This window comes from Miniopterus schreibersii (genome assembly GCF_964146895.1).
Source record: "Miniopterus schreibersii genome assembly, chromosome: X".
Taxonomy (NCBI): domain Eukaryota; kingdom Metazoa; phylum Chordata; class Mammalia; order Chiroptera; family Miniopteridae; genus Miniopterus; species Miniopterus schreibersii.
Window position 1 is genome coordinate 67,690,818 of NC_138104.1, and position 141,093 is coordinate 67,831,910.

Below are 141,093 nucleotides of genomic sequence, written 5' to 3' on the forward strand. Positions count from 1 at the left end.
AAATGTGGAGGCAAAGAAACATGTCACAAAAGAAAGAACAGAAGAAATTTCCAGAAAAAGAACTAAATGAAATGGAGCCAACAAGCTACTAGATACAGAATTCAAAAGAATGGTTATAAGATTGCTCAAGGATCTTAGTAAGACTATTAAAAAAACTAGGGAGATCATCAATGACATAATAAAGTGCCAGTGAGAAAGGGAAGCTACACTAACTGAAATGAAGAATAATTTACAAGGAATCAACAGTAGAGTAAAGGACACTAAGAATCAAATAAGCAATTTGGAATATGAGGAAGGAAAAAACACCCAACCAGAAGAGCAAAAAGAAAACAGAATCCAGAAATATGATGATAGTGTAAGGAGCCTCTGGGAAAACTTCAAGAGGCCCAACATTCGTATTATTGGGATGACAGAAGGAGAATAAAGAGAGCAAGAAATTGAAAACCTATTTGAAAAAATAGTTACAGAAAACTTCCCCTACCTGGGGGAAGAAATAGACTTACAAGTCCAGGAAGCACAGAGAGTCCCAAACAAGAGGAACCCAAAGAGGCCCACAGCAAGACACATCATAATTAAAATGCCAAAGGTTAAAGACAAAGAGAGAATCTTAAAAGCAGTAAGAGAAAAGCAGTTAGTTACCTACAAGGGAGCACCCATACGACTATCAGGTGATTTCTCAACAGAAACTTTGCAGGCCAGAAGGGAGTGGCAAGAAATACTCAAAATGATGAAAAGCAAGAACCTACAACCAAGATTGCTCTACCCAGCAAAGCTATCATTTAGAATTGAAGGTCAGATAAAGAGCTTCCCAGACAAGAAAAAGCTAAAGGAGTTCATCACCACCAAACCAGTACTACAGGAAATGTTGAAGGGTCTTCTTTAAGAAGAAGCTAATGAAGAAAAGAATCTGACAAACAAAATAGACCAAGAAACATTGAAGCAGGCAACAAACTGTCATATTTCAGAGGAAAGAGGGTAGGGGGGGTGGGGGGTGAGAAGAGATTAACCAAAGAAGTTATATGCATATATGCATAACCCATGGACACAGACAATAATGGGGTGAAGGCCTGGGGAGGGGGTGGGAGCCAGGTGGAGGAGGTCAATGGGGCGGGGGGGGGGGGGGGAATGGGACACTTGTAAAACTTTCAATAACAAAGATAAATTTTTAAAAATAATAATAAATACAAAATAAATATACTATTTGCCAGTTGCTAATTGTTGGAAAGGGAGAGCTTCTGAAAAGCTCTCATATGAGCTCTAATGATTTCCCAAGCATTTTTCTTAGATTGTTTATTTAGACAACATCTCTGAATACTTTATTTCTCTTCCAACAGAGTGTCCCCAAAAGTGTATATACACTTAAAAAGCTGACAGCTCAATTTTGAAAATGAAATGTATTTTAATAAACACTGTCTTTATAATTATTCAAAGTGTGTGTATACATTTTGGGGGGACACACTATATTTATATCATGTATTTCTTTCTTGTCTTATATTGATCAGGATGAATCCTTTACGGAAGAGTGGCAAGGATGGCTTGAATAGATGTAAAATTTTATCAAGTGCTCTTTCTACATTAAATGAGATAATATATTTACAACTCCCCTTTAACTAATAATGATGTGAATTACATTAATAACTCTGTTAATATTAATTTATCATTTCATTCTTGAGAAACTCTCTTGGGCACGATAAAGCATATGATTTAGTATCTTTGTGTTTTTGTCTATAAGAAAGATTGGTATACACAGAGCATCTATTCTGCTATCTTAATCCAATTTTGGTTATCAAGATTTTAATAGCCTCATAAAATGGGTTTGAATGCTTTCCATCTTTTCCAATGTGGGGGAGGGTTCGGACAATATGAGAATTACTTATTTCTTTTCAGGGTTAGTAGAATTAATCATAAAACCACCTGAGCCTGATGCAGTTTTTAAGGATAGATCTTTACATTTCTTCTACAGATATTGGTTTATTATGATTTTATGTTTTTTGACAAATCATTATAGTTCATATTGTCCTAGTAAATTATCTATTCTATCTAGATTTTCCAATTTATTTATATAAAGTCCTATATGATATTCTCTTATAATTTTTTTAAAAATTATCTCTGTAATGAAGTTATAATGCACCCTGTTTCTTATGATATTTATTCATTTCTTCACATTCTTTTCTCCTGACCAAAATTTCCATGATTTTGTGCATTTTTTATTTTGGTCTTTCAACTAGCCTGGATTTTATGCTTTTATTTCTTTCATTAATTATTACTCTCAGTATTAGGGGCTTTCCTTTGGTTAGTAATTTCTAATTTCAGCGCTCTGGATTCCATGAATATGATTTCTGCTTTTGGACTTATCAGGATTTTCTTTGTGACCAAACACATAGTCAACTTGTCATAATGTTCCATATACATCGGGAAGAATCTGTACTATCTGATTGTCCAGTGCAGTTATATATACACTGTATATCTGTTAGGTCAAGCTCATGACTTGTTTTATCCAAATCCTCTATATTCTTACTTATTCTTTGTCTCCTTGGTCTGTCAATTCCTGGCAGATGTACAGCAAGTCTCTGCCACTCTGATAATGTCAATTTCTTTTTGAATTTCTATCATTTTTTCCTTCACATATTATGAAGCTATGTTGGCACAAAGGTTTATGTCCATTATAACTTCTTTGGGCTTGTGTCTTTTATTTATAGGAATATTCAAATTTGTCCTTTTGGAAGCTTTTTTGCTTTGGTTTCTATTTTACATGATAATAGTATTGCTCTACCTGCTTTTTTTCCTGTTAGCATTTTCCTGGAATATTTTTTAAATCCATTTATTTTGACCCTTCTAATGATTTGTTTTGTAATAAGACCCTGAGTTTGTTGGAGATAGCAATGTGCCAAGCTTCAAAACTTCATTTCCCAGCTTCCCTTGGAGATAAGAGTGGCCAGTAAAATGAGAGTGGAAGTCATAGGGAAGGCAAAGGCATTGTTGGTTTCTGGAAAGTTCTTTACATGAGAAAAATAAACTTTTTGTGTTTAAATAACTATAGTTGCATGTCTGTTACTCCATCAAACACAATTCCTATGTTCTAGTGCCCTGTGGAGGAAACCAGTGTTAATTTTTTGTGTATCCTTCTAGAGATATTCTTTTTATTTTCATTATTCTAAGTATATTTTTGACTTTTTATCATGGAAATTTCCAGACATGCACAAAAACAACAAATAGTGTAATTAACCTCCATGTACCCAGCTCCAACAACTATCAGTCAATATTCTGTGCATATACATGCACCCACACATGTTCTTGTTTTAAACAAATGCTAGCATACTATTTACACTCTTCTTCACCTTCCTTTTTAAAATTAAAATGTATGCTGGATATGATTCCATATCAGTATATAGTTTCTTCATTCTTTTTAATGTCTCTCTAGTATTCTTTTATCATTTCACACATAAGCAAATATATCTGTAGAATCAATTCCTAGATGTGGAATTGCTAGGGCAAAAGGTATATACATTTGTAATTTTGATAGATGTCACCGAAGCACCTGCATAGAAGTTGTGTCAGCTCCAATTCCCATTAGCCATGCAATAGAGTGCCTGTTTACCCATACCTTTGCCACCAGTGCATGCTAGCAAACTCTTCTACTTTTGGCAATCTGATGAATGAAAAAAAAAGGCATCTCACTATAGTTTTAATTTTGATTTATCTTATTTAGAAATCATTTGTATTTCTTTCCTGTGAACTACATTCATAGCTTTTGCCCATTTTTCTAGAGTTGTTGGCATTTTTCTTACTATTTTGTAAGAGCTAGTTACATAATAAGAAAATTCACGTACTTCTTTCTCTCTAATATGAGTTGCAAATAATTTTCCCAATTTATCATTTTGCTTGGACTTTGCTAACAGTAATTTTTGTATTAAAGAAACTTTTTGGTTTTATGTATTGAATGAATCAAGCTTTATTGCAGTGGGGTGGGAAGCTTCTGAAGTCTAAGTCATACTTAAAAAGATCTTCCCTCTTCCAACATTACATTTTAAATCTATCATGGTTGCTTCTAGTATTTTTATTTTTCATTTTTGTAACCTGATTCATCTGCAATTTAGTTTGTTGTGTGTTGTGAGGTAGGGATTCAACTTTATATTTTTCCCAGATGACCACCTAGGTGTCCCAACCCCATTTATTGAGTAATCCATTTTTCCTCTAGTGAACAGAAATAATATTTTAAACATATACTAAATTCTTGTTTGTATTTGGGTGTACTTTAGACTTTCTATTTTTTCTATTGTTCTGTCATTCTAGTCATATACCAGTACCACATTTTTAAAAATTATTATACCTGTATTATATTTTAATACCTGATAGGACTAGTGGCCCTCTCATTAAGTTTCCTTTAAGAATATTTCTGGCCCGGCTGGGCGTGGCTCGGTGGTTGAGCATCGACCTGGGATCCAGGCGATGAGGGTCCAATTCCTGGTCAGGGCACATGCCGGGTTGTGGGTTCGATCCCTGGTTGGGGGCGTGTAGGAGGCAGCCGATCGGTGACTCTCTCATCATTGATGTTTCTCTCTCTCTCTCTCTCCTTTCCTCTCTCTGAAATCAATAAAGATATATTTTTCTTAAAAAAAGAATATTTCTGGTTATTTTTACCCTTTTGGTTTTTCATATTAATGTTAGAATCATCTTGACAAGTTCCAAAAAAATTATATCATTGTATTTTTGAGATTGTATTTAATTGATAGATTAATGTAGGGAGAATTTGCATCTTTATAGAGTTAAATTTTCCAGTCTGAGAACATGGTAGATCCTTTTATTCATTCAGGCCTTTTTTATGTTCCCAAGGAACATTTTGAAGTTTCTTTACGTAGATCTTGCATATTTCTTGTTAAGTTTATTTCTAGATATTTTATCTTTTTTGTTAAATAAAGTCTTTTATTATGTCTTCTAACTTTTTGTTCGTCTAAATGACTTTGTGCCTGGCCAATTTACTGTATTCTCCTTACTCTTTTTCTTTTAAATACATTTTTATTAATTTCAGAGAGAGGAAGAGAGAGGGAGAGAGAGATAGAACATCAATGATGAGAGTCATTGATCGGCTGCCTCCTGCACTCCTCCTGCTAGGGATCAAGCCCACAACCTGGGCATGTGCCCTGACTGGGAATCGAACCTCAATCTCCTGGGTGGTCAACCACTAAGCCATGCTGGCCGGGCTCTCCTTACTCTTTATAACATTTTAAAAGGTAGATGCCTTGGCTTTTCCAGATATACAGGCATATCATCTGCAAATAACCACCATTTTAATTCTGCATTTTAATGTTTTAACCTTTCAAATTGTGACATACAGCACAGATGCAGAGAAAGGTGTAAATTATATACGTTTTACATGCATTTTCTACATTTTATATAAAGTGAACATACCCTTGAAATCACCCTCAGGTCAAGAACTAGAGCCCCTGCCCAGCTGGCATAGCTCAGTGATTGAGCATCAACCTAGGATCCAGGAGATGGCGGTTCAATTCCCGGCCAGGGCACATGCCCGGGTTGAGGGCTCAGTCCCCAGTCGGGGGCGTGCAGGAGGCAGCCAATCAATGACTCTCTCATCATTGATGTTTCTATCTCTCTCTCCCTCTCCCTTCCCCTCTCTGCAATCAATAAAGATATTTCTTTTAATTAAAAAAAAAAAAACTAAGAGTCCCACCCTCTGGCCCCAGCATGTCTCCCCACAATCACCCCCTTCTCCCTCCCTTATTTCTATAGAAACCATTTTCTTGTTTTTATCAGAGTTTTGCCACGTAAACATCCATCCATTCACAAATAATATGATTTAATTTTGCCTGTTTTTAAACTTTATGTAAATTGAAGTATAATTTATGTATTCTGTGTTTTGGTTCTTTCACTCAACACTATGTCTTTAAAATTCATCCATGCTTTAGTATATTAGTTTATTCCTTTTTATTTTGGTAGATATTCTACTGTATAGCTTTACCACAGAGCATTTATCTATTGTATCCCTGCTGGATATCTGGTTTGTTTTCAGCACACAAATGCTTCAATGAAGCATTGTATGAGTGTCCTGAGGCTGCTGTAATGAAGTACCACAAATTTGGTGGCTTAAAACAGAAATTTTTCTCACAGTTCTGGAGGCCAGAAGTCCAAGATCAAGGTGTCAGGTGGCCACACTTGCTCTGAAGGTTCTAGGGGAGAATCTTACCTTCCTTCTTCCAGTTTCTAGTGGCTGCAGGAGGCATTCCCTTGGCTTGTGGCCACATCACTCCTATGTCTACCTCTCTGATAACATGACCTTCTCCTCTTCTGTCTCAAATCTCCCTCTGCTTGTCTCTTTTTAAAAAATTTATCTTAAAAAAATTATCTTTATTATTGAAAGTATTAAAGATGTCCCATTTTTTTCCACATTGACCCCTTCTACCCCGCACCCACCCCCCGCCCCAGACCTTCACCACAATATTGTCTGTGTCCACAGGTTATGCATTTATGCATATAAATTCTTTGGTTAATCTCTCCTCTCCTACCCACCCACCCACCCCCGCCTTCACTCTGAGATTCATCAGTCCACGCTTCTATGTCACTGGATCCATTTTGTTCATCAGCTTATTTTGTCATTTAAATTCCACATAAAAGTGAGATCATGGGATGTTTGTCTTTCTCTACCTGGCTTATTTCGCTTAGCGTAATGTTTTCCAGATCCATCCATGCTGTCCCAAAGGGTACAAGATCCTTCTTCTTTACAGCTGCATAGTATTCCATGGTGTACATGTCCCACAGCTTTTTTATCCACTCATCTACTGATGGGTACTTGGGCTTTTTCCAGATCTTAGCTATTGTAAGATCTGGAATGTTCATTGCACTGCTATGAACATAGGGGGGCATAAGTTCTTTCTGACTGGTGTTTTGGGATTCTTAAGATATATTCCTAGAAGTGGGATCACTGGGTCAAAAGGCAGTTCCATTTTAAATTTTTTGCGGAACCTCCATACTGTTTTCCCTAGTGGCTGCACCAGTCTGCATTCCCACCAGCAGTGTACTAGGGTTCCCCTTTTCTCCACATCCTCACCAGCACATGTCATTTTTTGATTCGTCGATGGTAGCCATTCTGACAGGTGTAAAGTGATACCTCATTGTAGTTCTAATTTGCATCTCTCTGATGATTATCGATGTGGAGCATTTTTTCATATGTCTCCTGGCCATCTGTATGTCCTCTTTGGAGAAGTGTCTATTCAGGTCCTTAGTCCATTTTTTAATTGGATTGCTTGTCTTCCTGCTGTTGAATTGTATGAGTTCTTTGTATATTTTGGAAATTTTTTTGTCTCTTATAAGGACACTTGTCATTGGATTTAGGGCCCACCCAGATAACCCAGGGTGATCTCATCTCAAGATTCTTAACTTAATCCTATCTGCAAAGACCCTTTGCCCAAATAAGGTCACATTCACAGGGTCTGGGGGTCAGGATGTGCACATATCTTTTGGAGAGCCACTATTGAACGTACTGCAACGATTTACACTAGTTTCTCCAGAGTTTGTTTACTTGGCAGTGGAATGCTGGGACAGGAGAAGTATGCCTTCAATTTTCTTACAAAATACCAACCTGTTTTCTAACACATCCCCATCAGCAGTATGTTAAAGTTTTTCCATTGCTCCACAGCCTTCCCAACTCTTAGACTCATCAGACATTTTGGTTTCACAGTTCTGTAAGGACAAATGAAGTTGAGTGCCTTTCATATGTTTGTGGACCATCTGTCTGTTCAAGGCTTTGGCCCATTTTTCTATTGTGTCATTTGTCTTTTTCTTGTTATTTTGTTCTTTTCTTCTAGTTACAGGAACATTTTCAGTTGTATGTGTTTCCTTTCTCTCTTCCAAATCCCTATCAGAATCTCTCAGGTAGTGCACCCTAACTGAAAAATATAGGAAAGAGAATTCTGGAAAGTGTAGTTCAGGATAGCCAAGTTGACACATAACAAAGCCTCCCCAGTCACTTTATTTAACTCCTCTCAAATTACTTAGTTTGCATGTACCATCTGTTTCCTGTCAGGCTACTGTCTGATTCAGATGTGTAGTAGTTTTTTAAATCATTCAATAAAACATTCCCCAATTTCTGTCATATTATTGTCTTTGAACCAAGGGTTATTTAAATATGTATTTCATCATTTCTAACTATGTAGAGATTTTTCTAATTATCTTTTTGTTACAAGCGAGTGTTAATACCCTCCTGCCAAAGGCCCCCCAGGAACACATCTGTAGGTGAGCAAGTTGGGCCTACTCCATGGGGAGCTATGGGGCATCTCAGAAAGAGTATATTAGAAAGAACCTACTGTAACATTTGGGCTTTGTTTGGGTGATCTTGGGGAGAGTCCAAGGAAGCAAGGGTTTGCTATAGATGCTGTCAGAAAGCAAGAGCAATTCTCTGATTGAGGATCTCAATCTATCTTCTCTATAGAGAGGGCAGACTACTGCCAGGCTAAAGCTGTGGCTGGGAAAGCAGCAGCAGGTCCCTATGTTAGCCAAGCAAGTGAAAGATGTTTGGTATTTGTAGCTTAAACATTGACCTTGGTTTTATCTGTGCTCAAAAAAAATCATGAAGTGGACTTGCTTTGTTTCATTTTATTATAGTCTCAAAGTAAACTTGTCTGAGGTTGGTATTCTGTGAGAATGTTTATGTCCAGTAAGAGAACAACATGGCCTAGCTGTGAGTGCCAGGCCAGCTTGCAGATGCCAGGGGATGCTGTTTTGTTTTGTTTTAATACTTTCTCATGGGTTTCTAGCTTAATTACACTGTGGTCAGAGATCATGCTCTGAATAATTTCAATCCCTTGAAACCTGTTAAGACTTATTTTAGGTTCCAGTATGTGGTCAAATTTTGTAACGGTTCCATGTGTGCCCACAAGAATATGTAGTCTGCAGTTGGTGTTCTATACATGCCCATTAGATTAAGCTGCCAATGGTTCAATCCTGTATCTTCACTGATCTTTTGTCAGCTTGATCTGCCAAGTACTGAAAGAGGTGTGTTAAAGTTTCCAACTCCACATATGAATTAGTGTTTCTTAAATTTTTTTTTCCAAACCCAAATCTCAGCAGCCCTTTGGATCCAACTACCAATTTACAGGAAATATGAAGCTCAGAGGAACTTATTAAACTACCCCACAGGGATGCAATCATCAACATCCAGATTGTGGGAACTCTACAGTACAAACAACATCGTTTTCTGAACAAATAAATTGCAAGGGGGAAAAAAGAGATAGAGAGAGAACCTGAAGATGAAAAGACACTTAATAGCATATCACCTGAATTGGTTCCTAATTCAAACAAACTATAAAGAAAAAGTGTGACAATGGAGAATTTAAACACTGACTGGATATTTGTTGATGGTAAAGAATTATTGTTATTTTTTAGTGTGATAATGGCATTGTAGTTATGTTAATAAAGAGTCTGTCTTTTGAGATACATACTTAAAATTTATGGGAGTGACAACCCATCACCTTCATCATGTCAAAATATTTTATAATCTTTGATGCTGTTATAAATTAAATGTTTTATAGTTTTATTTGGAAATAATTTTAAAATTACAGAAAAGTAACAAGAATAGTACAAAAACCACCCATATACACTTTAACCAGATTCAACTATTATGAACATTTTGCCCCCTTTACTTTATCATTCTCATCCTCTCTATCTTTGCTGCTGAAAGCAAGAGTCTTCTCTTCTCCCTCATTTATTTATCTCTTTATTATTTGTTTGGACTCACAGATTTCCCTTTTTTTATTGGTTTACAATTCATTACTGTCCTTACTTATTTGGTGCTCAAATTGTCCCAGATTTGGCCAGTGTAAGCTCTTTCAGGCTAGCTCCAGTGTCCTTTGGACATATTGCCATCATCTGTTGAGCACTTCCTAACTTCCTACCCCAGTTGTGAGATCAGCCATTTCTCCAAGAAACCCTGTTTTATTTTAGTGAGGAATGATATTATGGACCAAGATCTGGGTGCTGGGCATGCTTGGTGCTACTCAGATTTTCCAATGGAAGAAGCTAAGAAATATATGCATGTACTTGTATGTCTACACACATACAAATTTACACACACATATCCATGTGCACATATGCCTACATACATATCTATACCTTCATTCTACCTCTATCCCACAGACTTTTTTTTGCTCCCCCATCTCATATTTGTGTTTCCCCTGCTCCGCAGTGAGAACCCTGCCTCCTGACTACACCTTTACTCATTTTCCCAGTCTTATAGTACATCAAAGATCATTTCAAAATTGTTTCCCACTTCCCACTACCAAAAACCAACCTAAGAGCTTGGAATCACTTGGCATTCCCCTTGCCCCTGAAACCTTGCCCAAGACTTCAGATAGGTAGTCAAATGAGCTTAAAAATAATTTTTTTAAAAAGTGTTTACGAGTTCTTTGGTGTTTTATTTCCCCCTCAGTGTGGTTATGGTATTCAGTTGACATACAATTAGGTTCATTTGTTTTTAGTTTTAGGTTTTTCTCTTCCCCATTCTTATTGATTTTATTTTCTGAATATGAAGAACATTAACATGATCACAAAAGTCAAAACTAATCAAAAAGGCATACTCAGAGAAATAGAGCTCCTTCCTGTACCCCTTCTGTTCCATTTGCCCACCCCTTATAAGTAACCAACTTCTTCATTTTCTGGATTATCTTTCTTCTGTTTCTTTTTCTAATGATTAGCAGATGTGAGTATATTTTCTTACTTTCCCTTCTTCATTACTCAGAAGCACCACACTGTATATTCTCTTTGCTTTTTCCACTTAACAATAACTTCTGTAAATTATGCTACATCAGTTTACAGAGAGCTTCCTTGTTCTTTTTTACAGCTGCATACTACTCTATAGTTTTTAATTTTGATGTAGTGAAATATATCTTTGCCTTTGTGCTTTTTGTGCCTTATTTATTTAAGAAAGTTTCAGAAAATGTCCTACTACAAGGTCATTTGTCTTGTATGTTGTTTTAATGGTAGTTGAATTTTGTTTTCACATTTACATCTTTAACTCCTCTGGAAATGATTGTTCTCCTTTTAGAGTGTACAATCTTTATATCCTTCACTTAAATTTGATAATTATCTCCATAAGGGGTTGCACATTTTTTGTTAGTTTTACTCCCAGATATTTTTTCTTTGTTATTGTTCTTGTGAATTATATATCCTTTGTCTCTATCTCATTTTCTATTTGATGATTGATAGTACATAGGAATACTAATGATTCATATATGCTGATCATTTATCTGGCTACTTGGTGCACTTTTTATTAATTTTAATAAGTTGTTCATTGATTCTCTTCTCTTTTTTTGTAATATAGAATCCATAATCCAATAATCATAAAGTGCTAGTCATTCAGTCTCCTTTTTGTATTCCCCATCCTGTTCATTTCTTTTTCTTTTGGTATTTGCATAGTCCTTCCAATGAAAGGCCAACAGTGGTGGTGATAGCAAGGAGAGGGAATGGATCCTGCCTCAATTCTGATGGGTGCTAGAGGATTTTTTGGTAGCTAATCTTCATTAGTTTACAGAAGTTGTCTTCTAGTCTTTGTTTAATAAGAATTTTCATCATGTACAGGTTTTGATTTATTTTTAATCCCTTTTCTAGATCTATTGAGATGGTAATATGATTTTTCTCCATGAATCTGTTATGCTGTGAATGACAATGAGATATTTTTCTGATGCTGAACCATCCTTGTGCTCATGGATATATCTTACTTAGAGGTAATGTGTGTGTGCAGGTTTAATATATGTTGGATTCATGTTTTCATAACCATTTTATTAAAGATACAATTCATATACCGCCAAATTCACCCTTTAAAAGTATACAAACCAGTGGTTTTAGTTGCTAAATTCAACTGCTAATATTTTCTTTATGATTTTTTAACTAAAACTTGCTTTTGCTATATTTGTCTAGTTTTTATGTTAACCTAGTCCATAAAAATTAATTTGATATATTTTTCTCTTAGTAGTTGACCAGTTCATATAACTTAGGAATTATCTGATCCTTGAAATCTTGGTAAAAAATTTTTTAAATGCTTGGAGCTTATTTTTTTCCTAGGAAATTTCTGAATATTGCTTTAAGATATTTAATTGTGACTTTTTAATTCAGACTTTCTATTTCTTCTTGAGTCAATTTTGGTAACTTATTTATAGTTTTCTATATTTTCCCATGTTCTTTAGATTTTAAGATATATTATCATAGTTTGTTCATAGTATTCTCTTATGATTTAAAAAAATCCCTACTGTATTTGTGGCCACATACCCTTTTTCATTCCTACTATTGTTTAATTGTTTGCCCCCCTCCCCCTTTTTCTGCTTGGTCACTTGGTTAGGAAAGTTTTCTGCCATTAAAATGTCCTCCTGTTTCTTAATTGTTTTTTTCTTTTTGGTTCTCTAATTGAGTGGTTTTTTTTCTACCCTATCTTCTAATTCGCTGAGCTGATCCTCAGCTTCCTCTAATCTGCTGTTCATTCCTTCCAATGTATTCTTTATTTCTGCTATGTCATTCTTAATTTCCTTTATAGTTTCCATTTCTTTTCTCATGCTGTTGAGCATCCTTATGATCAGTATTCTGAACTCTATATCTGATAGATTGCTTATCTCCATTTCATTTAGCTCTTCTTCTGGAGAATTCTTTTGTTCTTTCATTTGAGGCTTCTTTTTTTGTCTCCCCATTTTGGCTGCCTGTCTGGATTTGTTTCTATGTATTAGGTAGATCTGCTAGGACTCCCAGTCTTGTGTTTGGTTTCTGGTGCAGGCCAATGTCAGACACTGTGACTGGCCTTGAGTACCCTGTTTGAAAGCGTTCCACACTCCACAGCTTGTGGTTCCCTCTTCTGGGGCTTTTGGAAAGGACAAAGATGCTCATCAAGGTCTGTTTTTCCAAGCCTTGGGTTCAGAAGCAAATTAGGCAAAGACTCAAATCACCCAGAGGCTTATTGTTATTCAGTCTTTTAATGAGCCTCAGGTTGTAGAAACTCCACAGGGTGGGGCGAGAGGTTTCCAACAGGGTGAAGCAATTGCTTCTCCCCCAGGTAAAAGCTGTTTGGACCATAAATGTCTGCCTGAGAAAGATGTTTTCTGCCATATGGGGGAATGACTCAGCACAGGAATCCAGATGGCTTTCCTCTGAGCTCTATCCCCTGAGCCAACATCCATAGATTCTCCTTACACAGCTCTAGTCCACTCTGCCCTCCCTCCACCGGAGCCCAAGGTGAATGGCTGCACATGAAACTATGTGCTTTGGCTCTTTAAAGAGGGTGCCTGAATTTCCAGTCATCTCTTTCTGGCAGACAGAAACCTTGCTGCTTTTCACAGCCAGATGTTATATGGACACCTTTCTCAGTTCTGGTCCTCTGAGCTCTGGAGCCTAGCTTGGGGTTTAGACCTCAGAGCCCTCAGTGGGAATGCCTCATGGCTGAGATATCCCTCTGGACCTTCAGCTTGCCTGTGGGAGCCCAGCCAGCCCTCTCGCACCTCTGCACTTTTTACCAGTCTCTATGTGGTCTCCACTTTTCCTCCTTGGTTATGAGGGTGCTCTGCAGCTCGTCTTCAGTTGCAGTTTATTATTCAGGATGGTTTTTTTCTATATTTTAGTTGTAATTCCAGTTTGGTCCTGGGAGAGTGTGAATATAGCTTCTACTGAATCCACTGCCATCTTGGAACCTCTAGCAAACAAATGAGACCTCCCAGGAGTGAGTCACTATAACCAGCAGAATTCCAAAATGGCTCTGACAAATACTCTCTCCTTGACCAAACTCTATCCAGGCTCTTCCAAGCCCCATTCTTGACTAAGCCCCAACTTAGGCCTATAAAGACTTGAACAAAAAACCAACATACCTTCTAACAGCTCAAGTCTGCATCCTTAGGACAATACTAGCCCCCTTGAAGCACCTACCTGGGAAAACACAAGTCTGCCAAAGAATTAACTGTTGCAGCCAATACCTGAGGACAGGACCCCTGTCTCCCAGACTCTGAGGAGAGCAGGAGCCAAACTTCAAAAAGTGCCAGTTAGCAAAGCTAGACGGGTTTCACATGGAGCATCCTCCCTTTCCCACTTTGTGTAATTTTTCATTGCCCTGACTCTATTGAGCAGGCTCACTGCCCTCCCTGCTTCTTCATTACCCCTTTAAAATGTGCAGGCACCTCTGTACAAATAAGAGTTGTGTTGAGTTCAAACTGGACTCTTTTCCCTATTGCCATCATATGTTACTGATTAACATCTGTCTTTGCCACTTTAACTAGGGTCCAGCTTTGGTTATCTTTAACATCTTCCAAATCCCTGCCCCCTTGGGTATACTGCCTACATGATGTCCCAGCCTGCAAATCTGATGAGCCCATGACAGGGTTATGTTCTATGGCATGAATGACTTGAAGAAAGAGACATTATCCTTAATGGGCCTGACCTAATCCCAGGAGTCCTTTAAATCTGAGTCTAGAGGCCAGAGACAGGGAAGTCAGAGATTTAGAGCACGAAAAGTATTCAGAGAGGGAAATTCTCTTGTTGGCTATGAAGATGAAGGGGGCCATGTAGCAATAAATGTGGGTGATCTCTGGAAGCTGAGAGTGGCCCTGACTGACAGCCAGCAAAGAAACAGGGACCTTGTTCCTATAGACACAAGGAGCTGAACCTGGCCAATGGCCGTAATGAGCTTCCAGAGCAGAAGGCAGCCTAGCAACACCTGTGAGAGCATGAGCAGAGGACCCGGCCATGTCATGCCTGAAACTTCCTACCAACAAAACTGTGAGCTAAAAAATGGGTATTGGTGAAAGCCACTAAGTATGTGGTCATTTGGTATGCAGCAATAGCTGACTAATTCACTCACCCATCATTATTTGGCCCCTGGCTGGAGAGAGATAAGAAAATGGCTGCAGCAGGCTAACACCCAAAAGATGGGGACTCTGCTCCTCCTCTTCCTGCAGATTCCAACACAGATGTTACTTCCTCAAGGTCCTTCCTCTGTGCCTTCTCCTCCTAGAGGTGACCCCCTGGGAGGTGGCTCCCAACCCTTCCTGGGTGACCCTGGCCTGAGTCACGAGACCTTCAGGTTAGAAACATGTTTCCATCAGCTATCAAAAGAGTTCAGCAGTTTCAGGCATGGGTGCCACACAAGGCTTTGGCACTTGTGTTCCACTTCTGTGGAATGTTCTCCTGCCCTCTGCTGCTCATCCTTCAGGTTTCAGATTCAAGGTCACCTGTTCAGAACCCCTTCCCTGAGCCCACGCCTATTAATCTCTATTCTGTTTGTTCTCTTTGGAGTACTTCTCCCAATTCATTATTTTTCAGCCTGTGAGCAGGATCTTCCATCAACATCCACCTCCCACCTCCATTCTGGGGCTCTCCCTGAGCCCCAGGACCCAGCCTGGTGTGGGCTGGGCCTCAACACCAGTGAGCAGAATAAGCAAAGGGAGAGGTTGTAAAGATGAAATGAGGTGAGCTGTGGGAAAGTGCCCAGCACAGCATCTGCTACAAAGTGTTTTTGGCATTCCTTTGAACCATGAGGTCTGAATGGCATGCAAGTTTTGGAAAGTTGGTAACCAAAGCAGTGGAATTGGGAGCATTTCCTGGCAGGATGGCTTTAACCACTTGACCATGTGGCTGTGGAAGTGGCCCCCAGCCCTTCTTGGGTGACCCTGGCCTGAGTCACGGAACTCTCTAAGTTAGAACACATGTTTCCATCAGCCAAGCTGCTGATCGAGGACAGATCTTGTCACCACTGGTTGCACTTTCAGCCCCTGCCCTTGGAGCTGCACTCGCTGACCAAGGGCCAGTTCTTAACCTTGAGGCCTCAGGGCTCTGAAATAGAAAACACCAAGGCAGGGCTTCTACATATGGCACCTTCAGGTAGAAGAGGGGTCAGTGGGGCCCTGGGGAGGCTCTCAGGCCAGCAGGTAAGACAAAGGTGGGGCTTGAAGTCTTAGGCAGTAACCCCTGAAGAGGGTGCCTGTGGCAGGAGGGGCTCTCGGTCTGAAAGTCTCAAAGTCAGGGGACTCAAACGCTGGGAGAAGCATGGGTAGCCAGTGTGTGGGGGGAGGGAGTTGCTGGCACATTTGGCTGTTTGATTCTTTTGACAAAATATGTCAACTAGTTTCTCTGGGCCACCCTCTTTCCAGCTGGGGCACTCAGGGACATAAATAAAAGGCAATCACACTTCTCACTACTCTTCTGCCCCTATGAGCCCCTCATAGACCCCATCACCTGCCCTCCCTTTTGGGGGGGGGGGGGCTTGAAACTGGCTTTCAAGGCCTCAGGCAGGACCCAGAGCCTCAAGAGCCACGAGAAGGTCCTCCCACAGTCCCTCTTTTCCCTGTGTTACAGGATGGGGGCCAGACATGCCACCCTCAACATTTTACTTAATCTTAAGTTAGTGTGCTTTTGAGGAAACTGTCATGCTTTAAGCACCAGAGAAACAGCTGTCCTCCGACTGCACATCCTAACTTGAATCAGGGCCAGGGGGAGGCCCACCCTGACACTTGCAAGTTGTCCTAAGCATGCATTTTTGAAGGTTCGCTAACCCTATATGGTTACCTGAGCATTCTCGTTGGCCAGGATGGATGAAGGGAGCCACCCTGGACCTGGTGTTAAACATCATCTTTCCTTTCATCCTGGTAGTCTTTGAAAAGAAATGTCCCTGCAGTGGGACCCCATTACCCAAGTTCAAACGCCTGGAGCCACCTTGGGACAGACACTAGAAGTGCCACGGGATTGCTATCCTGAGTTCTGATATCAGCAACACCAGCTCCCCTAATATACAACACACACACATCAACCCCAGTCCCTGAGCTCTCCCCTCACACACCTGGGGCCAAGAATGAGGCCCCTTCATTGGGGTAGGGGGGTGGGTGTTGAGGCAAATCCAGAGGAGACAATCTTAGGTGATGCTTCTCACAAAATCCTGACCCCACAGGACTATAAGGTTGTCTCCTCCCCCTTTCTCTCATCCAAGCAGGTGGCCTTGGGAAAGGGCGTAAACCCACACTGTGCTCAGACCCACAGACTACATAATAGCCCCAGGATCACACTTGCCAAAACAGAGGGAGCACTGATTTAGGTGCTAGAGAGGAGAGACATGTGCTAGGAGGTGGTTGACAATTGGCCTTGGGCCAAGAAATTGGGAACATGATCAAATTTTAAAATACAGGGTTTTGTTCTTGAACCACTGTTCATCAGAATTCATTGGTCTGAGACCCACAAAAAGAAAGGCACCTGCCTTGGTCCCACAGTGAGCAGGTAACAGAGTAAAGTTCATCAAATCCTTAGCTTGACTTGCTTACAAAAGGCAAGATGACTCAGATGGATTTGCAGACTGAAACTAAACACTTGAAGCCAGGTCAGGTAGAATGGCTCCTGTTGTGACTCATTGGTTTACCTGGGGTACCATCTGCCTGGCTGTCTCTGTCTTGCATATTACTTATGTTGATCTTACAAGGGACTCTGTGCCTTTTAAGGACTGGATTCTAGATTCCACCTGAGTGAAGCCTATTTCATGGCGCAGAATCACTATGCCTCTCCATCAAGAAAGGTGAGCTGGGCAGGCTGGGCACTAGTGTTCAGCATGTGCTTTCTCTTGCAAATCCCATCTCCCATGTCAGAGGAGTAGTCTGCTGTTGCCGTGGTGAATTGGTATTATACTGTGACCTTGATTCTGAGCAGAAATGTACGTTGCCTTGACCATGATTACACAAAATGCGTTGTCTAGGAAACAGCACAGTTCTGAGAACAGGAAGGGCTAGATCATTCTTGGCTTTGCCTGGAAGCCACACAGGCTTACCTTGTACCCAGCAGGGTCTCAGCTTTCTTCAGGGGCCTCTCAGCTTCAGCTCAAGTTTATGTGTGTGACACATGGGGCAGGGGAGACAGAGACAGACAGAAAGGAGGAGAGCACAGGCACCCCTCTGCTAATGTTGGAGAGTTTCAAACCAAGACAAGCTTCTGCAGCTGCTGTTTGGAAGCGGAGAGGGTTTGCAGGGCCCTCTCCCATCTCTGACTGGGAGGCTCCTGTGGAGAGGACACTCTGGCCTCCTGCCCATTCCCCTTCACCCAATGCAGTTCCAGAGCTGGGGAGGTGTAGCACTGGGAGAGGGCCCACAGGCTCTGGGAAATGGTGGTTTCTCAAAGAGGGTGCCTGGCTCCATCTATGAAAAGCTACCCCCCACACTCCCTCACACACACGCGCACACACACACACCAAGTGCAGATTGACACAAGAGTAGTTTGTTGGGACTCGAGTCTATTTCATTTGCCACATAAATCGTGCTTACCCTAAACCTGGCTTCCCAGACCAGCATGAAAGCAGCCTTGACCTAGGAAAGGCCTCAGCAAGGAGGTGTCCTACAAGCCCGTGGCCCCAGATGCCAGAGTGGTGGGGAGGCAATTTCCAACAGGGCACACTGAGTGAGGCCCAGGAGAAGCTGCCTGCAGTGGCTGGCCTATGCTTACACTGTTTGACTTCCAGTCCATTGGCTTCCTCATCCCCTGGACCAGGGCTCTTCCCTCTCACAACCCAAGAACAGCCCAAATTCAGAGCATGCCTCCCAGCCCCAGATGGACACACCTGCTGATCAGCAACCCCATCCAGTGGCTCAGGCTGAAAACCTGCCCATCATTCTTGACTCCCTCTCTCCCTCAACCACAAGCTCTCACCCCTTGCCAGTCTATCAGGAACTCTCATTATCTCAACCTCCCAGCACACCTTGAGTCCAGCCATCCACTCCTCTCTATTCTCCCTGCTGCCTACTCCAGCCCAGGCCCATCCTCACTCTATTGACAGCTGCACACAGGAGGGGTACAATAAATACTTCTCAAATAAATAACTGGGCAAGAGAGAGAAATCACCATGAGGCAACTTGCAAGGACAGGAGGATATATGCACCTGGGAATGAGTCGTGTTCCAGAAAAGTCCAGAGATGATATTGAATCCACCCCAAATCCCAGAACCCAGAAACCTCCATTATCAACATTGCCCCAGACCTAGGTGCGAGAAGGTAGGATGGACAGATGCAGGAATAGGTAACTATTTCTCCAAAATGGGATCATCCTGTATACCCATGAAAAAAGCCAGACTCAAAAGGTCACATAGTGTATGAGTCCATTCATGCGAAATGTGCAGAATGGGCAAATGCAGAGACAGAAACAGGTCAGTGGTTGCTAGGAGCTGGGGAAGGGAGGAAGGGGAGGGCTCCACATGGGCATGGAGTCTTCTTTCGGATGTCCTGGGAGTAGGTAGTGATAATGGTTGTACAACTTGGTGAATACACCAAATACACTGAATTGCACTTTAAAAGGGTGTTTAATCTGGAGTATTACACTCATTTTATTTGATTATGACAAAGAAAAAGAAACTGGAAGAAAACTTAAAGAATTGTTTAATTTGTACAAGAAGTATTGGTTCCTAAAAGATCCCACAAAAGTTAACGAATGAAACTATGAAAAATGCTTTCAGCTCAGTGGTATTTATTTTTCTCTTCCAATTCTTTTCTGAGCTCTGCTACCTTCCTTTCATTTCTTTCTGTTTTTGAATAATCTCTTCTTTGAACCCTACCTCTCTTCTTTAAATTCTCTTTTGTTTTGAGACATTGTGTTTCCTGGGATTTCCTTGCATCTGTAGAGGGATTTGGGGGTTTTGTTTTTGTTTTTGGCTATTGTCTTGCTGTATTTTTTTGTAATTCCCCTAGCAATATGCTTTTCATATGCTGTTTGCCTCTGTTCTTTTCCCCATCATATTATTTTTATAATTGTTGCCAGTTTGTGGACGCACTTGATTTTGTGAACGTGTCTGCTTTTTCTCCCACTTCCACGTTATCTGACTGGCCTCCACAGTGATATTCTGCCTCTCCTATGGCCTGTGTCCTTACTTCCATTAATTGAACCAGATATTGAACCAGAAAAATATTTTGTATTTTTCTCTGACTTTCCTCACTGTGAGCCCTGACTTTGGGGTGGTCTGATTTCTGCTTCAGTTCTGAGGAGGCATTGCTGGCCCGGCTGGCCCCATACCCCAGTGCAAACAGATCGGTATTTGACTGGAGAGCTTCCTAATTTGTGGTTTGGGGTTCTAGCTGTTTCCAATGCTGTTTTTCTCTTTGAAGCTGTGTTTGAAGCCAGGCCAGCCCATCATTTTTCTGTATAACTGGAGAGAAGAAGAACCCAAGGCCTGGAAGGAATTTCTTAAGTCAGTATCTTTTGCAGGCAGCTAAGATTTAGGCTAGAGCACAGAGTACCGCAGCTCTATCTGCTCTCAGGCTAAGCCATTCACTGGGGAGCTTGGGACTAGAAAGGGGCCCCAGTTTGGGAAGCCAACCCAGACTAGGCCTAGGCTGGGGAAGCCTAACCCATCTGAGCTGAGAGCTGCTCTGTGGGGAGGAAGACAGGACTAGGCTGAAAGCAGAACCCACTCCCTGAGTGATACAGACAATGAATGCACCATGCGGATGACACCCTCACAGTCATTTGGGGGAACTGCTGCTTCTGGGCCTGCAGTCAGCAGAGCTGGTGCAAGGGATGCAGAGATGGCTGAGAAGTGGAGCAGTGGGGTAAGGACGAGCTGGGATGATGCAGGCCACAAATCTGGATGATGAAGTGGCCTGCAGGACGTGAGCATCCATGCCCACATAGGTGCACTCGAGCAGGCCCAGAACTTGGAGAAACAGACGAAAGTGATTTGGCGGCAGCAGCAGCAGGTGAGTTAAGACAACAGATCAACAACACTGTGCTACTCTGACCTTCTGAGCATTAAAAAAAAAAAAAAAAAGACACCTGCTTCATTTTTTTCTTCCAAATCTCATGCAAATTTCTCCTGTGGTAAACCTTAGCCTGGGACCATAAAGGGCAGGGAATTCTGGGAGAAGTAGTTGCAGCTTAGCCCAGTGAATACAATACACTTGACATGTGCTGTCTCTCATCTGTGGATGCCTCCCTGCTTCCTCAGCCCTGCCCCACTGCCCCTCTATGTGCACCTAGGGACATCCACCTTATGCTTCAGAGGCACACATGTGCCCTCGGCTCCCCAAGCCCCCCAGAGCCCTGTGGGCACCTTTCCCCATGGGCACTGGTGGGCAGGGCTGGGCAAGAGAATCACTAAAGGGAAACTGCCGGGGCTGGCAGCTTGGAAAACAGAGTCAGGAATTACCACCCCTGCAACAGAGTTGGCAATCAGCTGAACATGAGTTCCTGATGCAGGCCCCTTGTCAAAGTCTGCCAGGGTCCCAGGAGTCTGGAATACAAGGATGAAAAAAGGAAACTTACACAATAATGGTGGAAGTTGTCCATCACTTGAGCGGTCGTGTGCTGCCTCTCCAGCCCTAAGCCTTCAGAAAGACTGGGCTCTGGGGCCTGCAAGGTGGCTGCTGGAGCACAGGTTCATGAAACTTTCTCTCAAAGCCACATGAGCCCGAATCCCTGCTCACCCAAAAGTCACTGGCTCCCTAGGGACCTGGCAGCTGGGAGTGTCTTTGGAGCCCTGCTCTGGTGGACTTATCCCCCGAATTCCAGTGCAGCCATCAGAATGGAATGTGTTCGCAGAATAAGACTCAGGCCCCTACAGCAAGCCCTTGTCAGGGAAGTGTTGAAGGCCAAGTACCAAGTGTCTCCCAAGGCGCGGACACCAAATCATACCCCACCTCCAGCAGCCAACAGGCCTCTCTTTCATTTTTTCAGGGGCCACTATACATCTTAGTGGGGTCCCAGAGGTCGTTTGGTAAATACTTTCTCCCCCTCTGCAGATGGGAGATCCGCTGGGATGAGAATGGGCATGGGGCTGAGCTGGGGAGCCAGAAGAGTCTGTACTAGGCTTCAGGGAGGGCCATCCACCAACCAAGCCACCACTTGCTATGCTAGCTGTGAACCTGGCCCCGCTGGCTGGAAAAGATGTGGCAAGTGGGGTGGAGGGGCTCCCCACTCCTCAGGACTCTGCCAGTTGCCCCAGGCTGCAGGCAGGGACAGGAAGAGACTAGACTAACATAGACTTGGACTGTGAGTTGGACAGAGGACACAAGAGGAAGACTGAGAAGAAAATGTGAAGGGCATTGTCAAGGCCTGTGGGGATGTCTGTGGGGAATGGAGACAGGGCGAAAAATTGGGGACAGGGGCTTCCCCAGCAACCAATCTGCCCAACCCCCTGAGTTGGCTGGCATTGGCTTATGTGCTCTTCCTCAATTCATGGGGAAGGGGAAGCCACTGGAAGTCTCAAGCTCTGGTCAGAGGAGATGCAGACTGAGAGAGAAATCACCTTGCCCAACTTTCTCTCTTCTCTCTCTCTCTCTCTCTCTCTCTCTCTCTCTCTCTCTCACACACACACACACACACACACACACACACACACACTTTAAAGCTTTGTCCTGAGCCTCCCACCCCAATCTCAGGACTTCTCCCTCCCCTCTCACAGGCTCCTCTCTACCCTTGACCAGGAGCTGGGTAGCTGGCAGGAGTCTGCAGGAAGGAACCAACTTTATCTGTGCCTGGGAGGCTTTCTCAGGCAGGGGATGTGCCCTGCTGCTCAGTCCAGAGTGGGGGCTCCCTTTTCTCCACCAGATTAGCTCCTTCTCAGGCACAGTTCCAAGAGAAAAGAAGCAAAGGCTAACCCATCCGGACCCTGTCTCCCCAGGGCCCCACACCTTAAGTTCCCAGGGCCTACTTTCCCTCAGACCTGCCCTGGAGACACTAGGCATGGCATTCCCAAATCCCGGGTACTCAGCAGAAGCTGCGGTACAGATATATACACCTGTGGGGGGTGGGTGCTCTTTTGACCAATGTCATTGGGAGGCTCTTGTACCACCCTGGTCTTTAGCCATCACATCTCACTGTGGCTGCTGGGAGCTCAAAGGGAAATTAACTGAAGAATGGCAGGTGGCTCATGGGTGTTTGGAAAGGGCTGAAGAGCCAGACTTGGAGGAACCAGGGTCTACATCATAGCAAAGTGCTGGGCTGGCTCCTTCCCATGACTGGGCACAGACACTGTGGTTTGCATCACCAATGTGGGACTCGGGTGCTGCCAGGAGAATCATAGCTATCACTGCTCCTCAGGCAACAAGTCTCACTGCCCCTGCTGCCACCCACCACCCAAGGGGATTCTATGTGGTCCTGCTTCTTCCCACCTCTGGGCCCAAATTCAGTTGACAGCAGGTGCATCTGATTAATGTATCCTGGTCATGAGTCCATGTCCTAGCAGCAAGAAAAGCTGGGAGAACACAGACCTGGCACTTTCTGCTCCTCTCATGGGAGGTGGGACTCAGCCTCATAAAGTGGCAACTTCTGCAGACAGAAGGAATGAGCAGTGTCCACAGGGCCCACCTAAATGGTCCAAAAGCTTCCAACTGCCTTTAACATGAATACTGACCTCCCACCCCTGAATGTTACCCCTTCAGAGAGCACCCCCTCCCTGGATCCCTCCATGTGCAGCTCACTAACTTAGTCTTGTCCTTGGAAGCAAGTCTTTTTACAGGTGGAGGTGCTATGGATATGTCAGCGCCCATTCTCCCAGAAACCCCAAAAGTGTTTAGTGATTTTGAGTTGCTCAATAAGTGCTGTCATTGGTCCGTGGTGATATTTTCACATTTTAGTATACGTCAAATTTAAATACAGTTGGGGTTTTTATAAAAGTCTTATCAGTCTAGTACTGATTTCTCACCAACAATGCTATGGGCCTTTGGGGAATGAGTTCTGTTACATGACCCCACTCCATACATCAGACACATTCAGCAGTCCAGAATCCCAGGCACTGGAGGCCAGTGGCTCCATGCCTCCAGTCAAGAAAATCAGGATCACCCTTACCCATTTTCAAAAGACCAAGGGGACAGGATCGTCCTAAGACAAGAACAAATGGAACCCCAAAACATCATAATTCACCTATTAAATGCAAAAAACCCTCATCATGTCCTAGTCTGCCAAAGTACCTACCCTACTCTGGAGAAGTCTCCCATAGGTGCTAAACAGGAATCCTTTTCTGGCCCCCAACCCCACTCCCAGCAGACACTTCCCTCAATTGATCACAGCAAAACTCAGCTGAAACATTCAATAACATTTACTGAAGAGAAACATTTACTGAAACCATTGAACAAAAGGAATGACAACAGAGAGGAACTTCTAACTGTCATGAGAACCCGGAGGTCTTACCCCTGCTTCTCCTGGGGCCTCTGATGAGGTGCCTCAGCTGCCCCCCACACCACAGCCCTACTGCCACAGTCCCTCTCCCTGAGGGCCCTTTGATTGGATTTTGCAGGACTATGGACAAGGGCAATGTCTACTCCCTGCTGGGGTCCCCTTCCCCTTTGGATGACATGCTGGGGCCTGGCTCTGCCCTATGGCCTGCACAGGACAGACACAGGACACTGGAAAACACAGCAGGGGACACTCCACCATGCTGAGGAAACTGAGTCACAAAGAACAATAAGGTGACACATCAAAGCACAGTGTCCTTGCAGCCTTCTGTCCTGGTTCACTTCTTCCCGAGGTCACTGGGTGAGCACCAAGTGCATATTCATCGGTCCTTCCCACCCTCTCCTGGGACTGGGCACAGGGTCTCCGAGGTGGAGGGTGTTTGTGATGGGGAGGGAGAAAACTGCTCAGAGAAGAACACACACATCTCAACAAGAACAAGCAGCAGTTGGCCTAAATCTATACCGAGAAAGCAGAGGTTGAGCTCACAACACGGGACAAGAGCTGGCAGAGCCTTGGATGGCAGTTGGGCTCACAGCACATGTTGGGGCTGAGAGGTGGCTGCCCCAGTAGGTAGGCCAGGACAGGCCCCAGATTCACACACACCTAGTGGTTCTGCACAGGAACCATGGCTAATGTGTGTGTGGGGGGGGGGGGGCAGTGATTACTTCACACGAGGGTCAGTATGGGGTCTATAGAGAAACAGAGTGGGGGCTACCCAGGAGATGGAGGATGGGGGTCCCTGAGACTGGCACCCTTGAGATGGCCCCTAAAGTCTCCCAGTCCAAGGCAGGTGGTAGATATATTCAGGTGCCCCTCACGTGGGCTGGGACTGGCTGCTCAGGGGTACTCCCAGGGTGGCTGCCTGAGTGAGTATGGTTTGGGGCTGGATGTGGTGGTACTATGAGGGGGCATCTCTCCTCCTCCCATTGGTGTCACACATGGTCATATTGGTCACTTGGAAGGGCTGATGGCGGTGGTCAGGACCCCTTGGGAGTAGTGGGGGGGGCTGGGCAAACCCTTCCCTGTGGGGTGAGGTGGCTGCCCTGGCTTGGCCTTCCCCTGCCTCCAGGGCTCTGTTGCCTGAGAGGACAGGAGGCCACTGGGTCTTCCAAGCCTATTTGCCCAAGGAAGGCTCAGAGGAACTCATCTCCCCAGCCCCATCCTCACTTCCGGACTCCTCCAGGATGGGCATGAGCCCCTCCTCATGGGGCTCCTCAGCCCCCTCGTCTCCTTCCTGGGCCAGGACCTCTGGATCACTACCAGGACCTCCTAGGCCCACCCCAAAAGCACTGCCCATGTGGGCAGGGGAGGGTCCTGCCTGATCTAGACCTGCAGGAGCCAGAGCATTTCCATCTCTCTGAGAAGCAAGGAATGCTTTGGTGGTCTCCTCAGGGGCAGGATCTGCCCCGGTGGCATCACGGGTTTCAGGAGCAGGCTCATCAGGATCGGCAGTGGCAGGACGCACCTCAGTGGCCGCTGCATTGGCCTGAGCGACCTCGGCACTGTCTTGCTCAGAAAGGGCAGCCTGAGCAGCATCTTCATGGGCTGGGGTGGCCTGAGCAGCATCTTCATGGGCTGGAGTGGCCTGGGCAGCATCTTCATGGGCTGGGACAGCCTGGGCAGCAGCGAGGTCTCCAATGTCCACACAGACTCCTTCTTCCACTTGAAACTGCTGGCTCATAGTTGGAGTGGCCTCCCATGCCTCTGACTCCCTAATGAGCCGAAGCATCCCCAGGAAGCCAGGAGGTCTCCTCTCCAGCCGCATCCTCCTCAGCTTGTTCCAGAGAGTCTCGTTGGGGCGGGCCCGCATCAGCACCTGCCGAGCACGCACCTGGTCTGCCGTGGAGGGTTGGATGGCCCCCTTCTCCATGGCTGCCTGCAGCAGGCCTTCCAGGCGCATCACGTAGGCAAAGAGTGTCTCCTGGGGCCGCTGGGCACAAGTCATGAACTTCAGCCGCGCGGTAGTTTGGGTGTCCTTGTTCCCAAACACCTGAATCAGTGTGGCCAGGCAGTCCTGAGCAGCGATGTCAGGATTTTCATCCAGGAGGCCGCTCACAAGATCCAGTGCAGGGCCATGCAAGCTCTCCACCAGCCTCCTCCTCCTCTCCCTTTCCGATATGTGGCGCCACAGGTACAGCATGTCGTTGGCATGGTCCAGCCAGCTCTCAAAGGACTCCTCCTCATGGCCTGGCTCTTCCATCCCAGAAAAGGCTCTCAGTTCCTGGTAGGCCATATTTTCCAGCACAGGCTGCAAAGCCTGCCTCCATTGCTGGTTCCAAGCTCCTGCCTGTCCTGGGGCTCCTGCCATACCCACAGCTTCCTCACCTGGAGATCCTGCCTCACCTGCGGCTCCTGCCATACTCACAGATCCTGCCATACCTGCAATTCCTGTGTCACCTGAAGCTCCCTCCTCATCTGAACCTCCTGCTTCATCCTCAGCTCCTACCTCGCCTGCAGCTTCTTCCTCACCTACAGCTGCCTCACCTGCAGCTCCCTCACCTACGGCTGCCTCACCTACAGCTCCCTCACCTACAGGTGCCTCACCTACAGGTGCCTCACCTACAGCTCCCTCACCTGCAGCTGCCTCACCTGCAGCTGCCTCACCTACAGCTCCTTCACCTACAGCTCCCTCACCTACAGCTCCCTCACTTACAGCTGCCTCACCTACAGCTCCCTCACCTACAGCTCCCTCACCTACAGCTGCCTCACCTACAGCTCCTTCACCTACAGCTGCTTCATCTACAGCTCCCTCACCTACAGGTGCCTCACCTACAGCTCCCTCACTTACAGCTGCCTCACCTACAGCTCCCTCACCTACAGCTCCCTCACCTACAGCTGCCTCACCTACAGCTCCTTCACCTACAGCTGCTTCATCTACAGCTCCCTCACCTACAGCTCCCTCACCTACAGGTGCCTCACCTACAGCTCCCTCACCTACAGCTCCCTCACCTACAGCTCCCTCACCTACAGCTCCCTCACCTACAGCTCCCTCACCTACAGCTCCTTCACCTACAGCTCCCTCACCTACAGCTCCCTCACCTACAGCTCCCTCACCTACAGCTCCCTCACCTACAGGTGCCTCACCTACAGCTCCCTCACCTACAGCTCCCTCACCTACAGGTGCCTCACCTACAGCTCCCTCACCTGCAGCTCCCTCACCTACAGCTCCCTCACCTACAGCTCCCTCACCTGCAGCTCCCTCACCTACAGCTGCTCCCTCACCTACAGCTCCCTCACCTGCAGCTCCCTCACCTGCAGCTCCCTCACCTACAGCTGCTCCCTCACCTACAGCTCCCTCACCTGCAGCTCCCTCACCTACAGCTGCCTCACCTGCAGCCCCTTCACCTGCAGCTCTCTCACCTGCAGGTCCATCCTCGCCTTCAGCTCCTTCTTCGCCTGCAGTTTCTTCCTCACCTGCAGCTCCAATCTCACCTTTAACTCCCTCCTCACCTGGATCTACTGACAGAACTTCAGCTTCTGCCTCATCAGAGGGTTTTGACTCACCTGCAGGTCCTGCCTCACCTGCAGCTTCCTCATCTGCAGCTCCTGCCTCACCTGCCCTGCCAGCCACTGCTCGCCTCTGGGGCTGTGCAGGAAAATCGGGTCTATCCTGTGACTCAGAATCAGGGACCTGGGGCAGGAAGACCACAGTCCAGGGTCCCCCCCTGCCTGGTATTTGTCGGGGGATGAAACTTCGGTTTAAATACTCAGTGAACTCAATCAAGGCAACCCTGGACTGGAGCTCCCTTCTAAAGATCTTGCCCAGCACTCGGTACCTGCCCAGGTGTCTCAGGGCAGCCTGCACAGCCTCCTGGAACTCCTGGTCCTCACAGTCATCTGGAATGCCCAGGATGAGCAGGGAGCGCTGTGCATTCACGGCCATCAAACCACACCAGTCCTGCAGTATCGCAAGAGCCATCGCCATCACTGAGGACTTGAAGGGTGAGAAGAAGTGATTGGACAGGGGTGTGCAGGCTGTGGCAGTGTGGTCCTTGTCCTGTGGGTGCAAAAGGGAGAGAATCATGTTCATACTACACAGCCCAACCCACTGCCCAATAAGAGCCCCATGCTCCTCCCAGCAGAGGCTTGGAGTGCCTCCCCTCCCTGTTTTGTTTGTTTGATTTTAGGTAACTTTTTTGAAAATAAATAAACTTACAAGATATAATGCTAGTTGCACTCTGGAAGTGGAAGTAAGTGGTGGGGCTGACTGACTGTAGCACACCTGAGAGGCTGTTCACAGAGCAAGCTGAAGATGAGTACCAGAGGACTTGGTTCTCAGCTAAAGGACAGTAGATACAAACAAGTGAAAGCATATACCGTGTTCATGGATTGGAATAATTAACATCATTAAAATTTTCATACTACCCAAAGCAATTTATAGATTCAATGCAATTCCTATTAAAATACCAACAGCATATTTCACAGATCTAGAACAAATATTCCAAAAATTTATATGGAACCAAAAAAGACTCTAAATACCCTCAGCAATCTTGAGAAAGAAGAACAAAGTTGGAGGGATCACAATACTGGCTATCAAACTGTACTACAAAGCCATTGTAATCAAAACAGCCTGGTACGGGCACAAGAACAGGCATATAGACAAATGGAACAGAATAGATACCCCAGAAATCAACCCAAGCCAATATGGTCAATTAATATTTGACAAAGGAGGCAAGAGCATACAATGGAGTAAAGACAGTCTCTTCAATAAATGGTGTTGGGTTCATATGCTAAGGTGTAATTTCAACCCACATGAACTATCCACTAAAGATTATTTCACGCTAATAGGCACTGGGAAGCATTGACCTTATCTTGTTTAATGAGGAGAGCCAAGGGAGAGAAATGGGGGAGTGTGAGTACTGATGTGCCAGTGTGAGTACTGATGTCTGATTTTTACCAGAGTGATCTATTTTCTTCTACCTATTATTTCTGAGTAATCTGTTTTTTTAATTCCACAGATATGAAATAAAAAAACATTTAGGAATCATTCAGTAAAAAAATAATAATAATAAATTTTTTTTAAAAAATGGTGTTGGGAAAATTGGACAGCTACATGCAAAAAAATAAAACTAGACCACCAACTTACACCATAAACAAAAATAAACTCAAAATGGATAAAAGACTTAAATGTAAATCACAAAACCATAAAAATCTTAGGAGAAAATAGGAGTAAAATCACAGACATCTCAAGTAGCAGTATTTTCACCAATACATCTCTTAGGGCAAGAGAAAGAAAGGAAAACATAAACAAATGGGACTACATCAAACTAAAAAGCTTCTGCACAGCAAAAGAAACCATCAACAAAATGAAAAGGGAACCCACTGTACGGCAGAACATATTTGCCAATGATATATCTGATAAGGGGTTAATTTCCAAAGTAGATAAAGAACACATAGAATTCAACACCAGGAAGACAAACAATCCAATTAAAAAATGGGCAAAAGACCTGAATAGACACTTCTCCAAAGAGGACATACAGATGGCCAAGAGACACATGAAAAGATGCTCAAAGTCACTAATCATCAGGGAGATGCAAATTAAAACTACAAGGAGATATCATCTCACACTTGCCAGAGTGGCTGCCATCAGTAAAAGTGCTGGCGAGGGTGTGGAAAAAAGGGGAACCCTAGGACACTGCTGGTGGGAATGCAGACTGGTGCAGCCACTAGGGAAAACAGTATGGAGTTTCCTCAAAAAATTAAAAATGGAGTTGCCGTTTGACCCAGTGATCCCACTTCTGGGAATATATCCTAAGACTCTTGAAACACCAATCAGAAAGGATATATGCAGCCCTATGTTCATAGCAGTGCAATTTACAATAGCTAAGATCTGGAAACAGCCCAAGTGCCCATCAGTAGCTAAGTGGATAAAAAAGCTGTGGGACATTTACACCATGGAATACTATACAGCTGTAAAGAAGAATCTCGTACCCTTTGGGACAGTATGGATGGACCTGGAGAATTTTATGCTAAGCGAAATAAGCCAGGCAGAGAAAGACAAGCATCCCATGATCTCACTTACGTGCGGAATCTAATGAACAAAATAAACTGACGAACAAAATAGGCCCAGAGACATGGATGCATGGAACAGACTGACAGACCTCAGAGGGGAGGGGCGTGGGGAGGACGGGCAGAGATTAACCAGAGAATTTACATGCATATATGCATAGCCCATGGACACAGACAATAGCGTGGTGAAGGCCTGGGGTGGGGCAGGGCTGGGTGGAGGGGGGACTAAGGGGGTAAGAAGGGGGACATCTATAATACTGTCAACAATTAAAAAAAGATGCTAGTCATACTTTATTTTTTTCTGGCATCAGTTTTAGGAAGTCACCTTTTTTCCAAGGAATTTGACAAGTTTTCACGTTGGGGCATGATGTTTTCGTAATACGCCCTCATTCTCTTTTTAATGTCTGTTTGATTTGTAGCGGTAACCCTCTTTCATTCCCGATATTACTGATTAGTGCTGTTTCTCCTTTTTTGCAATTAGTCTTGCTTAGGCTTTATAAGTTACATTGCTCTTTAAAACGAACCATGATATGGCTCTGTTAATTGTCTCTATAATTTGCTTTCTGTCACTGATTTCCTCTCTTAGCCCTATTATATTTTTTTGTATCTTCACCCAAGGATATGTTTATTCTTTTTTTTTTTTTTTTTTTAAGGAGGAAGAGACAGAGAGAGACATCGATTTGAGAGAGAAACATTGATCGGTTGCCTCCCCTACGCACCCTGACTGGGGATCAAACCCACAGCCTAGGTATGTACCCAGACCAGGAATCAAACCTGCAACCTTTTGGTGCAGGGATGATGCTCCAACCAACTGAGCCACCCGGCCAGGGCAGCCCTATTATTTTTTTCAATCAACTCATTTTACATTTATTTCACTCTTCTAGCTTCTTTAAATTGACCATTAAGTCATTGATTGTATGCCTTCTTCTTTTCTACTTTAAGAATTTAGAGCAATACACTTTCTTCTGGTTGTTTTTTCCGTTTCTTCCCACTAATTTTGGTGAGTTGTATCTTTTTCTTATTAAAATATTTGGCACAAAATATTTTCTTGTTTTTTCTTGTTGGTGTTTTTAGGAAATTTGTTACTATCTGTCTTTTAATTGGGTTGCTTAACCTTTTTAAATTTAATGCAGTATTGATTGGTTTTAATTTACCATCTTATTATTCGTTTTCTATTTGTTTCACATATTTTTGTCCCCCTTTCTGTTTCTGACTTCTGTTGCATTCATTGAGTATTTTAAAAATGTATATATCTTTATTGTTGAGGGCATTACAGATGTCCCCTTTTTTCCTCCATTGCTCCCCTCCACCCAGCTCCCGCCCCACCCCAGGCTTTCCCCACAGTATTGTCTGTGTCCATGGATTATGCATATATGCATATGTTCTTTGGCTGTTCTCTGCTTGGGGCACAAAATATTTTCTAAGTTCCTTTGTGATTTTCTTTGATCCATGGGTTTCCAAATATTTAGAGATATGTTAATAAAACAAGATAAGTTATTAAGTAAAAGTGCAATCCTTTTAAATGTATGGAGACTTTTTTATGGCTGGATGTATGGTGTGTCTGGGTGAATGTACAAGAAATCTATATTGTAAAGAATCTATATTTTCTGTGGAGGCCAAGGCCTTGCCCCTCTGGACACTGCAATCCCTATTCCACCCCCCACGGAGGTGACCGGTAGCCTTTCAGATTCCAACTGTAGCGCCTCATCCCTCTTCCCAAACCGCATCCTCTACACACACAGTCCATTTGCAGTATCCAGCAGCCTCCACCAGATCACAGCAACCCTAGCACATCCCCCTCTCACCATCCATCACCCGCTCCCCACCTGCCAGGCGGCTCCTCTCCCACCCTCAGCCAGTGGCTCTACCTTCCAGCCCATTCCCTCCCTGAACGCAGGGGGCGCCACCCTCACCCGCCCTGCAAAGGGCCCTCCCATGCTGTGCCCTGCCGCCCCCCCCCCCCCCCGCCTGTGGCACTCGCTTCAAGGAGGGCGCCCCCACATGCTCAGACGTTAGCCTCCTCACACCAGGGATCCCTCCCCCACCCCCATACTGGTCCCCTTCCCCTGTTCTCCACACCCACAGCCAGTCCTCCTCCCCAGTGGCCCCAGAAGGCGGCCTCTGTGTTCGTGAGAACCGTGCCCACACTTGCTAGGCCACTAGCAGTCCCCTCCAGCCTCCCTACACCAGGGAGCCCTCCCCCCATCACCACCACCAGTGCTAAAGCCCGGAACCCAAACGCAATGGAGCTGGTAGCCCGCCCATTTCAGCTCTCCGCAACCGGAGCAGGAGCAGCCCTCCTAGCCTGGAGGCCAGTGTTCTCCTTTTCTGCCGCCTCACACGCACAATGGAAGCTCCCCACACTAGAGGGTCCTCCCAATAGCCCCACCTTGGCCACCAGCCCTCCCTTCACCCCTACAGTATGCGTCAGTCTTCCCCTCACATTGGGGCACCAAGAGCGTGCCTGCCCCACACCCACCCATCCGCAGGCAGCAGCCTTTTCCTCAATGGAGCTCCCAAAGCCGGCCCAGCAGCTCCGTAGGTGACCCTGCTCTCTGTCCTCCTCTAAGCACAATTGTCGTTCTCCCCTCCAGCACTGGGGAGCCCTCCCTTCCACGCCCTCCCAACAGCTTAGGCTGCTTAACCATTAACACCACTCGCTGCCTCCCCACACCAGAGCACTGCCACCTGCCCCCTCTCAGCCAGCGGCAGTAACCCTGTGGACCCCCAACTGGGAATCCTGCCCTCAGCCCCTCTTAGTCAGCAGCCCTGCTTCGTGGCGGGCGCCTAGTTCCCGCTCCCGCACCCCGACATGTTAGCCCTCCTCTCCGACCACCTCACCCGGGAGCTGTCCCCCCAATTCCAGCTCCGGAGTCCCCGCCAAACCCCAGCCCATGGCCTTACTTTTTCGGCCTCTGTGGACGACTCTGGAGTCCCACTCCAAAAGGGCTGAAGAGCTCACCTCCGCTGCGCAGCCAGGAACCAAGGGGCTGCGTCTCCCAAGTTCTCCGTCTTAAGGCCTCGAGAGCTTCCCAGAAAGTTCTCGGCATCTGGGTACAGGACAAATGATTGGATCTGAAAAGCACGTGAGGAGGCAATATGTTACAGTAGCCTCCTGTAACATATTGACCACGGGTAGTGAGGGCTTGATGTACCAAGTCTTGAAACTCTAAAAACAACCACCACACCCATTGGCCCTCCATGGACAAAATGGCCTACCAACAAGGTAGGGGAGTTAGTGGGGTAAGCTGGCAAATAGAGAGCCCGTTGTGGCAAATGGGGCAAATTTTCTTTATAATTTGTTTTCTATTGTGGTTGAAAATATCATAAGGATATATTTTTACTGACTTCTTGTCTAGTATCAATTGCTGAGGCAAGAGTGTTAAAATTTCCCACTATAACTGTGGAAAATGTCTGTTTCTCCCTTTATTTTATCAACTTTTGTTTTTATGTATTTTAAGCTTGTTATTATAAGGTACAAATACATTTATGAACTCTATGTGTTTCCGATTAATTAACACATATATCATTATTACCTTTCATCTCGGGTAATAGTCATCTTTAAATCTGTTATGTCTAGTATTAAGGTAGCCATTCCCACTTTCTTATGCTTACTTTTTGCATGGTATATTATTTTGGATCCTCTTACTATCAACTCATCTGAGTATTTTTATTTTATTTTATTTTTTTAAATATATCTTTATTGATTTCAGAGAGAGAAAAGGAGAGGGGGAGAGAGAGAGAGAGAGAAACATCAGTGATGAGAGAGTCATTGATCTAGCCAGAGCCCGCAACTGGGGCGTGTGCCCCGACCGGGAATCGAACCCCAATCGCCTGGATCCTAGGTCAATGCTCAGCCGCTGAGCCACGCCCGGCCAGGCTGAGTCTTTATTTTTAAATTGCATCTCTTGTAGACAGCAAAATCCTTGCTCTTTTCTTCATGCTGACAATCTCTACCTTTTCATTGGAGTATATAACCCATTAACACTGAGTGTAATTTTTATATGGTTAAATTTACATCTATCTTTTTACTGCCTATCTTAGTCCATACAGGCATCTATAACAAAATACTGTAAAACCTCGATGTAATGGACTAATTCGGGTGAAGGGGTTTCCGTTAAAGCCAAAAGTCCATTATATAATAAAGTAGGTTTTCTGAATGCATCTGTTAAAAATTGACAAAATAGTTTACCTGTTTTTACTTATGTAGACACATTTGTGTGATTAAAATTAAGTATGTATGAAAAATTTAATTTCACAGAAAAGTTTTCTATATGTATTATTGTAATTTTAAATTTATACTGAATAGGTCTAGTAAATGCATGCATTCACCAGTCATCAAGAGTAAACAAATGCACATGGCTGGGGCATGGTTTAGTGCAGGTCAGAACATCTGCTGGCCCACATGCATTACATTTATACCATGAAATACTATGCAGCTGTAAAAAAGAAGGATCCCTTACCCTTTGAGACAGCACAAAGGGACCTGGAGAGTATTATGCTAATCAAAATACACCAGAGAAAGACAAATATCACATGATCTCAGTTATATGTGGAATCTAATGAGAAAAATAAACTGACAAACAAAATAGATCTAGAGACACTGAAGCATGCAACAGACTGATGTATTTCAGAGGGAAGCAGGGAGGGGAAGAGATCAACCAAAGAACTTATATGCATATATGCATAGCCCATGGACAAACAATAGTTCGGGGGAAGGCCTGGGGAGGGCGTAGGAGAAGAGTGGAGGGGGTCAACTGGGAAAAAGGGGATGTCTGTAATACTTTCAACAATAAAGATAACTTTTTTAAAAAAGGGCATAAAATTAGAAAAATAAATAAATAAAACTGCTGCAGAAAGTCACACCACACCAAACAGAACCAATTACTGCTTGAGATGTGGTGTGATCACGTGTTAATAATTCCCCGAACATTGTTTACCAGTGATGGTTCTTGGATTTAAATATGTAGACTATAATTGTAGATATGTAATATTTATTTATGTCAGTGAAATTACTACAGTGTTTTTTCTCCTGGGATCCCAAATACACGTTAGACCTTTTTACATTGTCCCACAACTTACCGAGGTTCTGTTTTGTTGTGTGCTTTTTTTAATCTTTTTTCCTCTCAGTTTCTCAGGATGGATCATTTTTATTGATCTATCTTCCACTAAGTAGTATGAAGCCTCTAAATATTCATACCTATTAACAAACACCAATGTTAACAGAAGGATGGAGTAAGAGGAGCCAATAAAGGACTCAGCTCAGATCCTTCCCTCCTGAGCGAGGGGCTTGCTTGCTCTGGACCCCTTCTCCAGGCCCCTCCTTCACTGAGGTTCTGGGTACCTGCTGCACAGTGGCTGAATCTGGACTTGCTGCCCTCTGGGTGCCATCCCTGCTTGCAGCTGTGAGGCCACTTCTCTCAGAGGTCTTGAGCCTCCTGCTACAATAAAGGGAGGTGGATGAAGAAGAGATGGCCATGTGTGGATAGCAGCTGACTGGTGTGTCCATGGACTTTTGTTATATTACTCTGTCTAGGGTGGCTGGGCATGTGTTTGAAATTCTTTATAATAAAATATTGGAAATGTCTGTCCCAATACAGTTGTGGGTTTATCGATATTTCTTCATAGGTCTCTCACTTTCGCTATAAGCATTCTGATGCTCTCCAGACTAACTGTAGTAATGCTACCACCAGCCATATGGTAACCCTAGAGCAGTTTAAGACAACTGTGCACTGTCTCCCCATCTCTATTTTTATAGCCCTATTACAACTACATATTCAGAGCACAGTCATTCCACGCTACGGTGGATGTGGGCTACAGTCCCAGAATCCCCTCCTGGCATGAGGCTCTCACTCTTCTCCTTCGGTGAACCTCGGATGCCAATATTCTCTAGGAATTGCTCAAGGACAAAGGAGCTGCCTTATCCAAGGTCACCCCAGCACACATCCAATTACTACTAGCTGATGTGGGGTGCAAAGGTCTAGCCCCTTTGCAGAAATTGGCTTGGGAGGGATCTAAGCTCAGCCCATTCCCTCTTATATGAGTTTTCTGGGGCTTCTGCAATAAATTACCAAAAACCAGGTAGCTTGAAACAATAGGAATTTATTCTCTCAGGGCTCTGGAAGTCAGAAACCCAAAATTAACGTGTCAGCAGGGCTATGCTACCTCCAAAGGCTCTAGAAGAGGATCTTTCCTTGCCTCTTATAGTTTCCTGGGACTCCAGGCATCCCAAGGCTTGTGGCCACATCACTCCCATCTCTGCCTCCACCTTCACATGGCTTTCTGACCTATGTCTATGTCTCTCTTTTGTCTCTTTTAAAGACACTTGTCATTGTATTTAGGGCCCACCTGGATAAATCCTAGCATGACCTCATCTTGAGAATCTTAACTTCACATCTGCAGATACCCTTTTTCTGAAAAAGGTCACAATCACAGGTTCTGGGAGTTAGGATCTGCACATATCTTTTGAGGGGCCACCATCTGCCCCGCTATACCTCAAGAGCCCAGGCTCAGACCTGCCCAGCCAGTTCCCCAGGCAGAGAGAACAAGATTGGGCAGCAGGGCCCACAGCCAAGAGCCATGGGGGATCTCCTGCCTCTGCTCCAGGGAAATGCCCCTGTGAGTCCTGCTCCCCACAGCTAGAAGCACGGTAATTGTGTGTCTCAGGTCTCCCCCTAAGCCAGGGGTGGGAGTGCTGAGGGCTTCTCCCTGAGGCCCAGGTTCTCCTGATTTTGTAATGAGAGGTATCACTCAGAGGCAGAGAGGTGCCCAGTTGCTCCTGCTCAATTCCCAGTGGCCTGGGACTGGGGGAGGGGTGGAACTTGCAGGGTGCCTGGTTTTCCTTGTTGCTTTTCTTTGACAGCCTTTTTCATATTCCCAACTTTTTGAGGAACTCATTATTACCAACAGAGCATGTATCCCCTGTCAGCCCTGGATTTCAATCCTGGTTCTGCCACATGGACGGTCACCTGTGGGAAAACAGTGACCCAAATGCCTACCTGAGGGAAAGACGAATGAACCCAGCAGCTCTTCACTTCCTGCTCTTATCCTCTTTCCCCTCCACCTACCTGCACACTGCCCTCCCCCAAATCCCCTCTCACTGTCCCCTACTTTCTTATCTCGGCCTTCCTGGCTCAAGTGGCCTGGTCCCTTTGCTGCTCAGTGCCCTGCAGGGGTTCCGTAGATCACAGGTGGAGGGACGGATAACTGGATGGACGGAAAGCCCAATGTTGCCCCTCCCTGGCCCCTTGGGGGACTGCAGTGGACTGATCACAGAGACCAGAGCCCCAGAAGCATCTGGACCCGGAGCAGAAGTGCTCAGGGGTCCGCGAGGAGCCAAGACAGTACACGGGCGGGGCGTGCCTGGGCGGGCACTGGCCGGGCCGCCCTCCCGCCGCGCCGCGCATGCTCGGTGCCCCCCCTTCCCACGCTGCCACCGCCCCCGCCCAGCCTGCTCCCAGCCCGAACGTTGGTGCTGGACGGACAGACGGACGGACGACGGCAGTGCAGAACGCACCTCCAGAGCAGCGACCGGGGACGAGGCCGAGAACCTTCCGGGAAGCCCCGCAGCCTCCTGGGGACTGCCCTGGAGGGCTTCTCGGAGGCGGTGGCCTTGGCCTCGGGCCTGCTGGGAAGCCAGGTAGGGGCGGGACCCCGTCTCCCCAGGTGACTGGGAGCCACGGCAGTTGCGACGGTCGGGACGCCTTGGGAGGCGGAGAGCTCCTGGGCGCCAGGGAAAGGCAGCCCGGGTTTCCCAGTGTCTGTCCACAGACTGCGGTTCGCCACCGACTCGGGCCGGCAAGAGCTCATCCCGTCGCCCAGCCTCCTGGTACGTTTGGACTGTACGCCTCTTAATGTGGGAGCGCCGGGCAGGCTGGCACGGTGACCGTGGTCGCAGCACTCCTGCTCTGGGGGCACCCTGTGAACATTCCGCAGGCACAGGGGTTGTGCCCTTCCGTTGTGTGGGGTCTTGGCGGTGACGCGCAATGCAGAGGAAGGCTTAAGAGGAAGCTGAGGGCAGGATGGAAGGCCCACCAGGGCAAGAGAGGGACTGCACTGAGCTTCACAGGGACTGTGGGGGAATTGTGCAGGGCTGCCCTGCAGGTCCAGTTCTCACAAATACCCGAGGAGCTCCCACTGCGGGCCAGGTTGCTGCAAACATTCAGAATATATCAGGGAACGAATTTGCTTAAGTCCCTGCTCAGTGGGTCCAGTTCTAGTGGCAGGGCACAGACAATAAGCGGTAAACATTTTAAATTAAGATTATAAAGTATGTTAAACGGTGGGAAGTGCCACAGGAAAAATAGAGCAGGGAAGGGAGGTGAGGTGTGGGATTGCATGTTTAAGTAGTGTGGTTAGAAGGTGACATTTCTGAAAAACTTGAAAGAGGTGAGCGAGCCTACCAGGCAGAGGAACAGGCAGTGCAAAGGTCCTGAGACAGGAGTGGCCTGGTGTCTAGGAGGAAGAGTTCAGAGGCCAGTGTGGCTGGAGCAGAGGGAGCAAGGGTGTGGGACGAGGGGAGGGAAAGGTTAGGAAGGGCTCCTGTGAGTTTATTCTGAGTGAGACAGGCACTTCAGGGAGGACTCTAAGCGGGGAAGGACCAAACCCCTCTAGGAGATGGCTCTCTTTATGTCTGGGTCAGCCTCTGCCCCTGCCCCCAGGATAGGGCCTGGAGACACCAGTTGCAGGGTTGTTCCTCAGAGGGTTTTGCTGGGCCAGGCCGCATGGAGGTCCGTGGGCTGACTTGTGGAAGTTCTCAGGCCAAACCTGGGCTCTGGACTGAGGCTGGCTTCCCCAGGCCCTGGGTCTTCCAGCCTTTCCACCAGGTGAGTGGCAGGTGATGTGCACTTCAGGGAAGGCTGCTGGGGGCAAGAGAAGTCAGTTGGGGTCTTGAATCACTAGACTCCAGAGGAAGTTCCATCGGAACGGAAGAAGACTGGGTGCAGTGGTCTTAGGTGTCCTTCCTTGTGGATGAAAAAGCCCCAGTTCCTGATCCAGCCTGAGTGGGACTGCTGACTGCCTTTCCAGTTGTTTGTTTGTTTTGTTTTCTTTTTCTGGGGAAATAGCCCCATCTCGTGGTCTTACGAAGGCATCAGCACCAAAGCCCACTGGCTGCCCCTCCTGCTTTGGGGCTGCTTCACTTCAGTTGGCAGCACTGCTGTACCCCCTGCACTCCTCTCCTCCCCCAGGGGGTGGGGTGGGTGGCTCCTTACTCTCAGCTTTCGCTCCACCAGGATCAGTGAGGGGGTGGGAGCCTGCCCCGTTCCTGGCGGTGAACCAGCCCAGGAGGTGGCTGGCAGGGCCTTACTGGCTTCTAGCCTAGGGCACTGCTGTCTGACAGACCCTCACCTCCATGCCCAGTGCTGGGTTTAGGGAAAGCTGAGCTTCGGGGTGGTCTGGGATCATCTTTCAGTTTCTCCTCTGTTCTGGTGGCCCAAGGTCAAATGGTCTTAGAAGAAGCTGCTCTCCAGTTCCACAGGCTCCTTCTAGATAGTTCCTTATGTAAGTGCTAGCGAGCGCCACCCCATTCCCACCTGGTGGGTTACTTGGAGTTATAGTCTGTGAGAACAGGGCTTGTCGTGTCTTCTTTCCAGGATTTGAAAGTATGCTGACTTTGGGGGTCTAAGTCTCAAGCATAAACACCGTTGTGTGCAACTACTCATCATAGCTAGCACCCCCATTGCACCTTGTGGCATTGAACTTAAGTGTTGGCCTCCATCTACAGGCGAGCCTGTCCATGCTATTTCTCTCAGGCGGTCACAGCACAGCAGCTACTTCTCCACTGGGGGATTGGACTCCAGTATGTCTTGGAGTGGGGGGATTGGAGATAACCCCTCTTCCTTTAGACTTTTTTGTGTTTTCCAGGATGGATCGTGACCTGGCAGTACAGCTGTGGGAGAGAGAAAAGAGGCTTGTGCTCTTTTTCAAAACAATGTGATGCTGGTCTGAAAACCCTGCCTGTTATTACTAGTCTCTATCCGGCGCATTTAGCTTGTTAGGTCCCCCAGTGACTGACAGTATATCCCAATGAAACGTGACATGTGGATATCAGAATGATTACTTGCCAGCTATACCTCTTGCCCCTCTTTTTTTATTGAGATGAGATTCACATCAAATAAAATTAACCATTTTAAAGCAAACATTCACAATGTACCTAATATGCAACCATTGCCACTATCTAGTTCCAGACCATTTTCATCATCCATGAGGGAAACCCCATACCCATGAAGCAGTCACACACACACACACACACACACACACACACACACACCACTCCCCCCACCCCTGGCCCTGCCCATGGTGCCCACCCATCTGCTCTGTGACTCTGTATTTTCCTATTCTGGACATGACATGTGTGTTCTTGTTTTTTATTTATTTTTTTTAGAGAGAGAGAAACATTGATGTGAGAGAGAAACATAGATTGGCTGGCTGCCTCCCGCAAACACCCAACTGGAGATGGAGCCGGAAACCTGGGCATGTGCCCTGACTGGGAATCAAACCGTCAACACTGTGGTGCACTTGACAATGCTCAACCAACTGAGCCACACTGGCCAGGGCCATGTCATATGTTTTATAAAATAAGGGTTTCTTTATGGCAGGTCACAGGACAGTGATACTCAGAGAGATGAAAGGCAGAACTCTTTCTTACTTACAGCTCCAAAGGAGAGTAGGCTGCCACACGGGGGTGCACCTGGGTAGCGTACTAGTTTCCGTGGGGTCCCTCTGGGCATGGGGCAGTCCCTAGTTGTCTGGTACTGGCCCCTGAGTGTAGGAGCCCAATAAGGGGGCTGTAGGTGTGTTTAGCGACCCCAAAGAGAGGGCCCCTGATGAGGGAGGTAGTTGGGATGGGAGCTTAACAAACTGCTTAAGAAAGGCAGAGAAAATAAGGATTTTAGTCGTAACTTCCAAACTGGATCAAGATAGCTCTTGTGAAATTTTATATTACATCATATAAATGGAATCATACCATCTGTGGCCTTTGGTGTGTGTCTGGTTTTATTCATTGAACATAATGTCTCCAAGATTTATCCATGTTGTATGTATCAGTATTTCATTCCTCTTTATGGCCAAATAATATTCCATTGTGTGTATGGACCACATTTTGTTTTTCCATTCATCAGTCGATGGACACTGGGTTGTTTCCACCTGTTCACGTTGGTGAATCATGCTGCTAGAGACTTCATGTACAGGTTTTCATTTAATGTGTTTTCAGTTCTTTTGAGCATATATCCAGGAGTGGAATTGCTGGGTCATATGATAACTATGTTTACTTACTTTCCCTTTTAATTTCTAACACTGCCAAGCAAACCGACAGAGGGACTAGTTTAACGAAGCCCAGGCACCCACCTCCCAGGGTTGGCAGTGGTCTCTAGCTTGCCTTATTTGCTTGTTTTTCCTTTCCCTTCCTTCCCCCTTCCTTCCCCCTCCCCTTCCCTTCCCCTACCACTTCCCCTCCCTTTCCCCTCCCCTTCCCCTCCCCTTCCCCTCCCCTTCCCCTTCCCCTTCCCTTCCTTTTCCCCTTCCCCTCTCTTCCCCTTCCCCTTCCCTCTTCCCCTTCCCCTTCCCCTTCCCCTCCCCTCCCCTTCCCTTCATTTTGGCTGAGCATTTAAAAGTAAGTTTACAGGGCATTTTCTCCCCCAAATGCTTCAATGTGCATCTCTTGACAAGGACATTTTCTTCCATGGCCCAGTGCCATAATCCATCCAGCAGTGGTCTCCACTGTCCTCAGTCACTCCACAGTCAGCCCTCCATGCCTCCAGTGCCTTTAACTCCTCTTTTGTTCATGCCAACATCTGATCAATGATGCCATTGTTGGCTGTTGGCCCCTTCAATCTCTTTTCATCAAGAACAGTCATCCTCCCTGCCCCCCTCTTTTTCCCATGACACTACTTTGCAGAGGAGACCGGGGAACAGCCCATCTTCTGGATTGTGCTGGTTGCTTCCTTGTGGTGTCTTGAACTGTCTCCCTCTGTCCCTGAAATGCTCTGTAAACTGCAACTTGAGCCTCAAGGCTGCATTAGAATTGGGTCAAGCTTTGGCAAGAGCCCTCTTGAGCCACCTGAGCACTCCCCACAAGCGTCCCTGAAGGGACATCCCACCTCTGTCCCACCACTGTTAAATTAGCTTTCTCTCTTGTGACCAGCAGTAGCCCAGGAAGACATTTTGACATCACGTGGATGCCTATTCTTCCTTCGTCTTTCACCTAATGTTTTTTAGCATCCACTTGACCTTAAGGGATTCCTTCTCTCTGATTAATATAAACTTCTTCATGAGACACATGAGTTTATTTATTCTGAGCCAATGTTGATTGACAACTTAGCACAGGTGATAAGGGACTTTGGGGCAATTTAAATGCTCTAGGGACCCTGTCCTTTTGCCCTCTCTCCTGTTGCACAAGCTAGCTGTGCTCGCCCACAGCAGCATAAGAAACACTACAGATGTGGCCCCACCCATCCAGGGCCCCACCCACCTACCATCCACAACCTTGTTCCTCTGCTGTGCTGCCCAGGAATTCCACCTTTTTAGTCTCCAGTTGGGTGAAAGTAACATCCCTAGAGCAAACTTTCTTTTTCCCCACTGTCTTCTGGCACTGAGAACTGATGTGGAGAAATCTGATTCTGTCTACTTTGTCAGTGACATGCTCTCCCTGCCCTTAGTGTGAGCCCCAGCTCCCTCCTGTCCCCAAGGGGCCTGCATGGCCTCACCTTCTGCAACACACTGCTACCCAGTTTTCAGCACCAGGAATGCTGCACTCAGGCCTATCTGAGGGCTGGATATGGGCTGTGCCCTTGGCTTGCTACTCTCTTTATTCACTCCCAACCTTCAGCTCTTGGCCTGAATGTTACCTCTTCAGACAACATCCCCTCCCCCAGCTATCATGGGTCCCTTTACCAGCCTGGTCTTTCTCTTTCCCTTGAAAGGAAGTCCATTTGCAGTTAGAGGTGGTATGTTTGGAGTTTTTCTGTAAGAACCCTGACCTGAGGGGAAAGGGGGTTCATGGTGGAAATTCCAGAGAAGGCTGGAAAGTTGGGGTCAGGAGTATTGCCCACATAAGAAGGCCAAGAGAAGAAGGAAATGACAAAAAGAAAGGAAAAAATAAACACTTTCTTAAGCCTACTTAGGTGCAGCTAGCATGAGGAGAGAGTAAAGCCATGTCTGGTGGTCCACTACACAAGTGAGGAGAAGAGACAGCTCAGTTTGGGAAAGTGTTATGGATTGAATTGTGTCCCCCCCAAAAGATATGCTGAAGTCCTGTCCCGAGTGGCTGTGAATGGGACCTGATTTGGATGGGGCTGTACTGGAGTAGAGTGGACCTCATCTCACACACAGCTCTTTCCACTTCCTTTAGCTTCTCTGTGCCCCTGCCATGGCAGCCATTCTCCTGACAACCAGACCCAAGGTGAGTGGATCTCCCCAACTGTAGGTGGCCCCTTGCCTCAGCACCTCCCCTTTACCCTCTCCATCTGCCACTTCCTCATGTCCCAGCCCCACAACTCTTGCAACTCTGAGCCTCTCCCAGCTGCTGAGCTCTCTAGTACCCCTTGACCCATCTTTACTTGCCACCACCTCATCCTTGGACGCATAAGGGTGAACTTCTCTGCAGCCATAGGAATGGCTTGTTTTAGGTGCCAGTATCTTTTGAAGATGTGTCGGTGCATTTCAGCAAGACAGAATGGAAGCTTCTGGATCTCAAACAAAGGGTCCTCTACAAGCAAGTGATGCTGGAGAACTACCGCCATTTGGTGTCACTGGGTAAGGACCCCACATACACCCATAGCCCCCTTCTCTGTCTCTGAACTCAATTTATTTCTGAGCTTCTTTGCTGGTTGGTTACTGTGAGGCCCAGAATAAATGCATTTCCCCATTAGATTCATAATCCATTGCAGCCTAACTTTTGTCTCAACAGGGCAGTTTTTAGCTCAATGGTTTGGACCTGTAAATGTTTTACGTAAATGTATGCCCTCCCCCATCAAACTTATTTTGCATATAAACTCATAGGTTAACTAAACCTCTTCTACCCAAAAGATAGGTGCAAATTACCCTATGCCCTATTTGAGACTTAATTCACTTTTATCAAGGTTGCATTTCATATTCGTTTCATGTTAGAGAGTTTAGAAGCATTGAGCCACAGAGAGCTCAGGACATAGAGGCCCAGGACAAGGCATGCAGAAGCCAGGGCAGGAACCGGAGCAGGCTCCCCTGCTGCACCCCGCTGCTTTTGGGGTTGCAGTAGATCTTCTTGCTCCAATTTTTCTTTTAGATTCAACAGATGTCACCTCTGCGATTTATCCCCACAGAGGGAGACTAGCTTCTTCCCCTGGGTTCTTTCTGACTCTCACCAGGAAGATCTGAGGTTCCCAGGGGAGTTTAGGAATCCTCAGCTGAGTTTGGCATATGGAACTGAGACATCTGCTCTGTCTGATGGTGACTCAAGATGCTTTGGCTTTTGGGCTACAGGCAGCCCCTCAGCTCTATTCACTTCCCGATACTCCCTAGGGCCTTGCCCCCTGTGGATCCCTGCTCTAGCCCTTGGTCTGTGCCTTGGGGTATCCATGCACCCAAAGCCCCCCCACAAGCCTGCTGTTATCCATGCAGGCTAAATAATAATATCTTAATCCTTTTGGCCCAACTCACCATCTACTTAAGATCCCCTGTGCCTGCCTGGCCCTTGTATGCTTAGAGCCCCTAGCTTCTTTAGAGGGATTCTGCATTTTCTCTGGACCATCCCAGTCGCACTTTTTGGAGAGTTCTTTGTTCTTGGTTTCTGAAGATACTGATTCACTTCATTTCCATTACAGGATTTTCATCCTCCAAGCCTCACTTGGTCTCCCTGCTGGAGCGAGGGGAGGGGCCCTGGGTTGCAGACATCAACAGGACAAGGGCTGCCGCAGGAATACAGGCAGGTGAGTAAAGGGTGCTTGGCCAGCTTGCCTGAGCCATTTGCAAAGAGCACAGCCACTTTGGGTGGGGAATTCTCTTTTGTGGCAGATAAAAATGTCCCAAAGAGTTCCCCCCATAGAGGTGCCAGATGAAGGGAGTACCTCCTGCTATCTCACACCACTTCCTCCCTTCTTGCTCTCCTGCCTGCCTGCCCGCATTCATCTCCTGGTTCACCTCTTCTCAGCCTTGGCATAAGGGTGAGAGTGAAGAACAAACCCTAAATAGAGATCTGGGAGGGAACAACACTGGTTGGTGCTCTCTTTCTTTACAGATGAAAGGATCACGAGCAAGACATTGAGTTCCAAGAAGAAACACAGTCCAAAAGAATTTGCAGGGGCCAATCTTCAGGGTGGCAGCAAGGGTCAGGTATCCAGGCTGACGGAGGAAAGACCCGAGCAGAGACAGAAACATGTTTATTCTCCAGAGACAGGCTCTAGCAGAGGTGACCATCACAGGGAGAAAGGCCAAGGCAACTCCTCAGGTGAAGGAAAAGAGATGGTGCAGAGAAGCAACCACAGTGTTAGGCAGGATTCAGTTCTAAGGCAACAGTGTTCCAAAGGTGCAGAGAAGCGGTACCTGTGTCAGCAGTGTGGGAAATCCTTTAGCCGGAGCTCCAACCTCATTAAGCACCGCATTATCCACAGTGGCGAGAAGCCCTATGAGTGTTCTGAGTGTGGGAAACTCTTCCGGCGCAGCTTCGCCCTCCTGGAGCACCAGCGCATCCACAGTGGCGAGAAGCCCTATGAGTGCAATGAGTGCAGGAAGACCTTCACACGCAGCTCCAACCTCATCAAGCACCAAATAATCCACAGTGGTGAGAAGCCCTACAAGTGCCCAGAGTGTGGGAAACTCTTTCGACGCAGCTTTGCCCTCCTGGAGCACCAGCGCATCCACAGTGGCGAACGGCCCTATGAGTGCAATGAGTGTGGGAAGTCCTTCAGCAGGAGCTCTAACCTCATCGAGCACCAGCGCACCCACAGTGGCGAGAAGCCCTACAAGTGCAGCCAGTGTCCAAAAGCCTTCAAAGGCATCTCCCAGCTCATTCACCACCAGCGCATCCACAGCAGGGAGAAGCCATTTGAGTGCAAGGAGTGTGGGAAGGCCTTCCGGGGACGCTCAGGCCTCAGTCAGCACCGCCGGGTGCATAGTGGCGAGAAGCCCTATGAATGCAGCGAGTGTGGGAAGACCTTCAGCAGAAGATCAAACCTCTTCAAACATCAAGCAGTTCACAGTGAAGAGAGGCCCCATGAGTGTCAAGACTGTAGGAAGGTGTTCCGGAGCAGCTTAGTCCTCCTGGAGCACCAGCGGGTACATGAGTGCAGAAAGGCCTGCAGCAAGAGTGGTGAGAAGCCCTGCACATGTGGGGAGTGTGGCAAGTGTGACAAGGACTTTAAGGGGAAATTGCAGCTCCGTCACTATCAGAAAACTCGCCATGGAAAGACGACTTTGGAGGACAGCGACTGTGAAAAAGAGCCAGCCTCCTTGGCCCTCAGAAGCTCCACTGCAGAGCCCCACCCTGCAAATGAGAAATAGGGGGACAAACTCTGAATGGATGAGTGCCCATAGTGCCATCTGACAGGGTTGTTGCAGGAGGACTGAGTGTCTTGCTCCCTTCCATTCTGTTGTTGATACAGTTAAGGCAGGGACTTCACTGCAGCCTGAGCCTTGGCCTGACGACAGGCTGCCGTGTGTGTGCACAGGTGTGAGTGCGTATGGAGCAGATGTGAGCTGCTGAAAGGGCTCTTGCACACCCATCAGGACTTCGTGCTGCAGGAGGAAACCTGTGAGTAGGGCCACCCCGGGCACAAGCACCTTGAGTTAAGGAAAGGTGGTCTATTTTCTCTCATAGGGTCATTCACTTCGCCCCAAGACTTGTTAGTGTTTCCAGGTAGAAGACACTAAAAGCACTTTAATCCTTTAAGAGCTTATAAATGGAAGGGACTTGAAGACATTCAAAACCATTAGCTACACTATAAGTAGGCTGTGGCTCGAATGTGACATCCCCTCAAATTCATCAAGAAATGGTCTGAAAATGGACTCAGGCAAGTGATCTTGTGGACTTCTCACGTCTACATTGTCAGCCTCTGCTCCATGGGAAGGCACAGGACACCTTGCTATCATGCTGAGCAGTAACCCATTCTTTTTCTACGCCATTTGTCTTTGTGCCTGAAAACTGCAGCCTTCTCAGAGGAGCCGCACCAGGCCCCATCTTCTTGGAGCTCAGAGCTTGGAGGGTTTTGGGGGATAGCTGGCTGGGGCTCTGCACAAAGGATGAGGCCCAGGAACTCTCAGCTTCTCCTCCCCAAGAGAGGAGCCCCTTTGCTCTGGTCCCTCGAAGCAGCAGGCTCCGGGCAAGATATGGCAGCATGGCAACATTTGCCACCGGCTGCCCTGCTACCTTTGTTCTGCTCCCTGCCTACCAGGCCCCCAAGTTTACCACACCTGCTGCTTTCTGCTCCCTCCCAGACCCCACCAGAAAGGCCACCCTGGCTTCTCTGTCCCACCTCCCCACCCTCAATGCCTAAAGCTTCAAGCTTAGCACCCCCCCCCCCCACACACACACACAGAGCCACCCCTTGTGGCTTGTGCCCATCAGGAGGAAAGCAAAACGGGTTAGGAATTTGCACAGAGGGTACCCAGTTGTGGTTCTCTCATTAGATTTGTCTTTATATGGCATTTCTTAAAATATTGGAGGTTCAGTTGCTTTGAATGTTTTTGTGTTTGGGATAATGTAAGTTGAAGATTGAGATTTTTGCCATATGAAAGTGTCAGGGAATTGCTCCTAAAATAAGAATCCCACCCCACCCCAGCTCTCTGAGAAGTACTGAAACAAGAGAAAGGGACTCCCTGAGATCTGACACACAATCAGTGTGGTGGCAAGCCTGGCTACTCTTCTCCCTCTTCCCCCTTAGCCGGTGGAAACAGGGCAGACCCTTCAAATGGCTCTTTACTGCAGGCCAAGCAAAGTTCTCAAGGAGAAAGCTCATGCTGGCCAGGGGGCAGCTGCTGGCAGGCTCTGTCCCATGCCACCTATGTTGTCCCCAGAGTTGGACCCAGGAGTTATGCCCCTTGGTACTCTCAGCCCAGCATCCTGGTTGGCTTGCCACCTCCTTCCAGCCCTCTTCACTCCAAGGGGCTCTGATCTGTCACACAGAGTACCTGAGGGCAGGCAGGTGGTAGTTGTGCTGGAGGCCCCCCTCTAACATGCACATTCTCTGTAAAACGGGAGGGTCAAAGACCCATCAGGAGAGTGTGGGAAGACCTGAAAGTACAGGATTCCTTCTGAACATGCTGCTTGGAGCTCCAACTGCTAGGACGACTCCAGAAGTGAGAAATAATAGGTATAAGTGTAGATGTAAGTGTAGATGTAGATGTTTTATATAGATTTATTTAAAGGATTTTACATATCTTTGACTTATGGAAAGTTCTTATAACTTGTCCTCTGCTGTGTGTCACATCTTTGTGTCGTAGTTGCCAAACCCAGTGCTTGGCACTTAGTAAGTGCTTGTGAAATAAATAGTGCCCCCTTAGCACGTTGAACTCAGGTTCTAAACCACAGTCAGCTCCAACCTTACCTTGAAGCAGTTGAAAGTTTCTGTAACTTTGGGTTTTCCAGTAGAAAATGAAGTATTAGGAACAGTGTCTGAAGTCCATAGACAGGTCATTGGGAAATGTGTTTTTCTGAAGCTCAGACAATCTTTGCTAGGTCTGGCATGAATTCAGGAAACCAATCCACATGCAAGGCAGGGAACAGTGGCAGGAAGCCCTGTACTTGGGCTTCAGTCTCATTCAACCATGGTCCGACTGTGATTGGGGCAACAGCTGCCACGTGCTGGGAATCGGGAAGAGTGCACTCTAGTAAGTGAACAATTTTGCTCTTACAGGCTAGTCAGTAACCAACTTTTAATAAAGAAGAGTTGGATCTCCACAGATTAATGTCATCACATTGGTCCTACAGGCAAAGACTACGTGGGGTAGGGAGTTAATGTACAGGTGTTTTCAGCATAAAGTGGATTTGCCCAGAGAGATGCTGGGCACTTTTGCTTTGTTTTTGGAGTGTCCTGATGCTTGCCCAGATAAGTGACATTTCCAATAGCAAGACACCGGCTCGGCTCATAGCACATCTGAGCCTATGGACCATTTGACCTTTGAAACTTTGGACACTTTTCAAGAGCTGTTTAAATTCTGTGGCAGTATCTTCATGTAACTGGTAGCCATCAGATGGTTTAAAGTAACCAGATACTGGTTGGGTTAAAGGTGTCAGGGGAGACAGTAAGCATGGACTTGTGGAGGAAAGCTGAGATGCCATGTTTGGGCGTCCCTCAGCCCCCTGAAAAGATAAGACAGAAACCTTTGAGGGCCAGCTGCATAGGAATCAAGGGCAGCCACCTGAGGCTGGTCAGACACCATGACTCTGCAACCAGGAAAGTCCAAGCACCACATTAATACCCTAAGAAGCACAGCCCTGTCCTCTATCCAGTTGTTTCTGTTGCCACTCTTTAGGCAACATGGCAGCATCCACACTCATCAGCGTGGGTGCCCTGTCTGGCCCCGTGTGGCCCTGTAAGGAAGGCAGCTCCATCTTCGCCCTTCAATTGTTTGCTTTTTAGAAAAAAAAAAAAATTATTGATTTCAGAGAGAGAAGGGAGAGGGAGAGAGAGAGAGAGAAACATCAATGATGAGAGAGTCATAGGTCGGCTGCTTCCTGCACGCCCCCTGCTGGGGATAGAGCCTGCAACCCGGGCACGTGTCCTGACCAGGAATCGAACTGCTATCTCCTGGATCGTAGGTAGATGTTCAACTGCTGAGCCATGCCAGCCGGATGTGTTGTTTGCTTCTTGACCTCTCTCTGCAGAGGGACTTCAGCATGGACACCCATTTGTCCTATAGGCCCAGAAGCTCCTCCCCCTGGCTTTGCCACCACTTGGTGCCTCAGTCTCCTCTCTACTTCTCTACTCCCCCAGCCATGCTTGGGGTTGTTGGCCCTTCCCTCTGACCTTTATGTTCAGTGTTCATTGAGCCACCAGATCCTGTCGACTGACGATTATGGTTGGCCCAGCCCCATCTGCCCTCATGTAGCATTGTTTGAGTGCTGGGCTGATGGCAGCATCCATGGCTGGAGCTCTAAGTAAACAGACCTGGGCACTTAGCTCTTTCCAAGCATGATCGGTGTATCAGAACCTTTGCTTAGATTGCCTGAAAGAATTTTTCTGCTTGCTGAAGCTGCCAGGTGCCTTCAACAAAGAAATAGTCAAGGGCTGTGCTTCTTGGGACCAAGTGGCTGGAATCCCAGACTTAGTCCCAAGGGAAGAGAAATCCGGTCTGGGAAGGGGACTTTCAGAGGATTCATTCCCATTGCCACTCAACATCCTTAGCTCTCAAATGTTTACTGAATGGTTTACTCCTACTCCTGGGTGTGTTCTGGTTGGCATGTGGCAACACGGGTGCAGCAGGATGCTGGTGTCAGAGCCAACTCCTATGAAGCATTTAGGAAGGTCCAGGACCCCGAATCTTCACTCCTTTACTCAGCCAAGGGGACACAAATGGCTTTCAGTTGGGGGTTCTACGTGTATGTCTTGTTAGATAGCAAAGCATGACAAGCGGTGTCTCAGGGCCAGTGTAGAAGTATCAGGTGACCTCTCGAGACAAGAAGTAGAGGTCAAGGGATTTCCAGTAGGGTGGAGGGAAGAAGGGAGAGCACGTGGTGTGTTCAGGAACTCTAGAAGAGCAGAGGATTGCTGTAGGACAGTAGGAAGTAAAAGGTCATTAGAACCAGTGTGCAGAGAGCCTGGGATGCCAGAGGAAGAAGTTTGGACTCTAGCTAGTTCCTGATGAGAAGCAATTTTTAAAAACATGGCAGAAGTATTCTAAGATGGAGACGGGGAATTTAATGTAAAATATAATTGCTAGAGTGTGAATTTACACATTGACAACCACTAAGTATACACACTGTATATCTAGATGGTTTGGATGCCCATTCAGTGTCAACACATGCATATGGATGGCAGCAGTCCACCACCCATCATGCTTTGACACAAGCAGCCTCAACTGACATTCTCGGGAGTCCCCACTTGCCATGGTATTTTTAGCTGGTTTCCTTATGCTAGCACTGATGTGTCCATGACCTCAAAACACAGTAGCTCTCCAGGGTTTGGAGATTGCTGATTCTTCATTTTTCTTTGACAGTTTTATAGAGGCATAAGTAACATATAAGAAACTACACATCTTTAAAGTGGACAGTTGGATGAGTTTTGATGTGGACACACCCATGAAATCATCACCAGAATGAAGACAGTGAACATATATATCCATCATCCCCAAAAGTTACTTTGTCCCACTAGTGCTCCCTCCTTTTTGTCCCTCCCTATCCCCCACCCCACAACCACTGTTCTGCTTTCTTTCACTGTTCATTAATTTGTATTTTCTACAAGTCTATGTAAATGGAATCCTGCTGTATGCATTCTTTCTTGCCCAGCCTCTTTCACTCAGCATAATGATTTCGAAGTTCATCCAGGTTGTTGTATCAATCCTTCATTTTTATTGCTGAGTATTATTCCACTGTGTGCATGGACCACAGTATTTGGGTTATTTCCAGGTTTGGGCCATGACTAATAAAGCTGCTATGAATATTTGTGTGCCAGTGTCTGTGTGGATATGTGTTTTCAGTTCTCTTGGGTATACATATGCCTGGGAGTGGAACTGCTGGTTCATATGGTAATCCTGTTTAACTTTTTGAGGAAACACCAAACTGTTTTCCAAAGCACTTGCACCACATTCCTACCAGCAGTGTGTAAGCGTTCCAACTTCTCCACGCCCTCCTTAACACTTGTTATTGTCCCTATTTTTTATTCTAGCCATCGTGGTGGGTGTGAAGTGATGTCTCATTGTGGTTTTGATTTGCATTTCCCTAATGAGTGATGTTGAACATCTTTTTTATGTCCTTGTTGACATTCACATATTTTCTTCGGTGAAGTGTCTGTTCAAATCTTTTGCCCATTTTTTAAATTGGGTTGACTGTCTTATTGCTAACTTGCAAGAGTTCTAGATACAAGTTATTTGCCAAATGTGTGTTTTGCAAAGATTTTCGTCCAGACTATCACTTGCTTTTCCATTTTCACAACAGTATTTTTTGAAGATCAGAAGTTGTTTTATCTTGATGAAGTCCAGTTTATGAATTTTTAAATGTTATAGTCTGTGCTTTTCGTATCGCAGTTAAGAAAATCTTTGCAAAACTCAAAGCACTAAGATTTGATCTTCTGCTTTCTTATAGAAGTTGTATAGTTTTAGTTCTTATATTTAGGACTATGATCAATTTTGAGTTAATTCTTGTGTATGGTGTGAAGTGAATTCCCAATTCATTTTTTCTCTATGGACATCTAGTTTTTCCAGCACCGTCTGTTGAAAAGATGGTCTTTTCCCCAATTGAATTGCCTTGGCACCTTTGCTGAATATCAGTTGGCCATATATGAGTCCACTACGGAATTCTTTAATGGTGTTCCATCAATTTGCTTGTCTGTCTTTATGCCAATGTTATACTCTCTTGATTCTTGTGGCTTGTAATTAAGTTTTGAAATTTGGTAATTTGCGTCCTCTGACATGGTTCTTTTTCAAAATTGTTTTGTCTATACAAAGTTTGTCACATTTCCACATGAGTTTTAGAATACCTTGTCATTTCGGGGGGGGGGGAGCCTTCTGGGATTTTTATTGTGATTGCATTGAATCTATCAATTGTTTTGGGGAAGACTGACATCTGAACAATATTGAGCCTTTCAATTTGTGAACATAGCATATGTCTTCATTCAGGGGCCTTCTCTAATTCATCTCAGCAATGGCTTGTGGTTTCAGTGTCCAGGTCCTGCACGTGTGTTGTCAGATTTATACCTATATGCAGTTATTGATTTTGATCTTATTGCTTCAGTCATCTTTAGTTGCCCTGTGGTCTTTGTTCCCCAGACACACACTGCACATTTATCTGTGTACTGGGATATGAGGGTAAGTAAGGCATATGTCTTGCTTGCATTCACAATCAGGAGCATGTATTTATTGCTATGATGCCTTTGTTTAGCTTTGATAATATACTTGACCATGACATAAAACAGACCTGTGTATCTCATGTTCACTGTTCTGAAAACTTGTCATTGTTCCAAGATTTTTTTAAAAACGTTTTTCTGGCCCTGGCCAGGTAGCTCAGTTGGTTAGAGCATCACCCTGATATGCCAAGGTTATGGGTTCATTCCCGGTCAGGGCACATACAAGAATCAACCAATGAATGCACGAATAAGTGGAACAACAAATTCTCTCTCTCTCTCTCAAATCAATAAAAAATTTAAAAAAACTCTTTCTGGCAGATTTCTAACAGAAAAACAAAATCAAATTGAAATAAGGAAGTAGAAATTATTTTTTGTGTTTTTTCTAGAGTATTCCTCACATAATATATATGATGTACTTTATTTCATATTCTGGCTGGTTAAGTGGAAACAAGATGAAAGGAGGTAGACAGAGAGCAAACTGGGTTGGCAGAGAAGGGGTGAGGAGTGAAGACAAAGGAGGAAAGAGGCAAGGTTGAGGAGAAGGAGGGTAGCTTTGCAGTACTTGCACACTTGGGTGGAAGACACTTCAGTTATCTTCACAGATTGTAGGGGTAGGATGGAGGAACCAAAAAACACAGAGTCTTAGTTAGGAAAGTAACCACAAGTAATCAGAAACCTGACTATGGTAGGCTAAATAATTAGATGTTTAATTTTCTCACATAAAAAATCTGGTTGTAGCTTGCTGGCACTGGTTCAGCGGCTGAACAGTGGCATCTCTCTAGTTAGCTTAGCATTACCTCTTCATAACAAAATGGCTGCCAAAGCTCCAGCCATCACATATACATTCAAGGATATAAAGAGCAAGGTGTAAGGACAACTGCATCTGTCCACTTATATCAAGAAAGCAACAAAATCCCAGAAGCTTGCCCAGCAGACTTCTACTTAAGTCTCAGCCAGAACTTGATCACGTGGCCACCCTTACTTGGAAGAAAGGCTGGGAAAGCAGGGGACAGGATTGTCATGACCTGTAACCTGAGTCTAAGCCCACTGATGCACTGAACAAAATTGGAGTCTTATGCCCAGAGAAGAAGATTGGAATGGATATAGGGTGGTATTATGAATTTAATTGTGCAACCCCCCCAAAACATATATGTTGAAGGTCTAACCCCCAATACTTTGTGACCTCATCTCAAGATAATGGAAATAAAATATTTGCAGATCTAAATAGTTAAGATGAGGTCACCCTGGAGTAGGCTGGGCCCTTCATCCAATATGACTGGTGTCCTTAGAAGAGAGGACAGGGAGAAAACGGTTGTGTGAAGATGGAGGCAGAGATTAGAGGGATGCAGCCACAAGCCAAGGAATGTCTGGGGCCACCAGAAGCTGGAAGAGGTGAGGAAGGATCCTCTCCTAGAGCCTCCAGAGGGAGCCCAGCCATACTGACACCTTGCTTTCTACCTGTGGACCTCAGCTCTTTATGCCTAAAACCTCAGAGGCTGGATGGCACTGTGCCGGCAAGAGGGAAGGAGGTCAAACTTGCTCTAGCTCCCTCTGCACGGCCAGCACTCTGCATACTCAAGTGCGTGTTCTCATGGCTGAAGTGGTTACTATCCTGACCCTTGTTTACAAGTAAGGAAACTGAGACTCAGAGATGGAAAGGAGCTGTCTGAGGCCTCCCCACTATGAGGCAACAGATTCTCACCCAGGTCCAGGGAACCTCATCACAGCAGCTCTTTCCACTCCAGCCAACTCAGCCTCCCAAACTAGAGGGAATTCAGCTGGCTTTCCCATTTTCCCATTTGGGGATGATTCCTTACATTTGGCGTATCCAAAGATACAATCACATCAAAGTAGATTTAATTATGTGAAAAGGATTTTACAAAAGAAAAATGCTGTGAAATCCTGCCTTGGGAACTTCAAAAGCCTTGACCTGAGTCTGTATTCTCCGCTGGTCACTCTCCTGAGAGCTAGGGCTTGGTACCTTGGAGCAGCGCCAGTAGCGCTTTCTTTGGTCAGATGCCAGGCGCCTCAGTTTTCTTGCTTGTGATAAAGATGAAGAGTCTTCATCCTTTCAGACAACAAATCCCCACTGGAGAAGTGCTCTGGGCCTGCCCTGGGCTAGGTGCTGGGGTCCATTGCTGAGCAAGACAATATCCCTGCCATCTCAGAGCTGGCCTTCTTTCCAGGGACAGGAGTACTACATGTGGGGAGTAAAAATACAGCAGGGGAGTGGTGGATAAGGTGAAGGGGTGCTCAGAGAGGGTCTCCCTCAGAGGAGGGGACATTTGAGCAGAGAGCTAATTGAGGTGGATGTTTGGAAAAGAACAGTCCAGGAGAAGGATACTGCCAGTGTGAAGTTCCTGAGGCAATGTGTTGATTTCCTGGGGCTGCCACAACAAGTACCACAAACAGGGTGCCTTAAAACAACAGATACTTAGTCTCCCATTGTTCTAGAGGCTGGAAGTCCAAAATCAAGGTGTTGGCAGGGCCATGATCCCTTTGAAGGCTCTAGGAAAGGGTCCTTCCTTATTTTTATTTTCTTTGTAATTTTTGTATTGATTTCAGAGAGAGGAAAGGAGAGGGAGAGAGAGATAGAAACATCAATGAGAGAGAAACATCAATCAGCCACCTCCCAAATACCTCTACTGGGAATCGACCCTGACACCCATGCATGTGCCCCGGCTGGGAATTGAACCAGAGACCTCCCGGTGCATGGGACAACACTAAACCAACTGAGCCACACTGGCCAGGCTCCTTCCTTATTTTTAGAAGCATCTGGTAGTTCCAGGTGTCCCATGGCTGTGGCCACATTCCTTCAGCCTTTACCTCTGTCTTCATGTGGACTTTTGTTCTGTTTCTGTGTCTTTTCTTCCTCTGTCTCTTATAAGGACCCAGCCAGGTAATCCAGAATGACTTCATCTCAAGATCTTTAATGTAATTATATCTGCAGAGACCCTTTTTCTAAATAAGGTCACATTCACAGGGTCAGGGATTAGGACATGGACAGATCTTTTGGGAGGCCCCCATTCAGCCCAGTAGAGACAGGAACATGCTTGGTGTGTTTGAGGCTGTGTGGCTGGAGCCCAGGGAGCTGAGAGGAGGGATGAGAGTAGTGGGACAGAGGCAGCCATGTAGGGCTTGGAGGCCATGACAAGAAGAGTACATGCCAAGCATCCAGTTAGTACAGGGCTCAAAATAACTGCAGCTATCATCATAGCTGACATTCTCTGCCCATCTGCTATGTACTGGGACCTGGATATGATCTGGCCTCCTGACAATACTGTCTTATTTCCATTCTACAGATGGGGAAACTCAAGCCGGCCTGTTAGGTAACTTCTGCTGGTCACAGAGTTGGCAAACAAAGAGGGTGGAGAGGCAGGGCCAGAACCCAGGCTCTCCCACAGCGAAGTCCGTGCACGTCACTAAGAATGGAGGCTCCCTCCCGACTGCTAGATACCCCTTGACACCCCTGTGGGGCCTGGGTCAGAGTAGGCACATGTGGGGGAAGGTTGGTGGTTCCTTGCTCTTCCTCCTCTTTCTCCAAGAGCAAGATTTCCAGGTTTTCAACCTGACATGCCTGGCAGTTGAGCAAAATGCTTCACATACCCATTTCCAGTGTCAGGGTCAGAGAGCAGAGAGGTTTCTAGCTGTCAGTAACAGAACCTGCTAGAAAGTCTGTGCTCTGCCATTTCTGCCTCCTCACACTGCCCTTCTGCCTGGCCCTTTGGCCAGTCCTTCCCAGAAAGTGGGACCCACCATCATTCTGCTAGGCTGGCCCTCGGGCTGCTCACCCCTCACTGCTCACCCCTCAAGTTCCTGAATTCAGTTCCTCACCTGGTCCCTGCCCCTCGGGGCTCCAGCCCCTCCACTCATCCCATAGAACAGCCAATGTGGATGGTGTCTGCTTACCACTCCAGGTGACAGCATTGACCTAGACCTTTCTAAAAATACCAACCCAAGGAATGCTTATCAGCAAGCTTGCCCAAAGCACTCCACAAAGGCACTGGTTTTGTCCAGGTTGGTGGCAATGAGAAAAGGTGGGAAGATGGCAGGGAAGCCTGCTGGAGAAGGCACAATCCACCTGGGACACTGGAGAGGCCACACAGTAAGTGTACACTGGAAGCTGAGCCCTCCATCCAGCAGAGAGCTGCCCAACTGTCCCCTAGGGCATCCACAGTGCAGACAAGAAGGCCAGGGACACTGGCAGCCTTTAACCCTAGCTCAGCCCTCTGGGTCCACGGGTTTTGGGAGCTCTGGCCTGTCCTGTGGAACCTTTGCAGTTGACAGTGACAAGCCTCCTGCCAGCCTTACAGCCCAGGAAGGGTCTTCTTAAGGGCACAGAAGCACCTCTTTGAAATGCTAACCTCAAGGAAGGTAGCCCCTGCTCTGCTCCTGACTCCACCACCTGTGTGCAGCAGAGAGAACGCCCATATGGCCACCCTGATTACCACGTGACCAACTAGGATGCGCTATCTTGCGAAGCATCTGCCTGGCTAGATAAAAGCCTGGAGTTTCCTTCCGGCTTTGTGATCTCCTTGGCAGACCACCTGACATGGGTATGGCGGCAGTTCTGTTGAATGCTCATTCAGTGGTGAAGCTGTTTGCTTTCCTTTCCACATTTATGGAGAGAACTCTCTCTGAGTGGGCAGGGTCTAGGGGCAGGGGCCCTCATTGGGAGGCTATGGATCTGGGGCCTGGGGCACAGATTCAGGATCAGTGGATGTTAAGCAATGAGATAAAGCCCAGAGAACAAAGACCATGTGACAGTCATTGTGCTGGTTTGTTGTCCTCATCACCTTGGCTTGGCTAGGCTAGGGTACCCAGATTTTGGTCAAATATCAGTCTAGATGTTGTTGTGAAGGGATTTTGTAGATGAGCTTAACATTGAAATCAGTAGACTTTGGGTAAAGCAGATCACCCTCCATGTGTGGGTGGGCTGCACCCAATAGGCTGAAGGCCTCACGAGAAAAAGACTGAGATCATGGAAGGGAAGGAATTCTGCCTGCAGATGGCCTTTGGACTCAAAAATACAACTCTTCCCCAAGTCTGCAGCCCACTGGCCCATCTGGCAGGTTTTGGACTTGCCAGCCCCCACAAGCATGAGAGCCAGTTCTTTATATATGCATCCTGCTGGTTCTGTTTCTCAGGAGATCCCTATCTGATCCAGTCATAAAGCTGTAAACATGAACACAGAGCAACTAACTGCATAGAGAAAAACTACTGGAAGTAAAGGAAGCCTCAATAAAGTGCAATTATAATGAGCTATTTTAATATAATGTTATAAAGTTGTGTCCCCTAGAAAAGTCATACGGCACCAAACGTTAAGCAACACATGCTCAGATCATTATCCAATTCAATTAGAAATACATAATAAAAGATGACCACAAAGTCTTAATGACTCAGAAATTAAGATAACCTTTACTATGCAAGCATTAGATTGGTGAAGAAATAAAAAGTGAAATTAGGAACCTTCCCTGATAAAAAGCAAAGAGGAATGTTAACTACAGGACACAGGAAAATGTCGTTCAGGGGGAGATCACAGGCTTTTTGAGCACCTTAGTTATTCAAGATAGAAGATGACAAAGGAGGTTACACTTCCTTTTAAGAAAACCTTTTTGAAAAAGGCTCTGGCTGATGTGGCTCAGTTTGTTGGGCATCATCCTGTGCACCAAGAGGTCACTGGTTCAATTCCCTGTCAGGGCACATGCCAATCAAATCTTTCTCCCTCTCCCTTCCTCTCTTTCTAAAAATCAATTTTAAAAAAAGAAATTAGTAAAAACAAAACAAAAACTAAACCAAAAGAAAATAAATGGAATGAATAAAGATAAAAGCTGAAGTTAATGAAGGAGAAAATAAAAGGAGAAATCAAAATCTTAGGGGTTTTTTTCTTGGAAAAGACCAATGAAATGTATAAATGAGAAAGGATATATCATTGCAAATACTGAATAAACAGAATTATAGCAATGAACTTGAACACCTGGAGGAAATGGTCTTTATAAACTCTGCAACAGCAAAGGTGCTTATAATTTTTTAAAAGCAGCATCTAACTAGATCCCATTTATGCAAAACCGTGAGTGTGTGAATAGGGCATGTAAGTAGGTGGGGTTTGGGGAGGAGCAAGTGTGTGGAAGTGTGGTTGTCTCTGTGTGGGGTGTGTGCACCCATGTGAGTGTGTGTGCGTGTGTGTGTGTGAATGGGGGGTATGTGGTGTGAGTGAAGGTGGATGTGAGTGGTGGGGAAAAGTGGGGAGTTGCGAGTGAATGAGTGTGTGTTTGTGTGTGTCAGGTGCATGTATGCACGAACTGAGGTGCAGAAAGCAGGGTCCCCACCATGCTGAAGCTGCTCTTGGGGGGTGGGGGTCTCCGATGTGAAACTCCCTTTAGACATTCATGGGTACTGCGTGAACTCTGTATAGCACCAGGCGTTGGTTACAGCAGAAACCAACATCCCGCTGTTTCCTCAAGAAAACAACACAGGAGGGCTGGCCTATTTCATGTCTCTAGCTTTCTGCTCCAGGTTTTTGCATAACCTGCTTGAGATTTGGTCCTCCTTACATTGTCTCCTGCACAAAGAAAACCTCGAAATGCTCCTGGCCCTGTCACTTTGGTACTAGTCCCTCTGCATGAATAATTCTGGTTTCAATTGGCTCAGGTCAGAGGTCCCCCAAGTATGCTCCTGATCACAGCCGTGTCCCCATTGGTAGACACTGATGTGGCTTATCGGCTAGTGATGCATTTTGATGAATGGCAGGTGGCTGGCCAGAGCGAGCTGCAGCAGTAGAGTTGATTCTTTGGGTCTGGCACCTGTCACACAGCATAATTACTGTGAGTCTCAGTCGCTCCAAACTGCTGTGCATCTCAGTGCCCAGCGGGGCTCCACTGTGGACGTGCCTCAGTTTGTCCCGCTGTTCACCAGCTGAGGAACATTTGGGTTGTTCTCAGTCTGGGGCTGTTATGAATAAAGCTGCCAGGAACAGTGGTATTTGAGTTTTTGTGTGGACACATTAATTCATTTATCTTGGGTAAATAAGTACCCAGGAGTGGAATCTTTGGGAACTTATTTATCCAAAGATTACAGTAAGTGCATGTTTAACATTTTAAGACCCGACCAAACTTTTCCAAAGTGATTGTACCATCTTACATTCCCCCAGCAGTGTTTGAGAGTTTCAGTTCCCCCACATCTTCAGCAATGCTTCATATGGTCAGTCTTTTGTATTTTTGCCATGCTAATAGATGTTAAATATTCAGGAAATTTGAGAGTTAAACACCACCATTATTAAAAATCAAACTTCCCTGGCTGGCGTGGCTCTGTGGTTAGAGCGTCGGCCCGAGCACGGAAGGGTTTCAGGTTCAATTCCCGGTCAAGGGCATGTACCTGGGTTGCAGGTCCCATCCCCAGCCCCAGTTTGGGCATGTGTGGGAGGCAACCAACTGATGTGTATCACATAGATGTTTCTCTCTCTCTCTCTCCCCTCCCTTCCACTCTCTCTGAAAATCAATGGAAAAAAAATATCCTCAGGTGAGGATTAACCAAAAAAAAACTATTTATGTAACTTCCACTTAAATAAATAAATTATATTAAAAATGAAGGAGATACTAAAAACTCATGTCTTATTTCACCACATTTTCCTGTTACCTATCATGTCTGTTTGGTGGGAGTTTATGTTATAGTGTGATATTGGGAATCTCTTCCCACTTCACATTCACTGACATCATGTGCAGCCTGAAATTGGTCTGGTGGAAGTATTTACACAATGAGAATCAGCTAACGCTACAAACCAGAGCTTGAATTATTATTGTTTGGTTGATTATGTACACTTGAGTCTGTAGTCATTCCATTGTGAATAGCAAGAAAACAAGAAGGAAGGAAGGAAGGAAGGAAGGAAGGAAGGAAGGAAGGAAGGAAGGGAGGGAGGGAGGGAGGGAGGGAGGGAGGGAGGGAGGGAGGGAGGGAGGGAGGGAGGGAGGGAGGGAGGGAGGGAGGGAGGGAGGGAGGGAGGCTTTTCCAATATCAAAAAGTATTATCCAATTCAGCAAAGGAGTCACTCATGTCATCAACGAACGTGTGAAGTTCCGACATACATCTTTGTTGTTTCACTTTCGTCTTATTAAGACAAACAAAAATATCAGCCAACATTGATGTGGGAACCACGCTTATTCATCAGTTGCAATCGTGGGTGGGGTACAGACACAAGAGTCAACGAAGGGGTTTTAAGTCAACTGGCCACATGAAATTTGTAAACAGTGTATTGTATATGTGATTGTATATTTTGCATATATTGGAGATTTTATTATTTGTAAATTGTATGCTCACATCATTTACATCAGTAAAATTTATAATAAACATGTTTGTGTATATATACATATATATATGTATATATGTGTACATATGTATGTATGTGTGTGTGTGTGTACATATATACATATACAGAGAAAGAGAGAGAGGGGGGTTTACATTTACTTTCCTGGAAAGCTGCTGTCACCCATTTATCAGCACATCACTGCTTTCAAGCAGCAGTAGGGCAGGCCCCAGCCTGTCTGCATAGCACAGAAGGCAAGAGGTTTGGCCTGGATAGTTCAAGCACGGGCTTGGGGAGGGCATCCAAGGCCAGGCCACCATGAGGTCAGGAGAGACCAGAGTGGTGAAGGAGAAGCACCTGGGCCTGCAAAAGATGAAAGGGCACAAAACCAGACACTACTCTGGGGCAATGGCAGTGGCCACGAATTGGGGTGTCGACCTGCTCACCAGGGCCTGGAGTCCAGCCCCTCCTGGCTTGCCTGCTAAGTGTGAAGGGACCCTCTTGGCATTACCCACTCAGTGAGTCAGTGGCCTGGAGCCCTGCCAGCAAAACAAAGGGGACTCATCCCTGCCTGGACAACAGTGGATCTAAGGAGCCCTGGCTGCCTAGATCTTCGTGGTGCCCCAATTCTTTCAGCTTCTGCCTGGTGCAGGCTCCTGACCTAAGGCCCCAACCTAGCCCGGCCTTGTGGCACCCTCCCAAGTGGGTGCTTTCCTGAGGCAGGGAGCCAACTAGCCCTCCTCAGGAAGCTCAGCAGTGTACTGATCACATTCCCAAACTAGCCCCTGCCCGTCTTTCCCTTATCTCCCACCCTTCCCACTCCTTCCATTCGATCTTTGGCCAGGTCCCAACCCCTTTACTCCTTTCTCGTTCACTTGTCATTGTCTCCCTCCAGGCCTGCTCTCATTTTCCACATAGCAGACTGAGAGGTATTGTAAAAACAGAAACCAGCCCGGCTGGTGTGGCTCAGTGGCTGAGCATCAACCTAGGATCCAGGAGATCTCTGATTCCCGGTCACTGCACATGCCCTGGTTGCAGTCTTGATCCCCAGCAGGGGGCATACGGGAAGCAGCAGATCAATGACTCTCTCATCATTGATGTTTCTATCTCTCTCTCTCTTTCTCCCTTCATCTCTATGAAATCAATAAAGATATACTAAAAAACAAGAACAACATCAACAAAAAAACAGAAGCCAGATCTTGCCCCTCTTCTGCTTACAACCCTCTGTGGCTCCCCATTGCTCTCAGGGTCAGTCCAGACTCTCTGGCCCAGTGAATGAGGATGACCTGACAAGGCCACTGCCTGTGATCTGGCCTCACCATTCTGCAATCTTGCACATTGTAGTGGCTCTAGTCACTTTGACCTACTTAGGGTTCCCCAAACGGGCCCAGCTGGATCGACTCAAGGCTTTGCTCATGCGAGTCATTCTCGGGTGTGGCCATTCCACCCCTTCTCACCTGTTCTCCCTGTCTCTTGGACATCCCTTCCGTGCCTTGCCCCATTGTTTGGTGACACAGGTGGGGGCCCCCAGAAGCAGGTTAGTTGGCTCCCCAAGAAGTCCAGCCAAAGCAGCTGCCAAGATGCTGCCCTCCCCACAGAGCAGCCTCCTGGTCCTCCTTAGGCCATGTCATGAAAGACACAGGGCCCAGGACGGACTCCTTCCCAGGAGTCACCCTCACTGCACCCGCTACCCCACCTCTTCTACATGCCTCAGGTCTGCTGTGCAGCCCAGCCTGCTTCTGAGTGTGGCCTGGCACCCTCATCATACCCCTCACCCTGCACATGCCAGTGGAACCTTTGCATATATGTGCCTGCGTGTGGCCATGGGTACCTCCCTTACTCCTCAGCACCCCGATCATGCCAGGCACTGTGTTGCTTTGACAACCTATCATATCATTTCATCCTGTTGCAGAGCCGGCACAGAGGCTCTGGGAGAGGAAGGAATTGGCTCAGGGTCCTGCTTAGCTCCCTTGGCTGAGAAAGCCAGAGTTCCCTGGAGGCTGAGGCAGCAGCTCCTTCTTCCTTCTCCATCCAGGGCACATATTCAGGGCCACAGCAGATATCCCTAAGTCCCTGTTCACTCATTTCTTGGGTCTCTGAAGTGACAATGCAGGGAGGGGGTGATAACTGAGGCAACGGTAGAACAGCCAGGGAGGAGGCCTGTGGTTCGGGGTGCACATGCAAGCACTGACATCTTTCCCACCCACACCCCACCCTGGGCTCACTACAGGGATAGGCCACAAGGGGCCGGCCTTGAGGGGCTCTCCTCTGGCCCCTGGCTGGGCTCCCTGCCTGCCCCTCTGGGCAAGGCACAGAGGTGTGTGACCAGAAAGTCAGCTGGTGAACAGTTGGCGATATTTATTGTGAGACGGGGTGAAGAGTGGAAGCCCGAAGTGGCGAACTCCAGTGAGCAGGGGCGAGGCTGGGGGTCTAGGTAGGCCGCGGCACTGGCTGGGGGTCTAGGGAAGGCCTGGCAAGTGCCCGGCTAAGAGGATGCCTGGCTAAGAGGATGCCTGGCTAAGAGGACGGGGTGAGGCAGCGAGGTACTGGTCTGGTGCCTGCTCCAGGCCTCAAAGTCCTGCTGAACGGTCAGTGCTGGTGCTGCTTGTGGTGCAGGAAGTGGGCCTTGTTCCCCTGGGTGGTGATGTCACCAAGCCCCTGGAGCTCAGACCTCGAGGCTTGGGCCATTATGCGGTGTATACATGGGCTTGATGTGAGCCCAGCTACAGGCTTGCTCGTCAGCCCAGGCAAGCAGCTCAGCAGCACGATGCAGAAAGACCATAAGCAGGGTGTGCACATCTCCCTCAGCCGAGTGGGCTGCAGTAGGCTCTGCCTGGAAGTAGCGGCGAAAGAGGCTGCCCAGGCTGTAACCCTTGCTGCCCTGGGCCCGGGTGCCATGGCTGTGGGCACGGTCCAGGCCCCGCAGTGCTGGCAGCGTATCCAGGCAGGTAGTATCCTGAGGCAGGTGGGCACCTAGGCGCTGCAGCTCTGTGCACAGCAGGGGAAAGTCGTAATCAAAGCCATTGTGGGCCACAAGGCAGATGGGGCCCTCCTGGCGGCTCAGGAAGGCCTGTAGTGTCCTCACCACGGCCTTGTCGAAGCTGGCCTTCCGGCACTGTGCCAGGCCCTCGCTGCTCAGACCAGTGATCTCACTGGCCTTAGAGGTGAAGGGGCGCTCCGGGCACATGCACAGTGTGAGCTTGTCCAGGACCCGAGGCAGCACAGGAGTGCCAGCCTCATCACACTCCAGGTTCTCCAGAGAGGAGCGATGGACAGCAAACAGGGAGATCTCGGCAATCTCAGGGTCCACACTGGGGAGCCCAGTGGCTTCCAGGTCCAGGAAGACAAAAGTCTCAGCCCGGGGGACCTCAGACATGGTGACGTTCGCACAGGGACAGTGACACCTAAAGTTGCCAGAGCAAGAGGCACAAAACCTGAGGGCCAGAGTTGGGGATGCCTGGGCCGTCACCTGCAGGTGTTCCAGTGGCCAAGGCTCCAATCCCTCTGGATCTACTTCCTGCCACCCCCACCCCACCCCACCCGATAAGACTTGAGGCTCTAGGAGCAATTTCTAAGGCCCACATCCAGGGAGACTGCTAAGGGGCCTCCAGAGCTAGGATCCAGTAACCAGATCTGTTACTTCTGTCCAGAATGAGACCTGCTAGCGGCTCATCACCCCCTCCATTCTGGCCCCCAGTCCCTCCTTGGCTGTCCCCACTACCACCTAGTAAACAGCAAAAGGCAGGCCTGATGCACCCAGACCCCTTCCCAGAGGCCTCTGCCTCCTGCCTTCAGGTCCATGTCATCGGGGAGGTACGGCCCAGGATGGTATCTTCACCGAGACACCACGGCATAGAAGCCCAGGTCTGCACCCCTAAGGTCAGCTGCCAGGAAGCAGGCACCTGAGAAAGCTTCAGTCATCCCCAGCCTCCCTGGTACACAGGTGCTGCCCCAGCCTGGCCTCCACCTGCCTCCGGGCTCTCAGTGGTTATCCTCGTCAACCCAGCCACGCTGGCTTACCTGGGGTGGACGCTGTGGCTGGCTTCCTGGGCTGCCGGGCACCTGTCTCCTCCACACAGGCTGCTCCAGGCGGCCTTTAATCAGTGGCCTTTAATCAGCAGCCATGGCCCGCCCTCAGCCGCCTGTTGGGCAACAAGGAGGCCTGAGGCTGCAGGACCTGTGTGGCCGGCTCACCACCTTCTTACTTGCTCACAGCCATCGGGATACATGCCCCATGTTTACAGATTGTACAGCAGGCTCCCAAAGCAGAATCTCAACCATGGGCTGAGGACGTGTCGCCACAGGCACAAGGAGGAAGCGCAAGCCTCCCACTCAGCCCTGTCTCCAAGTCTGAGCCGGTCAGGCCGCAGCAGCTGGGCCTGGCCAACCTGGGTTCAAAGCCCAGCACCATACTGGGGCACCTCTCACAAAGGCATGAGGCCCCTTCTCCAGGATGCAGTTACCCTTCTGTAATAGGGGACCAGGCTGCCTCTCATGAGAATAAAGTGACCTTGGAGAGGGAAAGAAGCACCTGCATGCCCCCATACTCAGCCATGAAGGGGAAGGATGAGCTCTAAGGATGGGGGCCTCAGTAGCATCCCAGTGACTGAGGGCAGCTTACCCATCCTGTGGCCAGGAAGAAATGGTATCTGCCTCATAAGCACAATGAACCACAATATCTAAGGAGTCTTTAGTAGAGGCTTCCAGGTTAAGAGGCAGGGAAGCATGAGGCCTGGCCCTTTGAGCCACGTGGGCTTCAGCTGAGCTGATCCGTCCCCTCTGAAGGAGAAGCAATGTGATAGGCGGGGGTAGGGGGCTGCCCCAGCAGCACCCATAGCCCCAAGACCACAAGAGCAGGAGTGAAGCCCAGCCCCTAGGACCCTGGGCTCCATGGCCTTCCCAACCCACCAGGTTCAGCCAAGGGTGAAGGATACACTTAAGAAAGGAGGAAAGCAAGGCCATCCCTGGCCCAGGAAGCAGGTGGCATCATCTGAGAACCTCATTCTGGAGCAAGATATGCCAGCAGTTGGCCTGTAAAGTTGTTGGCTCACCTGGGCTATGGTAACCATGGGCTTGCCTGTCCTCCCACCTCCCTCTGCAGCCATCTGGGGGATTCCCCAGGCAGGCAATTGTACCAGAGGCTCCGGGAGGAGGCAGCTTAATAAGGAAGAGGCCTGGTGCCCAGTTCCTGGGAGCCTCCCATTTGCAGCACCCACAGACTTGGGGAAGTGAAGGTATAGCTGCAGGGAGCAGGGTAGAGGGGGTGCAAATGAGGCTTGTGACAAGTGCTTAGAGGGAGGCCCTTCCCCAACCCCCCTTAGGTCTGACACTGGGCTGAGGGCGGCAGGGACTCCATCAGTTGTGCCTGTTCCTGTGCTAGAAGGGAGGGAGGTGGCTGTGACAGGCACACTGCTCAGGAAGATACTGGGTCACCCTGAAAAGTCCAGAGAGCAGCTTCCTGGATAACCAGTCAGGTCACTGGCAAGAATTCCCCTGGCTGGTACCAGGCACCTTGGGGAAGAGGAAAGAGGAAACATGGGCCCAGCCCACTGGATCCTTGATGTAGTGGGTGCAAGGAACAGGGGTGAGGGACTACAAGGAGTCCTCACATGGGACACTGAAACTAATCACAGAAGAGGTTACAGCCGGGCAGGGAGCAGACTCTGGTCACAGGCAGCCAGGTGTCATGGCAAGGTGGAGACTTCCAGCACTCGGCATTGCCAAGCTTAACTGGGCAGTGGCAGGGGAAAAAGCGAAGCAACAGGAGCTGCTAGTGCCCAGGGCAGACGAGGAAAGAGAGGGGCAGGGCCCAGGCCCCCAGGACAGCAAGAAGCTCATGTCAGGTGTGGCCCAGGCCCTGGAACAGCCAGGATGTGAAGAAGGGAGGGCTGGGCAGCAGGTGCCATGGTCCACTCAGCCTGGACCAGATAGCAGAAGGAAGGAGGCCGTCACGCAGTGACATAGAAGCAAAAAGCAGGCTAGAGGCAACTTCTTCTAACCTAAGGTTTCCTTTTTCTTCAGCTCACATTCAGCCCTTCCCTCCCCTACCCCCTGCCCCTTCCTCCCCCCTCCCAAGGAGCTGAAAGCCCATGCATCTGGAGCTATGCCCGGAAAACATGAGGGTTGTAACTGCTTCTCCTGCCGATGGCTCGGTCCTCCCCGGCCACCTGGTTCTTCAGGGCACAGCTTCCTGTTCCCAGACTACTTCGAGCGTTTGTTCAGACTTTCACTGAGGAGCTTATATTTCTGGATTAGTTCTTCCATTTTGTTGGCTGCAGAGCAAAGAAAAATACAAACCACAAAGTGAGTCTAGTGCCAGCCATCCTGGCCATCAAGGGGCTTGCAGCCAGGGGGCGTGACTCCCACAGTGAACCAGAAACTGCTGCTGAGGAGGCTGGAGAGCTCCATGTGCTGGAGAGCAGTGAGGGCCACGCACAGATGGAAGGCCCCTGCCTACCTCCCAGGCGAATGAAGGGTTCTTGTGATTTAATCAAACAAATCAAATGACACGGGCCTTAGTTATGACCTGCTGCTTTGCTTTCGAGTGGGGGACACTGCCACAACATGCACCTGTCTCTTGAGGTACCTTCAGATGATGATCATTGGGCATGGAATGTGGGGACTTGAGCTTACTCCTCTCCCCCACCCTGGGTATAGGGGTTTCCCTGGCGGTGGTGCCTTAACTTAAATAGAAACCTATTCTTTTCTCCACCAACTTGCTTCCCTGCCTCCTAGCCCACCCACATGGCAAGGTTAATTAATTGGCATTTGGTCCCGCCCATCCAAGGGTGACTCTGAAGCTCAAGAATCATGGAGGGTGCCTCAGGGTGACTGGCCTCAGGGAAAAGCTGGAGCAGGCAGACTCCTAGCAGAACTGGGACCAAGTTTGGCCCACCCCAGACTGGCCCTGACGACCCTCCCCACTTGACATCAACGCTCTTGCTGGGGTCAGGTTAGCACCCTTCCTGTTGCAATCACATTTCTCCACAGATGGGGTCTTCCTAAGTCACCCTGGGTATCATCTGCCTTGATGGAATCCTTAGGTTTTCCAAACCTCTAGCCTACCACTCTCCCAGGACTGCCCCCACCCCAGCTGATAAATCAGTTCACATGTCTCCCCTTTGTCCCAGACTGGAGTTACTACCTATCTTGGCTGAGCTTGGCTGGGTCTGAAATTCTAGGCCCAAAGCCCCAGGCCCTCTGAATGTACAAGGCATCAGCCTCTGAGGCCGCAGGCTTTCTCTCTGGAAGCTTTGGGCCCCAGCCCTGCATCCCTGCTACTCCGGACTTCAGAAGGCTAGGCGGGGCCTGGGGAAGTGTCTTTTTGGTTTTATCTGCTCTAGGCTCGGAATCTGGAGACTCACCCCCTCAGCTTGGTGTGCCTGTTGCTTCACTGGTATCTTCCACCCTCTGTTGTACCCTCCATCCTCCATTTCCCTTCCTTTCTTTCTCTGGGGAGCCTACTAGCCACCTGGATCGGGCCTCTGCATTACTTAATCTTTGTCATCATTTTGTTTATCTGTTTTCTTTCTATTCTTAAGAGATTTGTTCCCTCATTTTGTTTTCTACCTTTCTATCGACTTCTCAACACTGGAAAGCTTCTAACTTCTAGGAGTGTTTGCTTGTTTTCTCCACGTTGGTTCTCATTTGGACATGATACAGTAAGTCTTCACTTAATTGTTGTCAGTAGTTTCCACAATGCTAGGTAAAACAACGTATAATAAAACCAATTTTACTCTAGGCTAAGGGATAAAATAGCAACTCATCAATATTACAACGAAAGGGCATTATTTGAGGACCTGCTGTACTGAGCATGTTAACTCAAGTTTGTTGGAAAGTTCATTTCTCTGAATGATCCATTAGACCAGCTTTTCCAAGTCTTTCTTCCCTCTTTCATGACGCCAGCCCTGCTGTGTTCTGGTGGAGTCACCATTCCCTGCAAGGTCTGCCCTCCCACCAAAGGAGCTCTGTTGGGGCAGAGCAGCAGGAGCAGACAGAGGTCAACCCTCATGCCATGGACCCTCAGAGGCCAGAAAGAGGTGGGCTTTGCCTAGGCTGCTGCCAGCCACACCAGGAGCCTGGGTTTCCAATTCATTTCAATCATTTTCTTTATAAAAGAGCAGGCTAGGGTCTCACTGGGAGCACCAACCTGTAAAGACCTGCTTTGCTTTCGTCCTCTGCTTTCGGCCTACTTGCCCATGCCCCCTCCCCAGGACTGGCGGCCACACGGCCCTGTGGCTCCACCAGGCAAACATGCTCCCCCCTGTTGCTTCAGACTGTCCTCTTGGCTGTAGCTTTCTCCACCCCTTGCATCCATTAAATTGCTCCTATCCACTTTCTAGCTCCCAGAAACCTGTTACCATCTCTCCGTGCTGGTGCCATCAACTCCCCCCTCCTCACTCCCAGCACTGACAGGGTTGCTTTGTTTTCAGAATGCATTGGTATTTTCATTGCACTGGGGTCTTTGGAGGCCTGGGAAATCAAATGGGGCCACAGGTCCATTCAATTGAAATGCTGACTCATGAATGACGATGGGCAGAGCAACCTGCCTACTGGAACCCAGACTGGTGGCCCAGCTTCTTATACTGGGAGGGGAAGTAGCAGAGACACACAGACCTTCCATAGTGGGAGGCCTTGAGGAGGTTGTGGAGCCCAATGCCCTCAATTTCTCAGGTGGGGACAGGGGAAATACAGAGGCCATTCCGACTGGCCCTCAGCACAGGCCGTTCCTCTGGGGTGTCTACAGTCCAAGAACTCCTTTCAAATAAAATCAGGAAATTGCACTGACAAGAAGTGAGCCCTCCAAGTGGAAGGCAACACCATCCAACAAAGCACAGAAGGGAAGGGGGGAGGGTGGGGTTCACACATCTTAGACGAAAAGAGTGCCTATCTAAAAGGTAAAACTTGCCACCGGTCCTGTGACTATAGGTGAGATGGCACACAGTGCAGAACACTAAGGATCATTATTATATTAATGACAGCGTGGATTGTAAGCATTTTATTAACGGCAATTATATACACTGGGGGTGAAAGTCATAGTGACAGTGGTGCTTAGGATAAACGTTTGTGTGTGTGTGTGTGTGTGTGTGTGTGTATAATTTTATATACTCACCCGAGGATATTTTTCCATTGCTTTTCAGAAAGAGTGGAAGGGAGAAAGAGAAAGAGAGAAACATCAACGTGAGAGAGACACATTGATTGGTTGCCCCCCACACGTGCCCTGACTGGGGCCGGAGATTGAGCCTGCAACCGAGGTCCATGCCCCTGGCCAGAACTGAACCTGGGACCCTTCAGTCCAAAGGCCAGCACTATAACCACTGAGCCAAACCAGCTAGGGCTAGGATATATTTTTAAATGGAGGATTCTGTTGCAGCTGAATCAGAAAGAAGAAAGACCCTTGAGTGCCCGGTAGACATATGACAAGTGTCTGTGACAAGGCCAAGAGTGGCGAAAAGGCCAGGTGCCTGAGGAGAGGGCTAGCTAGAGAGTGCATGCAAAGACAGCCCTCAAAAGGGAGGACCCAGAGGCTATGCAACCTAAAGCCTCTCCTTAGGGGTACACTGGGGGAAATGGTTATAGGTAAATGATTTAGTAGCTGCCACCTGAGGTGCTAGATAAGAGTTGGGGCAAACCATAGACTAAGCAGAAAGCATGAGAGGAGAGGTTGGGGGAATGAGGTGCCCACAAGAGAATTTTGAAGGCCATGTGCATGCACGAGGCTGTGCAGATGCCCAGGAAAGACCTGAGAGGGCCCTGAGTGATCACCTCTGGCTGACCCTGAGTCTTGGAGCAAAGAAGAAGTGAAGGAAAAGGAAGAACTGTCAACTGTCTGGCCGGGTGTTAATAAAAAACATGAAGCCACACATTCAAGAAGCTCAAAATACTCCAAATGGGATAAACTCAAAGCAATCCACACCAAGACATATTCTAATCAGACTGTCAAAAGCCAAAGACCAAGAGAATCTTGAGAACAAGAAGCGGAGGGGCTGTAAAGAAGAGGCTTGCATAAGAGCAACAGGCAGACAATTATCACCAAATCAGGACAGCAGTTAGCTGTAGGAAGCAAGAGGCACGTGAGGGGTTTCTTGGCCGCTAGTATATTCTAGTTCTCAACCTGGGTCATGGTTACACAAGTATTTGCTTTAGAATCATTTGAAATGGAATAAGGGGGGGGGCGTGCACAGGGAAAATATCCAACTATTCATGTTTCTATCCCTATGAGTTGATACTCCTCCCTAAAGGCTTTATTTCTTACCAAAGAAAAAGTTTTCTCAATGTTTATTTCCAAAATAAAAAAGTAAACTTACTCAGAAAAAAAAGTTTAATTGGAACTAAATTAAGCTACATTTCTGCCTGTCCAGTAGTGGAAATGTTAGAAGGATCAAATCCAGCCCCGATGAGGATACAGAAAGCTGGAAACCTCTTGGCCTTGCAAACGGTGATGATCCTGGTCTCACCACCACTACCTTGGGAACCCCATCTTAAGGACATACTCTAAAGTGGGGACCCTTGCCTGGCCGGGCGTGGCTCAGCGGATGAGCATCGACCTAGGATCCAGGCGATCAGGGTTCGATTCCCGGTCAGGGCACATGCCCAGGTTGCGGGCTCGATCTTCAGTTGGGGGCGTGCGGGAGGCAGCCAGTCAATGACTCTCATCATTGATGTTTCTATCTCTCCCTCTCTTCCTCTCCTTTCCTCTCTCTGAAATCAATAAAGATATATTTTAAAAAAAGAAAAGAAAAAAAGAAAAAAGAAGGAAAGGGAAAGGGAAAGGGAAAGGGAAAGGGGAAGGGGAAGGGGAAGGGGAAGGGGAAGGGGAAGGGGAAGGGGAAGGGGAAGGAAAGGAAAGGAAAGGAAAGGAAAGGAAAGGAAAGGAAAGGAAAGGAAAGGAAAGGAAAGGAAAGGAAAGGAAAGGAAAGGAAAGGAAAGGAAAGGAAAGGAAAGGAAAGGAAAGGAAAGGAAAGGAAAGGAAAGGAAAGGAAAGGAAAGGAAAGGAAAGAGAAAAAGAAAAGAGGGGACCCACTTTATGTATACACATGTTCACTGCATTCTTTTTAAAAGACTGACAATGGGGCAATTACATAAGTAATATGTGTTTATTGGGGAAATATATGAAGACTACAGCCCTGGCCAGTTTGGCTCAGTGGTTAGAGCGTTGGCCTGTGGACTATAGGGTCCTGGGTTCAATTCCGGCCACAGGAATGTACCTCGGTTTCAGGTTCAATCCTCAGTTGGGGCGCATGTGGGAGGCAACCAATTGATGTCTCTCTTACATCGATGTTTCTCTTTCTCCCCTTCCACTCTCTCTGAAAAGCAATGGAAAAAAATATCCTCAATGGAGGATTAAAAAATAAATAAATGAAAATAAAGCTCTGAACTCATTAAAAAAATAAAAGACTACAAAAGCAGTATAATTTCTGGCCCATTTCCTAAGAGGGGCTCTTCTGTATCATTCTCCTTTAGAAAGGTGAGGTCATACAGTGTATTTCCTTTTGACCCCCATTTCCCTTTCAACATTCCATAATATACATTTCCTTATGGTGCCATTACCAACTTTTGAAACAATGAATACTACTTCACCATATACATATACCATTATCTACCTGAGTATTACCCAATGGCAAAGCTTCAAATCCTGCAACAGCATTATGAATTATACTAAAAACCTGAAAATGACCTGCAGGCTCAGTAACAGAAAATGGTAAGCAAATTGTAGCAAACGGCTGAATGGCATAGTGTTTGGTAACTAAAAATGCTACTTCGAGCCCGGCAGGTGTGGCTCAGCAGTTGAGCATCAACCGATGATCCAGGAGATCATGGTTCAATTCCAGGTCAGGGCACATGCCCGGGTTGGGGGCTCGATCCCCAGCAGGGGGCGTGCAGGAGGCAGCCGATCAATGATTCTCATCACTGATGCTTCTCTCTCTCTCCCTCTCCCTTCCTCTCTGAAATCAATAAAATATATTAAAAATAAAATAAAATGCTACTTCGAGAACATGGGAAAATGCTTATAATGAGGTCCATGGGAAAGAAGATAATAATATAAAAGTGTACACATGTTCTTATCACACTTAACTTATACAAAGAAATTTTAAAAATGATGAAAGGAAAAAGAATGGAGGAAATAGACCAAAATATTAGCACCAACCATTCCTGGGCCACCAGGTTATGGATTCTTTTTATTTTACTTCTGCACCTCTTTGGGTCATCCCAAATTTCTACACAATTTAATGTTCTGATTTTATAATCTATCAAAAGCATTTTTCAAGGAAAGAAAAACCTTATGCATTAGAGAAAGAAGAAAGAAGGGGCCAGTCCCCAAATGTTCCCTAAATGCTGTTGAGCACAGAAGCAACCCCAACAAGAGGCAGGGGCTAAGCCAAAGTGCATTGGGACAGGCCTGTCAGTGATTGCTGAGCAGTCGACCACAGCTTCATAAAGTGATGACCACATACCTAGACTCATCGCAATGTTGTCACTGCTCCAATAGTTCTGCTCACCCTGCTGCTGCTCCACCATCTCTACAGCACTTGCAGAGGTGTCGGTGACCTGCACCACTGCTTTCAACAGCTGGGAGGGAGGGAGAAAGGAAGGGAAGGAGATGTGTGGTCTGACCTATAGAAGGCATCTCTTCCCAGGTTCACAGTCAGGGTGTGCTCCTCTCTAGGCCCTCAGGCATGTGGCATTCACCCCCAAGGACACCCATGGCTGATGGCAGGACTCCCAGCTACCTGGAGAGTCGCCAATCAGAGTTCTCCAAACTTCCTTCCTCCTGTGCCAATGGGGACGCCACACTATCATGTGCCCCATCCCACACTGGTAGCCAAGTGAAGCCAGTAGCATGGTGGGAGTATGTCCCCCATGGTGGGGAATCAATGCCCCCAAATAAAAGGGCCTTTCTGATGGGAGAGGACTGTACCCTAACTCGCCCTGTTGGCAGAGTCACAAAGGACAGGCTGACCAGAGGTTTGGAAATCCAGGAGCCTTTCCGTTAAATAACCAAAGCAAATGTTGTAGAAGCCCTGAGCCAATGTCAGACTTCCACACATGGTAACTGTGCTCATAATCATAACCAAAACCTGCATTTAGGTCAGCTCTGGGGGTCTGAAATGTAAAACAACAAAGTGAGTAAATATTCACATATTTGGCTCAGCAGCATGAGACCACTTTTTCCTGTTTCTCTGAGCTGAGTTAAGGGCACAAACAGGCAAGCATATGTCTGTATGGCAGAGTTCTTGGTCATACACACAAGAACAAACAGGCCAGGATACATCTGGGTGTATCGTGAAGACAGAATGAGACAAATAGAGGGTCTGTGACTGGAACGAAATACTCTGCAGTCACTAAGATCATGGTTTTAAAAAAGTTGGAACGATATGCAGCAATTCTCACAATAAAAATTCCAGTGAAAGAGCAAGGGTGTCACAGGCAACAAGGACCCAGTGCAGGCAGTGCACAAACCTCTTCCAGGCCCGGGGTCCTGGCACAGTTAACATCCCCTTAAGTGCAGTGGGGCCCTCGAGGGGCCATCCACATTAGCCCTCTTCCCCTCCAGGGCACCAATAGAATCTCCTGCCCCAATCCGCCAAAGGTCACAGGCTGAGGCCTGCAGCCTGAAACCCAGCCGTGCCACTTGCTCACAGGGAGCCTGGGCCAAGCCCCTCCCAGCCCTTCAATCCCTGGCTGGTGGCTATAGTGGAAGAGGAGAGGGTGATTCTTACTTGGCGGCATGAAGTGAGAGTCTGGTACACAGCCTCAACGATGGGGCCACACGGGTGGAGGTAGGGGCCTGAGCGCTGGCAGCACTCACTCAGCTCTTCGTCGTATACTTGGAGGAAAGCCAGGACGAGCTGGTGGAAGTCAGAGATGACCAGGCGCAGCTTCTGGTCCAGGATGCTGGTGTCAGCCCTGCCTGCAGCAACCGCTTTCTTGTGCTGCACAAAGCACCACAAAGACACAGGAAGAGGGTCCCTTGAGGCTGCCCTGCCTGCTCATGGGGCACCAGGTCCCTTCCACTCATCAGGGTGCAGGGTCTGCTGGCCATACCAGGCTTCCAAAAACCAGAAGACATTAAGACCAGAGGCAGAAAAAAACCACTTCGTTTCAAGCAAGGCTAACTGGCTTCTGGCCTCTGCCCTGCCACTATGGTCTCCTCTTCAGGAAAATAAGGAAGCCAGGCTAAAGACTGCTGGGAGGGTCACATGCAAGGCAGCACATGAAAGCCTGAAGCTCAGGACCTAGCATGCAGCCCATCTAAGGCCAATCCTTTCCATTCTACAGGAAGCCTCCCAGCTCCTGCCCAGAGCTTGTCTGTCTCTCCCCTTCACGTGGGCTGAGCACCCACTACATTCTAGAGCCCATCAGGCCCTGCACACATGCTACCTCACTTAAGCCTCACAACACACCCATTGTAAAGATGGGGCGTTTGAGGCCCTAGGAGCCAGCCCCCTCACCTCTGCCCGCAGCGCCTGCATCCTGTCCACGCTCTCCTGCAGCTGCTTGGCCAGCTCTAGCACATTCTTTTCCTCCTTCAGCTCCACCACAGATGGCTTGGCCCTGCAGGAAGAAGGGCAAACACTTCTGTCACAGGCCACACGGAAAGGAAGAGCCTGTCCCAGATCACAGAACCATGCAGGGCTCATACCTCTGGCAGTTATCGCCCTGCTTGCCATCACCCTGCTTGCCATCGCTCTGCTTGCCATCACCCTGCTTGCCATCGCCTTGCTTATTTGGAGGCTGCACGTCCAGGGAACTTGGGTCACACTTGGGGCTCAGGAGAGTCCGCAGCTGGGAGCTGGAGTAGAGATCCCCTAGTAGCTCCTCGTTCTTCTCCCTGGTGTCCTCAAACTGCTCCTCCACACTACAGAGGCAGCCCCAGGGCCACAGTCACAGGCCGGAGCACGGTGTCCAGGGACTGTGCTGGCAGCCTTGTTGAGGTCCCACACGGGAAACCCAAGATGCCAAACAAGAGCTGGCCGAGAGGCCAAGAGAAGTCTCCTCCAGGCCCCACCTGCTTTGGTAGCCGAAGCTGAGCCCCATATCTCTAGAACCTGCCCACCAGCAGGGACAGCCCAAGCACCCACTCTCCTCAGCAGGCCCAAACCCTTCACCCTAACAGCCTGCTACCTGGGCCAGTATGCATCTGTGGCCACCAGGGCAAGGAGTGAAACCCCAGCTAGAGATATACCCGATGGCAGGCCCAGGCGCCCAGCAGGTCCTCTGGCCCACCAGCTCCAGATGGAGAACCAAGGACATCTGCTGGCCATTCTGTTGAGGGCCTGTTCCAAGACTTTACCTGGAGCAGCTGGAGCGTCCAATGGTCAGGCTCCGGATTGCGTCCAGCAGCTGGTCTATGAAGCGCATCTGCTCCTGGGTGCTAGCCTGGCCCTGGGCCGGAAACACACCACATGCACTCACTGGCAAGGCATGCTGGGTGCCCCACCCCACCCTACCCTGATGCTGCTAGTGGAAAGGAGAAGCCTAGGTCCCCATCGTGGCAACATCTTGGACTGCCTCGGGGACCTTAGCCTCAGGGGATGCTATCATTGAGCACTCCCTCTTCAAGCCCAGCCCTGAGCTGCACTGATGCCTGGGAGCACTCTGGAAGAGACAAGTGTTGCAGAAACATATGGGAGTGTATGCTCATTACACATCCAACAGTGCGGCTTCTTGGGTGGGCATGCAGGGTGCAGCAAGGCCTGCTGAGGCATAACACTGCCCACAGGGACCTGATGGTGGCCTGTTCCTCAGAAATATCTTCAGGAGGAGGCCTGTCCTTCTCAGCAGATTACCCCGCCCCCCCAGCCAGGAATGACTGAAGCTGACTGGCACAGCAAGATGGGGCCATGGAGGTGGCCTGCGCCGACCCTGCTCCTCCTCACAGGGAGATCAAGGACTCGTCCCTGACAGGCGGCAAGCAGCTGGCCTTACAGCCAGGGTCCCCAAGCAGCAGCTGAGTTAGTCCCCTGCCCTAAAGGTGGCTGGGATTCCCAGCAGCAGCTGCCCAGTCAGGAGCTCAAGGCTTCAGAAATATAACTTCTTCCTCCTTCCAGAAAGAGAAGGCTCGCAGCCAATCCCCAGGACCCACTTACAACCTGAGAGACCTGGCCTGCTCCAAAGAGCAAGGACACCAGAAAGAAAGCTGGTACTCCATTTTAGCTCCTCACTGCCCCGCCCTACACACCCGCTACTCTGAGGAATGTGCGAGAATGATTCGCTCAGCCAGCCTCACTGGCGACTTACTATAAAGCCCTCCAAAAAGCATTTGCAATTAAAGTGGGTGTGGAAAACACAGGCTGAAGTGAAAGGGCCAAGAGGATTTTAACGGTATTTTAGGCCAGGTGTCCTGAGTGGGAAGTAGACCTGGGGACGGGGGTGTGCTCTGCTATAATGCTTGTAGCCCGGCTCCCTGTCCATGGGTGCCAGGCCTCATGGCTGCAGCTGCCTGGCACTCCCCGCAAGGCTGGCTCCTGGCTGTGTGGCCATGTCTACAGGACCAGAGTCTCTGGAAGCTTCTGGCACTCCATCTCCACACCCTCAGCCTGCCACTGGCTGCTCAGGCCTCACCACTATCTCCTGTTGACTCATTTTCCCAAACATGCCCACATGACACTGAGCCCAGGAGATACACTTGAAGGGTAGCCTAGGAGTAGGAGCTGGGGATGGGGGACAATGTCTAGAGAGGGGATAGCCCAGACAGAAACATGAGAGCAACTGTCACTCAGGACCTCACAAACTTTGACCAGTAGCCAGGACTAGGACACACTGCCTGCCATCCCCTTCTCAGCACAGACCCAGGTCCCATAGTCCCTCCAGATGCCCAGGAATGGGTAGGGGCCTGTGCTCAGGGCTCTGCCAGTGTAAAGTGGGGCTCTGGCACTTACCCCACTGGGCAGTCCTGGCCTGTGTCTCCCCATGAGCTCCCCTGGCCACAGGCCTGGACCACAGATGTCCTCTGTGGGTTATCAGGGACTACCCCCTGTAAGACCCAAGAGTCCCCTGGCTAGACTGCAGTCACCTTGCTGAAGTCCACCCATTGCCTCTAATGACCCAGGAGCAGTACCAGGTAGAGGTCTCATCACATCTGTCTTGCCTCTGCTCCCAAGCAAGGACACTTGAAAAGGTATGCAGAATGAGTCCATGAAGCCCCAGATCTCCCCATGCTTGGGGCAGGACTCCCTCTCCTGGGCCCCACCCCAATTCCTCCATCAGCAAACCTGATGGGCCCAGCCTAATCCAGCTGCTTTTCTCACTGCTTCTGCTATAGCAGCTACCCAAGCCAGCACCCGAGTGCCTGGGTATGGCTGCAGCTTACCAACAGGTCTCCTAGAAGCCACCCAGCCACTTCCTTCACACCCTGGCCACAGCCATCTCTGTACTACTGAACAGAAACTCTCTAGTGGCCACCTACCATACTGAAGAGAACATCCTAAGGCCTCCCCAGTCCTGACACATCCCACATGGCCCACCCCCCAGCTCCTCCGGCCAAAGTGGCCAGCTGGCTGACCCTGGAACAGGCCAAGCACATGCCACCTCAGGGCTGTTCTCTCACTGTTCTTGAGCCTGAAGCACTCCTCTCACAGATACGCTCTTTTTCTTCAGCTGCACTAATTTTATTGAGATATAAAGCTTGCACTATGAATTCACCCTTTCTAAGTGCACAGTTCAGTGGTTGTTATGGTAGTCACAGAGCCGTGCAGCCATCACCATTATGTAAGTCCAGAACATTTCCATCACCCCCAAAAGAAACCCCATCCACACCGGCAGTCACTTCCCATACCCCTACCCCAGGCCGACACCCACTGATCCCTTCTCTCTATGGATTTGCCTCTTCTGGACATTTCATATGAATGGGATACACTATGTGAGCTTCTCTCACTCAGCGGAATGTTCTCAAGGTTCATCCCCGTTGTAGCACGTATTAGTAGTTTGTTCTTTATTATTGCTAGTTTATCTATTCATCAGTTAATGAAAATTTGGGTTCTTTCTACTTTGGGGCTCTTAAGAATACTTCCTGCTCATGTGCAAGTTTTTATGTAGACATTGTTTTCAGTCCTCTTGGATATACAGCTACGAGTGGGATTGCTGGGTCATGCAGTAGTTCTAGGTTTACCCTTTAGAGGAGCCGCCGGTCTGGTTTGCACAGAGGCTGCTCCATTTTACATCATGCGCAGTGTGAGGGCTCCAGCTCCTCCTCACCCTCACCACGCGGGTTATTTTCCTTCTGTAAATCAGAGCCATCCTAGCGCGCATGAAGTGGGATTCACTGGGGTTTCAGTTTGCATTTCCCTGATGACTAATGACAGAGAGCTTGCTTTCATGCACATATTTGTCACTTGTATATCCTTGGAGAAATGTCTATTCAGATCCTTTGACCATTTTTTGACTTCGGTTACCTGTCTTTGTTATTGAGCTGTCAGGTTTCTTTATGGATTCTGGACACTTACCAGGTGCGCGACTGATGAAGGCTCCAATGTTGGGATGCTCTTCACCTTCTCAGTGTGGTCTGAAGCACCAGTGTTTCATTCACCAAAGTAGGCCCAACTGACCTACTTTTTCTTTTGCTGCTCGTGTTTTTGATATCAAAATGATTACTTTTACACTTGATCTTAGCCAAAGGCCAAGAAGTGATAAAATGATGACTTTTTAAAAATATTGTTATGAACTCATGGATTTAAATATACATATAGGGCCTCAGTCTACTGTAGTCACTGTCCTTATAATGCATTAATCATACCCACAGTGTCCAGTCTTTGGCCAGTGAAGACATCCATTGCTAGCTGGCTCCTGAGTCCTTTGAAAGGTGTTCCTGAGTCAACTGGTACACTTCCTGCCCCTGGCCTGTGTTACAACTGGAAATCACTGTTCTTGGCCTTTTCAGGGGACAAAGCAAGCAAATGCATGTATATGTACATGTACACACACGCGCGCGCGCACACACACACACACACACACACACAGAATTTTTAAGTTAAAATACTTTAGGAGCTCACACTGATATTCCTGATTCAAACTCCAGACTACAGGGTTTAACCAAACCTAATTATACCTATTATTTCCTTTCTCCCATGCCCTGACTCCCAACACTCACTAGTGCCAACATAAATTATTCTTTTGCTTTTATTTTTTATTCCATAAAATGGAATGAAGTATTGATCCATGCCCCAACATGGATGACCCTTGAAAATAATGTGCTAAGTCAAGAAGCCAGTCGCAAATGGCTACATATTGTATGATTCCGTTTATATGAACTAGAGATAGCAGAGTAGTGGGTGAGGCTGCTTAATGGCACAGATCTTCTCTTAGGGTGGTGAAAGTGTTCCTGAACCAGATAGGGGTGATGGTTGCACAACATTAGGAATGTACTAAATGCTATCAATTGTCTGTTTTAAAATGGCTTAAAAATTAGGTACAGAGTTTCAGTTTTAGAAGATGAAAGAAGTTCTGGAGAAAAAAGGTGGTGATGGTTGTACAACACTGTAAATGTGCTTAAAACCACTGACTGTACACTTAAAATGGTTCAGACAGTAACGTTTATGTTATTTGTATTTTACCACAATAAAATTTTTTTTTAAAAGAGTAGAATGCCTTCAGGGCCTGCTGGGAAATATTTTTTAGATGGTTTAAATCATAAATGTTATGCGATGCACATTTTACCACAATAAAAATAATTTTTAAAATAAAAACTAAGGAAAGGCTACAGTCTGGGTAAGATGGAGGGAACAAATGCCATCTTCCTCTCCCATGAAATGCCCACCTCTCAGAGTGGGACAGAATGCATGTGGCAGGTGTCTACAGCCTCAGAAAGGTAAACACCAGCGGAGTATGGGGGAAGCACGGAATCCAAGGTTACCATTCAGACTGGTGACGATTTACTGTGTTCTCTCCTCTGCTCTCCCCAGACCTGCACGCAGCCCAGCCCAAACCCAAAAGAGAGCATGGTGGTACAGACAGAGAACTCCAGGAAAGAGAACCCCTAATGCTCAGAGAGAGTGGGAGAAATCTCTGGCCTTTTTTCTCTCCCTCTTCTTTGTTCTCTCAGATCTCAGATCCCGGCAATATCATAGCGGGGGTAGCAGTAGCAACCAAAGTGGCTGATAGCAGAAAACAGAAGAAGCAACACTCTGAGGGCAAGGGAACTTCCTATCCATTCAGTGGAGCTATGGGGCCAAATCCTGTTACCCCTTCTTCCTCTCTGTCCTCCTGCTGCTGTGGTACAGTCATGAAGTGAGTGATTTACAGCTCAGGGATAGGAAAGAAGAGCCCCTTCCCCGGGAACCACATAGTATCAAAGAGATGACAAGGAGGGAAGAGCTCAGGAAAGTGACTTCATAAATCTGTTCATGAACACCTGGGCTTACCATCTCTCCACCTCATGTAAGGGTGGATCTGATCTTGATGAGCATACTGAAGACTCTGATTACTAATGCAGTGGAGAAACCAATGCCTAGGTCCCAGGTCAACCTCCAGGTGTTGCACATGCAGGACAGACTCAAATGGCAAAAAGGCTGTGGAAACTGAGCTGACACTGGGACCACAGCCCAGAGAAACAGGCAGAACATGCAGCTTAAAACTAACCAGGTTAAGTGCCTTCTAAAACACAAACATTCTCCATAAAATTTAACAAGACCCAGAGTCAAAGTAATAGTCAAAATGTCCTGGACACAATCTAAAATTACTTGGCACATGAAGAAAAAGACAATCAATAGACATCAATGATAAGATGGCACAGATGCTGGAATAACCTGAAAAATTTAAAGCAGTCATCATAAAAATGCTGAATAGGTAATCATGAACAATCTTGAAACAAAAGTTAAAATACAAAGTATCGGCAAGAAAACAGAAAATATTTTTTTTTTAAAACATTTAGAACAAAAAAATAGAAAAACTGAAATTAAAAACTCACTGATGGACTTAACAGCAAAATGGAGGGACAGAGGAAAGAGTCAGTGAACTTGGCAACATTAACAGAAACTATCCAATATGAGCAACAGAGAGAAAACAGATAAAACTTCCCATGTTTGGCAAAAGACACAAACTTACAAATTTGTGAAGCTGAGCAAATCCAAACAGGACAAATCCAAAGAAATCTTCCCACAAACACATAATCAAATTGATAAAAACTAATGACAAAGAAAGAAATGTTAAAGTAGTGAGAGAAAAACCATGCATGACCCACAAGGGGGAAATGGTTCAAATGACTACAGATTTCTCATCAGATCCTGCAGGGAAAGAAGAACTGCCAACCCAAAATTCTCTATCTAGTGAAAAAACCTATCAAGAATGAAGGGGAACTAGACATGCTCAAATAAATAAAATCTAAGAGAATATGGACCCAGCAGAACCCTTCTAAAAGAATTGCTGAAGGCAGTTCTTCAGAGAGAAGTGAAATGATAGCAGAAGAAAACTTGGAACATCACAAACAAAGGAAGAATAACATAAATGACAAAACCCCATGATCATCTCAGTAGACGCAGAGAAAGCATTTACAAAATTCAACATCCTTTCATGATAAAAACTTAACAATGTAGGTATAGAATGGAACACCCTCAACCTGATAGAGGACATCAATAAAAAACCCACAATTAGCATCATACTCAATGGTGAAGATCAGATGCTTCCCCTTAAAATCAGGAAAAAGACAAGGATGTCCACTCTTGCCACTTCTATTCAACATTGTACTGGAGGCCCTAGCCAGAGCAATTAGGCAAGCAAAAGAAATTAAAAGCATCCAAATTTGAAAGGCAGATGTAAAACTATCTCTATTTGCAAATGACATGATTTTATAAACAAAAAATCCTAAGTAACCCACTCAAAAATTATTAGAATAAGCAAATTTAGCAAGGTGGCAGGATACAAGAGCAATATACAAAAATCAACTGAATTTCCACACATTAGCAATAAACAATACAAAAATAAAATTAAGCCCTGTAGGCATGGCTCAGCAGCTGAGTATCAACCTATGATCCAGGAGATCATGGTTTGATTCCTGGTCAGGGCACATGCCCAGGTTGTGGGCTTGATCCCCAGCAAGGGACATGCAGGAAGCAGCCGATCAATGACTCTCATCATTGATGTTTCTATCTCTCTCTCCCTCTCCCTTCTCTCTCTGAAATCAATAAAAGAATATTTTTTAAAAATAAATAAAATAAAATAAGAAAACAATTTCATCTACAATAGCATTGAAAAGAATAAAATACTCAGGAATAAATTTAACAAAAGAAGTGTCCTGGCTGGTTTGGCTCAGTGGCTAGAGCATTGGCCTGCGAAATGAAGGGTCCCGGGTTCGATTTCGGCTAAGGGCACGTACCTCAGTTGCATGCTCGATCCCCGGCCTCAGTCGGGAGGCAACCAATCGATGTGTCTCTCTCACATTGGTGTTCACCTCTCTCTCTCTCTCTCTCTCTCCTCCCCTTCCACTCTCTCTGAAAAAGCAGTGGAAAAAATATCCTCAGGTGAGGATTAAAATAAAAACCAAAAACAAAAGAAGGATAAGGCTTGTACACTGAAAGCTACAAAACATCTTTGAAAGAAATCAAAGAAAACCTAAATAAATAGAAAAATAGTTCATGGACAGGAAGACAATATAGTTGATGGCAATACTCCCCAAAGTGATCTACAGATTCAACACAACCTCCATCAAAATCCCAGTTTTTTGCAGAAACTGACAGGCTGATTCTAAAATTCAAGTGGAAATTCAGGGACTCCTAATAACCAAAACAATCTTTAAAAAGAACAACGTTGGAGGATTCATATGTTATAACTCACTACAAAGCTACAATAATCAAGACAGTGTGGTACTGGCATAAAGACAGACATACAGATCAATGGATTAGAATGGAGAATCCAGAAATAAACCCTCACATTTACAGTTAAATTGATTTTCAACAAGGATGCAAAGACAATTCAATGAGAGAGAAAAAAGTGGGCCCAGCTGGGCATGGCTCTGCGGTTGAGCGTCAACCTAGGATCCAGGCAATCAGGGTTCGATTCCCGGTCGGGGCACATGCCCGGGTTGCAGGCTCGATCCCCAGTGGGGGGTGTGCAGGAGGCGGCCGGTCGATGGCTCTCTCATCATTGATGTTTCTCTCTCTCTCCCTCTCCTTTCCTCTCTCTGAAATCAATAAACATATATTTAAGAAGAAAAAAAAAATTTTTTTAATGGTATTTTCAATGAATGGCACTGGGACAACTGAACAGCCACAGGCAAAAGAATGAAGTTGGATGCATACTTACACCATACATAAAACTAACTTAAGACCTAAATATAAAAGCTAACACTATAAAACTCAGAAGAAAACATGTGTGTTAATCTTCATGACTTTGGATTTGGCAATAGATTATTAAATATGACACCAAAAGCACAAGCAACAAAAGAAAAAGTAAATAAACTGGACTTCATCAAAATTAAAAACTTTTGTGCTCCAAAGTGAAAAGATAACCCACAGAATGGGAGAAAATATTTGTAATTCAAATATCTGATGTGACTTGTATCCAGTACAAAGAATTCTTTTTTCTGTATTTATTTATCTTTATTGTTGAAAGAATTACAGATGTCCCCTTTTTTCCCCATTGACTCCTTCTACCCACCCCCCCCACCACCCTGGCCTTCACCACACTATTGTCTGTGTCCATGGGTTATGCATATATGCATGTAAATTCTTTGGTTAATCTCTTCCCACCCACCCCCACCTCCCCTGAGATTCCTCAGTCTGTTCCATGCTTCTAGGTATCTGGATCTATTTTATTCATCAGTTTATTATGTTCTTTAGATTCCACATATAAGTGAGATCATGTGATACTTGTCTTTCTCTGCCTGGCTTTTTTATAACTCAACAATAAAAAGACAACCCAATTAAAAAGTGGGCAAAAGAATTAAACAAATACATTTTTCCAAAAAATATCTATAAATAGCCAGTAAGCACATGAAGATGCTCAACATCACTAGTCATTATGAAAATGCAAGTTAAAACCACAATGAGATAGCCCTTCAGACCCACCAGGATAGCCAGAACCAAAAAGATAGACAATTGTTAAGTGTTGGTGAGGATGTGGAGAAACTGGAACCCTCAACACATTACTGGTGGGAATGTAAAAACGGTGCAGCCACTTTGGAAAATAATTTGGTTGTTCCTCAAAAAGTTAAATGTCAAGTTACTATATGACCTAGCAACTCCTAGCCATATACCACTCCTAGCTATATACCCCAGAGAACTGAAAACATGTCTTCAGTCAAAAACATATAAAGGAATATTCACAACATTATTTATAATAGCCAAAATGTGGAGATAATTACTTCAAAATTTTTAAAAAATATTAAGAATAGAGAGCAGGGTTTCTTTGAATCAGGAGTGACTGAATGGTGTGGGGGTGGGGTGGATTATGGCCACCTCTGTATAGAAGCCTGTAGTGGGGCAGTACATAGGGAAAATACAGGGGCTCGGGAGCCATGGGCCTGGGTTTAAGGCCAGGCTCTATCACTGGGTGACGTCAAGTGAGTTGTCACCCCTCCTGTGAAATGGGGCTAAGACAAGTACTGCTGCCAAGGGTGGGTGTGACAATTACTGACATGTAAAGTACTTACCACAGTGCCATTGTGTATGAAGTCATCGATCAAGTACAAGATGCACTCTGTCCCTTTGCTCATTATAAGCCTGAGATCTGCCTTGGCCTCCTCAGCAATGGCTAGACTCTACTCAAGGGAATCCTATGGGTTCCTGCCCTGGGGGGCTAGGAAGCAGGGGTGGGGATGAAGGGGGACAGAGAGGGCACTCTCTTACCCGCAAGATCTCCTCAATCGGCCCACACAGCATCAGCTCACGGCTTAGTTTCACCATCACTGTCGAAACACAAGGATTCTATTACTGCAGATACCCACCCAAATAGGAGAGGACATCACGTACCCAGGGTGTGCACAAACATGCAGGGTTCCTAGGGTTCTCTGGTATGGGTGTTCCTGTTCCAGTGTCAGCAGGTCCAGCGCCCAAAAGAGTAGGCTGGGCCTGAAAGACCCAGGTGGATAAGGAAGCAGGTGGACCACACATCTAGTTGCCAGGACTGCCTCTTGCTGTGTGACCTGCACCCAGTCACTGCCCCTCTCTGGGCATCAGTTTCCTCACCTAAAAATAAGGGGTCAGATCCAATGCTCTTCCATATTGGGACCTCTAGCTTCTAGCAGAAGCCAGACAGTTGCCTGAGGAGCCGACAGAAGTCAGAGAACCTTCCAAACATGCTGTGTGCTGCCTTTTCAGAGACCTCACCAGGCAAAGGAAAAGAAATCATCACTCATATTTGTCAATTTCCTATACACCTTTCATGTCTCCTTTCCCCTTGTCACCAACCCTAGGAGGTGAACCTTAGCTTCATTTTACAGGTTGGGAAACTGAGTCCAGGGTACAATGTGTATTTTCTGAGTAACCATCTGGTATACAGAGAAAGGCCAAGACGTGGAGCCAGAAAGCCCGGGGCCAATGCCAGCTCCACACACCCCCACACACACCTAGCTCTGTGGCAATGTCCTTACCCTCACAGGCAAAGCCCATCTCCTACCCCCATGTGCCTCAGTAGCGGAACAGACATAACTCTGGCATCTGCTTTGAAAGGTTTGGTGCAAGAAGCAAGCAGCATATCTATGTGAAAGCATCAGTTATCCTGGAACGCTGTACAAATGCCCGTTATACTCCCAAGCACACCAGCTCCACCCACAGCCCTTAACCCCAAATCCTCGTGTCCTCCCTGGCCCCTCTCTTGTTTAGCCCACATCCAAGCCTCAGGGAGTCTGGCTGACCTTCCCTTCACTATAAATCCAGGATCTGGGCAGCACTCCCTTCCCACTCTCCCACCCCCATTTCTAGCCTGGTTCACTACAAGACCCTCCCAATGGTCTCCCCGCCTCTGCCTGGGCCTTCTATTCTCAGCCCAGTGGCCCGAAGGATGCTGTGAAACCCCAAGTCAGGCTGCAGCCTTCCTCAGAATAAAAGCCAATGTCCTTCCGTGGCCCACAAGGCCTGGCCTGATCTGGCCCCGTCCCCTCTGACCTCACCCCACCACTCTCCCCTTGCTCTCCACTTAGCACCAGCCACCCCAGCCTCTTCATTGTTCCTCAAAGCTGCCAGGAACAAACAAGCCTACCTCAGGCCCTTTGCCCTGAACACTATTCTTCCTGGTATCTACCTGACTCGCTTCCTCCCTTCCTGCAAGTCTCTATTCAAGAGAGGACTTCCCTGGCCATCACAACCCTTTTCCCAACCCACCTAGGGACCACTTTGCCCTCACCTGGCTTTGTTTGTAGTGCTTCCCACCATCCATACACTGAGAATCTTGTCCCCTTCTTTGTTTGACATCTGTCTCTCCCAGCTAGCACCGAAGCACCATGAGAGCAATATAACTTACTGCCACATTGCCAGCACTTAAAACACTGTAGGGTGCGTAGTAGGCACTCCATAAATACTTGTCGATGGATTCTTGATTCTAATCCCCCTATTTGTTCATTTCTCCCATTTCCACTCCTTGCCAAGCACTCATATCTACCACCTGCTTTGACACTCGGCACACTCCCCCGAGATAGGCAAGGCTGAGGTTATCACCTACACTTTACAGAAAACTGAGGCTGGCAAGGTCAAGGCTGTGGGCCAGGGTTAGCGCCTATGAGTGTATGTGCGTTAAGAGAATTCAAGTGCTGTTTGATGGCCAGGCTCACACGACTTGGACATGGTCCTATCAGCAAGAAAGTACCGGACACAGCCCTGCAGAGGCCAGCACTCCTGTGCAGCCTGGGCCGGCCCACAGGCCGGCCTTGCAGGCTCCAAGACACAATGCCTTGTTCTTCTGGCCTACTTGAGCCTCAGGGACAATTGTCCCCAGATAAAGAATTTGGCAGTGCCAGCTGGGGAATGGATCAGGACTCCAGAGTCCTGTTTACTCCATCATGACATGGCTGGGCCAAACACAGGCCCATGGAAATTTCAACTTTTGGAGATACCACTGTGAAGGTGAAAAGTTAGCCACCATCTTGAGGACTGCAATTTGCTACCTTTTACCTAATAATGTCCATTACTGGGTTAAGGACAGTTTATGCCAAGAAAGGATTAAAAAGAAGTGATTATTTTTAAAAAACAGAAGTGGTTATAAGACAAGCCCCCGGGGACAGCTGCCTGGTATGCTCCTAGGAACACCAGATGTAGTATGCACATGCACATACCACTGACACAGGGACATACACCAGTGGCATTGGCAAGAACCACCGTCTCTGCCCACAGTGCCTCAGGGGATGGGCTGGCAGGGAGACAGGCTCTTGGTCTTATTCACATGCCCCTATGAGAGTAGCTCACCCATTTGCCACAGTGGGGGAGGAAGCTTGATTCTAGAAGGTTCTAGCACCATCCACAGGGTGTGCACCATCCAGAAGAAAACACTAGTCCAATGGGAAATTCCTAACTCACTAAGGAGGCCATGCACAAGCTCAGAATTGCCCAGAATCCACCACCCCACTCCAAACTCCCTTCCCAGAGACCCACCTTGGATCTTCACCTCGACTGGGGCCCCCTTCAGCGAGCTGAAAAGATCTTTCCAGGAATAACAGGCCCTGCAGGGAAAGCAAAATCAGTGAGGCCTGAGCAGGCTGCAGAGGCCCCTTCACAACCTCCCCTTATACGAACTCTAAAAAGTGAATTACTTGTGCATGTGCTAAACGCCACTGAAATGTTCACTTTAAATTGGATAATTTTATGTGATGTGAATTTCAACTCCATAAATTATTGGGGGGAAACCCTAAAATATTTCTGAAAGTTTACCTCACAAATATAAAGACTGAAATTAAAATTCTCACAATAAAAAAAAAAACAAAAAACACTGCCCAAGAGTACAAAATGGAATTCCTCAGAGCTCTAGCTCTTTCTCCGAAGGAACCAAGGGGCCAGTTTTTTCTTAAATCATGGCACAGGTTTGTCTGGAGGATGTTCAAGGACAGCCCTCCCTGCTCTGGCATGCTTGTAGGTCACCTGGGTCCCCCTCCTTTGCCTCTCTTCACAGTGTCTGCTCTTCTCAGCCTCCTTGCTGGAGCACACCAAGCCATAGCCCCCACGAAAGCCACCTTGGCATCCCTCCATCACAGCAGGGCCTGGGCACTGTCCTTCAGTGGGGTCTCGATCCCCAGACTTCGGGCTCACCAAGGCCAGGAGATGGCTTTCCATCCCATATTTGTGGAGCCTAATGCAGCAGCCAGCACAGAAAAGGCAGCCAGTGAGCATTAACAAATGAGTGACCATGGCCTCTTGCCACAGAATAATCTGCCATTAGTAAATGTCCACACTTAGCTCTTTCATCAGAGGAACACTATTTTTTTAAAAAAAGCAAAAATCAGCAGTTAAGCTACTCTGGGTCACAGCTTTAAGCTATTTGGAGGCTCCTAGTGTTATGGGCTCTGGGGTCACAGCCCCAACGCCCTGGGTGGAGAGACAGCAATGCCAGTTTCCCCTCCTTAGCCTGGTGGAGCCTTGACCTTGATGACACCACACAGATAAATACAGTGGCCACTCATAAGCATCTTGCCTTAAGATGCCAAGGTGATGGGCAGAACCCTTTCTAGATACAGACCACATCCAAAGGCAGTAAGGGCCGCAGTGCCTTGGCAGGCATCACAAGTGACACACAGCTCAGGCCTCCCACTGGGTCTCCTCTGTGAGGGGACATGGTCTGAGCCCCAGGAGCTGGCTGCCATGGGAAACCCTCCCTACATAAAGACAAGAGGCTCTTTTCCACAGGATGGTGGAGTCCAAGACCCCACCCTACCATCAAGGTACTACTAGGGGCCTATGACTCAGTGTGGTGCAAAGGCATGGTGACTGTTCCATGGAGAAGGCTCACTGCTCCTTCCCTGGGGCCATGCCTCCAATACCTGTGTCCCAGGCCACACCTGCCCTGACCATGCTAGGGCCCTGGGAGTTAGTGGGGCCACCCCAGGCCTTGGCCCGGGGCCCCACGCTGCAGGACTGCAGTAGAGAGGAGGCTGGACCCAACAGCCTTAGCTGCTCAGCTGCACCACCTGTCTTCATAACTCATTAAGACAACCCCTTATAACTCCACCCCATCCCCATTCTGCCAAAGAGGGCAGGGGCAGAAAGGGCAGAAGAAAGAGCCCCACCATGTGAAATACAAAGAGGCTGGACCCTGGGCCTGGTTGCCCAGCAATGTGCCCACTCACAAGGCACCAAGCAGTGGAGAGCGCTCAGTGATCCATCAGGCTGACCCACAGCAAACCACTTCAACACACTGAAGAACAAATCTGCAAAAGCCTGAGTGACCTCACTCAGAAAGGGCTTTCATTAAAGTTGATTTTCCTGGAGTAGCAGGGAGTGGGGCAGAAACTAACAGCATTCAAAGCCTTGAAAGCAAGTACAGCTCTTTGGGAGCCAAGGAAACCCATGTTCTGTGAACTCAGACACCCACGGGGCCAGGTGGTTCTGCTCCCCTGCTACACTGAGGGCAAGCTCAGCTGGCATATGGGCCACCAAGAGCTGCCACGCTGAGCTCCTCAGCCAACGCTGGGTGTAGCTTCCAGGTTCTGTCAAGAGAGAGGTGAACAAAGTGACCCTAAATGAGGGCTAAAATGGAAAGCCACATGCAAAGAAAGCCAACATGAACTTGCAGGGGAAACTGAACTCTGTCCAATCCTCTTATCAGGCCCTTGAAAGGACTGCAGCACTTTTGCCAGCTTGGGATCATTAAAATGATTCAGTTTCTTGTATTTAAGGAAGTACTAAAAGCATCTGAGGAATGCAGCTGTAGACGGCCCACCATGTCTCTCTGCCCAGGAGAGCAGCCCAGCTCCCAGCTTCCATCTGGCCAGGCAGATCTGGGCTCCCTCCCACAAGAGCTTTTCCAAGTCATAGCTTTGACCTTCCTCCTCCTGGGAGCGATCTCAAGACCTTTGCACTAGCCCAGGCTATCCCCAATACTCTCTCTCCTCCTAGGTTCCTGGACAAGGCACTGGACAAGGTCCCTCCAGGGCTGTCAATGGCTGTCACATGAGCCATCTGCCATTCTGAGCCAGAATCCTGTCATCTTTCCCTCCTGCTGTTGCTACACCTTCCGTATTGGTCTCCCTGCCTCCAGCCTCTCCCCTCCAAATCCATCTGCCACAGAACCCAAGTCACCTTGCCAAAATTCCAGTTTCAGTATGGTGCTCCCCTGGTCCCATGCTCCTTCTGCCCAGAGCACAAAGGCCTCACGTGACTTGCAAGGCTCCACATCAGCTGCCCTGGGCTGCCATTCAGGCTACTGCTGCCTGGCTCTCCCTCCCACACCTCGACTCCCTGCTCCTGTGGAAATGAGCACCTACAATTACCTGTTCCATCCCAGATCAAATGCCACCTCCTCCCTGCCAATGTCCACAGCACTCAGACTGCAGAGGTGTGCCCAACACTGGGATTCGTGCCTCAGCCTTTTGCAGCCACTAAAACCCCAGCTCCTTGAGGGCACCCATCCATGTCTAAGGCACCTGGAATGGCACAGGTATGCATGTGTCTGTGGACCCTCTTGTCAGTACAACACTGCTGCAGCCTGGGGCTGATGGGGAAGTCCTGCCTGGTACCTGCCCTCCAGCAGCTCCCAGTGCTTTGGAGAGCCAGACAAGACAGCAGGCCAAGACAAAACCAACAGGCTGAGAGCTCTGGCAGGAATATGCTCAAATGTTGTGGGTGTCCAGGGGAAGGAAGAATGTTCTGCCCTGGGAACTGAAGACTTTTTAAAAGGAGATAGGATGTGCCCTGGCTGGTGTGGTTCAGTTGGTTGGAGCATTGTCCTATACACCAAAAGGTTGTGGGTTCAATCCCTGGTAGGGGCGTGTGCGGGAGGCAGCCAATTAACGTGTTTCTCTCTCACGTGGATGCTTTTCTTTCTCTCTCTCTTCATCTAAAATCGATTTAAAACACTTTTAATAATAAAAAATAAAATAAAAGGAGATAGGATAAGTGATCTGGGTCTTGGAAGGCTGTATCGGAGTATATGTGACATGCAGGGACCTAAAGGGCATTTCTAGGAGGGAGAACAGGTCCACGAGAGCAAAAGGTTATAAGAGTGCGGGTATGCCAAGGCCTGTGGTAGAACCTGAGGAAGGGCCTAGAAGGCAGCAGGAGAGGCTTAAACATGAAAATGCCTCCTCCTTCCTCCAGGCTGTCCCTAGGACACCCAGCTCAGGGCCAGGCCTGCTGACATCCTGTGGCCCAGCAGAGACCAGCTGGGTGCAGGCTAGACCCTCGATCCTCCATTGCCAGGCACCTGCCCAGGTGTCTTCCTAAGCTACAAAGGCAGACAGGCCAGGCTGAAGAGAGGCAGGCCCAAGCCTGGCCTCATAAAAGACTCCTATACTGACCAAGCATGGGCACTCCAGAATGGGTCCTGGGGCTAACACCCAGAAGCACAGGGCCTGTCTTCCCCATGGGGCCTGTCTTCCCCACCTGAGCCTTAAGACAGATGCTCAGCTCAGGGGCTGCTGCTCCCAAGAAACAGACATTCTGTGGGACTTTCTGGATCTTTCCCCTTGCCATCTGGGCAGGCTTTGCTTCCCCTACACAGTGCCAAGCACATACACCAAGCCACAACTTGACCTGAAGGACTGGGAAACAGGGGCCTTGGCCCTGCTTGTCACTCCTTAGTGGTAAGACCCATGGCAGTTACAACTCTAGCCTGAAAACAAAAGGACTGAAGTAAGTAAGATCATTTCTCAGGCCCCTGCCAGCCCTGAAATCAGTAAAGTAAAAAAAAAATTTAAAAATGCTCAGCCCAGCCAGCGTGAGATCACGGTTCAATTCCCAGTCAGGGCACATGCCTGGGCTGTAGGGGGCATGCAGAAGGCAGCCGATCAATGCCTCTATCATCATTGATGTTTCTATCTCTTTTCCTCTCCCTTCCTCTTTCTGAAATCAATAAAGACATATTTTAAAAAAACAAACACAAAAATAAACAAAACATATCAATCAAATAAATGCAATCTTAAAAGAAAAAAAAAAGGAATGCTCAGAAGCCAAGCTGAGCACTTCAGCCAGGTGGTGAAGAGATTCCCCAAAGCAATGCTAGGGGGCACTTTCACCCCAAATTTGACCATGGCTCCATAACTGGCACTTTTTACCTGAGCAGCTGCTGTCTTGGTGATGTGGAGTAGGGAATAGAGCCCTTTGGGAGGACAGCTACTTATAAACAGAACAAACCCCATCTCGCCCAGGTGGGTTGAGTGATACCAAGTGTGCCACCAAAATGGTGGAGGAAGAAACAACTCCGTTACCTTGAATACATCCACTCCAGGATTTCCAAGCGGTACTTGGAGGAGCGACACAGCACTTCCTGCAAGGTCTTTGGGTCTTTGATATGAAGACCCTTGATGAAGGGGCATCTGAGGCCCTAAGCAAGGAAAGGGAAAGCCAGAATCAACGAAGGGCTGGAATGCACTTCTGAACTCATGACCTTAGTGCTCCTTCATGTATGTCTACTGCCACCAGGCACACACCAGGCTTGTTAGAGGGTACTTACAACTGCTTAAGGGCACACTGCCCACCCCCACGGTGTGCACCCTGCAGCCTGAAGCACCCTCCCCTCCATCTTGCCCAGAGGTAAATTCCCCTCCTTCTCATCCTCATCTATGACAGTCTGCCACCCCACCTCCTTAAAATAGCCCCCCCATATGGCTCCTGCAGCAATATGACCTGGTAGCAAGTAAGGGCTTTAGCAAGATTCTGAGATAACAATGCAGGCTCCTAGCTATGGGACTAAAGGGATAGAGAGGGGGATGAGGGCCTACCGGACCTATTCTGTAGGGGAGGGGAGCAGAGGGGAGAGGGAAGAAAGGGGAGGGGAAGAGAGGGGAGGGGAAGAGAGGAGAGGGGAGGGGAGGGAGGAGAGAAAGGGAGGGGAGGGGGAGGAGGGAGGGAAGGGAGGAGAGAAAGGGAGGGGAGGGGGAGGAGAGAGGGGAGGGAGGAGAGAAAGGGAGGGGAGGGGGAGGAGTGAGGAGGGAGGGGAGGGAGGAGAGAGGGGAGGGGAGTGGGAGGAGAGAGGGGAGGGAGGAGAGAAAGGGAGGGGAGGGGGAGGAGGGAGGGGAGAGAGGAGAGAAAGGGAGGGGAGGGGGAGGAGAGGGGAGGGAGGAGAGAAAGGGAGGGGAGGGGGAGGAGAGAGGGGAGGGGAGGGGGAGGGGAGGGAAGAGGCAGGGGAGGGGAGGAGAGGGGGAGGGGGCCAGGAAGAGGGAGGGGAGGGAAGAGGGAGGGGAGGGAAGAGGGAGGGGAGCCGAGGGAAGAGGGAGGGGAGGGGAGGAGAGGGGGAGGGGAGAAGGGCCAGGAGGGGGAGGGGAGGGAGATCGGAACCTGGGACAGCTACCCAACCTTGTGGGGTGGGATTCCTCACTACTACCGCCACTGGCGTGTGACGCAGATTGGCCTGAAGCATGGATTCTGCCTGCCTGTCTCCCCTGGACCCCCGATCTCCTTGAGCCCAACGGTCTGTGCCCTCCGCATCCCCGCTCTTGCTTCGCATGCCTAGATGTAGCACACTGGCGGAGCCAGCCAGAACTACCAGGCAATGGCCATGGAGACAGCAAGAGCTAAGGCCCGGAGCCGCCTAAGGAGCAGATACGGACGCCCCACAAGGCGTCCCCAATAGCGGAACACAAGACACAGCCAGGACCAGAGATACGGGCGGTGCGCATGGCGCCGCCGACTTCCGCTAGAGGCCCTGCCCGCCCCGCCGCCCGGCTGTGTTCCAGGAGCCCGCAGACCTTCAGCTTCGCAAACACCTCCACGGCCATCTTGGACAGGCTTTCGTCGCGTTTGTCCTCTTTTCCGCAGCAGCCTTCGCCAGCGCCCAGCTCAGCCATGTTTCACGCTCCAAGCCACCCCCTGGACTCACAGCCCTGCCCTGCTGCCAATCACGCGCCACCCCGCAGGCCTGCCGCCCACCTGCCTGATCAGCTGCGGGCCTCCACCGCGCCTTCCCATTGGTCTCCTCTCGCGCCAAAGAGGGGCGGGGCGAGACAGCGGGCGGAGCCGGGGCGGGCTCTCGATCGCCCGCCTAGTTTGCGTCACCCTCTCCGGCGCATCCGGGAGAGCGTCCAGGAGAGGGCGCTCCTTGGTAGGGTTGTCCCTGAGAGGATTAAGGGTAGCCTTGGGGACTGGATGGAACTGGGGTTTGTGTCCCATCTCCCAGAGCGAGGCTCTATCTCCTGTTTCCCACACAACTGTAGTTAAAGGGGAATTTCTTGAGTTGGAATTCGACCCCACCAGCCACTAGCTGTGTGATTTGAGGTGGGTTACTAACCTAACCTCTCTGTGCCTCCTTGCCCTCACCTAATGGAGATAATCAGAGCACTTACCTTATTGGGTTGCTATGAGGAGGATGGAATGAGGTAATAATTTCTATGAAATACTTAGGATAGTGCTTGGCACATAAAAAGCACTAAAGTTCACTATTATTATGCTGGGCTCCGCTACTTCCCTTTCCTCCCCTAGCCAGTCTTTGACCTTCATGGAAGGTTCTGTGGCTTCTTTCTACCCAGCCCACTTATAGATTTATTTGCATCTCTCAGGCCCCTCAAAATAAGTCTGAGATGAAATTTGTCAGCTGGTCCTCTCCTATACTTCCAAAGCCTCCAGCTCAGTGAATGACCACATCCCCAAGGCCTGCTGATCACATTAGGTGGGAAGGAGCTGGAGGGTGGCTGATGTCCAGGGAGTGGGGAGCCAGTGGCAGGCAACTGATAACAGCCTTCCTCCATCCTCTCCATCCCTCTTCTGTGCCTCGCCCTGCCATCTCCTGAAGGGTGGGATCGGGGGACAAGTCTAGAGTCAGGGAGACCTAGGGACCTGACAGGAGGCAACTGCAGTGAGCTGAGTGACAGGAGAGGGCTCAGCTCTGTCTAGGGGGGGCAGGAATCTGGGCTAACAGAAAGGGACTCCAGCCTGGCCTTGTGAAGTAGGGCCTGATGCCCTACTGAGTGGTTTGTAATTCCAATCAATTCTGAGGACACAGAGCCTCAGAATTTTAGCTGAAGGGAACAGCCAGCCCTGGCCCAGGGGTCCAGGGACCCAATGACAGGCAAAGCACCTTAAGACCCCCCTCCCCCTCCCATGTGGCTGCTGCCTTGGGCCCTTCTGGCCGCTGAGGGCTATAGGGGCTTTGGGTAGTTTTTTAAATCTTTTTCCTCTTTCTCTTTTTGCTTTTCTTTCTTTTTTAAAAATTTCATTTCAATCACAGCCCCAGCTCAGACATTCAAATTTTTGTGGTTTTTTCCTGTGGATCTTTCCTAGGACAGGGGAACTTGGCAGGAGAAACTACGGCAATGTGGTGGCCTCCTCTACCCTCCCCATATCCTCTGCTCCTGAGGATCAGGAAGAAACCATCCCCTGTGTATTCTGGAAGAAAACTCCCCTTCTTCACCCAGCCTGATGGAGCCAGTACTCTGTGCAGCCCTTTCCCAACTCAGCAGCTCTATCTGTGGCACAGGGTGGGACACAGAGGGATTGGTAGGGCCTTGAGGGGAGAAGATCATCTCAGGGGGTCATGGGGTCCACCCCATACATGGAGGACCTGCTGGCCAGCCCTCAGCCCATGGAGATGGCAGCTGAGGACGCAGCAGCAGGCTGCAGCCTCCTTGCCCATATTATCCCCTAATCATGGTGCTTTCCAGGCACCCTCTACTGGAAAAGCTGGAGGCTGGGATAGGAACAGACTACTGGGCCTCTCGGGCAGTGGGGAAGAAAGGGCTGAGTGGTAGAAGCTTCTGGATATGTGGACTCAAGCTCAATACAAGGAAGTACTTCACCCAGGTGGCATTCTAAACACTAGCTTTCTGCCTGAAAAGAAAGGGACCTCCCTGTCCTAGGAGGTGTGCAAGCCCAATGAGGCAAGTAGGGATGTGGAGGGATGAGTTGCTACAGTGAAGAAGTGGACAGCTCTCTAAGGGGCATTCCTGCCCAGAGCCCCTGGTTTCTGTGAGGGAGGCCTGTGTAGGTCAGAGGCTGAAAATGGGACTGAAGGACCCGTCTACCTGGAGGGTGTGTGTGCAGAGGTGTGGGGAGGATCAGTGGAGACTGTAGGGCCCTGGGAAGACCCAGGCACTGCATGCAGCAAGAGACAACCTCCTGATCATGGGGAAATCTTGGCCATAGATCCCAGCAGGGCCTCAGCCATATGTCGGTGCTTGGAAAACAGGTTGGAAAATGAGACTAGTTGAAAGACACTGGTCCCACTGAGCCATGGATAGGCTGGTAGGCAGTGGAGGTTGAGGGAGCTGCCACATGAAGTACCTCACTCTGTGCAGAAATGTATAGCCAACCAGGCAGTTTCACCCAATGGCCTACCTGCTCTGGAGCAGTGTGGGCTGTTGGTGAGAGCAGTGCAGGGCACTGAGCAAGAGGAAGGGCCCCGAGAGCATCTCAACCTCACTGTTCCAGCTGCCTTGAAGAGCAGCCCCCAGGGTGCAAGGTGAATCTTAATCAGAGGCCCCCTAACTTCAGATTTGATATCACCAATCAAATCTGAAGTTCAAGGGTTTACCTCTCCAGCAAGGAAGAGAAGACAGATTGGCATCTGCTGCATCCAGCAGGGATGAAGGCCTTGTCCCACGGGCTCCATCAACTCCTGCCCCAGAAAGGGGGGCAGAGGCTCTCTCCAGCTTATCTCACCCCTGAGATTCTCTAGTAAGAAAAGGAGATCAAAGAACTTCTCACCATGTCCCCTGGTGAGCACCAAAGTTAGGCTCTTGAAGAAAAGGCAAGTGTGTGTGTGTGTGGGGGGGGGGGTGACATTTCAGGAGAAGAATTCAGTTATGGGTTGAGGGGTGAACATGAAAAATGGGGGGGCCTTTGCATATGAAATGGAGGAATAGCCTCAAGGCTACAGGGACCTCAAAGTTTGACATGGGCAATGAGCTGAAGGGTTCCCAGAGCAAGAATGATGCTGACTTGCCCACAGCTGGCTGTCATTCACCTACCCCAAGTTCCCTAGGGACTGGCCTGGCCAAGTACAAGCTATTGAGATGGCATAAATCTGGAGGATTTCAAATCTGCCACTATGGGCCTGACAGAAGTGGGCCTGCCATGAGTGCAGGTTTGGGGGAGTCTAGTGGTCTCTGGTCCTAGCACTCAGTGAATGAGACTGGCAACCCAGAAGCTGACTAATGACTACCAATTCTAGAATGCTCTCATTCTAGGCCTGTGTCCACATTGGGAGTATACTGGCACAAGGATGGAGATGCTGCACTGGGACCTTGGACTCCTCTTCCTGTCACTTCTGGTCCCTATGCTGGGGTGGGGACCATGGCAACCCTAGGCAAGGGCAGCTGGAGAGCCAGCCCTTGAGAGGGGGAGGTGGGTCCCTGCCTATGGGACACCTAGGTAGTGCTGCCCTCACACACTGTCAAACCTGGCCATGCCTGGGGTTTCCTGCTTCAGGGCCTCACCCCCACTTCCTGCCTCTGAGGGGCCTTCCAAGACAAATAGATGCCACCCACTCCCAGGATACAAGAGCACATTTCCCATGGCTGGGACTCTGTTCAGCTCCCAGCCCACTCCTAGGGCCTCTCTCTTCCAGGGTGAATCTTGCTTGAGGTCCAAGGTGCTTGTGGGGCTGTGGACAGAGCCAGGCCGTGTGTGCTGGTGTACCCACAAGTGAGCTCCTGGCCCCAATGGAGGCAGGAGTGGAACCCAAACAGATGAGGAGAGAGTTCAGGGCCCCGGTCTTTATTGCTCCAGGCACCACACTTCTGGGCAGAAGGGGTGGGCTGGGCTGGGTCCCTAAGGGCTTTTCGGTTCCCAGCTTGAGCCCTCTCCCTCAGGGTTTGCAGCAGTCTGGGCAGGCGCACTGAGGCTTGCAGTGGGGGGTGAGAGAGTGGTACATGTGCCGGTGGGGGGCTCAGCCTCCCCGCCCTCCCCCCACCACCGTGGCAGCGGCAGGAGAGGAAATGGCAGGCGGGATGGCCCCCTCCGCGGGGAGACTCTCGGGTCTAGACGGCTTGGCAAGGCCGGCAGGGCTGAGTCACACGCGTCTGGAGCTGGAGATGCCGGCGCCAGGACAGGAACAAGAACGTGCTCAGCTGTGCGGGGGAGGGGGAGCTCAACCTCGCCTTCTGGCTCCCTTGCCCCCAGCCCAGCAGGAGCCCCATTTTCTGCCCAGCTTCTGTCTTCTGCCTGAGGCCCCTTGATGCCCACCTGGAGGGGCAAGGGCAGTTTCCACAGGGAGTCTAGCGGGGCGCATGTTATTGGTAGGGACCAACTGGAATTTCAGACAGGGAGGGAGATGTAAAATGATTCCCCACGTACACCCATCTCAATCATGGTCCTACTCTTTCAACCCAGCCACATCCCCCACCTGGGACCTTTTTGTCCCACAGCCACCTTTGCTGTTCTCTGCCCCCTCCTTTCACCTTCCACTGTCACCCTCCGCAGGGATGCCCACACCGCAGCAGCTGAAGGCCTCTGCTCCCCTCTGCCTGACCGCCAGTGCTCCTTACTACCTATCACCCAATCCCCAGCCATCATTGTCTCGTTTGGGGTTCTGTGTACCCCTTCCCTCCTCCTCTCTCTGTTTCTGTCTGTCTTTCTGTCTCTCTCTCTCACTTCCTCTCTCAGGAACACCAGGTCTCAGGCAAGGAAGCATAATACATGAGTCTGGATCACTGATGTATTTAGTGCTCACAAAAGCATTTGCAAGAAAAGTTGTTTAATTGGGACCAGATCCTCTGAGGTTTCAATGGCATTAAAACAAGATGGGTTTTCTCTTGGGAAGAAATGGCTGGCAACAGGAAGAGAACATGGAAAGTTTGGCTTTTTTCTTCTCAAAGCTTAAAGAGGGAAAAGACCCCTGTACATTGACTTATATAACATAGATGTGTGGACATGTGCCCCACTGGTAGACCCAGCATCCGAGTGCACATGAGTGCATGCACACACTGCTTTGGATGTTACTCAGACACAATGTGGAAGGCTCAAGAGTGGGCCTGGCTTGCTGGGTGGTCCAGTTGGTTGGGCGTTGTCCCATGCACCAAGAGGTCACTGGTTCGATTCCCAGTTGAGGCACATGCCCGAGTTTCGGGCTCAATCCCCAGCTGATCGATGTTTCTATCTCTCTCTCTCTCTCCCCCTTTTCCTTCCTTTCTCTCTCAAAAATCAATTTAAAAAACATAATTTTTTAAATGTTTAAAAAAAGAGAGATAGGGCCTGTTCCCATGCTCTTGGGGTCACCGCAAACGTGTGTCTTTGGCTGCAGAGCCAGCATTCTGTCCTGGGCCCTGACAGAAGGCTTGGCAACCAGTAGGGGGAGGGTTGATACACTTGTCAAATGACAGATAATAGAAGGGCAGGACAAGTAGCCCAGACCTTAGCCCTGAACTCCAGATTCATACATGGAACTGTCCTCTAAATGTCTCTGCTTAGCTGTCTTAATCCTCAGCCTCACATCTCACAGAGAGGAGCTGGACTCCCCAGCTTCTGCCCCAGGCTCACTTGGCCCACAATTCTGACTCAACTCACTTCCCCCACCTGTGGCCTCCATCCTGGGCCAGCCATGATCATCTCTCCCCTGGAAGGTACAGCTGCCTCCACACTGGCTCCTGTCTTCTGCTCTTGTGCCCCCAACAAGTCTCTGTTCCACCCTGCAGCCCCAGGGATCCTTTATATAAGTCAGATCATGTGAGTCCTCTGCTCAGAAATCCACAGTGGATCCCTGTTTCCTTCAAAGTCAAAGGCAAAATCAGCCTGCTACCCTTGGACATCCTGTCAAGCTGGCTCTAACTGCCCTTCACCAACCTCACCTCTCACTTAGCCTGCTCCACCACACTGGACCCTTGCTGGTTCTCACATCGGGCCAAAAACTTTCCTGCCTCAGGGCCTTTGCACTGGCTGTCCCTCCTTTTTCAGAGGGTTCTTTACTTGAGCTCCTTTTGTGTAGTTATCTCCTTTTCACTCATGTCTCCATCCAAATGTCACTTTCTCATCTGATCCCCTGTCAAAAATGTCCCTCCCTCCAATCATCATGGCCAGCCCCTTTCCTTCTGATAGTGTCCCTTGCTCCCCACTAGACTGTCAGCTCTGAGTGCAGGGGAGCTGGCCCTGTGGTTGACCATTTCAGCACACACAGTGCCTGGCCCACAGCAGGGGCTCAGGAATGTTCGATGAGTGAAGAACCCATTCTCCAGTCCTCCCTTGATGGGTGGAGAGGTCTCAGCTGTGAAGTTCTAAAGAGCCTTGAGGGACAAAGAGCATTGCTTTGACATCCTCTGGGCTGCCAATTTGAGTCCCAACTTGTGCTGGGTGTGTATGCGTGTTTGGACAGTGGGTCACCTCGAAAGGAAGGGAAGGAGAAAAAGGGGCAGGAGTTTCTTCCTTGCCCTTAGAATCCTGGGATTGGGCAGCTAGAAGCGACCTTGATCAGCTAATGCAGTTTCTCTAGGCCCCTTACTGCTCTCAGATTCTAGAACTTTCTAAAGAGCCCATGTCCACCACATTGAGATGAGGAGACTGAGGCCCTGAGCAGGGAGGCTTGCTCCTGACATGGAACAGCCTGTCCATCCAGGGAAGGCTGGGAGCCCAAAACTCTTTCCAGCAACCCCAGGCTGCATCCCTGGATCCTGGAAAATGCCGACATTCTCCTACCCTGGGCTCCAGACACTGGACTCGGGGCAGGGCTGGCCAGGGGCCCTGCCTGCCTCAGCCCAAGTCCACGAGTGAGCTTTGTGTGCAGGAGGGGCGGGCGCAGGAGGGTCCCTCTGTTTCTGCCAAGACCCTGGCAGGCTGACTCTGCTCTGCGAGATTCTTTCAAGGTCCCAACAATGGCTGGGCACCTCGAGACTGGACAAAATAGGTGGCCAGGTAGCCACTGGGCCCCCAGCAGGGGAAGGGCATCTAGGAGAGGACTCCAAGGGTACTGGGGAAGTGAGTAGCCAGGCCTCGCCCCTTCCTGCCTAGGTGGGTAGAAACAAGGGTCCCTCCCTTCTCCAGGCCACTGTGCCAAAGAACTTGGGAGCAGGCTTACCCCCACCCCCAGCCCAGCTAATGGGAACCAGATGGCAGGATGTTTAGTCAGTGCCTGGGGAGTAGTGAACAGGGGGATAGGATGGAGGGCAGGATTTCAGAATTCATCCCCAGGCAAGGGGAGGGTTGACTCCCACCACAGTTGTCTCCAAGGGCCCACCTCAGGAGAAAGCAGGAGGCCTGGCCTCTGGCAGCTGGCTTGGGTGAGCCAGACTCCCTCTTGGTTCCTTCTCTGTACTGAAGGTGGCAGGGGCGGGTGCAGAGTGCTCAGTCTTCCAGGATTCCAGTGCAAATCTCCATTAGTCTACAGTCACATCTGAGCCTCCCATGACTAAGTGCTCCCTCCCCCAGCTTCAGCAGACTGCCAGCCTAGGACATACTGTGTCACTCATGGGCACACAGGCAGATGGTGGCTTCATCCTTGGCTCTCAAGGTGCTTGCTCACGTTCACTCCCCAGACAGTCTCTGTCTCTGAGTGTGGCATGGTGCCAAATTCAGGCTGTTAACCAGAGCCCTGGACTGGACAAGTGAGGGGATGTCCCTGCTGCACCCTGCTACATCCAGCTGCTACCCAGACCCAAGTGAGCAGATGCTGAAGAGCCCACTAAAGACCCACTTGCTGGGGACTCCCCACCGTGACCATCCCCCAACCCCTCCCAGGTCTCACACACTCCAGTGTGGCCCCAGACAGAGACCTTGAACTTCAGGTGGTGATGGAAAGCTCCTTCCCTATAACCCTTCCCAGCCCTGCTCTTCCCTTCCCCCTCCCCCTCCCCCTCCCCCTCCCCCTCCCCCTCCCCTTCCTCCTCTCCCTCCCCCCTCTCATTCACCCAAGCTTTGCCCACAATTAACTCATTTTATAAGATCTCTTCCAAATATAAGTCAACACTGGACAGAGCTGTAGGAAAAGCTTCCTCAACACTGCCACTGCCGTGAAGAGCCTCGTGGTGAGCCCAGCCTCTTGGCTGTCCCCCCCTACTGCCCGCCCCTGGCTGGGGCTGGGGCCCCCTGAGGGCTGGTCCTGGGCCTGTGGCCAGACACCCCATTCTTTGCCTCTTACTCCACCTGCCACCCTGATACCAGGCCTGGCTTCCTTTCCACCTTGCCCCATCCTGACCTGCAGGTGCCCCTCTGACCCAGAGGGCATGTGTGAGCTATGGGGGCATCTCGGGAGTGCCCAATGACAGTGGGTACACTGGTACCTGGGACTCTTGGACAAAAAGTCTGGGAGTGCCTGTGAGATGGCCTTGTTGTCAGGCCACCCAGGCCAGGGGTCCCTGAAGAGCCCAGCAGCCCCTAGTCCACACACATTCCATTGTGGGGGTGGGGACACAGCCAGGGGGTCACAGGACATGTCACGCCCTCCATTTTATGAAAAAGGATGTGGAGGCCTGGAGGGAAGGGCACTGCCCAGAGGTAGGTAGGGAGATGATAGAAGGACCAGAAGCTGAGCTGTGTACTTCAGCACCGTCCTGAGGCAGGCCCATGCCCAGGTGGCCCAAGGGCTGGGTCCAACTTGCCACCCTAGCTCTGCCCATGTGTTGTTTCCTGTGGAATTTGGAGTCCTCAGCATTGGCACCTGTGACAGATGCGCACAGGTTTCCAAAAGTGCCAGAGCCACCATTGTCCAGGTTGCCCCGGCACCTGCCCCCTCTCGCAAGGACCCAAGAGGCCCTGGGGCCTGCTGCTTGCAAGGCCTGGCCCCTCTCCTTTCCCAGCCATGGAGGTAGGACCTGGCAGCCTCGGGTGGGCGGCCTGCTCTGTGGTGGGCCTCCCGGGCCTGCTGTGTGTGGAAACAGATGCCCCATTCATGGGGCACCAGGCTTAGGCCAGTGGGGAAAAAACGAAGGCCTTACAGGAAAACAGTGAGAGTGCCCAAGTCCAGGAAAAGTCAGTTTCTCTCTCCTCAGGTGGAAGCAAAGGATGTTGGGGGAAGTGAGAAGCAAGGTCTGTGGAGGAGTTTTTTTTGGAGGGGGCTTTTCTGGAGGAGGGCCAAGGTGTGTGGGGGAGGCTCTAAGCACTGCAGCCAGGGCCAGGAGCTCAGGGAGCAGGACTGTCCAGTGCCATCCTGATTGCACCTTCCTGCCGTGACTACTGCTCCCACCTCTCCCAGCTATTCATTCTCTCTGCTGACCCAGGCGACCTACGTGGCCTGAGCACAGTGGCCATAAAGAATGTGCTGCTCCCTGTCCTGGCTCTTTGGGTGGGGTGCTGCCCTGGAGGGGCCTTGGCCAAGCAGGAGCCAATTCCAAGAAAGCCCATGGCACTATCAACCCCCATGGGCTTGCTCACCCGGCAGGTGCTGCTGCCCATCCTGCCTGGGCCTCCTGATGGTGAGTAGGTGGCACCATCAGGAGGAGGCTGGCAGGAGGGGAGCACTCTGCCCCATTAGTGGAACCACCCTGGGGCTGGGGCAGAGGGAGAGAAAGCTGGTCACCCTGAGGCTACCCACTGGTGCCCACCTTGGGTGCTGGAGGGGGTTCATGGAGGGCCCCATGGGCCTCAGAGAACCCTCCCTGAAGGGCAAGGGGGGACTGAAGATTCTAAGAAGCTTCATGCCCATCACCCAGGATGGGAGCAGAGGGTGTGAGAGTCCCCCCTGCCAGGAGGGGCCACTGCAGCTGTGGCTGGAAGAATGAATCTGGATTTGTTGGTTGGGGAGTTGAGCTGGCTGCCTTAGACCTACTGGGGAGGATGAGAGAAGCATGGGAGGCTAGAAAGGGGGGTCTGGGGCTGGAGTGGGGTGGGGTGGCACAAGGTGCCCCAGGAGACCAACTACAGGTTAGCCTTGGTCTCATATGCCAGTGGTTGGCCGCCCATCCCCAGGCATGGGGGTGGGGGCGGAGAAGGAGGGACCAGGGAGTAGACCTACAGGGGAGGCTTATGGTCAGTACTGGTTAAAGGGGGCTGCCACGCAGTGGAGGGGAAGCCTGGGGGCTATTGCCCCTCCTTAGCCTTGGCTGATGGCCCCTTTAGGGGGCCTCTGGGCTTGCCTTGCCCCCAACAATTTCCCTTCCCAGCAGGCACTGGGGCTCCCACCTCTGAAAGCAAACTGCCAGGTGGCAGTGACTCCTTTAGCTCTTCAGAGGCTATCCCCACCCTCCCTGCCCAGGCAGTACCCACAGGGACCTGGAGGTATAGGAGTAGGCCCAGCCCCTCTGCCTAGGGCCACTGAAGCGCTCTTGTGCCCACCCCAGGGGCCTACCTATGCCTTGTCCCAATGGGATGGAGGGTTCCCAGCAGTAAAGAGCTGCCTCAGTTCTGAGAGGCAGTCAGGGTGACTCTGGTGCTAGGGGTCCCCTACTCTGGGGTCATGAAAAGGTGTGGAGAAGACCAGGAAATCTCTGACACTTGGTGGCCTTGGAGGTCTATAACAAAAGGATGAGAGCTCCTAAAGACAGGACAGAAAAGCAGAAGCAAGGCCTGGGCAAAGAGGGAAAGAGGGAGGGTGTCCAGCCTGCGGCTGACCCCCCACTAGGGGGAAGGAGGTGTTGCCTCTCAGCCATACAGGGGTCCTGGCCACCCCAGCCCAAATCGGCTCCTTCTATAGGTCAGGTGCAAGCCATCCCCGGAAACAGTGGCCAGGACAGGCCTTAGGACGGGCATCTGGACTGGCCACAGGCTCAGCCTACCTCCGAGGAGGCTGCCCATGGTGCCCCCACCCTGCCCCCGGTCCTCAGATGGAAGGCCTCCACCAGGCCAGGGCTGGCCCAGAGGAAAGAGTTACCCCACGTAGCTTGGAAGCAACAGTGGAGTCACAAGGGGCCCAGCTCCCAGCAGGCCCCACCCCAGGCCACAGCTACAGTAGGGACTGAAGCAGCGAGGCCCCAGACTGCCAAACTCAGGCCATTGCAGACTAGCAGGGTCGCCCCCAAGTGTAAGAGGGGGCAGTAGCCTTTGAGAAAGGCCAGGGCAGGAAAGCAGGAGGCTGGGAAACTAGAAGGGGCTTGAAGCCCAGGAGGTCCCTCAAAGGTGAGGACTGGCCAGAACAGGCAGCCCCCAGATGGAACCTGTGGGGGTGATGGGTCATACGTGAGTCTGAAGAGGTCAAGCCTTGGTCCAACCTCCATCAGTCACACCAGCATCACCAGCCACTGAGACCCCACCCCACACTCAAGGTGCCCAAGCCTAGCACCCTCTTGTGTGGGGCAAGAGGGGAGCTCTCCAAGGCAGGTCCCCTTACTCACCCTGAGAGCCCATTTGGGCCTTTGCCCTTGGTGCCCAGGGAAGGAGGGCCAGTGACCTGGTGTTCCAGCCCAGCTGGTCAACTTGCTGGCAAATCTAGGGGCCCCAGGCAAGGCCCTTCCCCTTGGTGGGCCCCTGTTGCTATGTGACTGGGCTGGAACTGCATCTCATCCTCCAGGGGCCTCCCACCAACCTGGCTCAAGGGGCTGGCATCAAAAGGAGGATTGCACTCAAGGCCGTGGTGGCAGCAGCACCTCAGAGACCATAGGCTGAGGGCAGAAAAGGCCTGGAAGCAGGGGAGGGCACGGGCATGGGCCTGCAGATCCAGGCACTGTGGAGCAGGCTATGCCCTCCCTGCCAGCCTCATGCCTCTTGGCCCTGGCAGCCATCGCCTGTGGCAATGTCAAGATGAAACACATCCTTGCCCTGACTGACCCTGGTTTGACCACGTTCTACCTGGCAGGTGGGTGGCCTTCTTCCCCACACCCACCCCTGCAGCAGGGGTGAGAAGGCCACACATCCAGGCTCTTCTGCTAGTGAGTCCTTGGCCACTGTGACTGCCGCTCTGATGTGCCCTGGAAATGGTTCACCTTCTCATGGGTCCTGGTTGAGAGTGAGAAGATGCCCTGACCTGGGACAGCCAGAAGAGCCAGCTCCTTCAAGGAATGTGTCGTTGCTGCCTCTGATGGGGGAGATTCAGAGTGGCAGACGGGAGGGGGACAAGGAGATGTAGAATATGGCTGTCCCATATGTGTGCACAGAGAATGAATTGCCAAATCCCGGCGCACACATTCCTGGGGCTGCCCAACCTGGAGTGGCTGGACCTGAGCAAGAACAAGCTGGATGCCTGAGGCCTGCACCCCCATGCTATTAAGGTATGCAGGAGCCCCGCCACCTGCTCTCCCAGGGGCCTGGGCTAGTCCAAAATAGCCCCAGGCATCTACTGCTCCTCTCCCCACCCCCTGCCTGGGGGATAGGGCCTAGAGGAAGCACTGCACAGAGTACCCAGAATGGCAGGCTTGGATGATTTAGGGTGACACAGTCTGTAACTAGGAGTGTGGAGAACAGCACAAATTTTGGGGCTCTGTAAGGGAGCAGCACTCCTGGGAAAAACTAAGCGGGGGGTCTGGAAACCCCCAGACAAGCCTGGTCTAAGTGGGAACTAGGAAGCCATGATGCAACCCACTAGGGGTGCCATGTGGGTGGGATAAGCCCAAAGCCACACCCAGAAGACCTAGCTCTGAAGGCCTAGTCTTGGCCCACAGAGCACCCCAGCCCCTTCTTCTGCCCCGCTCACTTCCAGAATCTGACACGGCTAAAGCTCCTGAACCTGGATGGAAACTGTCCACAGTGCCGGCCTTGCCCACCTCCTTGCAGGAGCTTAAACTCAACAACAACCCCCTGTGGGCCTACAGCACAGCAGCTTCCAGGGTGTGGGCAGGCTCCAGAGGCAGGGACCAGAGGGGTCAGTCCTGGGCAGCCAGGAAGGCCTTGGAGAGTTGTGGGCTAGAGGAGGGTCTGCCCAGGGCAGCATGGCTGGAGGGCAGAGGAGGGAGCATCAGCCTGGGAAAGCTACAGCAGGCAGCTCCCAGTAGGCCTTCAGAGCTCTGCAGTTGGCTCAGGTGCCCCTCTGCCCACCCACCCTGCAGGGCTCAGCCAGCTGCTGACACTGGAGGTGGAAGGGAATCAGCTGCAAGATGGGAACATCTCTCCCCTGACCTTCCAGCCCCTGTGCAGCTTGCTGTACCTGAGGTTGGACGAGAACCAACTGAAGACCATTCTGCCCAGCCTGCCAGCCTCCCTGAAGGTGAGCTGGAAGCCCAGAGTCTAAGAGAGGCAATATCATGGTCAGAGCATCTGCCGCTGGCTAGTAGAGCTGCCCATGGGGGGAATTTTGATGATAAACCCACAAGGCTTCAGTGCCAAAGGCCTCCCCGTCACCTGACCTCACCTTCTAGGAGCCCAGAGTTGGGCCTCAAGGACTTTCCTGGATCCACTTGGGTGTCCCTCTCTGGATTACATGGTCCCCTTGTGCTTGGCAGTACTCTGGGGCTGTGTCTTGTGGGGCCCTGAGGAGCCTTGGCACCACTGGCAGATGTTGCTTAGATCCTTTGCACAGATGACTATGACCCTGAGAGGAGCAGAGACTATGGCACCTGAGTACCACAGATGGGGCGGGGAGGAAGGGGCAGGGAGCAGGGCCAGGCCACTAATGAGTGAGCCCCTCATCCCGAGCCTTGGCTGTAGGAGCTGCACCTGGGTACCAACGTCATTGAGGAGGTGACAGAGGGCACGCTGAACCACAGCTGCAGCCCCAGTGTGCTGATACTCAGCAACAACAGGCTCCAGGAGGACCAGCTGGCACCCCAAGCTTAGATCGATCTCCCATGAGTATCGCCACCACCCTGGCACCACCCAAGCTTCACCCTAGTGGGCACCTGGAGGCCAGGGAGGGAAGATGTACCCAAAGGCACCAAGAGAGGCAGCAAGGCAGAGAGGGCTGGGGGTGATCCTGTTACTTGGGCCTGGTCTCAGGTGAGTCTCCTGAGTTACGTGTCTCTCCACTCAGGGCTCAGAGTGGCCCAGGCCCTCAGCCACCACCTGTTCCTCCAAGATTTTCCTGTGCCTCCCACCTGGCAGAATCCCCAAGGACACAAAAACCCCTTCTCTTGTCCATGCCTGGACTTGCCCTACAGGCACCCAGGAAGCTCACCTAAGAGGTGCCGTGGGCTTGGACGAAGGGGCAGCACAGGTGGTAATAGCTGGCCTGGTGCTGGGTTTAGCTGGGAGGCAACAGAGGCAGGAAGGGTCATGGAAGAGATGATGGAGCATGGGAAAGAGAAATGTATGAGTGTCCTGGGGTGGCTGTAACAAACTACCAAAAACTGGGCAATTTAAAGCAACAGAGATTGATTCTCTAGTGGCTCTGGAGGTCAGAGGTCCAAAATCAAGGTGTCAGTAGGGCCAAGCTCCCTCCAAAGGCTCTAGAGGAGGGTCCTTCCTGCCCCTTCTAGTTTCTGGTGGGCCCAGGTGTTCCTCGGCTCATGACCACATCACTCCAGCCTCTGCCTGTCTTCATGTAGCTTTTCCTCTGTGTCCGTGTCTCTCTTCTGTGTCATTTTTCTTAGGGCCCAACAGGATAATCCAGGATGATCGCATCTCAAGATCCTTAACTTCATTACATGCACAAAGGCCCTTTTGCCAAATAACATCACATTTACAGGTTCTAGGTAGACATATCTTTCGGGGCCACTATTCATCCCACTATAGGAAGGCTCCAGGATGAGTCCCTCTGATCTGGTTTGGACAGCTGGGTGGGGGTGCTGGCATGAGGGGTCCAGGAGGAGATCAGTCCTTAAAGGCACTGGTCGCAGGGTCAGCGGGAGGGCTAATGAGGTATAGTCCTTGGGCTCTGAAATGACCACAGAGGGAGCAGGGTGGGGGTGGGATAGACAGACAGGGATTAACAGTTAGTCCGACCTACTATTGCAGGGATCAGAGCCTCCTGCCCTGCATCCTCGTGTTCCAGGAAAAAGTTACCAGAATGTTTGGGTTTAATTATTCCTTTTTCCTCTCCTTTTCTTGCCAAAGGGGCAAAGGAAAGCAGACAGCAGCCTAGGGAGGAGCCGCCCAGCCGCTGTTTCACTCCCGCCATGGGGCCTGAGCCGGGGGCTGGCGGCCAGTCAAGCCCAGGCTGGCACCGCCCAGTGTTTCTCTGGATGGTAGAAGGGGAGGGGGTTGCTGGCTCTGCAGGCTCAGGAGACACCTGAGCCCCCAGCTCTGTGGGCTGAGGACAGCATGCACCCCAAGGCCAAAGGGCTGACCCCACCAACAGGGGCTGGGGGGTGCCACTGAGAAAGATGCCACTTTCCCTGCTCTGACCCATTCTAGAAGCATCGCCACCCTCTGCTCCTGCTCCTCCCTGACCAGCCCTTTCTTCACCCACCATGGAGCGACCTGGGCTGAGACCTGAGCTTCACTTCTGCCTCCCTGGTCCCTCAGAGTCCCCTTGCCTTAACCCTCTGACAGACTTATTTTCTTTCCCGCCCTGTCTCTCTTCTGCTTAGCCTACATGAGGCAGGAAGAAGACAAGAGTGTAGGGAGAGCAGGAGAAGGCTGCAAGGCCAAGGAAGAGCAAAGCAGGGACAGGCCTAAGTGGGGACAGTAGGTGACGACTCAACTGCCCCCAGCTCTTTCAATCTTTCCCCAGATTGCAGACTCCTCCACTTGTATTTTCTTTGTCAGGTGTAGCTCTGATTATGTCTTCTGTCTCGGGGCAAAGCCCCACTCTCCTCTGGGGTGTGGACCAGAGACCGTGATTTGAGTTCCAGCTGTTCCTGTGCTTGCGGCTGGGTACCATCAGCTCACCTCAAACCTGTGTGCCCCACAGGAAGCTGGAGACCCTCTACCTGTCCCACAACCAACTGGTGCACGTACCTTCCTTCCTGCCAAGGGACCTCTGTGCCTGATGCTGCACCACAACTGAATTGAGCGCATTCCTGGCTATGTGTTCACACACAGGAAGCCAGGCCTGGAGTTCCTGCACCTGTCCCACAGTAGCCTGCGTGCCGACGGCATCCACCACCTGTCCTTCCAGGGCCTGCGTGCCTCTCTGGCAGAGCTGCTGCTGGATCACAACCAGCTGCAGGCCATCCCACGAGGCCTCCTGGGCCTCAAGGGGCTGCAGGTGCTGTGGTTGAGCCACAAGATCAGGTAGGGCTGCCCACCTGCACCTGTCCTGCTGTCTCCCCCCTCCCCACTCCAGCCAGGACTGAAACCACAAGGCCCTGCCTGCCAGATGAGCCAAGGAGAGCTGACCTGTGGGCTCCTCACCTGCAGCCTCAGAAGCTGAGGTTGGGACTTTGGGAGGATCCTTCACCGCCCCCATCCACCCATCTCAGTTGGTGTGATGGGAGGCCGTTCCCAGTGGCTCTAGGGCCTGGAATGCCAAGGTGGAGGGCAGCGTACAATGGAATCTGGGCAGGGGGTGGGCAAGGGGAAGGCAGGAGAGCTCCAGCCCAGAGCAACAAGGGCTAAGGCTCCTGTCTGCCCCTCTTCCCTGGGTCTGGTCTCTGTGATAGTCTCAATGGCCCCTCACTGTGGGGTCCTTTCCTCTACCCTTGTGTGATGCCTGCCTCCCCTTTCTGGGGTCTTCTCTCCTCTGCTCAGCCCTGCCACCCCCACTCCACAGACACGTGCCCCTGAATTCCATCTGTGACACACGAGTGGCCCAGGCCTCCAGCCTCATCTCCACGCACCTAGAGACAACCTCATCGAGACTGGTGCAGCATCCCACCCGCTGCCTTTTCCTGCGTCCAGGCCCATCACGGCATGGTCCTCCAGCCCCAGCAGGGGGACAGGGAGAGCTCCTAGCCCCACCCTGCTGGACTTCCCCGACCCCTGCTCCTTTGGGGTTGCTGAGGGGGCTGAAGCCTAGCTCCACTTGATTTTTGCAACACTTGGAGAAAGATCTAGAACACCCTGATTCTTCAGATGTGCCCACTTCCCATTGACTGCTGAGGTCCCTTCATTTAATAAACAGCCCCTTGGGGTGCAGTGCTGGTTTGGACTTGAACATAATAAATGCTTCTTATTCAAGCCCATGGCTTCCACCAGCCTCCCCAGCTCCCTCCCTCCTGATCAAAGCCACATAAGCATGCTGGATCTCCACTGTGCATGGAGTCCCCAGGGCCAGCGTCCTGGACATTGCTTCATCAGCAGGGGATTAAGAATGCCTGGTTCCAGAAGCTTCTCCAAGAGCCTCCTTACCCCCACCTGCCCTGGCCAGGGTCCTGAGGTCCCCAAGCCATCTGAGGGCCAGGCTCACCTCGGCTGCTCAGAGCAGCATCAGTACCTGTCATCAAGGAAGTGTCCCTGCTCCAGATGTGCATGCAGAGGTGGATTTACCTGACAGAGCAGGCCTTTGTCCTGGAGCCACCCACATCCACACTTATACCCAGGCCAGGGATGCCTTGCCTCTCCCTCTTCCCCTATTCAAGGTCCCGGGACCCTCATCCTGGTTCCCCCCCCATCCCAGGTGTACACCCATTGCCAAGCTAGCTTATGGGTCCCTGGCACCCCCTCCCCACAACCCTCAGGGGCAGGCTCAGGCATCCAAGGATGTAGGATCCCGATGTGCCTCGTGCAGTCTGGTGCCAGGGGAGGGTGGGGAGTGGCATCTGCTCAACAACTCTTGAGAAAAGAGAGCTTGGTCCCTGGGAAGCCAGGCCTGGCCCTGGGGATCCAGCAGCGACTGGCCCTGGCCAAAGTTGCTGACTGTCTGCCTGGTGGGGGAGGCAGACACAGACACGAGGCAGCTGTGGTGGCTCAGCCCTGCGGAGCCCTGACAACAGGACTGGACAGCTGTGCTGGGTGGGGACACAGGGTCTGTGAAGCCCCATGACATCACTGGAGCAGTTGCCCTGCCTGTGTGAGGGGAGCCACCAGGACTGGTGTGGGGTCACTGGGTCAGCCTTAACATGTCATGATGCCACCATGCCTAGTGCTGAGAAGGACAGGGTGGGGGTTGCTCCTGGTGGTGTGGGGGGAGGCAGCCAAGTGATAGGCATCAAGGATGCAGCAGGAACAGGACCGGGCCCAGCCTTCAGTGCTGCTGGACGTGGGTGGAGTGAAGGAGGAAGGATACCACCTCTGGCTGGAGTCTGGGCCTGGGAGTATGAGCCTTACCTCGGTCCCATTCTATAGCCACCCACCCCCCACCCCATTTCACCCCCCTCCCCTAGTTCTCAACAGAGGAAGGTTTAGACTCTGGCAGGGGCGGGAGAGGCCTGGGAAGCTGGCGGAGTGTTTGCCTTGGACTCATCCCTGCATTCCTTCAACCGGCCCAGGCCCACAGATATGGCACTTCCTGTTTGGGCTGTGTCAGAGGGCAGCAGCCCTGAGGCGCTGGCCCCAAAGGGGAAGGCTGCTGCTTTCCCAGCTCTCACGACCCCTCCTCCCCATCCATCCTGCTCGGGTCAATCCCCAGCTGCCTAGTTCCTTGCAGTCACAGAGGTCAGGCCCTGGAGGCATAGGAATTTGGGGCTGGGTGAATCCCTCACTTCCCCACTGCTCCTACCTCCCCTGAGCAGATGAGGCCAGAGGGCCTGAATGAGAAGGGTAGGTAACACCGCTGCCAGGTGGGGGTAGTGAGCAGAAGGCAGGGGATGGAGGAGCAGGCAGCCCACAGATGGTGGCTGGGTTAATTCCACTTCTCAGACAGGAAGCTGCTAGGCCCTTGGGACTGCTGTCAGGTGGGCTGAACCCAAGCCCAGAGGCCAATCCTTGGGTGACCACCCTGAGGGGAGCTGGGCCCAAGGCAGCACAGACAGCAGAGCCCATAGTGGGTGCCTGCCATCGGGTCCTGGGAAGCCAACTGGCGAGGTAAGGATTAGCATGCAGGAAGGCTCTTGGGGCCACCACCCAGGGGAGGAGAGGACAGGAGCAGGAGTGGGCCCAGAGAGAAGCTGGCTTACAACCGATGATGCCCCACGGGTGCTCTGACTCTGAACTGGTCCTGAGTTGGGGCAAGAGGACCAGGTCTTCATATCCCCCTGTCATCATTAGGTGGGGCTGCCCAGCAAAGAGGATATGACTGGGGTGAGGGCTCTCTCTCCAGCCCAGACAATTCCCCAAGGGGGCCAGGAGCTCATGACTAGTGGTGCTAGCAGCTGGGGGCAGGGGGCTTCGGTCCTAGCAGGGAAGTGGCAGTGGCAGCACGGTGTGCCCCCAGAGAGAGGCAATGGTCAGCAGTCCAGCCAGGGACATCCCAGACAGAGCCCCAGCTAGGAGAGTAACTGTAATGTAGTGGATATCTGGTGGCAGGACAGAGCCTGCCTGTCACCTTGTGCCTACCTCCTCTTCACCCATGCGCCAACTCCATATCCTCTGCTCATTCATGCTGCACAGTGCTGGGAACTGTGTTCCTTCAGGGCAGTTCCTTCAGGGCTGGCTCCATCAGTAGGAATCTGGGAGGACACTGATAATTGTGATGGTGGTGACTACAGAGCAGGAGTGACATGGGTCAGGTGGCAAGAAGGGAAGCACTCATTGGTCCCTAGATTGAGACAGGAGTAGGAGGTCGGGGTGGGACAGAGGGTAAGGACAGTGGGACAGTGGGGACTAGGAGGGGAACACATAAGCTAACAAATGTAAGTGGCAGAGAATGAGAACAGGGAGAAGTGGTACATTCCTTGGGGCTGGGCTGATGTCTCCTCTCAGGGATCTCAATGGAAACTTGCAAGTCTGACCCCCCACCCCCAGCCACAGACCCAGAACCCTGCCCATCAACCTCCAAATGCTCCACCTTGCCTACTCCTTTCTGCTCCTATTTGAAGGCCAACCACCTGTTCTTCGCAGGTTCCCCCTGCCTAGCCTCCAGCACATCTGGTCCCATGCCTTCCTGCTGCCTCACACCCCACATCATGGCAAGCTTGATTCCAGCTCCCAAATCCACAGACAGGCCCAGGAAGGAGCATAGGAAGCAGAGAAAGGCAAAGGATGTATCTAAGGTAGTATACCCTGTGCCATGCTTCCCCTACCATGTCGGCCACCCAGGGCTAGGCCAGGAGACACCAGCTACATGGCCCCCTCCCCTGTGCACACCTTCACCCACCGCCCCCACCAGAGCCTCCTGGCCCTGAAGGCAGCTCACAGATCTGAGCACAGCTCCTGGGGGCTGGCCTTCCCCAGGGGAAGACCATGGGGGCCCTGGGGTGCCTCATAACATCTCTGTGTCTAGCAGGTTTCTAAGGCAGCCCACAGGAGGATGCCTCCCCGTGGCATAGCCCCTGTACACCATTTCTCCTCTGGCCACACCCCAGACCAAGCCTCTCTAAAGATAGCTAGTCGTAGGCCAGCATGCCCAGAGCCCCCTTCGGACCTTGAAATTACAGCCCTGGCAGCCCTGGGCGGAGAGCCACTGTGTGATTATGTCCTCAGAGGAAGGTCAAAAAAAGCTCTGGCGAAGAGAGTGCCAGCTTTCACCAGCCACACCTCGGCCATCGGCACTGGGAAACTTCCAGATAGTGGAGGCTCCGCCACTCCTTGACTGCTCGGCTCCCCCCGGGGCGTGTTAGCCTGAGCCTTTTGGGGAATGGTCCCAGCCCCCTGACCCAGAGGATCCCCCTGAGTACAAGTTATGTGTTCTGCCTCTGGGTTCCAGGATGCCCCAACTCTGCCCTCAAGTGACCCACGAGGTGCGTGGGGCCGCCCCCTGGTGACTATGGGCCTGGCCCTCCCCCTCCCCTGCTCAGCCCCTGAGAGTGCAGAGATTGGGGGTGGATGAAGCCTGCCAGCTGTGAGTGAAGCACACATAAGGCCATGAACTTGAGGACACAGGCTTGGGTTCAGGGGCTGCAGCGCCTGGGAGCCTTGAGGGCTCTCTCAGAGATCTCAGCTGAGTTCAGGGCAAGGTCACTTGCTCAAGAAGTGACCTTGAGGTGTGTATAATGTGTTCCTGCTTGGGGATTAATCCTGGAGGCTGGAGTATAAGGGGGCTCCCTTGGGCAAGACTCCTTGTGCTAGGCTGGCTTTGCCAGAGTCCTATGTGAACACTCTGGGGAGGGGCTGGAAGGCAGGAGAGCCACCTCCTCCTAGAAGCCCTCCCTGTGCCCCCATACCATGCCAGCACCTAAACCTGCACTATTTCCTTCTGATCACTCACCACACTCGGTCACCATCTTGCTTCTGGTCCAGCAGCACATGCACTCTCAGTGGAAGTCAAGGTTGACTCAGTGCCCAAGGATGGGGTGGAGAGGCAATGGAGAGACCCGAGAAAGCACTGGGGAACCAGAAAGAACAGACAGGGGGAGTGATCTGCGGAGGCAGGAGTAAGCAGGGAGCTGGACCTAGCAGGGCCAGGAGGCCAGGAAGGTCCCAGAAGGAGGCTGGCGGAGGGCCTCTGGAGCTCTGGGCTGGCTGCTCTTTCCAGACCCCAGAGGCTAATGGAGTCAGCAGTTGGGTGGGCTGGAGTTCAGAGGGAACTCTCACTGCTGCCACCTCTGTAGAGGCCCCCTTTGAGCCCCACTGGGTCACCTACCAGACTACCAGGCTCTGCCCTCCAGAAACTAGAACCAAAGGCAGGTTTTTGTGCCTAAAGAGGACCAGCAGATTGAAGCTTGCTCTCTGGGTGCCCCACTTCTCTCCTGGGCCTTCCCATCTAGCTTTGAAGCCAGGGCACAAACAGCTGTAAGCCAGCTGTCTGGGGACAGGCTGCAGCTGACTCCAAGCCCTTCTCCACACACAGTCCTATGGGGTGGCAATGGGCTTAAATTGCCTTGCTTGAGGTGCCCCCCACCCTCCACTGCTCACCAGTCCTGCCTCCCCTACTCTTATCTCCCTACCCTTGCCCCCCTCCACCACCCCCCCACCCGCTGCTACCTTCAAGCACCTGCCCTGCACTCTGGGGCCCAGGCTGGGCACTGGGAAGTGGTTTGGGGCAGCAGTGAACCAAAAAGGGCTATGTGAGGGCTGGCTGCTCAGAGCAGGCAGCCAGCAGTATGGCCTGGGGGCTTTCCTGGGAGCCTGAGCCAGCCACTAGGCTGCTTCTCAGGTCAAGTTCTTGGCTCCTTCTGGCAGAAGGGCCTTCTGTGAAGGGGCCTGCAGTGGGAGGGTGCAGGTTCTGGACTGAGGGGCAAACCAGTTCCAGCAGGATCGCCCAGGCCTCTGCAGCCCTTTGGGGTAAATGTCCGGGGTGGGGCTTTAAAGGCCTGTTCAGTGGTGTCCCAGAGGTGCAGGGCATGCTGGGAGAGGGCCCTGGTCACCCTCAGGCTCATACTGATGGGGGCTGGGTTCTGCCTCCCTCCAACCTCCACCCTTTCTCATGCCCCACCACCACGCGGCCAGCACTGTCTGCCACTCATTCCTGTGAAGCTCAGACAGCTGTGCACCGGCCTCCTCTGGAGCCTGGGGCCTCAGGAAATGCCTTCTCTTCCTTCCTGCCTTGCCCCCCATGCCTGCTCTCCCCTTCCTCCTCCTCCTGCTTCCTCCCAGCCCTGCCCTCTGGCCTCCCACTAGCCAGCAAGGACTTGCTGTTCCCAGTGTGCATCAGCTACGGTCCAGGTTGTTCCTTTGCTGCAGAGAAAGCTGAGGTCTGGGGAGGAAGAGGGAGAGGGGGAGGGGAGCCCAAGACTTAGGTGCTGCCTGGCTGGTCTGGGAGTGGCCCCCAAATTAGAGGGCCAGGCCGAGTGACTCAGTGGGCCTTGAGCCGGGCATGCAGTCACAGCTTATTGCAGACTGCAAACCACAGACACAAAAGCCTTCCAGGCACAGAAACCGTATTTACAGAAATATTGCCCTGGATGCATGCCCCAACTATGGGGAAGATCTCCATGGTGCATATGGCCCCTTGCAGAGTGCCACCTCATTGCCACCCCAAGCTCCCTCCAGGAACACATCAGGCTGCCAGCCAAGGGTGAGTGCTGTGATGAGACCGAGGCTGGCCCACCGCTCCCCACACCCTCTGCACCATGCTGTGTGCTCTTCCTTCTACCACCACACGTCCCTCTTCCCTACGCCTCTGATCCAAGTCACCTGCTCCAGAAGCCTTCCTGAGCCTCTGGTGCTGTGTGCAGCCTTGGAGGCTCAGCCTCCGGGGGGTGCAGGGTGCAGCAGAGGGCTGGCTGGGGACACAAGGCTAGGTGGGGCTCCTTGGGCAATGGACGTGACTTACATGGGTTTCTTTCATTTCTTAAACAGCTTTATTGAGATATAATTCACATACTATACAGTTCACCTATTTAAAACATATGATTCAATTGTTTTCATTTAGTATAGTCTCAGAGTGTACAACATCGCCACAGTCCATTTTAGAACATTTTTAGCACCTCAAAAAGAAAACTCAGCCTTTGGCTGTCACCCCTCCATCTCCCATTCCCCTGGCCCTAAGAGATCACTTATCTACTTTCTGTCCCTACTTATGTGCCCATTCTGAACATTTCACAGGGAATCATACAATCTCATGGGCTACTTTCATAGAGCACAATGTTTTCTACGTGTTTTGGACCCTCTTTCTCCTCCGAAGGGCCATGACAGGGGATGCTGACACTTGGTGAGGCTACTGGGCCTCACGATATTGGTCTTTCCACTGCCAGAGATGTTGGAATATGTCTCCAATAAACAGTAAAACTCATGAGCAAACAAGCAGGCAAACTGACACCTTGTCTAGAAAGGAATGTGTTCTCTCCAGTCTCCTGGTCTGAACTTTTTGCAACTGCATTGTCCAAAAAACTAAGAAGGGACCAGAGCTCCCAACCCAGAGCCTGCTTTTCCCACATCTCCCTTCTCCATGACCCAGCCTGGAAGCTTCTGGCAGGCAGACACCACAGCTTGGTCAGACTGCCTTGTGTTTCAAGTCGCTTCCGGGAGCTCTGGACTGATGCTGGTGCAAAAAAGGAGACCTGGACCCAGCCACTCCCCCAGGCAGAACCTTCTAGACCTCACCTGCATGCCGGCCCTGGGGCTGGGCACTGAATAACTGAATGACAGCCGGCCAGATGGGCAGTGCTCTCAAACCTCATCCCTGCTCTCCACCCATTGGAGCCACCTCTCCTTTACCTCCCCTCAGCCTCCACCTGCTGAGCTTTTCCTCTCTCCATACACTTTTCTCTTTTGGTCTCAGTGGAATTCTGTCCTGTCTTGTGTCACCTGCCTTAGTGTCTTCCCTCTCAGCCTCCTAGTCTCCTGTGTAGATCTCGGAATCTCTCCCCACTTCGGCTTCTTACTCCCTCTAAACCCTCATCTGTGTCTCTTGGAAGCTGCTCCTGGGAGAGTCTCCTTCAAGGCAGGGTCAGCCCATGACAGAGGCTGACTCCGGCCTGGCCCTACTGCATGCTGGGTGCATGAACCAGGAGAGGAATGGAACCCCACTGGACAGGGAGGCCTTGGGCTCTATACCCAGGTGGAGCTGGGCTCGCATGGATCCTCAGAAAGTGGCCAAGCTTCCAGGGATTGCATGGCTGTAAGGGCTGATGATAGCCTCTTCCTGGGATGCTTGGCTGGCTGGCCCAGTTAATAAATGGCCAGCACAGAGCTCGAGTCCTAAGGAAGTGCCCACCCACAGAGCGGTTATCACATCCTCCAGGGACCTGCACAGATTGAGCAAAAAGATGACTCGCTAGGTTCCTTCTCTCTGAATCAGCTTTCCCACTCAGCTTCTCTGAGCTCCAGGTCAAGCAAGCTAGGGAGGATCCCCCAAATCTGTGCTGGCCCCCTGCCACACCCAGATGAGTCCCATCTTGAGATCACACAGATAGGACCAGTTCCTCTTTTTTAGGGGGAAAAAGGTTGTAGTGTGTGGGAGTGTGGGTGGGGTGTCCAGAGTTCCCAGGAGCCTAGAGCAAGCCCTTCCAGAAATCCACAACAGCTGCCTCCCTGATTCCAGAGAAGCACTTCCTTGTTCAGGCCTAGGCTGCCACAGGGTCTGGGCCGGCTCAAGACAGAATTCCAGGGCCACTTGCTGGACTAGCAACCAGAGTCTGCTTCCCCCTCATCTCTCTTTCATTTCTGCCCTCTCGCCTTCCTCTGCCCAGCCCAGTGCCAGAAAGCCAGTTCCCACCCCTTTCTGGGCCTCAGTGTTCCCATCCAGGCAGGGGAAAGTTTGACTCTGAGGCTGGGGCTGCCCAGAGATGCCAAGGGTCCTTGTGTGAAAATTTGTGTCCCTTCACTATGTTCCTGGGGGCAGGGAGAGGGGGTGCTGGAAGAGGGTTGTGTGAGCAGGAACCGGGAGTGGGTACAGCTAGCCCAGCCGTCTACAAGAAAATTGCTCCCTTTGAAGCTGCCAGGGGGACCTGGAAGCCTGCCCCCCTCCTTCCCTTCCTCCCTCCCTCTCTCATTCCCTCGCGTCCCCACCAGCCCCCTCCCTCTTTTCCTCCCTCCCCGCCCCCTCCCGGATTGGCCCGCCCGCCCAGCCTTTAGCCTCCCTCCCACCGCCTCTGTCTCCCTCTCTCCACGAACTGCCCAGGAGTGAGCAACTGCTCTGGACAGCCCAACAGACAGACACACGGACTGCAGGACACCCAAGCCTGCCAACTAGCCAGACTGCACCCAGCGCTTCCCCTCCTCAGGTAGGGACCCACTCCAGCCACTCACTGTCCCCGCACCCTACATTGCCTTCAGCTGCCCTGGATGTCTCATCCCTGGTTCTGTTACCCCCTCACCATTCTCAAGAATTCCCAGACTCTGACCTTGCTGCACCCATGCCTCCCTTCTGTGTCACTATCCCTGTCCCTGCTGCCCCCTTACCACCCTCTCCTGCCCCCAGGATGCCTGTGAATTCCCAGGGCACTGCTGCAGGCTCTTGGTCTGTGCCCCTTAGTCGCCACCCTGTGGTACCCTTGGTCCTTGTCCCAGTTCTGTCTCTGCTCCCCTTGCTCTTCCAGGCACCTTCTCCACCCACTTTCCCTCTCCCCTCTGATCTCACTCAGCTCAGCTCAGCTCAGCTCCATGTCTGCTTTGTCTGCCTTTCCCCTTCAGGTTGTTGTCCTTGGCTGCTGCCCCAGAGCATCACCAAGGCATGGCTGGGTGACTGGCACCCAAGGTCCACCAATGGCCCTCTCCCTTCACTGCAAGGCCCTGGGTGCACCCTGTACTCCCACTGGCCTCTCTCTGTTTTCTGCTCTCCTGCTCTGGCAGGCAAGCCTACTTGCTCAGGGTTTTTCACCTGGCCCAGGTGCCCAGTCTTTGGCAGGGGCTCAGAGACTTGGTTCTCCAGGCATGCCCCAGGCACCCTGCCCAGATATCCCTCGCTTACCCACAGGCTAATGCCCTGCCTCTATCTCCTTCTGGGCGAGGTGTGAGTCCATGGAACCTTGGCCTCCAGGCTCTGGGTGGGGCTGCCTGGGTGGCTCAATGCCATCTCCCCAGAACCCTGTGGATTGAGACTCAGAATTGGGGTGGGGCAGAGAGAAACTCAAGCAACTATGCCATGTTACCCTGGGTAGGCCTGGCTTGGGGCCCCATAGGGCTTATGGAGACACTGGGTAAATGTTAGGCCACAGGCTCACTTCCAAGCTGGGACACCACCATCCCGGGAGGGGTGCATTTAGGGATGGGTGAACTTCAAGAGCTCTCTGGCTAGATGCCCTGTCCCCCAAAGGCAGTTCAGCCACTGGTGCATGAGGCGACTTTCAAATGGAGAGAGAGTCCAGGTCTGAAGCAAAGTGTAGCTGGAAGGTTGCCCCTACGGCCCTTTGAGAGGGGAGGAGTGACTCCTGCTGCCTCCCTCCCATCCATTGTACAGAGGGGGGAACTGAGGCTCAGAGAGAGGCAGGAAGCTGCTCACAGATGCACAGCTATTCAAGTGCAGAGCTGAGGTCAGGACCCGGGCTTATGACTGACAAACTCTGGCTATATTGACCCCAAATCACCTAGGGATCATCAAATTCACTTGAGCGTTGATGACAAGAGCCTGTGATCAATAGTACTGTGAGACGACTGTAGTTGGAAGCAGCAAGGCCACTAGTCCCTGTCCTACAAGCTCCCAAGATGGCTGGCATGTAAAGGGGTCTGTCAAGGGCCCCAGGAGAAGAGGAAGGTAGAACAGAGCTCTCTGGGTGTGCCCCTGAGTGCCCTGGAAGGTGGGCAAATGGGAAGACCCTCCCTCACTGCACCATGGGCTGGTTTGGGGCCTGGGCACTGGTTAGTGAGGGCTGCGGAGTGGAGCACAAAGCCCAGGGTCCTCCAGGGCAGGGCAGTGGGTGGTATCAGGTTGGGCAGACCTCACTCAGGCCAGCGAGATTGTTCTTGAACAGTCTTTGGAAGGACCGCTCAGGTTGAGGATGTGGCCAGTCCCATCTGTCCTCAGGAGGCTCCTGCCTCTGGGCCCTCACCCCACCCCCACCCCCACCCCCACCCCCACCCTGGCCTGCCAGCTCACAGCCCTTAGGGCCTGATTGGGACTGAGACAAGCTGGAGACATTCCAGCCTCCCTCAGTGCCAGAAAGGAAGGTTCCCGAGGATCTGTATCCAGGAGTGTGAGTTCATGCAGAGTGAGAATGCATGCACAAGACTGCATACATGCAGGTAAGCACTCCTGGCAACGTGCTACTGCCTGTGCCATCTGCACGCTGGAAGATCTGGTGCTAAGGCAGAGGCACCTTTCTGTGACACTTGTCCATGTCTGGCTACCATGGGCCAGCATGAGGGAGCCTGTGAGGGCAAGACTGTGTGGATGCATTGAAAGGAAAGCACAGAGCTGCCTCCAAACCACAGGGGCCAGGAAGCAGGGAGAGCTCTGATAGCAAGCCAGCTGCCCTGGCCCACCTTCAAGCCCCAAGGACCCAGGTTCCAGTGGGCAAAATCCCACTGCTTTTGTGTTCTGCCTGCCCTGGAGCAGAGACCAGGGTCCCTTTTAGTAGATGGGGAGTCTGAGGCCCAACCCTTTTGCCAATGGGTCTAGTGGCAGTTCTGTGTCAACCCATTTTAGGGGCCCAGAAAGTTGGGGTGTCAACCCTCTGACCTCCATATAGGGTAGCTTCCAAGCATCAGCCCAAATTTCTCCCCGGTCCCACCAGTGGCCCTGACCCCATTGGAAGGGCATGAACAGGGAAGGATAAGGGTAAAGGGGGTCTTTGTCAGACAGGAGTTTCCTTTCTTCAGCAAGATTCTGTGGTCACTCAAGACCACACCGTGTCCCTTCTAGCTCCAGCATCAAATCTCCAGAGGAGGGACTTGTAATGAGCCCGAACTCAAGGGTCTGCAAACAGGGCCTTCCGAGGGGACTTCCATTTCCTCCCACTGACACCTTGGCCTCTGAAGAGCCACCCACTGGGCCACTGGCCGCTGGGCCACTGGTCCTGCAGGTAGCACATCCAGGTCCCTTCACCATCCTTGTTCATACTGGTTGTTAAAGAGGTCTTCCCAGGCCCGCCAAGAGTTCATCCTGCTCCTCCTGATCAGGTACCCCAGAGTAGGAGAGCTTGGTCCCCGCCCCGAGCTGCTCCACCCCATGCTTGTCTACCCTGATGGTGGGAGCAGCACACTAGCCCAAGACTGGCCTCAAATTGAGAGGCTAGGAGGTGACAGTGGCTCTCCAGAGTACCCTGCTGTGAGCTGTGGGGTGGGGGTAAGACCCTGCTCCTTCTGAAGGCCGGCAGACCCTGGTCCTGCCAGTTCTGCCCCCTCCTCTCCCTCCTGTCCTCTTCTGCTCACACACTGGACCACCCACAGAACCCTCTCTGTAAATCCCACCTTAGAGGGAGCCAGTGGGGGGCAAGCAGAGGGAGCTGTGCTGGGAGGATGGGGACAATGTCTGCTCAGTCCTGCCCCATGCCTGAAGGCCACTGAGGGTAACTGGCCAGCCCCATGGCTAGGTCTTTCTTCCACCTTTCATTCAGATCAGCTCCCCACCTTCCAAACAGGCGGTCTTGGGGCAAAGGCCCTTCCCCAACTTGAAGCACACAGTCCGAGGGTCCCAGGGCATCCTTCACCCCTACTGGGACTCTAGGGTCCTGAAAGCCACCCATGCCCTACCCCGATTAGCCTTCTCCCCCTCCCCCATTCTGGGTAGGGGTAACTCCTAAAGTGCCTGTGGAGGATGCCTTCTTGCCCAGAGCCCACCAGCCTCAGCTCTTTCAGATGCTCTTCAGCTCCCACCGCAGCCTGCAGAGCAATACCAGCATCACTAAGGGTCCTGAGCCCAGCAAAGGTGCCAGGACTCAGATTACTCCCATTTGCCCCCTCCTTGTGGTAACACATTTCTCAGGTTTAGGGGGCTGTGGGCTGGGAGAGGTCCCAGACTCCGTGTGACTCTGAACTCACCCCTGCTTCTCTCCCACCAGCTGCCTCTGGGAGGTAGAATGGCCAACGGGGACACAGCAGTCCTAGGCCTGTGTGGCCGCAGGATTGGGGATTGGGAGAATAGAAATCAGGCTTGAAGGAGAGGGGCAGAGGGCAGAGAAAGGCTGGCTTTGGCAGACCTGTCCCTGGAAACAGGAGAAGTCCCAGAGGCAGAAGAGTGTGATTTTGATCCTCTCCGAAGTTTGAGTCCCAGCTCAGCCTTCATTATGGTCCCGTGGGCCTTAGAGGCTGCCCAGCTACAAAGAGGCCTGAAGCATGGGAACCCTGGGAGGGGCTGAAGGTGAACAGGTCCTGGAGCTTCTGGGCTGGCTGCCAAGGGCTGGGTCCCACCCCAGCCAGAGCCCCTGGAAGAGAGCTGAGACTCTGTACAGGGAAGGGGCTGCAGGAAACCCTGGGCCCAGGAAGGGAAGGGGCTATAGGGCCTCCCTCCAGGGTGTCTGGCTGCTCTTCTGCCCTGGAAGCCAGGCCAAGCTCCCTTGCATCAAGGAAAAGAGGCAGGCAGGGCCCCAGGCTCTGGTAGCCAAGCTGAGAGTATCTGCCTGGGGGGTCTGGTGCCTGCTGGGACCTAAAATGCTCAGGGGAACTTCCCTGGCCTGCCAGGATGATGGCTTTTCCAGGTGACTTCCTTGCAGACTGAAGCAGAGCTGGCCTTCTGGATATACTTGGGCCAAAACAGTGCCACCTGACCCATCAATGAAGGGGATAGGCCCCTTAGGCAGTGGGGAGCTATTGATGGTCGCAGCCAGAGAGAGGTGCTATGTTTCCAAAGGATTCATGATGTAAGCAAGGGGGTGCAGGACCCACAGAGCAAGCCTGTGCTTTCCAACAGCCTCACTTCCCTGCCAGGGTGACGGAGCTGCCAAGTAGTCTCCTCCAGGGACCCCAGGGGCTGGTCCAGCCCTACAAAGCCCAGAGAGCGTAGGATCTTGTGGCTTTGGGGCCTGTAGCAAAGTCTGCAATTGTTGGCAGAGGGTGGGGCCAGACACGTGGACTGTAGACAGGCAGACAGACAGACAGCTGAGTCCCAGCTCTACCCTTCATCAAGAAGTAAAAAATGGTGCTTCCTTCTTATGGTCGTTGGGAAATCATTTGAGTTTCCTGCCCCACCCTGGCAGGTGATAGTATCCTCCCTCTTCCTCAAAGATTCTAGAAGGTAGAGAGGAACTCAGGATTTTTCAGTGAGTGGGAGGAAGAGGAAGGGCACACAGCTCAGGTGTGGAAAGACCAGGAAACTCAGGCCCTGTGTCTGCTACCTGACTCCTCGCATGGCAGGAGGCCAGCAGGTTGACCCCCTTACTTTCCAGAGCTTTCCTAGCAGAGTGGGGCAGGCGTGGATGGCTCTCCTTGGTGTTGTGGGGAGGGGAGTCTGGTCCGGCCAGCACCATGTGCCTCACCACCTTCCCACTGCCAACTCTTTGCAACCAATGGACTGGCTTCCTAAAACCTCCGGCACGCGTGTCCAGGTAGAGTCTGTCCCTGAAGACCCAGCTCTGCCCAGTCGTTCCAGCATCACCAGGGCCATAGCAGAAAGGAGCTGCCCTGGCAAGCCACACTTGGGCATCTGCTCCCCTTGTAACATGGAGGGCAGGCAGAGACAAAGGTGGTGGGTTCAGGGTGGCCAGGATGCAGACACAGACAGGGTGGGTCTCAGGTACCAACCCCTCCCCACTCCAGCCACCAACCCTTCGTGCAGTCACCCCCACAGGCACACAAACGTGGGCTTCAACAGACCCATGGGTGGCACATGTTCCCTCTCTCTGGTTGACACCCAAGTGCAGCTAATTCTATCATAGAGCTGCTGGGGGGGGGGGGGGGGCAGGGGGCTGTAGCCTGGGAAGGCAGTAGGGAGCAGCTGAGGGTCATCTTGGGCAGCAACCCTGCCTCTCGCCTTCTGGTTGAAGCTGGATCCAGAGGGTTTGGTGAACGGGGTTGAAGGGGGGAGGAAAGGAGCCCTGAATCGCCTGTCTGTCTCTCACCCCACCCCACCCACACAGTCCCAGGGACCTGGCAAGGCTGAGTGGAAGGTGGCACGCGTGTCAGAATTCAGGTCGGGTGGCTCATTGGGGCCAGACACCTGGGCCTGAGGCCAAGGGACAGCATCCAGCATCTACAACTTGGCAGTTGTGGGTCACACATCTGCCGGTGAGCTCCCAGGGCATGCCAGACCTCAAGTCCTGCTCCCGCCGCCCTTGGCCTGGCCTGAATGCCTGGCACAGCCCCTCCATGTTCTCAGAGGCTGCCAATGTGTCTTGTTTGGCTTTGACCTGGAGCAGTCCTGCTCAGAGGACTGCTCTGACTTTCAGAAGGCCAGACAAGAAGGGCCCTATTGGGTTGGAGGCGCGGGCTCCAGGAAGCCTAGCCTCTTCCCTAGTTCACACCTGTGGGCGCCAGGCCTGAGGCTTCATGGCCATTACCACTTCTTTCCTTTGCTCTGAGGAGGTGGGTCCAGCGAGCTCAGAGCACACTTTGATAGGGTTTGAGGCCCTCCTTGAAGTCCTTGGGGACCTACCTGGGGAGGCTGATGAAGGGCAACTGAGGCCCAAAGGCTCAGGTAGTATGGGGAGGTGGTGTTGGGGGGACTCGCTGTGGGTCTCTCAGTATCTGTCCATGGTAGGCTCCCACTTCCTGGACTTTGGCCTTCCTGCCTCCTACATGTTTGTGTTCCTGAAAGGAGGGGCTCAGTGTGAGGTAGTGGGCAGAAGGCAGGACCATGCTTAAGTGGGGCAGCCTGTCTACCACCCTACAGTCCCCCACCCCAATCATCACCAGCCTCAAATCCTGCCTCCAGGCCCTCTGCACTGCCCACACTGAGCGAGCCAGCCACCCAGAGACCCCCATCACCCTCACACTGTGCTGAGAGGTGCGGCTGACTTCTGAAAGCTCAGGGCCTGACGTTACCTGAGCTGGACTCCAAGTCTCAGGCTGAGTGACTTGGGGAAAATCTGTACCTCTTTCTAAGCCTCAGTTTTCTTTTCCATAAAATGGAGGTAGTAAGTGTGCTAAATGCAGGGAATCCTTCCTCCCTCACATCCCCTGAGGTCCTTTCCTGGCTCCTTCTGGCCCTGTGGGGGTCTCTTGCTGCCCCTTGCAGGCTCAGTGTCCAGCAGGCCCCTCCCCTCTGCATAGTTCTGGCTGAGTCTTATGCCAGTTCCTCGAGGGGAAATGAGGGCTGTGCCGGGAAGCGCGCCCAGCCTCCACCCCACCAGCCTGCCCACTGCCTGGGTCCAGCCAGGAACCAAGAAGAACCAGCCAAACCTTGTCCTCTACCTCTATCACGGGGCCCTGGTATAGGGCCTCCAAGCCCTCAGCCTCTCTTCCCCTCAGAGTGTCTGCGCTGGAGCCAGGCTGGCTGGAAGATGCTGTGATATCAGGCACTGTTGCTCTGAGCTGGCTCAACTACTCTAGGGCCCCCATCGCCCCAGGGCAAGTCCCATGAGACCAATTGGTTGGCCTTCCCAGCACCTGTCAATCCTCTGCCCTGGTGGAGGGGTTAGACACCAAGGCAGATGTTCCCTGCAGAGGTCTCCAGTCCTCTCCAGCTCTAGCAGGCTGTATGGGTCCTGTCTGCACCCACCTCTCCTCACAGTCTCTCTTGGGCCTGGCCAGACCTCCCCACCCCACCCCCACCTATCCAGGTAGACTGTGGATCCCAGAGAATTCCAAGGCTCTTGCTGGGAATTCCAGCCGTGACTCATCCTCCCTATGAGGTAGCAGCTTTGGCAGGGGTGCCAGACAAAGGGGGGAGGGCAGTCTCCTCCCTCCCCCGTCCAGCTCCCTCTCCTGCCTCCATCCTCTCCTTCCCCTTCTTTCCCACTGCTCCTCCTCCTCCCAGTCTTGGGCATCCAGTGGCACCTGGGCAAGGGTCCCGAGCAGTGGCAACAGGCACAAGAGGCCTAAGCCCACGCTGCTCTGTCTTGAGAGTTGCAAACTCAGGAAGGAGGGTCCGGCTGACCAGGTAGGCAAGCCCCCAGCCTCCTCCCTACCCTGTGCCAAGGCCTTCTGGGGGTCCCCTGAGTCCTGCATGGCCAACCTGGGCCTGGCAGAACCTGGCAGAAGCCAGGGAGGCTGGATATTGCCCCAGCGTAGGGAACCCCCATTTCATTGTGTGACCTAGGGTAGTAGGCAGGCAGCTTCTCTGAGCCTGTCTCGGCGGTTCATGCACTCAGGAGGGCTGTCTGGGGTACTCTGAAGCTGCCTCTGCAGCTTAGTCAACTGAACCATGCCCTGGGCTCCTCCTGCCATCCCCTCCAGCAGCTGTGTCCTGGGGGATGGTGGGAACCAGGGCAGGGCATGTGACCTCAGGTGGGAGGGGGCAGGAGGAGTATGGGAGGGGACAGCAAGACAAGGATGGATGAGAATCTGAGGGTCAGAGCTGTGTGCCCAGGCCTGCAGGTGGCCCCAGGCCCTGCCTGGTAACCAGCCCAGCCCCACATCGACTGGCCCTGCCCAGGAAAGCAGCAGGCATAGACAAGCGGCTCTGAAGGTGCTGGCCTAGAGTGGACAGAGCCCTCCACTCCCAGGGTCTCCCTTCCACTTCTGCAGCTAACAGTCAGGCTCAGGGGGCTCACCCAACTCCACTGATTCCCCAAAACAACCCCTCCCCCGGCCAAGTGAGAACCAACCTGGGGTGTGGCCAATTCGGGTCTGCAGGAGACCCTGGCAGTCAGCTGGGCTCCTTGCCCACAGATGCACCCAAGGCAACCTCCAGACCCCGGCCCCGAACCTGTGAGGCAAATGGGAGGGAGGGCACTCTCATTCTTGTTTAACAGATGGGGAAAATGAGGCTGGCACTTTCCCTGGAAATCCTTGCGGGGGGGGGGGGGGGCTGATGGTGGGAGAGGCATGGGCTTTGGCTCTTTCCTGTATAGATCCTTTGGGCAGAGGAGCTCCTGGCTGGGAGGCTGGGAGGCTGTGCATGAGGAAGGAGGCAGGCAGATGTGGGTGCCAGGGGCAGGCTCAGGCAGGGACACTTCCCCCACCCCTACTTCGCTGCCCAGCCTGGGGGCCCTCCAGACAAGCCTGACCCTGCTCACCACCCTGGTGGCAGTCTGCTCCCCCTGGGGGAGCTCTCCAGCGGGCTGGGCCCTGGGCAGAAGGAAGAGTGAGAGCCCCAGGGTTCTGTGGGCCCAGCCAGGGAAGGGCTTGTGGGCTAGGGGAGGAAGCCGAGGCCCGTTGGAGCAGTGGGGAAGTGGATGGAAAGCTGCCGCCCTCCCTGTGATTTTGCTCATGCCTCGGAGAACACTCCTCTCTTCCTCCACCTTGCCTCCAGAGCTACCCCAGGTCCTGGCCCAGAGTGCCCAGCCTGGTGCCTTGGCCTCTTGACTTTCGTAAAAAAGTGTGGGTGTGCTGCAAGGTGGGGGCTCAGGCAGGAAAGGAAGTGCCTCATAATCCCTTAACTCAACCCTTACTGTGCCCACATTGCCTGGAGCTTGTGGGATTGGCCCAGGGCCACAGTGGTATCTTCAAAGCGTGTGGGGGGCAAATGATTGGGTTTCTCTCTCCGTCAGCCTCCTCCACTCATCTCACTGACCCCCCCCCCCAGGCAGCTACTAGCTGACTCAGTGGTGTGTGTGTGGCGGAGTGCTGCAGACTCCCTAGCTGGGAAGACACTGCATTTCCCACTGATGGTCTTGCCTGGGAGCTTCCTGGCTGCCCACACCCCCTCTCTCTGCTGCTTGGCCCCAGTAATGGATGGGGGACATGGGGACACGGTGCCAACACACGCAGAACCCTGATCCCTGGTGTTGGGAGGATGGCAGGGAAAGGGCAGAGAGGATGGGTGTGACTACTGGCTAGGCCCTCCTGACAGACCCCTCCTCACCCTGGCCTCCTAGGCATGCCCAGCATGTGGCCCCTCTGGCTCCTCACATCCCTGTTGGCCCTGAGCCAGGCCCTGCCCTTTGAGCAGAAGGGCTTCTGGGACTTCACCCTGGATGATGGACTGCCCATGCTGAACGATGAAGAGGCTTCAGGTGCCGACACAACCTCAGGCGTCCCGGACCTGGATTCCCTCACGCCCACCTTCAGCGCCATGTGTCCTTTCGGCTGCCACTGCCACCTGCGGGTTGTTCAGTGCTCAGATCTGGGTCAGTCTGGGGGCCGTGGTCGGAGGGGTATATAGAGGCACAGCCTGAGTGCCCTTATCAAGGGGACACAAGTCTGTCCTGTGGTATGGTCAGGGAAGGTTGGGAGCATAGATGGCGTACCCTGAGCAGGCTTGGGGATCCTGATTTCCTTGTGGGAGGGTGTCCAGTTGTATGGTTGCAAGTGAACGGGGAGTGAGAAGAGCTTCTGCCTGCCGGTTCTGGAGCTTCTGCCTGTCTGTGGCAGAGTCCCTGGGTGTCTGTCAGTGTGTGTGAGTGTCCCCCTGCTCTGAGCCTCTCTGGGGTGTGGCCCGGTCTCACATTGGTGACATCAGTGCTGGCCCCCAGGTCTGAAGGTTGTACCCAAGGAGATCTCGCCTGACACCACTCTGCTAGACCTGCAGAACAATCACATCACCGAGCTCCGCAAGGATGACTTCCAAGGCCTCCAGCACCTCTACGTAAGCCCACCTAGCCCTTTGGAGGGGCCAGGAGTAGGTGGGCGGTCAGCAGCTGGGGGGTTGGGTCCAGATGGGTGTGTGCACGTACTTGTGGAGTCCAAGAGGGACTGGGCATCTGTGGAGTCCTGAAAGAAGTCTGGAGGTGGGCATGGAGGGTGTGTCCAAGGTCAGGGTCACATGTGTGTGGGTCAGCAACCATGAATACAGGACAGGATCACTCAGCTTAATTTCCTTTTCAGCCGGAAACTCTTTTCATTTTATTGGTCTTCCCAAGAACATATTTCATTGTAGCCAGGATGCAAGTGGGGAAACTGAGGCTCAGAGAAGCACTGGGCTGCGCTAGGCAGTAGTCGCATCGCCAGGCCTGAGTGCTGGCTCCCAGCTCTGCACTCTGCCCACGAGCAGATGGATCTCCTTGAGGTGCAGCTGGGACTCAGACACCTGTGAAGTCCCAATAATCTCCAGCTCAGGTGGCAGTGGAGAGAGAGAGGAGAGGGCAGGGTGGGTGGGGGAGCTGGAGCCTTTACCTGCAACTTCCACCCCGCCTCAGGCTCTGGTCCTGGTGAACAATAAGATCTCTAAGATACATGAGAAGGCCTTCAGCCCCCTGCGGAAGCTGCAGAAGCTGTACATCTCCAAGAACCACCTGGTGGAAATCCCTCCCAACCTGCCTAGCTCCCTGGTGGAGCTCCGCATCCATGACAACCACATCCGCAAGGTGCCCAAGGGGGTATTCAGCGGGCTGCGCAACATGAACTGCATTGGTGAGTGTGGCTCTGGCCAGGGACAGTCCCCACCCTAGTGGCTGGCAGGAAGGGTCAGGGAGCGGGACCTCTTCCAGCCAGAATGGGTCTCACAGAACATTCTGAAGCCTTGTCTAGGGGCATGCCCCAGAGCGACAAAAGCAAGGTGAAGAGAAACCAGAGGACTGTAGAGAAGGGGTAGGGAAAGGGCCAATGCCACCAGACAGCCAGCTGGGTCCTGCCATGGGCTCTCCCTTTCCTCCTGCAAGGACCAGTGCCCTTGGGGGCCAGTGGTCTTGAACAGCTAGGAGTTCAAATTAGTGGCTGCTTTCAGGGGGAGATGGGTGAGCAGGCAATTAGCAGGGTCCATCAGGCCAGCCCAAGCCAGGAAGCCAACAGGTCCCAGGGTATACGGGCAACAGCTCTGCTCTGGCTCTGGGGCTGAAGGGGCCTCTCTCCTAGAGATGGGCGGGAATCCCCTGGAAAACAGTGGCTTTGAACCTGGAGCCTTCGATGGCCTGAAGCTCAACTACCTGCGAATCTCTGAGGCCAAGCTCACTGGCATCCCCAAAGGTAGGAAATCAGCCCTTTCTTCCCACATTGGGCAGAGCTGGAGGTCTAGAGCTTTCTAAAGCCACCTGGTCTCCTTAGAGAGAGCTTTAGCAGGCCTCCCCAGCCCCCATACACAGCACCAGCCCACACACTCCTGCATTCATCTCAAAGCACCCCCCTTCCCGCAGACCTCCCTGAGACGCTGAACGAACTCCATCTGGACCACAACAAAATCCAGGCTATCGAGCTAGAGGATCTGCTCCGCTATTCCAAATTGTACAGGTGGGCTGGGGGCTGAGGTGGGTGACCCACCCCTCAGTCTTCTTCTCTTCTGGCCACTCAGTACATCTCATTCATCCCTTTGAAGGCTGGGCCTGGGCCACAACCAGATCCGCATGATTGAGAATGGAAGCCTCAGTTTTCTGCCCACCCTGAGGGAGCTACACTTGGACAATAACAAGCTGCCCAAGGTGCCCGCTGGCCTTCCAGATCTCAAGCTACTCCAGGTGAGAGCTGGGGGGCTGGGGGGGGGGGGCAACCTTCCCTTATCAAATTCTCTAAGACTAGGGGAGGGAGCAGCCCATGTCCCCAGGGCAATTCCTTGGCCTTATGCCCCTCCTGGTGCCGGCCCCAAGTAGAGAGTGGAACAGGAACTCATTGTGCAAGTGGCAGCTGCATGGTCTGGCCACTTTCTCCTGCTCTCTCCGCCTCCTCCTCCTCATCTGCATAAAAGCGCTCACGAGGACCCCTCCCTCAGGGCCAATGGTCTGTGCTGAGGAAGAGGAGGAGGAGAGCAGGACAGCAAGGAGGGTGGGGCAGGGGTGGAGAGAGGTTGGGAGGGATAAGCGGGAGGTGACCTGGTAGATACTGGAGCTGAAGGTCTCCCAAGAGGGCAGGGCCTAGGAGATCGGGAAACAGCGAGGGCATGGGACATGCAAATATGTGCCAAGACAGGGACAGCTCAAGGCAAGAAGTGGGCTGATGGGGCGCAGGGCCTTGCCTGGAGTTCTCTCAAGGGCCCCTTCCCTGGCTCGGTTTCCAGTCACACGGGTGAACTTGGTCTTGCCCAGCCCAGCTCTGGCCCCTCAGTCTCTTCCTCAGCCCCATTCACACCTTCCGGAAGGCTCGCCATTCCCACGGGCTGCCCAGCCAGAGCTGAGTCAGACGGAGCCCGGCGTGCGGGGCAGCCCAGCTGCTACAGCGGCGCAGGCAGTGCTGGGCTGAGCGCGCCCTCTAGCGGCCTGTTTCCTCTCCGCCTCTAGAGGGCGCTGTTGCAGATGAGCGCCTCCCCCATCCTTGGACTTCTTACCCACCCTCCCTCCTGTCTGCTCTGCCCTTTCCCTAGACAGGGACTTCAGGGAGTTGGGGGAGGCTGATAGAGGGCAAGTGTCCCTGAGGACTGGGAGGAAAAGGAAATCACCCTGAAGTTTCTTTCTCCTCTCATGCCCCCTGGGTCTCTGGAGTTGAGAGGTTGAGTGGAAGGGTGGGGAGGGCATTCGGGGAACCCAGAGGGAAGGCCAGGGGCCCTCTGTGAGCCCAAGATGTCATCTTTCCTGCACGGACACCCCCACCTCATCACCTGTCCCCCATGTGCCCTTCACCTCCCACCCACCACACACCCACCTGAGCCCGTCATCCCAGCCCCTGGTCACACACCTGCCTGACCACCATACTCCAGCCTTGGTTTGTTCCTCCTGGTGTATGCAATGCAACAAAGTGATTCCCCGGGTGGCCACCAAGCCAGACTGGGGAAAAGTGGTTGGGGAGCCTGGGCCACTGGCACTGAAGCTAGGCCATGCCCCTCTGTCCCAGGTGGTCTACCTGCACACCAACAACATCACCAAGGTGGGCGTCAACGACTTCTGCCCCGTGGGCTTCGGGGTCAAGCGAGCCTACTACAACGGCATCAGCCTCTTCAACAACCCTGTCCCCTACTGGGAGGTGCAACCAGCCACCTTCCGCTGTGTCACCGACCGCCTGGCCATCCAGTTTGGCAACTACAAAAAGTAGAGACAGCAGCAGCAGCCTTGTGGTGGCCTGGGCCAGGTCTCTGGGGAGTACAGCAAATGTCCTGAATGGGGAAGCAGAGCAAGGGAGCAAAACCAGTGCCCAGCTGCACCCAACCCAGCCCCACCTGATCCCCAACCCCCACTCACTGCCCCTGACACCTTCCCCCTGGCTCCCAAGCATGCAGGTGGGACAGAAGGCCCAAACCCTATTGCATGTGCCCTTGGCTTCAGAACTTCCTCTCCCCCCACCCATCATAGCCATTCAGAGGTGCCCCCACCAAATTTTCTTCCATTTCACCCTGAAACAAAATTGTCTGAAGCTCCAGTCCAGGAAAACCAGTCCCTGGGTCTGGGGACAGGACGGGGACCAGCAGGGATGGAGACAGTAAACCCCTTTGAGCCCACTGCACCTGCCAGGTACGCATTCCTCCTTCACATGAATTTGCAGCTTCCAACCCTCATTGGCCTGGTCTGCTACCCTTGGCCTCAAATGGTCCCCCACCTTTATGTAAGTCTATGGCCCATCCATGCTAGCCTCCTTGCTCTACTGGCTCCTAGACCAGCCCTCTCCCTCTCTGTCTCTCTTGTTCCCCCTCTCCTCTCTTACGTCCTTGGGCTGGATCTGGTGTCTGTCACAATAGGCCTCTGCCCAGCCCCTACCTAGGCAAGCCTGCTGGTGGGGTACAGCTGCCCCCTACACCCGCCTGCCCTGCCCAGATCTTTCCCCCAAGCCTAGATGGTCCTAGAGGAGGCAGGTGGAGGTGCTGTACCCCACACATGTCCTAGTCAAGAGGGGATGCACTGGGTTCAGTCAGACCCTAGAAGTCAGGCCCCCGGGAGGGCCCAGCATCCCACTGGCATCCCAAGCACACTTTTCATTGTCCCCCTTCCCCCAGCACGGCTAGGTCTCCTTCGCCCCACCTTGCTTCCCACCCTTGGTGTGGGGTTTCGAGCAATCACACCCAGTTTGAGGAGGAGCTGCTTCTGAGATTGGTTGCTGTCCTTCAATTAAAGAAACACTGTGCAATATGGCTCTGTGTGTCACTGTTCTTGGGGTGGCACTGGGGACGGAGCAGAAAGGGGAGCCATGAGGGAACGCCTCTGGGCAGTTCCCAGGCTCTGCGTCTCTGTGTCCCCTCCAAGCTTGGGGCTTCCTCTTTGCTGCTTTTCCTGGCCCTTAGGCAAAGGTCTTGGGCATCCCCAGGTATGGGGCTGTACAAGGAGGCCTTGGTGACCAGGTGGAAGGCCTCGGCCTGGCCCCTTCCCCTTCCTTCTAGGCATTTTCGTTGCCCTAGCTGTCCTTAGACTTGGCTCCTGAAGTAGATCCACTGAGGTAGCATCTGCCCTCTCAGGGTGGAGCGTTTGCCAAGCACTTGCAGGCTGCAAAGCACCAGGCTTGATCCCCCTTCCAGGGAGCCAGGAAATCCTAGGGGACCCCCTGACTGCCCTTCTTGATGGATTCCTGTGTCAACCCCAGGGGCTGCACTCCCGGGCAGGGCAGTGTGCTATGTGCTGTGTGCCCACCTGTGCTGGCCTGGCCCAAGGTTCCCAGCACAACCTCCACCCTGCAGGGTACACTGTGCCAGCAAAGTCAAGCCCAGGTTACACTATGCTGGCAACAGCTCCCAAGAAGAACCAGAGCACAGCCTGGAAATCCTGCTCACTGGGTACACAGGTCTGCCCCGGAAAAGGCAGCATAAGGGGAGAGTCCTCAGAGCAATGCCCCCTCCGATGGTGTGCCCAGAAGGCTGAGGTGGCAGTGGGCTAGAACCTGGTTGCTCTTTCTTCATCCCACATGAGGGGCCTTTGTCTCCAGTGGTGGGAACCGGGACTTCTCAGAGTAGCCACAGGCCACTCACAAAAACAGAGCAGGCAGGGCCCACTGGGAGTGGCAGCCCAGGAGAGGAGCCTGGAGGCACAGCACACTGCCTCCAAGCACACAGCCACCTGCCCTTCCACCTGGCCTGGCACCAAGACCCCTGGTGTTCCCAGGTTTCTCCTTTTGGGGATGGGAGGCACTGCTCACAGTGGTGGCCCAGCGATAGAATGTCACCGTTGGCATCATAGCACTATTCTGGGCCATGTGCTCCACAGCCCAGCAATCTCTGCTGAGCTGGGCAGGCTCAGGGCAAGGGCACTGGCCAGGGGCCAGGAGTCAGGGCCTCGGTCAAGTCCCCTCACTGGCTGGGAGGAGGGGCAGTCAGCACCAGGGCCTGGTGGAGCTGGAAACCTGGAGCCCTCAGGCCCTTTCTCTGTGGGCTGGTCTTGGGCACCTGACCTGTAGTGCGGGTCCAGCACAGCCCCTCCCCCCTGTGGGTCTCTGTCTTCTCTCCCTCCCTCTCTCCTTCCCTCCTAGCCTTCCTGCCATTCCTTTCCTCTCTGCCTTCCTCTCACTAGGGACTGAGGTGTCACAAGCTAGTGAGACAAGAGTAATAACACTGTTATGTGCAGAAGAGACCCTGTGGCTGGACCCCAGGGAGAAGGTCCTATAGGCCTGGTGAGTCACCCCTCACAGTAGGGAACAGTGCCCTGTGAGTGAGACCCACACTTTGCCCAGACCAGAGGCTGTGAGGCACCCAGGGGAATGCTTGGGCCCCATGGCAGGAGCCTAGGGAGGTGAACAAGGCACACCCTGAAAGGGCTTGTGGGGCCTAGTTGGAGGAGAGGGCTCCATACCCAGAGCAGTTGGTCAAAGATTAATATCTTAGCCTCACTTTGATATCAAGTGTGTTGCAAACTATTAGATGATGAATAATAATAGGAAGAAGAAGGGGAATGTGAATACGAAAGTTGAAACTGCTTGGGCTTAACAAAAACCCATGGCAACATCAAGGTTACCCCTGCCAGCCAACAGTTCCCATATTCAGTTTCATGTACACTTCATGACATGCAGGGCATCCTCCCAGCGGAGCTCAGGGCCCAGCTTTGGTCACAGGAATCCTCAGGGTGGCAAAGCTTCGGAGGGCTGGGCTAGGCAGGCTGAGCTGTAGGTGGGTGGGTGGGCTTAGGGAGGCCCAGTTAGAAAGTGAGGGAAAGGTGGGGGAGGGGCCGGGTTCCAGTTCTATCTTGGATTGAGTAGGAGACCCTGGACTTGGTGACAGATTGTTCCTGGGGTGAGAGGAAGGGAGTGGCAGAGTAAGAGTGTGGTGCCTCTATGGTCTGAGGCCCCTGGAGGAATGCCACCTGAGGGCTGGGAACACCCCAGGAGTTGTGGGTGTGCAGGTGCAGCTCAAAGGTGGGGTCTGAGCCAGAAGGCTCGCTGGGGCCGGCACACATGTGCATGCACATGCACATGCACACACAAGGCGATAAAAGTCATGGGAACAGCTCCCTTGGGGAGGGCAACCCCGTGAAAGGAGAGGCCGCCAAGGAGCAGACTCTGAATGACAGGGCTGGGGTGGGGGACATTTCCGAGTACTTATAACTGGTCAGGTGCCTTCTGGATGTGGCAGGACCCAGCTGGAGACTAAGCTGAATCCACTGCTTAGGTTTAGACGAGTCAGGGCTTGTCGGAGGGGCAGCCAGCCAGGTGTCTGCAGGCCATGGCCAGGGATGGGGGCAGGGGACCTCAGAGGGACAACCCCTCCTTAAAGAACCTGACGGGCCAGTGGAGGGTCTACTCTGAGAACTTGGGGGGCAGTGTTCATCCTCCCCTAGTCCCCCTGTGGTCTCTAGGTCCACCCCCAGTGGGCTCCGAGCTCCAGTCTCCAGCTCCACTCTGGACACATGAGGCAGGGCACCATCTCCAGGGGTGGCACAGAGCCACTGAAGGGCCCCAGTGCCCACTGCACATGGGCTGCCAGAACAGGGCAGGAGTACCCGGAGGCTGGAACTGATCTGGCAAGAGTGATTTGTGCTCAAAGGAACACCTCCCCATAGCCAGCCCAAGCTGTTGGGAAACGCAACCTTAGCTTTCCAGAACCTCTGCAGTGGAATCTATTGAGGCCCAGCTTCTGGGAGGCCTACAGGGAGGTGTGCCGCGGGCCAAGCCAGGCCCAGGCTGGTCTGAGTTTCTTGGGGTGGCTATAACAGAGGGCCACAAACTGGTGGCTTTGAATAGAGATTGACTCTTTCATGGTTCTGGAGGCCACAAGTCCAAAATGAAGATGTCAGCAGGGCCATGCACCCTCTGAAAGCTCCACAGGAGGTCCTTCCTGCCCCTCTCAGCTTCTGGTGACTCCAGGCATCCCTTGACTTGTGGCTGTATCACTTCAGTTTTCGCCTCCATCTTCACATGACCTCCTGCTCTATGTGTGTGTGTCAAATTTCCTTTTGCCTCCCTCTTAGAAAGATACCTGTCACTGCATTTAGGTCCTGCCCAGATAATTCAGGATGATCTCCCCATCTCAAGATCCTTAAGTTAATCACATCTGCAAAGTCTTTATTTCCAAATAGTCTCAATCCTATTCCAGGGGTCAGGACTTGCACATTTCTCTGGGGCATTTCAACCTGCCCCGGGCTGCAGGTGAACGCTGATGGCCCCCAAGGTCTTGGGGAGGGGAGGTCTGTGATCTTAGCCAGAGAAAGAGTGGGTACAAAAAGAAGAGACGAGTCCCGGGCCCAGCCAAAGTTTCTCCCACTTCAAGGATGGGCTGAGGAATTGTCCCTAGAGGAGGCTGGGACAGTCACACCAAAAGTGGCAAGAGGGAAACCAAGCAAGGGAGGAGGGGTGGCAGCTGTAGGCCCACAGAGAGGAGAGGCCTGGTGCTAGGCGGTGGCCTGAGGACCTGGGAAAGAAAGCATTCAGGGAGTCATAGACGAGAGTGAGGGCTGAAGAGGGCTGGAAGAAGGAGATGAGGAAGGGGTGATGAGCCAGTAGGAAAAGGGAGACTGGGCTCCTTTTGCAGAGTGTGTGAGGGGCACAGACTGAGAGCAGGCTTCTCATTCTTGGATTTGTGCCAGAGGAGGGCAGGGGGCGACAGTGGACAGGCAACTGTTGAAATGTAGGAGTGAGGGGCAGAAGAGGGCAAGGACACAGTGGGGACTGGGAATGGGACAGGAGGAAAGGGATAGGGAAGGGTACAGGGAAATAAGGAGGTCTGGACCACTAAGCCAAACACCTTCCCCTGCCACACCCCCAGCCCCAGCTATAGATCTCCTTGCGGCTGCCCCCTAAGCATTTGCAGTGCAGAAGACAGGGTTGGGTCTAAGGAAGAACTTTCTAAAGAAGTTCTCCCCACCCACCTCTGTACAGATGGAGAATCCAAGAGGGGCTGGCCAATGAACAGGGCTCCCTCACTTCCAAACCTGGGAACCAACTGGCTCCAACCACAAAAAGGGCACCATCCCCTCTCCCGGCCCATTAGCTGCTTGGGTGTTGCTGTTTGGTAGGGACTGAAGACTTCAGTGATATCCTGAAGGGCTCTGTCCCTTCAGCCTAAGGAACAAGGTCTTAGCCAGCTGACCTTGGCCTCAATGGGCCTCATCACAGGGGCATTTGGAGTGGCCAACTCTTGCCTGAGCTAGCTCTGGGCAGTACCCCCGGGCCATTGGTGGGTGATTTCTGCCTCAAACTTTCTCCCCTTTCCATCAAGAAGGGGCCTGTACCAAACACAGGAAGAGAGGGGGCTGCATGTAACTTCCCAACCAACGCAGCTGACTCCTAGCTCTGGGAGCAGGATGGACTTCACATGCTGGTGCTAATGCTGCCATGTGGACAGCAGCCATCAGTAAAATGAACATGCCCCCAGGGGCAATCGGGGAGGGGGCGCAGGGGGAGGGGGGGAGACATCTTTTCTCCTACCCCATTAGCTGCTTGGATCTCTGAGGGAGAGCAGTGACATAGTCCCAAGGGAGTCCTCTCTCTTTTCTTCAGCCACTTCCAGGCCTGCACATGTGAGTCTCTCCCTTCCCCTCTCAGCCCCCATTTCTTCCTCACTCCTATCCTCCCGGAGCTGCCCATATGTGTCTGCTAGGAGGCTAGCTGATAACTGAGGTGTTTGCTATCAGTCAGGGTGTACCTCCTGCCCAAGGAAGCAGCCTGACCCTACCTCCTCTGGCTCTGGATCCAGGGGCCTCAGATCCAGGATGGAAGGACATGCCCAAGGAGCGTGTCACACTGCCAGAGGTCAAGAAGGGGACCCGACCTGAATCTGGCAGGGAGGGGAGGCCTGGGGTTCTCAGGAGGTGTTCCCATCATTCGCAGCTCCTCTTCCATTGTATGGGTGCCCAGAGGCAGCTGGCACCCCATCTCCCAGCCAGAGTGAAAGTCTAGCTTTGCGACTGTTCTCAAGTGAGGTCTGGTGCCCCTCCAAGTGTGGCTTGGCAAGAACAACTCCAAGGTGGCTGGCTTTCACACAATGACATGAGACTCCTTGGCTAGCATCGAGCTTGTGATAGGTGTTCAGAAAATCAGGGCAGGCTTCAGCTTTTATCTTTCCTATCTGGGCACAGTGGATCATGCAGGTCAGGCTCTGAGGTTGCTGTGGGGCCAACGGGGGCTGAGCCCACGACAGCCAGACCACTATGGTGGGGCACCTTCCTACCTGGCCTGCAGGATAGCCAAGTTGCTTTCAAAGAGCAAACACCTGGGAAAATGGCTGGGGTTGGAGTACAAGGGGAGTGTATGCATGAGCGAGTGCTTGAGTGAGCATGTGTAAATGAATGTGTGAGTGTGTGTGACAGAGTGTAACTGTGCATAACTCAGTGGGTGTGACTGAGAATATATGTTAATAATTGTGTATAAATGTGAATTTGAGTAAGTAGGCATGTGTGTGACTAACTCTGAGTGTGTACAAGTGTGTGTGAGAACATGTGACTATGTGTGAATAATTGGGTGTGAGTGTGTCAGCGTGTGAGTAACTGGGCATTGTTAC

At 50.9% G+C, this 141,093-nt stretch overlaps 4 protein-coding genes across 8 annotated transcripts; 2 read left to right on the forward strand and 2 right to left on the reverse strand.

Annotated features, from left to right (window-relative positions):
* Positions 1-25,279: 25,279 nt before the first annotated feature.
* On the reverse strand, positions 25,280-28,084 carry LOC308551005 (paraneoplastic antigen Ma6F-like; the record flags this gene model as incomplete). The annotated part of the gene is made up of 2 exons (XM_081125399.1): positions 25,280-26,362; positions 27,935-28,084. The coding sequence occupies 2 exons, from the start codon at positions 28,082-28,084 to the stop codon at positions 25,280-25,282; spliced, it is 1,233 nt and encodes a 410-aa protein (XP_080981525.1).
* Positions 28,085-37,631: 9,547 nt separating this feature from the next.
* ZFP92 (ZFP92 zinc finger protein) lies at positions 37,632-49,724 on the forward strand. The gene is made up of 5 exons (XM_081125772.1): positions 37,632-38,002; positions 43,523-43,573; positions 43,800-43,926; positions 44,973-45,077; positions 45,386-49,724. The coding sequence occupies exons 2-5, from the start codon at positions 43,541-43,543 to the stop codon at positions 46,645-46,647; spliced, it is 1,527 nt and encodes a 508-aa protein (XP_080981898.1). The 5' UTR covers positions 37,632-38,002; positions 43,523-43,540; the 3' UTR covers positions 46,648-49,724.
* A 14,053-nt stretch (positions 49,725-63,777) lies between these two features.
* Positions 63,778-95,437, reverse strand: LOC308550797 (three prime repair exonuclease 2). 5 transcript variants are annotated; one of them, XM_081125030.1, is made up of 12 exons: positions 95,201-95,437; positions 93,722-93,837; positions 88,959-89,026; positions 86,223-86,281; positions 76,739-76,830; positions 76,088-76,237; positions 75,897-75,999; positions 75,165-75,377; positions 73,899-74,013; positions 66,065-67,715; positions 65,464-65,585; positions 63,780-64,847 (listed from the first exon to the last, which is right to left on the reverse strand). In XM_081125030.1, exons 1-10 carry the CDS (start codon positions 95,297-95,299, stop codon positions 67,645-67,647), a joined length of 1,086 nt encoding a protein of 361 aa, XP_080981156.1. In that variant the 5' UTR covers positions 95,300-95,437; the 3' UTR covers positions 63,780-64,847; positions 65,464-65,585; positions 66,065-67,644. The 5 variants fall into 5 exon arrangements, with proteins under 5 accessions (XP_080981155.1, XP_080981154.1, XP_080981157.1 ...); XM_081125029.1 differs by having other exon boundaries at positions 63,778-64,847; positions 65,464-67,715; XM_081125028.1 differs by having other exon boundaries at positions 63,778-64,847; positions 65,464-67,715; positions 76,088-76,303.
* A 25,132-nt stretch (positions 95,438-120,569) lies between these two features.
* BGN (biglycan) lies at positions 120,570-135,309 on the forward strand. Its single transcript, XM_081125006.1, has 8 exons — positions 120,570-120,697; positions 130,265-130,516; positions 130,862-130,974; positions 131,525-131,738; positions 132,180-132,290; positions 132,458-132,551; positions 132,637-132,775; positions 134,082-135,309. The coding sequence occupies exons 2-8, from the start codon at positions 130,267-130,269 to the stop codon at positions 134,277-134,279; spliced, it is 1,119 nt and encodes a 372-aa protein (XP_080981132.1). The 5' UTR covers positions 120,570-120,697; positions 130,265-130,266; the 3' UTR covers positions 134,280-135,309.
* Positions 135,310-141,093: the final 5,784 nt, after the last annotated feature.

What these genes read in the sequence shown, in the direction of transcription:
- LOC308550797 (XM_081125028.1), bottom strand. Translation starts at nt 95,299, where the DNA reads ATGGCTGAGCTGGGCGCTGGCGAAGGCTGCTGCGGAAAAGAGGACAAA. An exon ending in AGTCGAGGTGAAGATCCAAG is followed by an intron (nt 86,282 to 88,958) that starts GTGGGTCTCTGG and finishes GTGTTTCGACAG; the next exon opens with TGATGGTGAAACTAAGCCGT. An exon ending in GGACGCTCCAGCTGCTCCAG is followed by an intron (nt 76,304 to 76,738) that starts GTAAAGTCTTGG and finishes CTGCCTCTGTAG; the next exon opens with TGTGGAGGAGCAGTTTGAGG.
- ZFP92 (XM_081125772.1), top strand. Translation starts at nt 43,541, where the DNA reads ATGGCAGCCATTCTCCTGACAACCAGACCCAAG. An exon ending in CCGCCATTTGGTGTCACTGG is followed by an intron (nt 43,927 to 44,972) that starts GTAAGGACCCCA and finishes TTTCCATTACAG; the next exon opens with GATTTTCATCCTCCAAGCCT. An exon ending in TGCCGCAGGAATACAGGCAG is followed by an intron (nt 45,078 to 45,385) that starts GTGAGTAAAGGG and finishes CTTTCTTTACAG; the next exon opens with ATGAAAGGATCACGAGCAAG.
- BGN (XM_081125006.1), top strand. Translation starts at nt 130,267, where the DNA reads ATGCCCAGCATGTGGCCCCTCTGGCTCCTCACATCCCTGTTGGCCCTG. An exon ending in AAGGCCTCCAGCACCTCTAC is followed by an intron (nt 130,975 to 131,524) that starts GTAAGCCCACCT and finishes ACCCCGCCTCAG; the next exon opens with GCTCTGGTCCTGGTGAACAA. An exon ending in GCGCAACATGAACTGCATTG is followed by an intron (nt 131,739 to 132,179) that starts GTGAGTGTGGCT and finishes CCTCTCTCCTAG; the next exon opens with AGATGGGCGGGAATCCCCTG.